Here is a 132,757-nt window from a genome sequence, read left to right on the forward strand (position 1 = left end):
TTTTGAGAAAGAGAGAGAGAGAGAGAGAGAGAGAGAGATGAGGGCAGGGGAGGGGCAGAGAGAGATCGTGGGAGGGAATCCCAAGTAGGCTCCCCCCTGTCAACACGGAGCCCTAAGTGGGGCTTGATTGCACCAAATGTGAGGTCATGACCTGAGCCAAAATCAAGAGCGGGCTGCTTAACAGACTGAACCACCCAGGCACCTCCAAATGCATTCATTTTGTGAACAGGCTGTAGATATCCCCATCACAAATGCTAAATTTATATATGTGAATGTGACCCTAGCAAAACAAGAAAAATACACACTTTAGTTTGTTTTTCCGTAGTAGTAGGGATAGGTATGATCTAAACCATTCATACTTGTCCAAATACTCCTTTTGATCTTACATTTGAAGCTACTAAAAATGATCCAGCACCTTTAAACCTTCACCTTGTGTCTTTTATCAGGTTTTCTAGAAGCAGGCCATCAGATGAGGGTTCATATGCAAGTGACTTATTACGAAAGTACTCCCGGGGGAACCAAGTAAGGGGATGTGGAAAGCAGGACAGGGAAGAGAACACAGCCAAGCAAGAATGAATGTCAGGCCAGCTCACAGGGTAGCTTTACTTGTGCCTGCGTGGGCGCTCTGGAATGAAGCCATGCCTCAGAATTGTCTTGACCAGAGGGTAAAGGAGAGGGTCTTTCATACTCCTGCACCTATCAGTCCCTCTTGGGTGAAGCTGGGTGGGGGGAAGTAAATTCCTAGGCACTTTCCAGTGTTGGTACAGTGAGATCCAGTTTCCCCAGGGCATCTTCCAAAAACTAGCCCATTGTTCGCTGTTCGAAGCAGAAACACACAAAGAGGTAAAAAGGGATCTGCAGATATTGGGAAGAAACGTTGATAGTGTTTGCAACACTCTATCTGGTCCCCTAAAATCTATTCTCTTCTATGGAAGAGAATATGGAAGCCCACGGAAAGCTACCTACAAGGTACATTAGGCTACATTTCCCAGCCTTCTTTGTCAAGTGTGGCCCTGCAGCTGTGTTCTCTTCAATGAACAGTGTGAGTGATGGGTGCCACTTCTGAGCCGAGGTTAGCTCCACCCATATTGTGCTTCTCCTCCCTGCTGCCTGGAACTCAGAGTGACTCAGCTTATACTATAAAGATAATGACAGTGACCTAAGGTCTGATGATGGAAGATGGTAGTAGGACTGGGGTCTCTGAATGACTTCACGGAGCCGAAGTTGTTGGTGACCCAAAGCAGTCACATTGGACTCTTAGGTAAGAAGTAAGCCTCTTCTGGGGCGCCTGGGTGGCCCAGTCGGTTAAGCGTCCGACTTCAGCTCAGGTCACGATCTCGCGGTCCGCGAGTTCGAGCCCCACGTCGGGCTCTGGGCTGATGGCTCGCGGAGCCTGGAGCCTGTTTCCGATTCTGTGTCTCCCTCTCTCTCTGCCCCTCCCCCGTTCATGCTCTGTCTCTCTCTGTCCCAAAAATAAATAAAAACGTTGAAAAAAAAAATTAAAAAAAAAAACAAGTAAACCTCTTTTTCAAACCACTTAGCTATTGTTGGGTCGCTAGCACAGCAGTCTGACCTTTCTCTAATTACTAGAGGAGACTTTTTTCTTATCAAAATGTTATATTATAGATCCATTTTTAATTACTCTTGATTTCTTCTATTAGAGTACATATTATAAGAGAGAAGGAGATTTGCCTATCTTTTTCTTGCTGGCAAAAAATACTCAAAAAATAGTTACCTAGTGAATAAGTAAAAGTGTAGTTATTTTGTCCTACAATAATTAAAACTTATAAACACACATCACAATTAAGGAGCTTATTATAATACTAAGTTAGGAGTGATGTAGAACAAATGGGAAGAGTTTAATGAAACGTAATCCAAATGATTAACGAGATAAAATGTTGCCATTCAAATGGTTAGAAAATAAATTATATAATTTAAAGACAAGGCTGAAGGGCACCTTGGCAAGTGTCTTTTCACACAGAAAAGGTGATTATGTAGAGGTCGCTGACCAACTGTTTTCCATGTCTGCAGAGGGAAAACTAGCAGAAAAGAGCTTAAACTGACTTGACAGAAATAGTGATTAAACATTAGAAAAGGCTCCAGAGTAATATTGTGGAATCTCTGTCCCTGGTGAATTTTAAGGACAAACCATCTGTCTTAGACGTTTCAGGCAGAGCCTTGCAGGAAGAGAGAGGTCTGGATTAAATGACTCCTTGATCTGGCTCCCTTTCAATTCCAGAAGTCTGTGCCACTATACAAGGCATCAGAGGATCTGACAGTGACATCTTTCACTCCAGTGACCAGCGGATTGATTAATAGGCATCCCCTATCTATAACTTGAGAGAGTTATTTCTCTGGGTGAGGCTTATGGGGTGGGTGGGAAATAGGGAGAAGACAGACTAATTTTCCAAAGTAATGATATTTAAGAACCCTAGATAGAACTCTAAGATACTAATTTCTGTATGATCAATACAAACTGGGAGAGTCCCAAGATTTTTGACACATTTCAAGCGCTAGGTATTATTGAGTAAAATTCACTTTTATAGCAATGATGGAAAGATAATTTAATGTTGACTTTGAAATGACACAGAAGAGAGAGAAACAATTGATATCCATTTACAATATTTATTTATTTATTTATTTATTTATTTATTTATTTTTAAATGTTTATTTATTAAAAAAAAATTTTTTTTTAACGTTTATTTATTTTTGAGACAGAGAGAGACAGAGCATGAACGGGGGAGGGGCAGAGAGAGAGGTAGACACAGAATCTGAAACAGGCTCCAGGCTCTGAGCAGTCAGCACAGAGCCCGACGCGGGGCTCGAACCCACAAGCTGTGAGATCATGACCTGAGCCGAAGTCGGACGCTTCACCGACTGAGCCACCCAGGCGCCCCAATGTTTATTTACTTTTGACAGAGAGAGAGACAGAGCATGAACGGGAGAGGGTCAGAGACAGGGGGAGACACAGAATCAGAATCAGACTCCAGGCTCTGAGCTGTCAGCACAGAGTCCGACTCGGGGCTGGAACTCACGAACTGTGAGATCATGACCTGAGCCAAAGTTGGATGCTTAACCAGATGAGCCACCCAGGCGCCCCTACAATATTTATTTACTTTGGTATCAGAACACTAGCAACAATGTAAACATGCTATTTATGAACGCTGCCTTAAACTTATACTGTATTTGGGGTGCCTGGCTGGCTCAGTTGGTAGAGCATGTGACTCTTGATCGCAGGCTTGTGAGTTTGAGCCCCATGTTGGGTGTAGAGATTACTTAAAAATAAACACTTTTTTCTTTAATGCTTATTTATTTTTGAGAGGGAGAGAGAGGTGGAAGGAGAGGCAGAGAGAGGGGGGAAACAGAGAATCTGAAGAGGACACTGCGTTGACAGCAGAGAGCCAAATGCTGGACTCGAACTCATGACCATGAGATCATGACCTGAGCTGAAGTTGGATACTTAACCGGCTGAGCCACCCAGGTGCCCCTTAAAAATAAAATCTTAAAAAAAATTTTATACTGTATTTATAGTACTTATCAATAATCATATAAGAAACTCCCTAACGATAAGCTTCCATTAGGAAATATTTTCTTAGTCTTCGGAGTTTGTTTCTTCATTACTGGATAACATGGCAGCTATTGTTTTATTGTTTTATTTTTATGTATTTATTTATTTTTTATTAATATGAAATTTATTATCAAGTTGGTTTCCATACAACACCCAGTGCTCATCCCAACAGGTGCCCTTCTCAGTACCCATTACCCACTGGCAGCTATTGTTTTAAAGAAAAAACATTTTTGGGGCGCCTGGGTGGCGCAGTCGGTTAAGCGTCCGACTTCAGCCAGGTCACGATCTCGCGGTCCGTGAGTTCGAGCCCCGCGTCGGGCTCTGGGCTGATGGCTCGGAGCCTGGAGTCTGTTTCCGATTCTGTGTCTCCCTCTCTCTCTGCCCCTCCCCCGTTCATGCTCTGTCTCTCTCTGTCCCCCCCAAAATAAATAAACGTTGAAAAAAAAATTAAAAAAAAAAAAAGAAAAAACATTTTTTTCATTAAGGTATATATGTTTTGCATTTTGACACTGAGTTATAAAAAACAATTAAAATTAAGGATTTATATATTATAGGGATTTCCAACCTTACTAATAGAAAATTTTAGTGAAAATTTCCATGTTTGCTGTAAATTCAAACATAAACTTTTGAATTCTTGCAGAAAAGGTAGAAAAACCCTGCTTTTATATTCTAAGATGTTGTAGTGATTTATTATTTATTTGTTTGTTTATTTATCTATTTATTTATTTATTAAGTTAGTTAAATGGTAGACAGTATAAAGTTACAACCCAAAGGGAGGGGTTTTTTTCACTGAGGGGGGAAATCTAATTAAATTTAGAAGGAAATATTGACTACTCTTTATGTAATGAATCTTTTTTAAAAAATATTTACTTATTTATTTATTTTTGAGACAGAGAGAGAGAGAGAGAGAGAGAGCAAGCCGAGGAGGAATAGAGAGAGAGGGAGACACAGAATCCAAAGCAGGCTCCAGGCTCTGAGCTGTCAGCACAGAGCCTGACGCGGGGCTCGAACTCACAAACTGCGAGATCATGACCTGAGCCAAAGTCAGACACTGAACCGATTGAGCCACCCAGGCGCCCCCATGTAGTTAATCTTGAAAGTAAATGTTGTTCTTGAACACATGAAGTGATGTTCACCCTCCCTCATAATTAGAAAAATGTAAAAATACAATGAGACACCATTTTTTCAAACCTACCATACTGTCAAAAATAAAAATGTGATCATACATTGCTTTGTCTAGAGTGAGGAAAGAAGCACATTTCTGGTGGAAATGTCATTCAGTACAATCTCCATGGAGAGTCATGGGAAATATCTATTGAAAATTATAGTTGCACATATCCTTTAACCCAACGGTTCCACCTCTAGAAATTCTTTTTTTTGCAGATGTATATCGACACACAAAGAAATGGCACATGCACAAGGTTATAGACTGCTATGTTGTTTATAATTGTACAAGGTCAGAAACAACCTCAATGTCCATCAGTAGAAGATTAGATGAAGAATGCTACGTCCTTGCAAGTGAACGCAGCCACTAACACCGCTGAGAATTAATTCTTAAGATACATGCAGAATAGCATGTAGAATGAACTACTCTTTGTGCCAGAAAAAAAGAGAAAGAAATGTATCCATACATTCACAAAATATATCTGAAAAGCTACCCAAGAATTGCCAACCGTGGTTGCCTCCGGGGAGAGGAACTATAAGTCCTGAGGCCAGGGTGAGAAAGAGACTTTTCTATAGTCTTTTTGTAACATTTGAATTTTGTATCATATACATGTATTACTCATTCAAAAATAAACAAAATAGAGGTCTCGCTGACTCGGTCGGAGAAGCATGTGACTCTTGATCTCAGGGTCGTGAGTTTGAGCTCCATAGCAGGTGCAGAGATTACTTAAGTGAATAAAACTTTAAAAAAACAAAGTTAGGGTGCCTGGGTGGCGTCGGACTTTTGATTTCGGCTCAGGTCATGATTTCACAGTTCATGAGATCGAGCCGGGGGTTGGCCTATGCGCTGACTGCAGAGACTGCCTGGGATTCTCTCTCTCTCCCTCTCTCTCTGCCCCTCCCTCGCTTGTGCATACACTCCTCTCTCTCAAAATCAATAAATAAACATTAAAAAAATAAACAAGGGGCACCTGGGTGGCGCAGTCGGTTAAGCGTTGGACTTCAGCTCAGGTTGTGATCTCATGGCTCGTGAGTTCAAGGCCCATGTCGGGATCTGTGCTGACAGCTCAGAGCCTGGAGCCTGGTTCAGATTCTGTACCTCCCTCTCTTTCTGCCCCTCCCCCACTCACACTCTGTCTCTCTCTCTCCCTCAAGAATAAACATTAAACAAAATAAACAAAATAATTTGAAAAGAAATATTGTGAGTAGTATAACAACCCATTTGTTTTTTTTTTTTTAATTTTTTTTTTTAATGTTTATGTATTTTTGAGAGAGACAGAGACAGAATGCGAGTGGGTTGGGACAGAGAGAAGAGGGAGACACAGAATCTGAAACAGGCTCCAGGCTCTGGGCTGTCAGCACAGAGCCCGACGCGGGGCTCGAACTCACAAGCTGCGAGATCATGACCTGAGCTGAAGTCGGACACTCAACTGACTGAGCCACCCAGGCGCCCCAACAACCCATTTATTCTTAAAAAAAATTTTTTTTTAATGTTTATTTACTTTTGAGACAGAGACAGAACATGAGCGGAGGAGGGGTAGACAGAGAGGGAGACCCAGAATCTGAAGCAGGCTCCAGGCTCTGAGCTGTCGGCAGAGAGCCCGACGTGGGGCTCGAACTCACTAGCTGTGAGATCACGACCTGAGCTGAAGTCGGACGCTCAACCGACTGAGCCACCCAGGCGCCCCACAACTCATTTATTCTTAGTTTGAGGGTTTATTTACATTTAATACACAATTATTTTCAATTTCAAAAATGTAGCATTAAGCCAATTTCAAAATTTTGTAGACTGCTCACACTTTCTGTGTGGGTTATAATTGTGGATTATAATTCATATTTAAAATATGAAAATACACCCCAATATTTAAAAATATGCTCTATGTAAGTAAAGAGCAGGTGTTATCATTCTTTTCTCCTTCACCCTTAAAGTATGAGGTCCTTGAACCCAGAGACCCTGTACCCGTTCACCCTGAAGGTTAAATTGGGAAAAACTACTTCTTTAAAAAACTATTTTGGGGCGCCTGGGTGGCGCCGTCGGTTAAGTGTCCGACTTCAGCCAGGTCACGATCTCGCGGTCTGTGAGTTCGAGCCCCGCGTCAGGCTCTGGGCTGATGGCTCAGAGCCTGGAGCCTGTTTCCGATTCTGTGTCTCTCTCTCTGCCCCTCCCCCGTTCATGCTCTGTCTCTCTCTGTCCCAAAAATAAATAAAAAACGTTGAAAAAAATTAAAAAAAAAACTATTTTAATTATAAAATTAATATGTGTTATACATATTTCAAATCTGGTAGTTGTTTTCAAATTGACGTTGGGCTACTGCCAATTTATATCTCCACTAACATGGGGCACCTGGGTGGCTTGGTCGGTTAAGCGTCTGACTTCGGCTCAGGTCATGATCTCACGGTCTGTGAGTTCGAGCCCCGCATCGGGCTCTGGGCTGACAGCTCAGAGCCTGGAGCCTGCTTCAGATTCTGTGTCTCCCTCTCTCTCTCTCTCTGCCCCTCCCCTGTTCATGCTCTGTCTCTCTCTGTCTCAAAAATAAATAAACGTTGGGGCGCCTGGGTGGCGCAGTCAGTTAAGCATCCGACTTCAGCCAGGTCACGATCTCGCGGTCCGTGAGTTCGAGCCCCGCGTCAGGCTCTGGGCTGATGGCTCGGAACCTGGAGCCTATTTCCGATTCTGTGTCTCCCTCTCTCTCTGCCCCTCCCCCGTTCATGGTCTGTCTCTCTCTGTCCCCAAAATAAATAAACGTTGAAAAAAAAAATTAAAATAAATAAATAAATAAATAAACGTTAAAAAAAAAAAAATCTCCACTAACAGTGTATGAGAGTATACATTACAGATCACATCTCAAGTAGAATATTTGAAGTATTTTACTTCACTGGCTCAGAGACATAGTCATAAATAGATTTGGCTAAATAATTTGGATGGAAAATAAGAACAATGCACCGCTATATAGGTAGAATTCCTAAAGGAAGCCTAAGGTCTCTGAAGTACTCTGAAATGAGCCATTCTGCAAAGGTTGAGAGTGACATTTAAATAGCTTCAGTGTATGAAAAAAACGGAGTGGCTCATTCTAGAATGATGCTTTATCTCAACAGAAAAAATTTTTATTTTGTTTTAGAGAGAGAGAATGGGCAAGGGAGGGGCAGAGAGAGACACACACAGAGAGAGAGAGAGAGAGAGAGAGAGAGAGAGAGAATCTTAAGCAGTCCTCATGCTAAGAGCTGAGTCTGCCTTGGACCTCTATCTCATAATCCTTGGGATCATGACCTGAGTGGAGTTCAAGTGTTGGACGCTTAACTGACTGAGCCACCCAGGCGCCCTATCCATAGACATTATTAAAAGATTTCCAAAAGAGTAAGTTACTTTTCAATAGTACAAAGAATATTTCTTTTATTTTTAAGAAAAATATTTACTTATTTTTGAGACAGAGCGAGCATTCTGTATATTTTTTTGCATTCCAATGTATTATAAGGCATCTTAGCCTTGCTGGCATATCTGTTGCTGACAAAGTCCTGTGGTTTAGGAGACTAGGCATGCAAAGTTACCACTAACACGGTGATACGGTCAGAGCACACAAGTGTTCCAGTGACAAAACGCCCTGCACATATTCATAAGAAACCAGTGTATGGAATAGGAGCGACTCAGTTACACATTTTCCTGGTTATCACCATAGAGTAGCAAATTAAAAAATACAGGTGAGTTGCTCCTCCTTGTCTTAACTTCAGGTTTTTTGGAACAAGATATTTTTAGAATTACTCTTCTAAATTCAAAGGTATCTGGAAGAAAATATCCTTTTGCAAGCCAAAGATTTAAACTGGAGATTCACAAAAGCCTCAAGACATCAAAAACTGCCTTATTACATCAGGATTGTCACCAAAGCTGTCAAAATTGTGAAGAAAAGGGCAGTCACGAGAGCCAAGAAAATACAGGTTTTTAAAATTACAGCAAAAGAGACAGAGATTGAGAGAATGAGGACCCTGCAAAAGAGGAAATGAAAAAGCCGAAGAAATAGAAAATAGTAAAGCAAATACAATTTGTGTAGTCAACGAAGGTTGGCAGCAGCTTTAGGTTGATGACTTCACGGACTTTATTTATTTATTTATTGGTTAATATTTTGGAAGAGGTTTTTGTTTTTGTTTTTGTTTTAAAGGTTTTATTTAAATTCCAGTCAGTTAGGGGCGCCTGGGTGGCTCAGTCGGTTAAGCGTCCGACTTTGGCCCAGGTCATGATCTCCCCTCCGTGAGTTCGAGCCCCGCGTCAGGCTCTGTGCTGACAGTGCAGAGCCTGGAGCCTGTTTCAGATTCTGTGTCTCCCTCTCTTTCTCTGACCCTCCCGCATTCATGCTCTGTCTCTCTCTGTCTCAAAAATAAATAAACGTTAAAAAAAAAACTTAAAAAAAAAATTCCAGTCAGTTAACCTACAGTATGATATTAGTTTCAGGGGTACAATATAGTGATTCAACCCTTCCATACGATACCTGGTACTCAATACAACTGCACTCCTCAGTCTCCCTCACTTATGTCACCTACCCCCCCCCCCCCACCTCCCTTCTGGTACCTTCAGTTTGTTCTCTCCAGTTAAGGGTATGTTTTAGGAGGGCACCTGTTGGGACGAGCACTGGGCGTTGTATGGAAACCAATTTGACAGTAAATTTCATATTAAAAAAAAAAACCAAGAGTTTTTTTCTTGGTTTGTCTCTTTCTTCTTGTCTCTTTGCTTGTCTGTTTTGTTTCTTAAATTTCACATATGAGTGAAATCATATGGTATTTGTCTTTCTCTGACTTATTTTGCTTAGCATAATACTGTCTAGCTGCACCCACATTGTTGTAAACGGCAAGATTTCATTCTTTTATATGGTTGAGTAATATTCCATTGTATATATAAACCACAGCTTTTTTTTTTTAACGTTTATTTATTTTTGAGACAGAGAGAGACAGAGCGTGAACAGGGGAGGGGCAGAGAGAGAGGGAGACACAGAATCTGAAGCAGGCTCCAGGCTCTGAGCTGTCAGCACCGAGCCCGACGCGGGGCTCAAACTCACAGACCGCGAGATCATGACCTGAGCCGAAGTCGGACGCTTAACCGACCGAGCCACCCAGGCGCCCCCACAGCTTCTTTATCCAGTCATCAGTCGATGGACACTTGGGCTGTTCCCATAGTTTGGCTATTGTAGATAATGCTGCTATGAACATCGGGGTGCATGTATCCCTTTGAATTAGTATTTTTGTGTCCTTTGGATAAATACCTCGTAGTGCAACGGCTGGATCATAGGGTATTTCATTTTTTTAAAAACTTTTTGAGGAAACTCCTTACTGTTTTCCAGCGAATAGGAAATTTTTCCGAAAAAGACATACACATGGCCAACAGACACATGAAAGATGTCAGCATCAGTCATCATTAAGGAAATACAAATCAAAACTACAATGAGATATCACCTCACGCCTGTCAGAATGGCTAAAATCAACAATATAAGAAACAACAGGTGTTGGCAAGAATGTGGAGAAAGGGGAACCCTCCTGCACTGTTGGTGGGAATGCAAACTGGGGCAGCCACTCTGGAAAACAGTACGGAAGTTGCTCAAAATGCTAAAAAGAGAACTACCCTATGATTCATCGACTTTAACAAGGATTGTGGTCTTTCATTATGGCCTGTAACAAAAAAGTAATAATGACATTCAGTACTTAAAGACTTTTTTTCCCTTCACAATTGTGATTCTAATAATATTTAAAAGATTTTATTAGGGGCGCCTGGGTGGCTCAGTCGGTTGAGCGTCCGACTTCAGCTCAGGTCACGATCTCGCGGTCCGTGAGTTCGAGCCCCGCGTCGGGCTCTGGGCTGATGGCTCGGAGCCTGGAGCCTGCTTCGGATTCTGTGTCTCCCTCTCTCTCTGCGCCTCCCCCGTTCATGCTCTGTCTCTCTCTGTCTCAAAAATAAATAAATGTTAAAAAAAAAGATTTTATTAATGTTTATTTTTGAGGGGGGGGGCAGAGGGAGGGAGACAGAGAATCCGAAACAGACTCCACACTGTCAGTGCAAAGCCTGACACGGGGCTCGAGCCCACAAACTGTGAGATCATGACCTGGGTCAGAGTCAGACGTTCCATCTGACTAAGCCACCCAGGCCCCCTGATTCTAACAATATTTATATAGAATCAAAGAGAACATAAAATGTGCAAAAGACATGTTTCTCAAAAGGATGTTTAAAAATATTTTAAATAGTCATACTCTTAGGAGTTTAGTCTAAGGCAGAAAAAGGTCATAGATACTGTTGTGTTGATAAATTATTTGCAACAGTAATTGAATCCAGACTTCACGTACACTGGGTGGGTGTTCAGAGTTAACGAATACATTGAAAGCCCTCAAAAGGTGTGATCATTCTATGCAACGTACGACAACTAGAAATAATAGGAAAATATATGCATAATGAAAGCCTTAACAAATAAACCAGACACCAAACCCTGTTCCGTGGCTGCGGATTCTATGCTAGATGGTGTCCAATGCTCATCAGTTGGCCATTATTGTTCTCTCCTGCTGTGATTGAAAACTCTATGTATAGCTTTAAACATTTTGACGAACTCGAAAACAGCCGTGGCTTTATTCAACAATGGAAAGTAACTTTTGGACAATAGTAACCTGTGGTTGAAAACACTCATGCATTCTTGTCCAGCAACATGGCTGCCACGAAAGGTGAGGAAAAGGGCTCTTAGCACTCTTTAAAGATATTAATAAGTGTGCAGGATGCACACCATGTGCAGCTCATTCCTTTAATCTGGTAAGAGAAAAACCTGCCTCCGCGGTTGTTAACCACGTTGGCATTTACGACTTATTTTCCTTTCAGGTTCCTCTCATAAACGGAGTATTTTACCTACATATATCAACTTGACTTAAAAAAAAGTCTAAGTATAATATAATGAGTTAACCATTATAAAGCCGTTCGAGCCTGGCAACATGGGCCAAAGACATTTTATGTACTCTAAAACAATATTTTTCTTTCTTTTTTTTTTTTTTTTCAACGTTTATTTATTTTTGGGACAGAGAGAGACAGAGCACGAACGGGGGAGGGGCAGAGAGAGAGAAGGAGACACAGAATCGGAAACAGGCTCCAGGCTCTGAGCCATCAGCCCAGAGCCCGACGCGGGGCTCGAACTCCCGGACCGCGAGATCGTGACCTGGCTGAAGTCGGACGCTTAACCGACTGCGCCACCCAGGCGCCCCTATTTTTCTTTTTTTAAATAGTGTTTATTTATTTTGCGAGAGAGAGAGAGTGTGAGTGGAGGAGGGGTAGAGAGAGGGAGAGAGAGAAATCCCAAGCGGGCTCCTTGCTGTCAGTGCAGATCATGAACTAAGCTGAAATCAAGAGTAGGGTGCTTAACCGACTGAGTCACCCAGGTGCCCCTAAAACATATTTTTCAAAGACCTGGAAGTAAAAACTCAACACGAGAAAAGCAAAATCTTACATAAAAAGTTGATAGAAATAAAATAATTTCAACTATATAATTCAGTAGGACACTTTGAAATGTTTCCGTGAGACATTTAAGAAATTGTCATCATCGGGGCGCCTGGGTGGCGCAGTCGGTTAAGCGGCCGACTTCAGCCAGGTCACGATCTCGCGGTCTGTGAGTTCGAGCCCCGCGTCAGGCTCTGGGCTGATGGCTCAGAGCCTGGAGCCTGCTTCGGATTCTGTGTCTCCCTCTCTCTCTGCCCCTCCCCCGTTCATGCTCTGTCTCTCTCTGTCTCAAAAATAAATAAACATTAAAAAAATTAAAAAAAAAAAAAGAAATTGTCATCACCATATTTGATTTACATGAAGGGGACCATCTTTCGTCATCTTTAAATCCATAAAGAACTGAGAAAATTTCGTATAAAAAATTAATGGAAGATAAAAGGAGAAAAAGGTATGAAACTAATCAATAGAAATTATTCTAACAAATAACAAAAAAAGATTTCAAATCATCACCAAAAGCAGGAATTCACTAGAAGGAGGAGATTGATTTCAAATGGAAGTACTGAATAGGCTCTAGGATTGTCTGATAATTCATTTCTAATGAGAGGAGGGAACCATAAGAACACATTGAAAAAGGATTTAAAGTTCTTGGTGATTTGAAATAAAATGATTACTCTGAAAAAAGTAACATAAACTCATAATATGCCATTGAAACAAGGACATCAATAGTAATAGTAACAACTGTCAGTGATTAAAACAATATTTCAAATTAATTAGTGTACAAGGAAACTTGAAAGTCCCAGACATCTTATAGCACATATTAAGAAAACCAACAACCTGATAGCACTTTCTCCACGTTTGACAACCGTTCTAAAAATTTACATGATATTAACGCAAAGCTGAAATATTCGCATGAACTGTCAACAATGCAAAAAAAAAGTTTGATAATTTTGAAAGATAGAAAGTGCATATGCAAGTGAGGAAGGGGCAGAGAGAAAGAGGGAGAGAATCCCAAGTAGGCTCCTTGCTGTCAGCGAAAACCCTGATGCGGGGCTTGATCTCATGAACTGTGAGATCATGACCTGAGCCGAAAACAAGAGTCAGACGCTTAACGGACTGCCACCCAGGCGCCCCGCAAAAAACTTGTTAATCAACCAGAAGACTGAATTATATTTGTATTTTTTAATAGGAAATGATATTACAAAATGATTGTCACATGGAGAGGCAATTAAAAAGCATGCAGGAGAACTTCTGATGTGGCCAAGGGAGAGAAAGCCTGTGTTTCCGATGATTACAACTAAAATCTCTTTCTAGACAAAATAAAAAATGCAACTGTCTGAGGACTTTGAAAAGTAAAGGAAAACAGATTGGGGAAGGAAGTAAGAACTGGGGGAAGTGAGGGGCGCCTGGGTGGCGCAGTCGGTTAAGCGTCCGACTTCAGCCAGGTCACGATCTCGCGGCCCGTGAGTTCGAGCCCCGCGTCGGGCTCTGGGCTGATGGCTCAGAGCCTGGAGCCTGTTTCAGATTCTGTGTCTCCCTCTCTCTCTGCCCCTCCCCCGTTCATGCTCTGTCTCTCTCTGTCCCAAAAATAAATAAATGTTGAAAAAAAAAAAAAAAAATTTAAAAAAAAGAACTGGGGGAAGTGAGCTGTAGGGGGGTTATTTTCCCATTTTTTCCCCTCTTTTTGCTCATGTTCTCAATCCAAGGGTGAGCCCTTGGCAGAGCTGGGGCATCCATACTGCAGACAGCTAAACTCAGAGAAATCCTTCCTGTCCAAAAGACCAGGAAAGGGGATCCCCGTGGGCCAGAGACAATGGGAGTAATACTTTTTTCTTTCACATCCTTGGTTTTTTGGTGTTTGTGACATACCAAGAGCTGGCCTATGATGGAGCTAAAGCAGTAGGTTTTTTTGTTCAGAGTCTTTTTGTTCAGAGGAGTTGAGAAAAGGGACCTGAGGGTAAGAGAAGGTAGAAAGAACTCCTTTTAAAAAATCTTCGTGTGTTGGGGGTGGGGGGCAGGGGAGGTGCCTGGGTGGCTCAATCGGTTAAATGTCCGACTCTTGGTTTCTGTTCAGGTCACTGTCTCATAGTTCCGTGAATTCAAGCCCCACATGGGGCTCTGCACGGATGGTGCGGAGCCTGATTGGGATTCTCTCTCTCTCTCTCTCTCTCTCTCTCTCTCTCTCTCTTTGCCTCCCTCCCCCTCCCCCCAATAAACAAACAAACACACTTAAAAAAAATCTTTCTTTTTGTCCTCTCTGCTTTGCCCCAGTGGGCACCTCCAATTGTAAGAACTGCAGCAGCATGGGCATGTAGGAATTCAAGAGGAATCTCATCTTTCTCGACAGAGGATCAATAGAAGGGACCCCTGTGGGCTGGAGAGTGTGGGGAAAGTCTTGGAAGTGAGAGACTTGGAGAAGATGATCCCCAAAATCTGTGATAAACCAGCATAAAGCCAACCTCACTAGTGTGCTGGTGAGCTGCTTTTACGATATTTCCGATAGTAATTATGTGGGTTTTTCCCTCACGCCAACCAACTGTCCCTCTCTCTGGACATCCACCGGGTGTTCCACAATTCAGTTCAATTCAATTCTCACACTACCTACCCGGAGTTAGTGTCAGGCTCCACAGATATAAGGGCTCAGTCCGACAAGGCTGCCATCGATTCAGATGTCAGTCACCAGTGTTGGGTCTCCAGGTTACCCACTCTTCTGTCTGACTTAGCTACACATCAGGGGTTTCCACAACCCACTTCCCTCAGGTTCAGTAATTTGCTCCAACAGCTCACAGAACTAAGGAAAACAGCTTACTTACTGTTACTAGTTTATTCTAAAGGATACAACTCAGGAACAGCCAAAGAGGAGAGATGCATAGGGCAAATTATGGGGGGAAACGGGATGGCACAGAGCTGCCATTTTTAAGTGTACGGTTCAGTGACTTTAAGTATTTTAATGATGTCACACAACCTTCATCACTGTCCATTTGCAAAACTTAAAAGAAATAATTCTAGATAGAAACTCTATAGCATTAAACACTAACTCCTCCTTTCCCCCTCCTGCCAGCCCATGGTTACCAGTGTTCTACATTCTGTCTCCATGAATTTACCTGTGCTAGGTACATCATATAAATGGAATCATCCATTGTTTCTTCTTTTTTGTCTGCCTTATCTCACCGAGCATGGTTTCAAGGTTGACCTACGCCATAGCACGTATCAGAATTCAATTCCTTTTTAAGGCTGAATAATACTCCATCCCACGTACGCACCACATTTTTCTTAATCCATTCGACTGTTGATTAGCACTTGGGTTGTTTCCACTTTTTGGCTACTGAGAAGAGTGCTGCCATGGACATGAGATACAAGTATCTCTCTGAGTCTCTGCCTTCATTCTAATGGGTATATGTCTAGGAGTAGGGATAATGTGTTTGTAACCTGGAGTGATAATAGCCATCCTACTAGGTGTGAGGTGGTAACCCATTGTGTTTTCATTTGCATTTCCTTAATGACTAGTGGTTGTTGAGCATCTTTTCATGCTTTCTTGGACATTTGTATACCTTTTTTGGAGAAAAAACTATTTATGGCCTTAGACCCTTCTTTGAGTTATGGTTTTTGTCTTTTTGTTCTTGAGTTTAGAAGTTCTTTACGTTTTCTATATATTAGACCCTTAAAAGATGCATGAGGTACAAATATTTTCTCCCATTCTATGAGTTGTTTTTTCACTTCTGTGATATTGTACTCTGACATACAAAAGTTTTATCTTTGGACCGTAGGTTTTCTTCTGAGAGTTTCATAGTTTTAATCCTTAAGTTCTTTGATCCATTCTGAGTTAATTTTTGAATTGTGGTGAAAAGTGAGGATCCAAAGAAGGCAATTCTTTAACCTGATAGAGATTTACAAAATACTTACACCTAATATTATACTAAAACTGAGGGGCGCCTGGGTGGCGCAGTTGGTTAAGCGTCCGACTTCAGCCAGGTCACGATCTCGCGGTCCGTGAGTTCGAGCCCTGCGTCAGGCTCTGGGCTGATGGCTCAGAGCCTGGAGCCTGCTTCGGATTCTGTGTCTCCCTCTCTCTCTGCCCCTCCCCCGTTCATGCTCTGTCTCTCTCTGTCCCCAAAATAAATAAACGTTGAAAAAAAAATTAAAAAAAAACAAACTGAAAGAATGTTTTTCCCTAAGGTTGAGAACAAGACAAGGATATTCGATTTTACTATTCCTATTCAATATTGTACCGGAGGTTCTATATAGTGCAAGAAGTCAAGAGAAACAAAAGAAAAAAATACAGATCAGAAAGGAAGAAATAAAACTTTCTCTGTTTAGACTATATGATTTTCTACATGGAAAATCCCAAGGATTTAAAAAAATCTCCTAGCACTAATAAATCATTTTAGAAAAGTCACAGGACAAAAGGTCAATATAAAAATAAGTTTTATTTCTACATATTACCAACTAATATTTGGAAATTAAATTTTAAAACACAGTATCATTTATAATAGTACCAAAAACATGAAATAAGTCTCACAAAAATATGCAGGATCCATATTCTAAAAATTATAAAATAATGATGAAAGAAATCAAAGATCTAACTAAATGGAAATAAATACTGTGCCCATCAGTTGGAAGATTCAATATTGTCAATATGTCAATTTTCCACACACTGATCTAAGCATTCAATGTAATCCTAATAAAAATCCCATAAGATTTTTTTTAAAGAAATTGATGGGCTTATTTAAAATTTCATATAGAACTAGGATAGCTGAAACAATTTTAATTTTTTAATTTTAATTTTTTAAAAGCTTATTTTGAGATAGAGAAAGAGCATGCATGAGCAGGGAGGGGTAGAGAGAGAAAGGAAAAGAGAACCCCAAGCAGGCCCCGAACTGTCAGGGCAGAACCCGACCTGATCCCATGAACTGTGAGATCATGGCCTGAGTGGAAATCAAGAGTCAGATACTTAACCGACTGAGCCACCCAGGCACCTAGTTTCACATTTATATGCAAAGAAAATTAAGAAAATGAACCTCACTTCATACTTTACACCTTATCCAAAATTAATTCACGATGGATCATTGACCTAAAACCAAAACCTAAAGCATAAAATGTGTAGATGAAAACTTAGGAGAAAATCTTTGTGATCTTGGGTTAAAGATTTCTTAGATCTGATACCAAAGACATAACCCATAAAAGAAAAAAAATTCTCTTCATCAAAATTACGAGCTTTTGCTCTTTGAGAGACAGTTAGGAGAATGAATAGACAAGTCACAGACTAGAAGAAATATTTGAAAATCACGTATCTGAAAAGGAACAATATCCAGAATTTACAAAGAATATTTAAAACTCAAGAAAAAGACAATGCTATTAAAAATGGATAATTTTTAAAAACAGATAATTCCTTGAGTATGACCTATTTGGGGAATAAAGAGAAGTCTGTCCAGGTGCTCTCCCCACAAAGGCAACTCCTGGAAACGATGTGGGTCCTGAGCACACTGCACAGGACTTTGGTCCTTATCTTGTAGGAAAATATTGGTTCTGATTTCAGTGTTGCTATAGCATTGGAACTTTTCTAGAGTATATGCATACATAAGGAAAACCAGTGCTTTCGAACATATCTTCGGAAGTGAAATTCCTTTTACACTATAACCCCAAAATATCAAACTTTTAAGTTGTTCACAATTCAAGCTGCATTCCGATCTGCATGGAATTTTGTTTGTATATTCTATCTGTTATAGATGGGATAATATTGTTTGATTGAGGTTTGGTTTAACATCTACTGTTTGGAAAATCAGGTCTTAAGTTTTTTTTTTTTCATTTTTTTTTCAACATTTATTTATTTTTGGGACAGAGAGAGACAGAGCATGAACGGGGGAGGGGCAGAGAGAGAGGGAGACACAGAATCGGAAACAGGCTCCAGGCTCTGAGCCATCAGCCCAGAGCCCGACGCGGGGCTTGAACTCCCGGACCGCGAGATCGTGACCTGGCTGAAGTCGGACGCTTAACCGACTGCGCCACACAGGCGCCCCAAGTTTTTTTAAAAAAATGAGTCGTATAGTTTGGATTTCCAGCTATCTAATTTCAGAGGTTTGTCAAGGAAATGAATCCTACATTCTTTCTCATGTATTGGTCCGTGTCTCACAGCAGCAAATCTTTTTCTCCATCTTTACCTTCATTTTTTCCTCTTGCCTCATTTCTTAGAACTTTCTTTTTCATTCCTCTCATCTCTTCTTCATTCTTCCTTCAAGCTTCTGCAATATCCTTCCCCCCTCCGAAATCCCTGGCATTTTCCAATTCTCTCTTTTTATAAGACGTTTTTTTTCTCTACCCGGTCTTCCATTGGCGATGACTTTGTAAATCACCATGACTTAATCTTTTTCCTGTTAGCTACTGCCTACACATGTTTTACTAAGCTCCTCAGGGCAGAAAATTTGTCTTCCAATATTTTATGCTTTGTAAAATGCCATGCACTCTTATGACTCCTGCTAACAATAAATCTCAGTATAAATTAGTTGAATTTACATCTTCTTTGTTTTATGTGTAAGCTTTATGTGCTTAAGAGTGAAGACTCAAGTTTCACCAGCTACTTGATCTGTCGTGTGTATCATTACTTTTTAGGTAGCGTTAGAATGCCGCCTTTTGGAATTACTGGGCACCAAGACAGGCATTTATTTTAACCTGCTTAGTTTACATGTATTTTGTTCCAGATAAAGCAAAAATCTTTTTTCCATTGTAAGAAAATGTTCCTCTCTTTTTCAATAACTCGACTGAAATCACGTAGAGTTGTCGACATGCCCGGATGCCTTGTGTTCTAGTTGTACATCTGGTCTTTCAGGACAAATGGTCACTGGAGTTACTAGGAGTGACAATTGGAATCTTTACTATTAGACTTATTAGGTGTCGATATCAAAATATATTGATATTTTCAGAGTTATTTCACACCAGTCTAGACTTTATTTTCCTCACTTTAAAAAAATTTTTTTTAATGTTTATTTATTTTTGAGACAGAGACAGAGCATGAATGGGGGAGGGTCAGAGAGAGGGAGACACAGAATCCGAAACAGGCTCCAGGCTCTGAGCCGTCAGCACAGAGCCCGGATGCGGGGCTCGAACTCACGGACCGCGAGATCGTGACCTGAGCCGAAGTCGGCTGCTCAACCGACGGAGCCACGCAGGCGCCCCTATTTCCTCACTTTTTTATTGGAGCAGGGGAACCACACTTAGCACACAGTTGCTTTAGGAGAGTGTGATGAACGAGTCTAATTCTTTTTTTTTTTTTTTAATTTTTTTTCAACGTTTTTTATTTATTTTTGGGACAGAGAGAGACAGAGCATGAACAGGGGAGGGGCAGAGAGAGAGGGAGACACAGAACCGGAAACAGGCTCCAGGCTCTGAGCCATCAGCCCAGAGCCCGACGCGGGGCTCGAACTCACGGACCGCGAGATCGTGACCTGGCGGACCGCGAGATCGTGACCTGGCTGAAGTCGGACGCTTAACCGACTGCGCCACCCAGGCGCCCCAAGAACGAGTCTAATTCTGAAGCGAGCAGAGGTTGGAGGAGCTGCGTGGCTCCTTCTGTTGTACCCCAAGCTCTTGGCTTTAGTGCTGTGCTTTCCCTGATTTTTTTGTCCTCCTCCTTCCAAATACTATTGATCTTGGCCTCCAAGCCCACCTTCAGGAGGTAGCCGAGTAGCTTCCAGGACCACCTCCTCTCTTGGGCATTTTTTAGTTTGGATTCTTAAAGGTGAAACAATCTCAGCCACAGGACTTGAGGAATGTGACCTTCTTCGTACCATCACCAAGGCTTCCTTGATGAGCCCCCCAGATATTTTGCTTAATAAGTAGGGTGTGTATTAGTTTTCTTTTGCTGCCATTTATTCTCTCACAATTCTGGCTGTCAGAAACCTGGGCACGCCGTGGCTCAGCTGGTTCTCTGCTCTGGGTTTTACGAGGTTTAAATCAAGGGGTCCGCAGGTTGTGTACCTTTCTGGAGGCTCAAAGGGAGAATCTGTTTCTGGGTTCATTCAGGTCGTTGACAGAATTCAGTTCCATGAAGCTATAGGACTGAGTTCTCAGTTTGCTTGCCAGCTGTCAGGCAGGAGGCCCTCTCAGATTCTTGAGCCTGCCTACATTCCTCGGCGCACAGACCCCTTTTCCCTCATTTGCAAAGTCAGCAACGAGGGGTGGAGTCTTTCTTGTGCTTTGAATCTCTCTGACCTCCTCTGCTGCTACTCATCTCTCTTCTCAGCTTCCCTCTTCTGCCAAACGTCACTGACTGACTCCAGCTAGAGAAATTTCCCTTTGCAAGGGCTCAGGTGGCTAGACTGGGCCCCTGATTAAAAAATCAGGATAATTTTTTAAAAAATGTTTATGTATTTTTGAGCGAGAGAAAGCAGAGGGAGAGGAAGAGAGAGAATATCAAGCAGGCTTTGCACCATCAGCGCAGAGCCTGATGGGGGGGCTCGAAACCATGAGCCGTGAGATCATGACCTGAGCTGAAATCAAGAGTTGGACGCTCAACCAACTGAGCTATCCAGGTGCCCCGCAGGATAATTTTTAAAAAAGTAATCTCTACATCCAACGGGGCGTCAAACTCATGATCCTGCGATTAAGAGTTGGGTGCTCTACCAACTGAGCCAGCCAGGTGCCCCTGTTCAGGATAATTTATAACTTTAATTACATCTGTAATTGTCCTTTACAGTAGTACCTGGATTAGTGTTTTATTGACTAACTAGGCGATGGGAATCATGGAGGGACATCTAGAATTCTGCCTACTATAAGGTATGAGGCCTATACGATGAAAACGATAATTTTTTTTTTTTTTTGGAGAATGTATAAAGACACTTGAACAAATACAGAGTTATGCCATATTCCAGAAAGAAAAGGCTCATGTGGAAGGATATTATTGCCCCTTAAATTAATGCAAAGAAATTTTAAGGAAGATCTAAATGTGATTTTGGGGGGTTTCTTGGTAATCTGGTTCCAAAGACAAGAATAAATGAATAAAAATGACACGAGAGTCAGAAAAAAAAGTATATTCCCCAACTCATTTTATGAGGCTAGCTAGTGTAATTTTAATGCCAAACCCAAAGAAAGACATTACCAGAAAGAAAAATTAGAGATAAATCTCATTCTTTCTCATCTATTCATTTGTGTCTCACAGCAGATAGTCTTTTCCTGTCTTTATTGTCAGTTTTCCCTCTTTCTGTATTTTATTTTATTTTATTTTATTTTATTTCAATTGTATTTCATTCTATTCCACTCTATTCTATTCTATTCTATTCTATTCTACTTTTAAGTTGGCTTCATGCCCAGCACAGAGCCCAATGTGAGGCTGGAACTCAATGGCCCTGAGATCAAGACCTGAGCCGAGATCAGAGCCAGACGCTTAACTGATTGAGCCACCCAGGTGCCTACTGTTTCCTCATTTCTTTTAAAAAAAAATTTTTTTTAAATGTTTATTTATTTTTGAGACAGAGAGAGACACAGCATGAACGGGGGAGGGTCAGAGAGAGAGGGAGACACAAAATCTGAAACAGGCTCCAGGCTCTGAGCGGTCAGCACAGAGCCTGACGCGGGGCTTGAACTCACGGACCGCGAGATCATGACCTGAGCCGAAGTCGGACGCTCAACCGACTGAGCCACCCAGGCGCCCCTGTTTCCTCATTTCTCAAACAAAATAGGAGAGTCTCCCAGATCTTAAAATATTAGCACATCAAATCCAGCAATATACAAAAAGGAAAACAGACCAATGGAACAGAATATGAAGGTCAGAAACAAATCCACACATACATGACTACTTACTTGGTTTATGACCAGGATAGTACTGCAGGGTAGAATGGGGAGGACCACCTGACAATAAGCGGTGCTGGTTTAATTTTCCACATTGAGGTGGGGGTAGGGGTATGAGGATGTATAGGTGTCTCGCTTTCTCCCTTAATAAAAAAGTTAATTTCAGGTATGCTTAGAACTAAATTTGAAAAGGAAAACAATACAATTTTAGAAGACAACATAAGAGACTATCTTCATGACCTTTGGGTAGGAAAAGGTCTCTTAAACAGGATACAGACACCACTCACTACTCAGGAAAAGAGTGATAAATGACTCCATTAAGAATTTTTCATCAGGGCCGCCTGGGTGGCTCCGTCAGTTAAGCGTCTGACTTCGGCTCAGGTCATGATCTCACGGCTCGTGAGTTCGAGCCCCGAGTCGGGCTCTGTGCTGACAGCTCAGAGCCTGAAGCCTGCTTCGGATTCTGTGTCTCCTTCTCTCTCTTCCCCTCCCCTGCTCATGCTCTGTCTCTCTCTGTCTCTCAATAATAAATAAACGTTAAAAAAATAAAAAAAAAAAGAATTTTTCATCAAAAGACATTATTAAGAGAGTAAAAAGGCAGGGCACCTGGGTGGCTCAGTCGGTTAAGCTTCTGACTTCAGCTCAGGTCACGATTTCACAGTTCGTGGGTTCAAGCCCCGTGTCAGGCTCTGTGCTGACAGCTCAGAGCCTGGAGCCTGCTTTGGATTCGGTGTCTCTGCCCCTCCCCTGATCACTCTCTCTCTCTCTCAAAAAAAAAAAAAAAAAAAATTAAAAACAAAAGAGAGAGTGAAAAGGCAAGCCAGGATGGAAAAAAAATATTTGTAGCACATGTAGTCAACCAAAGACTTGTTTCCACATTATATAGTCAATTAATAGAAATCAATAAGGAAAAGATAACCCAGTAGAAAAATGGGAAAATATGTGAGCAATGAGCCAATGCTTTTATGAAAAGATGTTATTCTTCACTAAAGTAAGGGACATACGAAACAGTACCACAATAAGTTCATATTACACATCCATTGGATTGGCAATAATTAAAATGTTGGACAATTCAACTGTTGCTGAGGATGTGGAGCAGAAGAAATGTTTACACGGTATTGTTGGTTATAGAAATTGGAACAATTTATTTAGCATGGTCTTGAAAAGCTGAAAATGAACATGCCCAGGAATTCTATACCAAGGTAAAGACTCTATAGAAACCTGTGGTTATGTACTCCGGGGTAAACACATACATATGCACACACACACACACACACACACACACACACACACACAAACACACACACCAGTATTGTTTATAATAGCCCAAATCTGGAAATAGCCTACATCCATCAACAGTAGAGTAGATAAATTATATTTCCATGCAATATGGTCCCTTACAGCAATGAAAATGAATGAGCTACAGACACGTCCACATGGGTGAACCTTAAAGACATAACCTTGATCAAAACAATTTCAGACATGAAAAAAACTTACTCTATGGTTCAGTTTACATAGAGTTCAAAAACCGGCATAAGCTATATTTTTAAGAATGAGTAATTAGGCAGAAAAAATATGAATAAAAGCCTGAAAGTGAATATGCTAACAACAATGATAGTGGTTATCTCTAGGCCTTTGGGGGTTATAAGGGAAGAGGCACATTGGGGCCTTTTGGGGTATTGGTAATGTTCTACTTTTTGACCCAGTGGGGTCACATGAGTGTTTGGGTTTTAGTCTTTAAGCAGTACACTTCTTTTTTTTTTATTAACTTTTCTGTGTGTTTGCTATAGTTCCCATGACAAAAAATAATTCCAATCTTTTTTACCCCACACTTCCTGATTCTTCCTCTAGTTAGAAGAATCTACAGTGCCTCATAGAGACTTGGAGTTGTTACAGCAAGACTACAAAGAGAACAATTTAGTCTTTAAAAACAAAAACACTTCTTAGGGTGCCCGGGTGGCTCAGTCGGTTAAGCATCTGACTCTTGGTTTTGGCTCAGGTCATGATCTCATGGTTTCGTGAGTTTGAGCCTTGCATCAGGCTCCTCGCCGATAGTGTGGAGTCTGCTTGGGATTCTCTGTCTCTCTCTCTCTCTCTGCCCCTCCCCCACTCATGCTGTCTCTGTCTCTCTCACAATGAATAAACTTAAAAAACAAAAAAACAAAGACACTTCCAAAATAGGTTCTTGAGAATAAAAAAAAGCCTTGCCAAGAGCGAAACATAGCATTTGACCCTATTTCCCTTCCAGTCCTGGCCAGATTAGCTTAACAAACAAAAACAACAACAACAAAACCACAGACCCCTGAATTGGGAAGAGTATATGCAGCATAACCCTGAAGAAGATTGGGGTGGGGGCCAAGACCGGGAAAGGTTTGATGGGAGTGGGGGGAAAAGAGAGCATCAGGGTTGACTAAGCACCATTTTGGGAGACAAGGCAGGAGGCCTGGGCTAGGGGCAGGAAAGCTATTATCACAGCAGTCTGCAAGGGTTGCCTGCTGCCTCATATGCATCATTCAGCAAAGGACGCCAGCTTTCTTCTGCACTGCCTGGTGGAGAGCCTAGGACGCCTCTGTCAGAGATACAGGGCGAAATCTTAGACCACCTGGTGCGGTAGTATCTCCCTCCCTCCGTTCCTCTCCTCCCTTCTACCCTTAGGGATCTTAGTCTGCAAGGCCTAAGAGTCTATTTTTAATAAGTACCTCGGGTAGCTCTTATGCAGGTGGCCCGTGGCACGGGCATACCATTTCTCAGAGAAACTCTTTGATAAGAAGAATCACCAGAGGCACTTGTTAAAAATCCCAATTTCTGGGCTCCATACCAGACATGTGGAATCAGAATCTCCAGGGAAGGGGCCTGAGAATTTGTTTTTTTAACCAAGGTCCAGGTGATTCATAGGGAATTCTGGGAAACATCTTTAAAGACTTCTACGTTTTATTTTGTTTTCTGTAGTATATTTAAAAACAAAACGTTTATTTATAATAAGGAAGTGGTATTTTTTTTTTTGCATTGTGAAAAAAAATAAGTACTTTATGGAGAGAGATTACAATCTCTGATTTTTTTTCCCCTCTCTTCCTTTAGCCCAGACTTCTCAGTGCTGCAGGATAATAGATCTGTTTACACATCTCTCCCTGAAATCACAAAAACATCTTAAACTCAACATGTTCAAATTGAAATCACCATCTACCCCCCAAACCCAACTGCCTTCCAATGTTCCCCATATCTCACTGGGGATCGTTACTATCCACCCACTGGGCCTACCAGAGATCCCATCATCTCAGACTCCTTCCTTTCTTTCAATCCCCAGTCCACCCCACCGTATACACATCCATCACCAAAGTCTCCCATTTTACTTCCTAAATCGTTCCATTTTCCCCACCTGTCTCCATCTCCTTGTTTCCATCCCAATCCAGTTGTACCACCACCAACAGTAACTACCACCCGTGGATCCTAATTGTCCATATCCCCGCATTGCAGCTGGAATGATCTTTTTCAAAATACAGACCTGATCAGGTTAAATCCCCTGCCTGCTTCTCAAGAAAAGGATGAAGGTTCTCAGTATGGCCAACAAGGTCCTCCTTAGTCTGGTCTCCAGTTTCATACTGTAGCACTCTCTTCCTGCAATCTATGTGCTAGCCACATTGATCTGTCCCTCAGGCTTGCAATGTTTCCCCTCTGACAAAGGTTTTTACGCATGATGTTCCTTGTTTTCTTTTCTCTTTTTCTCAGTATCTCATCCTTCAGATCTCCACTCCAGTGTGACTTCCTCAAGGCAGCCTTCCCTAACCTTTCTGACCAGTTCAATGAGTGACTCTATCGTAAGCCCTCCTGGTACTCATCCCTTGCAACTTTCATTTAGTTCTTGAATGAAATGTGGTTTACTTATTTGTTGAATTAGGTCTTTTAGCATTCTTTTGCCTAGAGTAGTTTGTTTCCTTGCTCATCTTCTCTAGTGTTTTTCGGATTTCACTTCCTTAGACTCTATTACTAGACTCTATTCACTACCTAGACTCTAGGACTATTTTAGGATTAGTAAGGAATAATTCTTTAATATTTGGACTCCGCTAAAGCACCACCTTCACTGGCTTTCCCTTTTCCCCTCTGGCTGCTGTTGCTTTATCATTTTCCAACTCTTGAACGTTTGCCTCGATCATAGCACTTATTTACCCTACATTGTATTTTTTTGCTTATTTTTGTGAAGGTTTCTCTCGCTAGTATCAATTGCTTCAGGGCAGCTATTTTATTTCTGTATCCTTACACAACACATGGTCTTGTCCCTAATAAATATTTGGTGTGACCCTGATATAGTGCATACGTTGATTTCTCTGCTTCTAGTATCTTCCCTCGCTGTGCCTGACAAACCTTCATCACATAATATAAAGGAGGCAGTGGTATAATGCTAGCTTCAACGGTATATTTCTATTCAATTTCCTCATTTGAAAAATGACATTTACCTTACAAAGTTGTTCAATTAAAAGAGTTAAGGATTCAATACATCCCTCCCTCCCCTTGCCAGGTCAAGCCTCTCCTCTTCTAGGGCAATTACCTATGGAATTTTGTCTCAGGATTAGATTTGGGATCTCTGGCAACCAGCTAGTTCTGGTCTCCCCTCCCCCCTTTACAACAGACTTTGATGGCCCAATTAAAACCAGAGAACAAACCGTTAGCAAGTGGAGAACATTTCTTCCCTGTTATCTTAGGAAAATATATTACTGAGGTGAGGAGATATATTTGCGTAACTGCATAGGCCTTTAAAAAATACACTTTGAGGGGCGCCTGGGTGGCGCAGTCGGTTAAGCGTCCGACTTCAGCCAGGTCACGATCTCGCGGTCTGTGAGTTCGAGCCCCGCGTCGGGCTCTGGGCTGATGGCTCGGAGCCTGGAGCCTGTTTCCGATTCTGTGTCTCCCTCTCTCTCTGACCCTCCCCCGTTCATGCTCTGTCTCTCTCTGTCCCAAAAATAAATAAAAAACGTTGAAAAAAAAATACACTTTGAAATAACATAGGATGAAAATCAAAATGGTTTAATTTCCATATCAAAATAAATGAAATGTTTCATTTTCTTCTAGGTTTGTAAAGTGCCTGACCCATAGTACACAAGAAGTAAACTTGGGTTCCCTTCCCTTCATCCTTTCAAGCTTAAAAAGCTGTAAGTTAGGACAAGCGATTCCACAGTGAATTATCTGGTAGCTTCCAGTGTAAGATTTTACTCTTACCAACTAGATCCTATGTTCAGTTTGTTACTTTACCTTATTTGTTTGCATTGTCAAAGTTTAAATATAGCACATTCAAACAATTAGTCTTTAAAAATCACGGAAACATTATTTTAATATAATTTATTGTCAAATTGGCTTCCTTACAACACCCACTGCTCATCCCAACAAGTGCCCTCCTCAATGCCCATCACCCATTTTCCCCTCTCCCCCATCCCACCTCAGTTTGTTCTCAGTATTTAAGAGTCTCTTGTGGTTTGCCTCCCTCTCTCTCTCTGTAACTATATTCCCCCCCCTCCCCCCATGGTCTTCTGTTAAGTTTCTCAAGATCCACATGAGTGAAAACATATGGTATCTTTCTCTGCCTGACTTATTTCACTTAGCATAATACCCTCCAGTTCCATCCATGTTGCTGCAGAAGGCAGGATTTCATTCTTTCTCATTGCCAAGTAGTATTCCATTGTACATGTAAACCACATCTTTATCCATTCATCAGTTGATGGACATTTAGCCTCTTTCCATAATTTGGCTATTGTTGAAAGAGCTGCTATAAACATTGGGGTACAAGTGCCCCTATGCATCAGCACTCCTGCATCCCTTGGGTAAATTCCTAGAAGTGCTCTTGCTGGGTCATAGAGTAGTTCTATTTTTAATTTTTTGAGGAACCTCCACACTGATTTCCAGAGTGGCTGCACCAGTTTGCATTCCCACCACCAGTGAAAGAGGGTTCCCCTTTGGAAACATTGTTTTCAAAAGCTTATGTAACTAAAAAAAAAAAAAAAATCCCACGAAAATGTTTGCACAACGGGTTAAAATATGTCACGGAGGTAAAACACTGACCAAGGCTTTGGCTTGCTTTTCTACCCTTCTCCATCGTTATCTTGTGTGGTTCAAGTATCTTTCCTTATTGGGACTTGTCATTTCCAGTTGACTAGGAAATTGCTCTTCAGCCAGTGTTTCAAATCTGAGGTGACTGCAGCCTGGGTCGTTTATTAGTGGGCCCACGTATCACGACCTGTGAAGGGAGTATCCTGGAGGTAAGAGTTTTGAAATAGAAAACTCAGCTTCTGCCATACATGGGTTTGAAATCAACATCATGTGCCATTTGCAGCTCACCACACACGGGTGAGGTAAGCGTCCTGTCATCAAATGACCCTTTTTGACGTCCATGGGTGATAAGAGCCCCAAGCACTCCTGGAGTCTAGGCTGAATTTTCTCCACGGGCTTGGGAACTGGCCTCTTCTCAGCACTCGCACTGCTGCCGGCTGGATGACAGCTGATCTGGGACTCCTCAAGGCGGAGTCCTTTCCAGACACAGCCGTCTCCACCCTCAACCGCACTCGTCTCCCTCGCGGCCGGTCTAGGACCACCAGGACCAATTTCGGGGTTCTCCTTCTCCAGTGAGACTCGGCAGAACAGGCTTCAAGAGAATCGGGGGCAGAGGACGAGTAAGAAGTAACCGCTATTGGTAAGACTCATAATAAATGGCAGTATACCCCTGAGACACGACGAGAAGCACCCTGCTTAGCCGCGGAAGCCACAGGGACAGGAGGCCCCCGGCCAACGGCCGGACTGGCCCGCCCCAACTGTCTGCTCGGGTCACAGTCACGTGACCGGGGAGCGGCGCGCGCCGGCTGCGGCGCGGATTGGCCGGCGGCGGAAGCGCGGGGTTTGATGGGAAGGAGTTGGCCGGGCCCATCGCTCTGTCAGTGGCGGCTGCTGCCTGCTCGGGAGGCAGGCTGCGCGGTGGCCGCCGAAGCTGGCAGACGTAGACACAAGCGCCGGGCTTTGCCCGCTTCTTGCAGGTAGAACGCTTAAAATGAAGGCAACTGGGGGTGGCGGGCTCGGCAAAGGGGAAGCGCGCCGAGCTTTTCCCTGGGAGATACGCTCCCGGTTCCCCCGCTTGCGTCTCCCAGGCGCCCCCGCCTCATGCCAAGTGGCCTAAGAGCTCTGCGGCGGCGGCTAGTCAAACTCCCGCCGGCCTGCGCGCTAACCAACATCGCCTCCTGCTCCTCTTGATTTACCAGCCAAGTGGCAGGGCTGACTCTGGAGTGCTAGAGACCCCTTCCCCCCCACCTATCCCCGCGAAGGGGAGGTGGTTTCCCCGCCTTGTTCTCAGATTCCGGTGTGGGTGTCTGGGTTGAGCTGAGCATCGGCTCTTTGGCCCGCCTCTGTCGAGACGAAGGGTCCGAAGGTTCTACCCTAAGCTAAGCTGTCGCCTTGAGTGTTCTCTGTCTCGTTTTTTTTTTTTTTTCTCTGAGTTGTGCGGAGGCGCCACGAATTGGACAGATTGGGAGGGACCGAAAACTGTCAGTGTCATGCTGCTCGGCCCAGCCATGTGGGCGTGGATTGTGTGCTGCTTAGAGAAGCCTCTCTACAACCGTTGTCCTTATTTGAGGGACGGTGGGCGGTGTAAGGCTGGAGGGCAGGGAGAGGTTGCGTAGGTGTCTTGGGCGCAGCAGGAGGAGAAGAGCAAATCTAAACTACATCCATAGTTTATTTCTTGGGGGTGCCTGGGTTGGGCGGAGGCTGCGACTCTTGATCTCGAGGTTATGGGTTTGGGCCCCGCATTGAGTGTGGGGATTACTTAAAAATAAACTATTTAAAGAAAATAGTTTAATTTTTTTAATAGTGGGTATGGGTATTGAGAGTTGTGATTGGTGAACTCAGTTTTGCTGATGGTGCCCTCACAGTAATAAAACTGGTGACTCATTGAATTTTCCATGTTCTGCTTTTTTCCCAGTTGGCTTCTGGTTTGTGTCAATTGTTTTCTCCTTTCTCTCTGGCTTGGGTGTCACCGTTGACAGAAATGACCCTGTTCACAGCAGTGTGTGTGCATCTGAGTGAGCTTGGCTTCAGGCATATGTTCAAACTGGCAGCGAACGCTAATCTCTTGTTCTCAGCAGCCCCCATAGTTCCATTTTAGGAGGAAGTTGATTTTGAACACGTTTTTAAAAACAAGAATGGTGCCTTTAAAATTAGAATTTTAGGTTTCTCTGTCATCTACTAAGATCAGTCCAACACTGTTCATAAAGTTACAAAGTGATTATATATTAACTTGAGAGAGAATGTAAGAAAAGAAGTCCTATGACTGTCAAACAGGTATGATTTAATATTAGAAACCTTTCCATATTAAATATAGTCATTTCTTGGAAGTTAGTTCAGAATGAACATCAGCTTACCATGAACACCAGAATTAATCAACGTGTAGTAAAGTTACTTTTAGAGGTGTACCTCTTTTCAGTAATTTTATTTTTGAGCAATAAATGTGGTGGTTTGGTATATTTCAGAATTGCCTTTAGCTAGGATATTTGAAAGTTAGAGTTCTAGAACAAATCACTCTTAAGCTTAAACTGAATAGTACAAATAGAGGTACTGTTGATGGTGACTGAATAGTTTCCACTTAGGTTTGGAAGTTGATAAATATAAAAGTTAACTTGCTTTGCTGTTAAAGGCCTGCAAGATTATTTTAATGGAAGAACCTGCAGGATATGTTGTTTTATTTTTTTAATGTTAAAGTAAATGGGAGCAAAACATTTTCAGTTAAAATACAAACTGTAACTTATTTTTCCCATTTTAAAATTATGAAAACAGATACTTTATGAGTTTAGAAAGAAAGGTGTTTGTATGAGGAGTATTGCTTTCTGATAATAGTAATAATAGTGGCTACAGTTTATTATGTGCACACTAGTTGGACACTGTGTCAGGTGATACATAATTTCATTTAATTCATACAATAATTCTGTAAAGTGTAGATATCTTCACCACTCTACAGATGTGGAAACTGAGGTTTAGAGAGTTTAATTTACCTAAGATCACATTGCTAGTATGTGGTTGAGCCATATTTTGAATCCAGATCTTTTTTACTCCTTTATTTTTTTCATTTTATTTAAAAATTTTTTTTGAAATGTTTATTTATTTTTGGGAGAGAGAATGCCAGTGGGGAGAGGCAGAGAGAGGGGGACGTAGGATCTCAAGAAGGCTCGATGCTGACAGCAGCAAGTCCAATGTGGGACTCCAACTTACAAACTAAGAGATCATGACCTGAGCCAAAGTTGGTCACTCAATCAACTGAGCCACCCAGGCACCCTTCCATTATTTAAAATAATTAATTACTTAATTATTTTTGGGGGGAGGGGGAGAGGAGCAGAGAGAGAGAGAGGGAGAGGGAGAGGGAGAGGGAGAGAGAGAATCCTAAGCAGGCTCCATGTTCAGTGCAGAGCCCTAGCAGGGGTCGATTCTGTGACCCTGGGATCATGATCTGAGCTGAAATTATGAGTTAGATGCTCAATTTACTGAGCCACGCCCCTACTCCATTATTTTAATATGACTTGAAGTAAGCTGAGAATTTAAGAATGACATGACCCAGGATTTTAAATTCTGACACCCAAACCTGAGTGTGAATATCAGTTAACATTGAACATTCAAAACATTGAAATAATATGGTGGGCATAATTACTTACTGGAAAACACATTAGATGCATCCAGCTCTTAAGGTCATGTCAGGTTCCACTGTGATATCAGAGTGGAAAGAGACTGTACACATTTATGGAAGAGTTCTTGGGGACAAGCCACTTGAGATTGAGCCATCTGTCCACTCAAGGGCAAACATTGATTTATGCTTCTGAAAGAAATGGTAGTTATTTGCTTCCCATGTATTTTCCATTTGTTGGAAGAGATGTATTAGGAAATAGCAATGACCACAGCAGTAAAAACAATTTATATTGAGGAATTATTTATGTGTTAGACACTGCTGTAAATGCTTTAGAATGCATTGTGTCATTCAAGCCGTTCAACATTAAAAAAATTTTTTTTAATGTTTATTTTTGAGAGAGAGAGCGCGTGTGTGCATGCACAAGTTGGGGAGGGGCAGAGAGAGAGGGGGAGACACAGAATTCGAAGCAGGCTCCATGTTCTGAGCTGTCAGCACAGAGCCGGATGTGGTGCTTGAACCCACCAACTGAGATTATGACCTGAGCTGAGCCAAAGTTGGTCGCTTAACCGGCTGAGCCACCCAGGTGCCCCAAGCCTTTCAACATTTAAAGAGGGTCCTTAACTATCCCTCTTTTGCAGATGAAGATACTGAGTAACTGAGACATTAAATAGCTTATTTGCCCAAGGTTTCATAGTAAGTAATGGGCTACAGGAATTGGAGTATGGCAAGGAGGGAAAAAGAGTTGGAAAACAGAAGAGGTATGAAACGAAAGCTATAAAGAGTTGATTTACTTAATTTTGTTATGCTTTCATATCTGATGGAAAGTACTACCATTAGTTGTGTATTATAGCAAATCAACTTCTTTTTTGATTTTAATTTTTTTATGTTTTTATTTTATTTTTGAGAGGGAGACAGAGTGTGAGCAGGGGGAGGGGCAGAGAGAGAGACAGAATCTGAAGCAGGATCCAGCCTCTGAGCTGTCAGCACAGAGCCTGATGCAGGGCTTGAACTCACAGACTATGAGATTATGTGAGCTGAGCTGAAGTCCGACGCTTAACCAACTGAGCCACCAAGGTGCCCCATAGTAAATCAGCTTCTTAAACAAATACTGGAATTTGATAGGAAAATTGCTGGAACAATGAGGGTTGACTCATTCTTTGATTATGACCCTGAAAGCATGGATATGACATTTAACGACTATTTACCATAATGTTGTTTTCGAGGACAAATTCTAAAGCAGAATACTCTGCTTCAGAAATCTCATAGTTTATTTCATTAACACCATAACAGTTCTCCAAGCAAATAATTGATATTAATTGCAACATTATGCATATATTTCATATTATGCTTACTTAAAAAGTGATATTCAGTAAAAAAGTAAAAGCAGTGCTTGCAGACTCCTAGTTATCAGTTCTGCCCCTAACTAGAGCTAGCTGCCAAAATGATTTGGCAAATCATTTAGCTTCTCTTCCATGCAGATTTAAACATTCAGATTTAATCAGATGTGGGCTACATGATCCACTGTACCAACACTGTCTCTTGTGTTTATAACTTACTTTCCACTTCAGTAGCTCTGTTTACCAGCTATTTGAGAATGTCAGAGGTGCTTTCATATATTTTATGTATAAATATTCCAATCTAATTTATATAAAGCAGACTTTATTTCTGATTTCGTGTTACTGGAAATAACTAGTTTCTTCATAAAAAGCCAAAACTAAAATGCTGTGTCTGGCTCTGCTACTTAGTATTTTTGGGACCAAATTACTTTACTTCCCTAGCCTCAGTTTCCAACATTTGTAAAATGGGATGATAGTAGTATCTAAATAATACAAGTCATGTAAGGCGTTTGTTTTAGGGTTTCCTAGAGAAATAGCAGTACTTACCAAATATTTAACTGGTATCTTTATTGTTGTCATTACTTTTTTTTTCAATGTTATTTTAAAGAATTATTTATTTTTAAGTAAACCCTACCCCCAACATGGGGCTCAAACTCATGACCCCAAGATCAGGAGTCCCATGCTCTACCAACTGAGCCAGCAGACACCCCTGTGATTACTTTTAAGTATTAAAAATCCTGACTTGTGATGACTACAAACTTAACTTGGAGGCATATAATTGTTAGAAACCAAAACGTGTAGATCAGTTGTGTGCAAAACACTGTGCTTGACAGCATACAATTAATTCCCGAATAGTAGAGAATTACTATATACTTTGAAAATACCAAGTTAAGTGGCTCATGTAAATCCACCCCCACCCCGTCACCTTTCTTAGTATTTTTCGCATCTTCAGAAGGTTTTGAGATCTATTTAATGTTTTAACTGAGAAATTTATACTTTTATTCATTAAAGTTCCAGGATTTCCTAAAACTGCACTTTAGAAATTTGAATACTTAGTTAATATTGAAGGATTAATAATATTTAGGTTGCAACTTAAATGTGGCGGATAACATTCATTATATTTATAAACACCAGAAAATTTCAGGACAGATTATTGGTATATCTGGTACTAAAAATTGCTTTGTAAGTGAAAGTATTTCATAATTAGGCTCTTTGTTACTTCTCTACCCAAGAAAGTCCAAGATGGGTATGCCTTATGCTAATTGCAGCCTATAAATAGTGTCGCAGAGTGAATGCATTTACTTGGTACTGGTATTATTTTGTGATTACATTAATGGTTTTAAAAAATGTAAGAATTATGGCCTAACTTTTTTTGTGTGTGGAAATGAAGTAGTTTTATACATTGGCAGTATATAACTACACCTGGTAAAAGTGTGTAAATTTGAAAGTATGTTTTTACTCTTTCAACTTAAAAGAGTAAAAACTTATATAATTATTGACTGGTAAATTGATTTAGAACCTAAGATTGCTGATACAGTTTTATCCATATGGTAATATTATAATACATTTGAGAATACTAGAAAAATGACTGAAATAAGGATATTAGATATACACTAACTGACATGAAGGTCAACTGACTTGAGGGACTTAGACCCAGTTTCAGAGAGAAATGTTTATTTGGGTGTTGGAACAGTAGTGAACAGACCAGAAGTCTGAAGATAGAGTGGTTTTGAATCATGTGTCTTCTGAGCTATTGGGAAAATTGCTGAATGTCTTTTCACTTAATTTTCTTATCTGTAAAATGGTAGTAAGGAAGGCTATCCTGTGAAAAGTGGTGGTATAGTAAGTCTAGTTTACAGAAAATAAAATTAAAACTCCAGAAGCAATAAATGATTTGCTCAAGGTCACAGGTAGTTTTGTAATCCTTATTTTCTTATTCAAAATCCAGTTGGCTTTCTGTTATTACTTGTAAAATAATGTTATGCTAAACATTGTAAAATGCTAATTCCAAATAACTAGTTTAGTTGGTAGATAGCTGAATGATAGAGATATTGTATTTAAGCGTGTGGAATGAAAGTAGTTTAATAAAACTTTTCTTACAACATTAGGGGATCTACTGTAAACAACAGCAAATTGCAAAGTAGTATGAATATACGCTGCTAAAATGTCGTGCCATTTAAAAGCCTTTTCAGCTTATTTTTACTTTTAAATATGTCCTGATTTGGAAGAAGGGATTTCTTGAAGGGTAGACTATCCCAAGGCTCTCTAAATTAAAATTCCACATAAGTGGAGTTCAGAGAAATTAGTATTGTATGTTATTTTTTGGCAGTATTGCAACATCTATATTTTATAGTGGGTATGCTGTGTGTTTAACCTAAAAATTTTAAATACTTGCTTTTTTTCTAGCTGTGAATTCCTTTGGACAATTGATGATATTTATCATTGTGCCCAGTTTCTAAAAATAAAAGATGGGTGGATTATTTTCTCGATGGAAGGTAAGTTATTTTTCTTTATGGCCAGTTCTTAGTCTAATATAAAGTGTCACATAAACCTATTTGTAAAAGTCTCCTTTGTAGTATAGGCTTGAGTAAAGCTTGATATTGTCCCTAATTCTATTTAATTTTCTTCCTTTTCTTATGAATTAGAAGAATTATAATTCTTATGAATTATATTTGGACTTTAATAGTTCTGCTTGCCATGTAGGTATGTAATGCCTCTGTTTAAAATAATTGTTTCACTTTGACTTATGAATTATTTTTGTTTATTCATTCATGTGAAAATAGCTATCTTTTCTAGCTTTTTTCCCTTATATTGCCTACATTTCAATCTTATTTGAAAAATAGTTGAAACTATTATTATTGTTGAAATGGTTGAAATTATAGTTGTATGCTATACAATACCTGATTTTACAGGCTATCTCTTTTTGCTTAAAGCTTGTCATAAATATTTGCTGAAGTTATACTAGATATACTTTTAGGAATTAGAGGCTTAAAACAAAATTTGAAATGTAGTTTGATGTTATTGGTTAAGGCTTTAGAGGAAGTATCTCCAATTTAGTACTATAAAATATAAAATATATTAATATATGCTCTTTTCTAATATGAGAGGAGATAATGTAATCTCAGACAAACTACTTTGCTTATTTTTAATTCCTTTTTAGTATAATAATGGAGCCTAGAAATGCTTGGTATACTAGTTTTTGGACTGTTACTGGAACTGCTTTGTTTTGGTATTCCATGGACTCCTTGCTCTTTCCTTTAAAACTCTGTTACAGTTCTGCTTGAGGATCAAATTTGCCTATTTTTTCTTTGTCGTTGTTAGGTTGAATCATATGAAATTACCAATATTCAACAGTTTTGACTTACATAAAAAGCAATTTCATATGGTTCAACCTAATGTTAACAACTCTTATGGGAACTGCAATGAATTGATATTCATTATCCTCCTATATTACTGAGTACATAATTGGTAAATGGTTTCACAAGTGTTGTATGAGACATTTTGGCTGGTTTTTATTCGGGGTGTATAAAAAATATTTTTAACAAACAAGCTCTGCTATAATGAAGTATTCTTAGGTGCCTTTTTAAAATCTAATCTTCAGAAACGTAGGAATTCAGAATGAAGGTAGCCTATTGATTTTGACTTCCAGAGTCCTAAATGAACTTTTAGCAATAGTAAATCAGACCATCTTTAATCTTGAGTTTTTTAATGTAGGAGTTCTTTTGAATAATCATGTCTAAGAAAATTTTTCTTGGAGGAGAATTTCTTTTTCTCTATAAAAGTGTGTTCTGGGATTAAGACTGGTAAAAAATGAACTGTCAGAGTTGAAAGTACTCAGGCTAAAAAGTCAAGTAGGAAAATGCTTGTTTCTTTAATCTTACGTAGTTCTCTTTATAATTTTTATTTAAATCTAAATGTTATTAATAAATAGTGTACATTGTTTAACAATATTTGAAAAAGCTTAATTTTGAATTAAAATGTTCTTTTGTGATTTTATAAATCAAAATGTATCTAAGTTTGCAATAACAAGTTTTAATGTCTCATCTGTTTTTATAACAGACAAAACCGTCAACTGTAGAAGTTCTGGAAAATATAGATAAGGTATGTTTTTTAGCTTTGGGGTGTTTTAATTCATTTTAGGTATTACATAAATATTATTATAGTATATATGTAGTATTTTGGAGACTGGATCTGGTTTGGGAATTAGAGATGATACAGAGTAAGCCTGAAGACTTTAATGTTACATTATTTCAAAAAAATTCAGAGTGAATCAGTGACTTAAGAAGCCTGTGTCAATAGAACCTGTTAGAATGGAATTAGATGCATAGCATGGCATAACAGATAGGATAAAGTAGATTATAAGATGGTCTGCAACAATTTTTATCAGTACACAAACTTCACAGCTTTTTTTACTTTCTATTATCAAAAATGGTTATTCCTTAGGAATATTAAGAGTGATGAATAGATTGAAAGAATCTAGTGTGGGTCACTGTTTTAATTTTTATTAATTCCTTTTTTTTTAAAATTTCATTTATTTATTTTGAGAGAGACAGAGACAGCCCAGGTGGGCGAAGGGCAGAGAGAAAGGGAGACAGAGAATCCCAAGCAGGCTCCACACTGTCATCACGGAGCCTGACATGGAGCTTGAACTCACGAAACTGTGAGATCATGACTTGAGCCGAAACCAAGAGTCAGATCCTTAACCAGCTGAGCCACCCAGGCACCCCAGTTTTTATTCATTCTTTCTTTATATAGCCAGATTTTTTTAGACCTTATAAAAGGAGAATTATTACTTGTTTAGTTTAATAAATACTATTTATTGATGTCAATTTCATGCTTGATCTTTGCTAATTTGGTAGGTTAAAAACAGTATCTTAATTTTGCATTTAAGAGTAACTTGTCAGAATAGGCATTTCATGTTTTTAGCCTCATTTAAAATTTTCTTTTTCATATGTTCTATTTAAAAATATTAAGGTATTATATTTCATTGACTTTTAAGAATTATTTCTTTATAACCTCTCTATACTGTTAAAATTTTTTGTTAACATTTTGATTTCTTTATGAAATTTGAGATTCGCTTCAATAATATAGAATAATTCTCTCTTAACAGGAAATTCAAGCATTGGAAGAATTTAGGGAAAAAAATCAGAGATTACAAAAATTATGGGTTGGAAGATTAATTCTCTACTCTTCAATTCTCTATCTGTTTACATGTTTAATTGTATACTTGTGGTATCTTCCTGATGAATTTACAGCAAGACTTGCCATGACACTTCCGTTTTTTGCTTTCCCATTGATGTAAGTAAATTCTTCTTTTAGTTGACTTTTCCTCTTTTTGACCAGATGGTTTAATATATTAAGTCTCTCTTTAGTATGAAGTAAGAATGTCTCAGTTTGAGTAAATTTGTTTGTTTGTTTTTCATTTTGAAAAGTATTTCTTTAAAAAAGTAAACCAACTGTTTAAAACCTTGATTTACAATTCAGCATATCTGAGGAATCTAACTCAGTGACATTAGTAATGATGACTCTAGGTGGGAATCTTTTGTGATTCTCTAATAGATGATCATGCTTCCCTAGGGTCATAGGGCATAGAGTGGACATCTCAGATTGTGGGTAGTGGTAAGTGAGGGAGGGTTTGTAAAATAAAAAGAACAACTGACCCAGTAATTCCGAATATATTCCATTCATCCTCTCTCTCTTCCCCTGTCTTAGTCACTGCTATAAAGCAATTGACCCTTATTATAGAAATATTTTATAATATAGGCCTTTACTGAAAGTGTGTAATGATTGAATTTTGAGACAATTGAATAAAAAATTGGTACCAATTCTTGGTATTTATGGGTACCAATTTTGTAGGTATTAGATTATAATGGTGTATGGTATACAAAAATACAAAACCTTTGACTATAGATTTTAGACTGCATATATCAATTAGTAAGTATGATGAATATCCTAAAGAGAAGTGTCACATGCTATGGAAACACTTAACAGAGACCCTAACCCAGTCTGGGATGGAGATGGGGGTCAGGGAAGAGCCTTTGTATTCATTTTCTATTGTTGCCACCAATTTAGCAGCTTAGAGCAACACCCATCTATTGTATCACAGTTTGTGTAGATCCAGGTGGCTTGACTGGGTTCTCTGCTTAGAGTCTTGCAGGCCTAAATCAAACTAATCAATCAGCTGGACCGGGATCTTATTTGGAGTCTCTGTGGGGAGAATCTTCAAGGTCTAGTCAGGTTGTTTGCTGACCTGTGCTGTATCTCTCTGACTTCCAATTCTGCCCTCAACTCAGAGAAAGCTTTGTCTTTAAGGGTTTAACTGATTATATTAGACCCACCAGGATAATCCAGGATAATCTCCCTTGCTTAAAATCTGAGTAATACTTAATTATATTTGCAAAGTCCCTTCACAGCAGTACCTAGATTACTGTTTGATTGTATAACTGGAGGATGGAAATCTTGGGGAGGGAGAGAGATAGTTTTAGAACTCTGCTTACCATAGCCTCCCTGCAAAGTGATCTTTGAGTTTGAGATGCAAAGAATGATTATGTGTATTAAGGGTGGTGTGACAAGGGAGTGGATAGTCTGTTAGGGAGAAGGAACAGCATATATAAAGGCCCTGAGGTGGATAGACCGTGGAAGGTTTAAAGAATTGAAAGAAGGCCAAAGACTGGATTATAGGGAAAGTCTGGATAGTTAGGCAAGGGATATTTCTTAAGGGTTTCATAGGCCATGATAATGACTTTAGGACTTAATCTAGGAGTGATAGGAAGTCATTGAAGATTTTTAAGAAGGGATATGGATAAGGGAAAATCTTTATAGGAAGAGAACAGAAAATACAAAGGCTGTGTAATGGAAGAGAGCATGACTTATTTGAGGGTCTGTGATGGAGAGAGTGATAGGAAGTATGCTTGCAGAATCAGATAGGTTCTGGATCATGGGAGGGTCCTGGTGCTAGGAATTTGAATTTCATTTTGGGTGAAATGGGAAGCTTGTAAAGGTTTTAGTGGAAGAATGGCATGATGAGATTTAAGTTAAGAGGCTCATGTGTGCTGCCTGTGGAGATTGAGTAGAGGAGGACAAGGATAGAAACAGATCAGCTAGGGTGCTGTTATAGGAGTTTAATCTAAAAATCCATCTGGATTGGGACATCCCAGTGGCAGTGGAGATGAATAGATGACTTAGCAGTGTTTCAGAAGTAAAACTGAGACAACTTGATGGGAGGAAATGGAAGGTAATGGAAAAGGAGGAGTCGGTGATATTTAGGTTTTTTGGTGGGTGTAGGATCTCTTTCTTTGGGACTGCTGTAGTAAAAAAAAATTTGTTTAGTCTGTAGTGCAGGACATAATTTCAAATTGGAACTCCGGGAGATCATAAAATTTTAGCTTTTATATGTAGATAAAAGAATAAAAAATTGAGTGCATGCATATTATGAAATAACATCTCTGCCATTTTCTTTATTTTCTTTCTCTTTTGAAGTCTTTTGGAATGCTTCTTATCCCAGGTATAGTAGTGGATTTTATAATGCTGAGCCCCCTTCCCTCGTTCCTTTCTAGTTTTTCATTAAAAGAGGGGAGAAAAGAAATTTAGAAAGGGAATAGATGTGATGTTTACTTGATTGAAACATCTTTAAAAAACTTTAAAAAACTCACTTGAGGGCCACCTGGGTGGTGGCCACCCGGTTGGTGAGTTCTTGCCCTGAATGGGGCTCTGTACTGATATTGTGGAGCCTGATTGGGATTCTCTTTCCCTCCCTCCCTCTCTCTCTCTCTTTCTCTCTCTCTCTGTCTCTCCCTCTCCCTCTCTCCCTCCCTCTCTGTCTCCCTCTCCCCCCCCCCCCCCCCGCCCTTGCATATGTGCACGGGCTCTCTCTCCCTCTCTCAAAAATATATAAATAAACTTACCCCCCCCCCCAAACCCACTTCACTTGACATCCATTATTATATAAAAATAGATTTTTTTTTAATTATGAAAGATTTGTATCTAGTTGCAAAAGAATGACAGGGAACTTTACTGTGCTAATTCTAATGGCCGTTCACAAATTGTGATCTACTGGATCTGCTACTATGCTGCAGAAGACTTTTTTTTTTTTTGGCAAATAAATCATATACTAATTGTTCATAAAAGTAGAAAAACTTAATTTCTTTAAAAATGTTTATTTCTTCAGTTTGATCTTTCTACTCTTTTGAGTATGAGGCTCTATTGTCCTTACTGTGTCCTTCTGCCTGTTCTGCATCACCTGCATCTAGTATTTCTTGGTTTGTTAAGCTTCAGAGCCATTTCTCACTTTGTCTCATTCACATCTGTGACCTGGTTCTCAACTGCTGCAGCTTCTGTTTCACTGAGCTCTTCACTCTTGGAAGCATAGACCAGTTATCAAACAAAGAATAGAATTGTCCTTCTGATTGATGGCAATCAAAAAAGCATGAAATAAAATACAACAACGTGAAAGTGGATGCTGTGGTATAAAGAGAGAAGACTTACCACGGGACATTTTCTTTCATGTGAGCTATTGCCTGAGCTTATTCCTGGACCATTTTCCTTTGGAAACAAAAGTTTTGAGGTCTGGACCAGGGTTTACTTAAAGAAATGGAAGCAGAATTAGTAATAAAATGTATTGTTTTACTTATCACAGTCTACACTGATTATAAAGCTTAGCAATCTACCTAATATTGCAAAAAGTGACTCACTTCTGCGTTCCAAATTTCCCAAATGCTTTTACTGGACAGAACGGTCATGGATTCAGGAATGAGCATATATTGCATAATCATAACTACCTTAAAGTTATCTTTTATGATAGAATGTCAATACTCTGTATAAGATGCTTTGATGTTTTATTATATCTTCTTTTCAGGATGTAATGGGGAGGAGCTTGGGATGATTCCCAACCTATTATTTTTCTGCCTTTCAGATTCAATAGTATATTTATATCCCTAATCTTTTCAACTATTACTGAAACAAATTATAATCTAAATGCTGAATTTGTTTCATTGGAGTCATTATGGCTATCGTCCAATATGAGGGAAGGTTTAGATTGCAGTTTAAATTTTATATTTCTTGCTTATGCTGGCAGATATGCATTACCTTGGGAATTGGTTCATTTTCTAAGAGTGAACAGCCATTAAACTTTGTCTCTATCCTTAACTAACTCTACAGGCAGTCTTAGACTTTTATTCCTAGATACCTTATTCTTCCAGATTATAACTTTCTAGAAATTTCATTCTCTGTAAGATCATTTCAGAGGCTTATTAGCATAAAACTTGACCTTCCCAGAGGATTTAGCCATATTTTATTCCTCCCTCCCCCTTCCCTCCCTGTTTCTTTTCTTTTCCTTTTTTCTTTCTTTCTTTCTTTCTTTCTTTCTTTCTTTCTTTCTTTCTTTCTTTTCTTGGAGAGTGTGCACCTGCATGAGTTGGGAAGTGGGCGGGAGGGTGGGGGAGAGAGAAAGAATTTCAAGCAGGCTCTTCTGCTCAACATGGAGCCCAACGTAGAGCTTGATCCCACAACCCTGGGATCATGACCTGAGCTGAAATCAAGAGTTGGACACTCAAGGAGGAAAAAAAAAAAAGTTGGGTGCTCAATTGACTGAGCCACCCAGGAGCCCCAGCTATATTTTCCTTCTGTTTTTGTTTGTTTGTTTGTTTTTAATTCCTCTTAAAATGGAGCTATGGGGGAAAAAAGTTAAGCAAAGGACCTGAAGAAGGTGGTCTTGTCCCTATTTTTTATGTTTTTTTTTTTTCCTACTTAAATCTAAAGTCATTTGAGGATAGGACTTTGATCTTAATACAGTTTTTAACACCTTCTTCTCACTCCCCCTCCTTTCTCACCCCCTCCTCCCAACTCTGATAAAAGATACTTCCTCAATCCAGCAGGAGGGTTGGCAAGCATAATTTATAGCCTTAGAAAAAATTTTTTTTTAACATTTATTCATTTTTGAGAGAGAGAGAGAGAGACAGTGTGAGTGGGGGAGGGGCAGAGAGAGAGAGAAGGAGACAGAATCCAAAGCAGGCTCTAGGCTCTGAGCTGTCAGCACATAGCCAGATGTGGGGCTCCAACTCATGAACCCTGAGATCATGACCTGAGCTGAAGTCCTCCCAACTGAGCCAGCCTGGTGCTCCATAATTTGTAGCCTTTTGAAGAAAGTTTAACATTTCTTTCATGGTGATCTTATGAGAATACAAAGTATCTCTATACTTTGGAATCAACTATAGTTGGCTCTTAAAGGAGAAGGTTTCTGTGAACATCTGTTGATGTTTACTCAAGGATAGTCTTTACTAGGAGGTTTTGGTAGGTAAGAAATCATTTTGCAAGCATCCCTTTTGCAATTGATAGATATTTGAATATTGATAGTTATTCACTTGGTAGATTTTTGTATTTAAAGAATTATGTACAGAGACATAATTAAGAGATCTTACTCTTTAATGGGAAGATTTAGTATTGTTATGAGATCAGTTGTCCCTAAATTAATCTAAAAATGTGTGATCACATTAAAAATACCAACAGTACTTTATTTTTTTAATTTTTTTTTAACGTTTATTTTTTAAAAAAAAAAATTTTTTTTTCAACGTTTATTTATTTTTTGGGACAGAGAGAGACAGAGCATGAACGGGGGAGGGGCAGAGAGAGAGGGAGACACAGAATCGGAAACAGGCTCCAGGCTCCGAACCATCAGCCCAGAGCCTGACGCGGGGCTCGAACTCACAGACCGCGAGATCGTGACCTGGCTGAAGTCGGACGCTTAACCGACTGCGCCACCCAGGCGCCCCTTTAACGTTTATTTTTGAGACAGAGAGAGACAGAGCATGAACGGGGGAGGGTCAGAGAGAGGGAGACACAGAATCTGAAGCAGGCTCCAGGCTCTGAGCTGTCAGCACAGAGCCCAACGCGGGGCTCGAACTCATGGACCGCGAGATAATGACCTGAGCCAAAGTCGGCTGCTCAACCGACTGAGCCACCCAGGCGCCCCACCAACAGTACTTTAAAGGTCTTGGCACACTCATTCCATACTTTTGAATGGAAAAATAAACACATAGAATAGTCCTGATAATTCTAAAAAAGGAGAGGAATGAGAAGCAGAGGTCTACCAGGCATCAGATGTATTATAAAACTTCATTGATTAAAGGTTTGCTATAGTGTATAAATAAATAGTATATACATTAATTAAAAGTTTTTACTTATTTTTAAAGTTTTTTAAATTATTTATTTATTTTTATTTTAGAGAGAGAGCACTAGCAGGGGAGAGGGGCAGAGTGAGAGAGAGAGAGAGAGAAAGTGTGCAAGCAGGTCCCATGCATCCTTTACCCAGACTTCCCCAGTGGTAACATCTTGTATGAGTACAGTAAAATATCACAACCAGGAAACTGACATTGATTCAATTCACAGAGCCTATCAGATTTTGCCAGTTTTACATGCACTCTTTTGTGTGTGTTTTACATTTCTATGTAGTTTTATCATGTGTAGCTTCATGTCCCTGCCCCACAATTCAGATCCAGAATGGTTCTAAAACCACAAAGCTGGGAGCACTTGGCTGGCTCAATTGGTGGAGCATGTGGCTGTTGATCTCAGGGTTGTGAGTTCGAGCCCCATGTTGGGTGTAGAGATTACTTAAATAAATAAATTGAAAAAAAAAAAAACAAGACCATGAGGCTCCTTTTTGCTACCCCTTTGTAGTCATACCAACTCTCCTCTACCTGCCTCCTTCTTAATCCTTGCCACCCACTAATCTGTGTTATATCTCTATAATTTTGTTATTTCCAGAATTATAAAATGAGATCATGTAGCATATAACCTTTTGAAACTGGCCTTTTTCTTTTTTATCTAGCATATTCTTGAGATCCATTCAAGATGTTAAGTGTATCAATGGTTTCTTTTTTATTGTTGAGTTGTATTCCATGGTAATGACATACCACGGTTGTTTATCCATACACTTGTTGAGGGACATTTGGGTAGCTTCCAGTTTTTTGCTATTACAAGTAAAGCTTCTATGAACATTTGTATATAGGCATTAGAACATAAGTTTTCATTTCTTTGGGGTATATGTCCAAGAGTGTAATTTCTGAGGCATATGGTAAATACATGTTTAGTTTTATAAGAAACTGATAAATGTTTTTTCAGAGGAGATGTACCATTTTACATTTCCACTGGTTACATATAAATGATCTAGTTTCGGGTGATAGGCATTGAGGAGGGAACTTGTTGGGATGAGCACTAGGTGTTGTATGTAAGCCAATTGGACAATAAATTATATTAAAAAATGATCTAGTTTCTCTGCATCTTTGCCAGCATTTCATATTTCACTATTTTCTATTCTGATCATTCTGATGGGTACGTAGTGATATTTCATTGTGGTTTTAATTCACATTTCACCAATGGCTAATGATGTCAAACTTCTTTTCATGTGTTTACTTGCCATTCATATCTCCTTTTCTGTGAAATATCTGTTCATGTCTTCTATTTTTCTGATTGGATTATTAGTCTTTGTGCTGTTGAGTTCTGAGAATTCTTTATTTTTTTTTAATATTTATTCATTTTTGAGGAACAGAGAGAGAGAGAGCGTGCGCGCGAGCAAGCACGTGCATGGGGGAGGGGCATAGAAAGAAAAGGAGACACAGGAGCCAAAGCAGGCCCTAGGCTCTGAGCTGTCAGCACAGAGCTGGATGCGGGGCTCGAACCAGGCTCATGAACCGCGAGATCTTGACCTGAGTTGAAGTCCGACGCCTAACTGACTGAGCCACCCAGGCACCCCGAGAATTCTTTATATATTGTAGATATAAGTTATTTGTTGGACATATGGTTTGCAAATATTTTTTCCCAGTCTGTAGTTTGTCTTTTTGTTCTCTTAATAGGGTTTTTGCAGAGTAAAATTTATTAATTTTTCTTTTTATGGGTTGTGCTTTTGTTATCAAGAACCCTTCCCTGGCTATAGATTCTGAAGATTTTCTTATTTATTTTTTTTCTATGTTTTTTTTCTTCTAACATTTCACATTTAAGTTCATAAGTCATTTTGAGTTAATTTTTATATGAGGTGTGAGGTTCATGTTGAGATTCTTTTCTTCTTTCTTTCATTTTGCACATGGGTGCTCAGTTGCTCTAGCCCCTTTTTGTTGGAAAGGAATTGCATCATATTTAACACTATGAAATGATCTTTTTCTGGTTTAAGCCTTTTTTGGGGGGGTCTTGAATTCAACCTTGTGGGGTATTAAGATACAACTCTTGTATTGTTTGTATTTGCCTAGTATACTTTTGCTTTGTTTTATTATCTTCAGCTTTCAAAAACTCTTAATTTTCGATTTTAGTTTATGTTATGGAGTTGGGTTTTGTTTTTATGCTCCAGTCTGAAAGTCTTTTGCTCTGGTGAGTTTAGCTCATTTACATTTATTAAGAGGAAAGATGTTGGCCTAGGTTTTGAAACATAACTTTGTATTTTGCTTTTGTGTTTTTTTTAACTTAAAAATAAATTTCTAACTATGTGGTATGTTTATTTTTGCCCAGTTATTTGTAGAAGGTTGTATGAGTATGGGGGCATGTCCTCCTACATTCCAGGCTATCTAGAATTTTCGTTACGATCCAGGATTTAATGTGCTAATTTGCTCAGCTTTTATTTTTCCCAGCCAATAGGGTTAGGCAACTGTATATTTTTTCCTAATACAAAACTTCTTTTCTACCCTGCTGCCATAGAAACAAAGTTCTTTGTAAACAGGGCACTTCTAATTTTTTTTTTCTTTTAACATTTATTCATTTTTGAGAGACACAGTGTGAGCAGTGGAGGGACAGAGAGAGAGGAAGACACAGAATCTGAAGCAGGCTCCAGGCTCTGAGCTGTCAGCACAGAGCCCAACACAGGGCTCGAACTGACAGACTGCGAGGTCATGACCTGAGCCAAAATCAAGAATCAGAGGCTTAACTGACTGCCTCTGTAAACAGGGCATTTCTGAATGATTTCTCTTTAAGCTCTCTGCCTTCTCTGTTTCACTGCTGGAGCCAGATGGAGGAGTTTCTGCCTATGTAGCATGCGTTTCTTACTCCTTTCTTTCTTTCTTTTTTGGAGAGAGTGTGTAAGTGGGGAAGGGCAGAGAGAGAGAGGGAGAGAGAATCCCAACTGAGCCACCCAGGCGCTTCTATCTTATTCTTGTTATAAACATGGGGTTTAGGCTTTTCCACTTTGGGAAGTTTGTCTTGCTCCCTCTTTGTGAGATAAGCAGTTTTCCTTCTCAGCTTGCACTCTTAATCTTCACGATCTCCATGGCTTTTGGGAGTTGGATTTAGCTATATCTTAATTTTACCAGATCAAGAATTTGTGTGTTTTCTTTAAAAATTTTTAAATGTTTATTTATTTTTGAAGGAAAGAGAGACAGTGAGCAGGGGAGAGGCAGATAGAGAGGGAGACTCAGAATCCAAAATGGGTTCCAGGCTCTGAGCTGTCAGCACAGAGCCGGACATGGAGCTCAAACCCACAAACCACGAGATCATGACCTGAGATAAAGTCGGACACTTAACTGACTGAGCTACCCAGGCGCCCCAAGAATTTGTGTTTTATTCTCCTTGTTGTTTGGAGTATTTCTTTTTTTTTTTTAAATTTTTTTTTTTCAACGTTTATTTATTTTTGGGACAGAGAGAGACAGAGCATGAACGGGGGAGGGGCAGAGAGAGAGGGAGACACAGAATCGGAAACAGGCTCCAGGCTCTGAGCCATAAGCCCAGAGCCCGACGCGGGGCTCGAACTCGCGGACCTCGAGATCGTGACCTGGCTGAAGTCGGACGCTTAACCGACTGCGCCACCCAGGCGCCCCTGTTTGGAGTATTTCTAAGGAGAGAAGAGGGAAAGGGAAATTATGCCACTATTCTCTAAGTAGGCGTCAGTAGTAATAAATCTTTAGTATCATCACAAAATATGTTGCTTTGTTTTCATAAGTTGTATCTAATTATTAGGAGAGCAAAAACCTTTATTGTTTTATAGATTTTTGAAGTACCTTATTGTTTTCCCTAAATTTCATTTAAAAAATACAAAATAATTTCATTTAATTTAGCCTTAAAGGTAAACTATGTTTTCTACCTTTTCAAGTCTTGAAGGAAATGTATTGTTTGATAGTTCATTTTCTCCAGCAATAGTTCTGACAAAAACCAAAAGGAGAATCTATGGTCCACAAAGGGGGATTACTCAGTTTTATTTTGAGGTAAAGAAATACATTTCAATTCTTACAGTTTTTACACTTTGAAAATTATGTATGCTTTTTCAAAATACCCATTTAAGAAAATTTACTGATTTCTTCAGAATTCTGTCACTATCTCTGCCATTCCTTGTCCTGTGTTCTGTTTTCCTATCCTTTTTTTTTCCCTATATCATCTCTCTGCTGGCACTGTTTCAGTGGGTTTGTAATGGAGAAATAGTATGAGAGTTTTCTGTTGTAGAATACTTGAAGATTGTGAAAAGTACGTTTAACTTCTCCTCTTCCTCCCCTTCCCTTCCCTTCCCTTCCCTTCCCTTCCCTTCCCTTCCCTTCCCTTCCTTTCCCTTCCCTTCCCTTCCCTTCTCCTTTCCCTTCTCCTTTCCCTTCTCCTCTCCCTTCATTTTTATGATATAAACAACTACCCAAGTATGAAAAAAAAAGACACCGAGCATTGTCAATAATGTCTTTTTTCGTACTTACGTAGTTGTCTGTATCATAAAAATGAACCAGCACAATATAACAAGCATGTATTGGTTATCTATTGCAGTGATAAATTTTCTTAGAACTTAGTAGCCTAAAACTACAAATGTTTATTATCTCTCACAGTTCCTGAGGGGTAGGGATGTGGGAGCAGATTACTTGGGTGGTTCTAGCTCGGGGTCTTTATTCATGTATAAATTGCAGTTAAGCTGTTGGCTGGAGCTGCAGTTACCTCAAGGCTTAACTAAGGCTGGAAAATTTACTTCTAAGCTCAACACACGTAGTTGTTGGCAGGCCTCATCTCTTTGCTGGCTATTTGCCACAGACCTCTATTTTTTGCCACATGGGCCTTTCCGTAGAGTTCCCTGAATTTCCTCATATCATACCAGCTGGCTTCTCTTAGAGCAAGTAATCCAAGAGAGAGAAAGATGGGGAGTGGAAGAGGAGGCCTAACGTGGAAGCTGCAGTCCTTTATAACCTAATCTTGAAGTGACATACTGTCACTTCCACCATATTCTATTAGTTACACAGAACAACACCGGTCAGAGAGGACTACATAAAGGTGTGGCTACCAGGAGACAGGGTTCACTGGTGACTTACCTTGCAGGCGAACTCCAAGGAATAGCAATGATCTATTTCAGAGTGAAGAGGTCATGTAAATCCAGATACAATGTATTTTTTTTATGAAATTGTGAATAATGTTTATATGCTTATTCTGCCATGTTCCATGGAGAAAGAGGTATTTTGCTATATTTACATTGAATTTAAGAGATGATCTTAGCAAGTTTGTGATTAGTATCATTCTTTGATTCTCTTTTAATATCATCTGAGGTCTTATTCTAATGTAAGTCCTAAAGAATTCTCCTCAAAAATCTTTGAAAGGAGGTGTCTAGCCAAGTTTACTTATCAAATATTTATTTGAAGGTAAGTTTTCTTTTTCTTTCAGATAGCTTATTCTGTTTAGTAGAGAAGATCCTTCCAGTGTGAAATAATAGAGGAGGAGTAACAACTTACATTTGTACAGTGTGCTGGAGTTGTAAAACGTGCTTTTCCCTCAGTACCTGGGAATGGACAAATTTTGGGGGTTGATACTTACTTAAGAAGAAGAAATCTATAATTTGTTTTCTTTTGGGGACTTCATAAACCTCTTTGAGAATGATGAACACAATGGTCTCTCCAGAGGGATACACTTGTGCACACAAAGGTAATTTCACAATTTTGGGGCATCCTCAGAAAGTGCATGGATTTTAGGTTGAGAACTCCTTCTTTGAAAGCAGAGGTAGACCTTTGATGGTCTCTGAAAGAAAGGAGTACTTTCTGATTTTCAAAATAGAAAGGGAAGCAATATACTGAACTCTAATTGGAAATGTATATTTCTTTTCATTGTATAAGGCTTTTAATTTACTTATCCTAATGATGGTTTTTCTTTCTGAATTTTGCTTCCTCCGTAGCATCTGGAGCATAAGAACAGTACTTATTTTCTTCTTTTCCAAGAGAACAGAAAGAAATAGTAAGTTTAATTTCTATATTTTTATAAATACATTACAAAAAAACTCTATCTTCTAGTGCATTGGTTTCTAATTGAATGGCAGGTTGTGAAATGTATATTGAAATGACAGTGTGGTAAATATTGAAGAGTTGTTTACTATCAAGCATTTTGTATGATCAACGTTGTTCTGTTTTTTTCATTTGTGTTATTTTTGTCTTTTTCATTTTGAATATTTTTTATGCAAATAATTTCTTTCTTTAAATCAAGAGAAATTATTACTTGTTAATTTTTATACAAAACTTTTGTCGCATCATTCTCTTTAAAAATTTTTTTTTATTATTATTATGTTTACGTATTTTGGGAGAGAGAGAGAGAGAGAGAGAGTGTGAGTGGGGGAGGGACAGAGAGAGAGGGAGACACAGAATCCAAAGCAAGGCTCCAGGCTCTGAGCTGTCAGCACAGAGCCCGACGCGGGGCTCCAACCTATGAGTGTGAGATCATGACTAGATTCGAAGTTGGACACTCAACCGACTGAGCCACCCAGGCGCCCCTGCACCATTCTCTTTAACCTCACAGCTCCTAGGCTTTGCTTTTATGGAAACTGCAACTTATGGTAATATTTCCTTCTGTAATCTGTCTGTGTACAGATTTTAAAGATTTTCCAGTCTTAAAAATATGAGTTATAGGGGCGCCTGGGTGGCGCAGTCGGTTAAGCGTCCGACTTCAGCCAGGTCACGATCTCGCGGTCCGTGAGTTCGAGCCCCGCGTCGGGCTCTGGGCTGATGGCTCGGAGCCTGGAGCCTGTTTCCGATTCTGTGTCTCCCCCTCTCTCTGCCCCTCCCCCGTTCATGCTCTGTCTCTCTCTGTCCCAAAAATAAATAAACGTTGAAAAAAAAAAATTTAAAAAAAAAAAAAAAAAATATGAGTTATAAACAAAGATAGGCAAATTTTGTTATAAATGAACTTTATATGTGACTTCTTTTTTCTTGTTTTAACTTCTAATTTTGGGAAATTTCATATGCATAATTACCTATACAACAGTAGGGTGAATAATAAGTTCTCATATACCTGTCACACAACGTTAACAATCACCAATTGATGGTCAGTCTTGTGTCATTTTTACCTCCACCCACTTTTCTACCTACTGTATTATTTTGAAGTAGATCCCAGTTATATCTATCCATAATAGGCTTTAAAAATACATTATGTAATATATTATCATTCAGTAACATAATATTATATCTAAAAAATTTTTAATATCATAAAATATTAAATATGTTTTGTTTGACTCAAGATCCAAAGAAGATTCATACAGATATATGGCCCTCCTCACTTATGACTTCTCTTCAGCCCAGTTTAGGTTCTCTGGTCTAGTCTAGTGACCCTTCCTTGCAGATACCCTTGACTCCTTTGTCCCTCTTTCCCATCCTACTTGTCTGGCAAAAACTGCACCTTGTTTAAATACAATAATATGCTTAATCTATGACTGGCAAAAACTTCGATATGCTTAATCTATCCCTGCATCAGAAAAGCTAAACTTATTTAAATATGTATTCAGTACTGCTACACAGTCCTATTTTATAGTTCCCTAGAAAATTCACTTTTTTCTCTTTGAGAGCATTTTTTGAGATTGTATTTCTCTTCAAATCACTAATACCTGCCTCTCTGCAAAAAAACAAAAATCAAATCAAAATAAAGCCAACCAATCAACCAACCAAATAAAAATTCAAAATCTACAAACAAACAAAATCCCACAAAATCCACCTGGCCACTCTCACGTGATAGTCTCACTTTATGGAGAAAATAGATGTGAACAGAGGAGAGCTGCCTCTACTACCAAATGTATCAAGTTGGCTTCATCTGTTTCTCCTTCAGTTATGTTGTCATCCTTCAGTGGTAGTCTGGAAGACTGAGTGTGATCCCATTTATGGTTAAGCCCTCCGTTTATGTTTTGGGTTCTAGATACTCTGGCCATCTCGAGAACTTTGCGCTTGCCGTTATCTCTTCTTGCAGTTATCCTCTTCTGCATTATCTGTTGCTGTTGGATTGTCTCTATTGGTGTATCATCCTGCCTCCATACAGTCAGCTGGAGGGGAAAACCCTATCCTGACCCCATACTCCCTTTAATCTACCATGCATTCCTGTCTCTCCTTCAAAGTCTTAATCATCTGTACCTCCACAATTATCTTGAATCTGACCACTTCTAACCTGCTTTACCACTACTACTGTCCTAATTCAGGTCATTATTATCTCCTACTTGTACCATTGCAATGGCTTCCTCACTAGTCTCTTTTTGAGGTACAGATCAGTTCTCTTGTCTTAAAATTCTCTGATGGCTGCCAGAGTAAATCTGAATTCTTTACCCCTACTTTCTGGCTTATGCCCCATTTCTCTGACTTCATCTCTCTCCACTCTTTTTTTTTTTTTTTCACTTTTGCTCCAGCCATCTTTTTGTCTTACAGACAAGTTTTAGTTCTCTGAACATCAGTTTCCTAATTTGTAAAATGGAAGCATGTATTAACAACATCATTAACATGAAATATTTGTTTTGGCAAGCTATTGTGAGTATTAAGAGAAACTATATGCCAAAGCATATGAAAATTGCAAAGTGTTATATACATGTGGACTGATGACACTGGTTATTCTTTTCCATTCCTTATTCTTTTTTATTTTTCTTGCCTTTTGAATTATTTTTGTCTGATTTAAGTGGGAACAGCAGATATCCTGCTTTTCCCAGTGGATTTTCAGTGGAAGAGCTTTTAATTTTTACCATTATAGATGATATTTGCTGTGGTTTTAAAAAATATTGATACTTTTTATCATATTAAGGAAATTAAGGTTATGGTGTTGTTTCCAGTGATATTTAGTAATATAGTAGATGCCAGGAGGACAAGAAGAAGTCTAAAACAAATATGTTCTCTGACTTCATGGAACTAACAAACTAGTGAAAAATATAAGAAAACTTATTTTAAAAGAGTGGTTGGAAACTCTTCTCTAAGGAAATTAAATACGTGAATATTTTATCTTACAAATAGGCACACCAGGACATGGTTATTATATAAAGGGGTTGGTTTAAAAATTTATTTCATGGATCCTTTTATTTAAAAAGAGTTACTGTGGGCACCTGGGTGGCTCAGTCAGTTGAGCAGCCAACTTTGGCTCAGGTCATGATCTCACAGTTCGTGAGTTTGAGCCCCACGTTGGGCTCTGTGCTGACAGCTCAGAGCCTGGAGCCTGCTTTGGATTCTGTGTCTCCCTCTCTCTGCCCCTCCCCCACTCATGCTCTGTCTCTGTCTCTCAAAAATAAATAAAGATTAAAAAAATAAATAGAAGGAATTACTGTACATTTGAATAGGTATTACATGTACATTTAAAATAGACTTCATAAAAGATTGTCTTGCAATCCTGCACATATTTTTTTTTAGCATAAAATCACTTATAATATTTATTTTTTTAAGCCTGAAGCTATTGATTGTGTCTTTGCCTTTTACTCTCTTTAGTTTTATTTCTTTTGTTATATACCTAGTATAGAATAAGTGTTGGCAAACCGTAGCCTGTGGGTCAAGTCCTGCTTACCACCTGTACAGGTCATGATCTAAGAATGATTTTAGCAGTTTTAAATCATTGAAAAATTCAAAAGAATAATATGTAGTGATATTACATTTATATGAAATCCAAATTTGTTTTTATTAAAGCAAAACGCTGTCCATTCATTTCCATGTTGTCTGTAGCTGCTTTCATTCAGAGTTAAGTAGTTGTGACAGAGTGTATGTGGTACTCAGTACTTCAGACTGTTACAGGATGTACAACAAATCACACTGACACAGTTATAACTCGACATTTCAAGTGCCATATGTATTGTGAAAGTTTTCTTTTTATTAAATTATCAATGCATACTCATCATATAAAAACAGTAAGAGAAGATTGGACTTTGAATGTTGCATTTTTAGGGCATAGTGGACTGTGGATTATTTTGTTATCAAACTGCAAAGCATTGTGTTTATTACTCAATGACATTATAACTGTGCTAAAAGAATACAAATAGACATTGACATTACCATACTGATTACTCATTATGATATTCCCAATTCAGAGAAAAGCAATGGTCAGAAAAATTGGAACATTTAAAACGGAATATATCATCAGAGCTGAATTTCTTCATAAAAATAAAAAGTGAAAATGAAGCTTCAACCAAATAAGTTTCTGAGTGGCTTATTAGTGAAGCAGAGAAAGCCATTTACCAATGGTGAATTAATGAAATTGTGTTTGATTGCAGCAGCTGAAGAAATGTGTTCAGAGAAAGTATACTTTTTTAATTAGTAAGTAGCCTTTTGACAAGAACAATCGCTTGAAGAATTGAGAATATCGGAAGCAAGATAGTTAATTTAAAAACATGGCAAATGATTTCAAGTGATCTTCCAGTTGGCTCTGATACTGCTCAGTTGTAGTTTATTTGAGGAGTCAGTACTGAGGTTGAAGTAACTGAATTAACTTCTGTGACAAGTCTGTGTGAAACAACTTCAGGACAAAATATTTTTAAAGTTAAAAAACTACCAATTCAGTAGGACCTGAAGTGGAATCTGCCGAGATGTATTATAATATTGGTGGTAAAATATTTCCAAAGACGACATACAGATGACCCGCAGACAAATGAAAAGGTGCTCAACGTCAGGGAAACACAAATCAAAACCACAATGAGATATCACTTCACACCAGTCAGAATGACTAGTATCAAAAGGATAAGAAACAAGCTTTGGCAAGGACGTGGAGAAAAAGGAACCCTTGTGCACTATTGGTGGGAATGAAAATTGGCACAACTACTTAGAGAATAGTATGGAGGTTCTTCACAAAATTAAAAACAGAAATACCGTATGATCTAATAATTTCATTATTATTCTTTCTTTCTTTCTTTCTTTCTTTCCTTTCTTTTCCTTCCTTCCTTCCTTCCTTCCTTCCTTTCTTTATTTCATTATTATTTATTATTATTTCAATAATTTCATTATTTACCCAGAGAAAATGAAGACCCTAACTTAAAAAAGTATATGTACTCCTATGTTTATCTGTTTATTGCAAGATTATTTACAATAGCTACAGAAGCAACCTAAGTGTTCATCAATAGACAAATGGATAAGGAAAATGTGGTGTGTGTGTGTGTGTGTGTGTGTGTGTGTGTGTGTGTGTGTAGATATACAATGGAATATTACATAGCCATAAAAAGGCCATTTGAGACAACATGGATGGTCTTAGAGGGTATTATGCTAAGTGCTAAGTGAAACAAGTCAGACTGAGAAGGACAAAAAACATGATTCCACTCATAAATGGAATCTAAAAAATATGAATAAACAAAAAGCAGAATCAGACCTATAAATATAGAGAACAAATTGATGGTTGCCAGAGGAGAGGGGGGTGGGGGATTGAGAAAAAATGGGTGAAGAGGGGAGGGAAATATAGGCCTCTAGTTATGGAATGAGTAGGTCATGGTATTAAAAGGCACAGCATACAATCAATGATACTGTAATAGCGATATAATGGGACAGATGATAGCTATACTTGTGGTGAATAGCCTAACATATAAACTTGTCAAATCACTAAGTTGTACACCTGAAACTAGTGTAACATTGTGTGTCAACTGTCCTAAAAAATATGTGTGAAGCAGAAAAAAGGGTTATTTGGATTAATTTACAAAACTTGTGAAACTGTAAGGTGTTTAAATTCTATGGTTATTCCTCTTGTTAGGCAATAGCAGATACTTTGCAGAGCATAGTTGAACCTATCATGTGTTATTAAATTAGTAGTGTCAATGGGGAACTTTATTCTCATGAACTTGAATATTGTCAGTTATGTGAACTTTAATCAGAAATAGAAGCTGAATATCTTAACCTGCCCAGCCCCACAGCACTTTGATGGCTCAGCAATGGTAAAGTTTTATGGTGGTATTTTGAGCTTAGGGCCTACACTGAAATATTTCTGCATGAGAAGAACCTTTTTCAACCACTGTGATGGAATGCTGACTAATTTGGAAAATTAGCTTTTGCTGCAGAGTTGATAATGGTTCTTAATGAATTATACCTAAGATTGCAAGACAAAACAGTCCTTATATGCAAAACCTATACTGATGTAAAACAGGTATCATTGTAATGACAAAAAGTAATTAAAAAAAAAAAGGCTATGACAAGTTAAAACAAGAAGCAAGATCTCCATTCCCACAGAAATTTGCAGCAGATATGTTATCTGATCTCGAACTATAGTTCCAGCAGTGTTTTCCATACCCCACTCAAGTAGAAAGGAAATTTCCATATTTCCTTTCCATTTAACTGTGCAGTTGAGGGGCTTCCACTTATCTTCAATTGGAAGTGATTCATTTCCAATGTTATGACAAGGTAAGGTAAATATCAATAGAAGAATTAAAGAATTCTACAAATCCCTTCCAAACAGTGAATATGCTCAATTAAATCATGAGCTTGTGGTTTGATTTCAATATTTAGCAGTACCTATCTGTTTGAAAAAACATTTTGAAAAATCAAGTATGTAAAATTTCATCACAAATCAACTTTAACATATTAACATTTGCAGTCAGTTTTGATAGGGAACACTGACTTCTTTTTTTCTTTTCAATTTTTGTTTAAATTCTAGTTACTGAACACAAGTGCAATATTGGTTTCTGGAATAGAATTCAGTGATTCATTACTCACATACAACACCCAGTGCTCATCACAAGTACCCTCCTTTTTTTTTTTCCCCAATAGAATTTATTGTCGAGTTGGCTAATATACAGTGTATACAGTGTGCTCTTGGTTTTGGGGTTAGATTCCCGTGATTCACCGCTTACATACAACACCCAGTGCTCATCCCAACAAGTGCCCTCCTCAGTGCCCATCACCCATTTTCCCCTCTCCCTTCTCCCCCAGCCCCCATCATCCCTCAGTTTGTTCTCTGTATTTAAGAGTCTCTTATGGTTTGCCTGTTTATAACTATTTTTTTCCCCCATCCTTTCCCCCATGGTCTTCTGTTAAGTTTCTCAAGATTCACATATGAGTGAAAACATGATATCTGTCTTTCTCTGACTGACTTACTTCACTTAACATAATACCTTCCAGTTCCATCCATGTTGCTGCAAATGGCAGGGTTTCATTCTTTCTCATTGCCAAGTAGTATTCCATTGTACGTATAAATCACATCTTCTTTATTCATTTATCAGTTGATGGACATTTAGGCTATTTTCATAATTTGGCTATTACAACAAGTGCCCTCATAATACCCATCACCCATCTAGCTCATCCCCCACTCTCCTCTTTCCATCAACCGTCAGTTTGTTCTCTTTGAGTCTCTTATGGTTTGTTTCCCTCTCTACCTTTTCTCCCCCACTCATATGTTCATCTGTTTTGTTTAGGGAACACTAATTTTGAACCTCAATTAAGTGAAATGTTATCTCCCCACCCAAAAGAAAATAATTCAGTTTTTTTCATTGTTAGACCTATGTTACCAAAAAATTAAACTCAATTATTGTATTTGAATTTTATCAATAAGGATTTGTGGATGTTTGTTTTTTCTTATGCCTTAAACGTGCTGACTCAATTTTGCCTTTTGGCCTGTAATGCCTAAAATATTTACTGTCTAGTCCTTTGTAGAAAAGGTTTGCTGACTTCTGGGTTAAGGGATAAATATTTGGCTTGGTCTTAACTAACTGTAGATGACTATTCTCTTTAAAGATGTTAACAGACTTCTTTTTCCCCTTTAGTAATAATAAGTCTGCTAGCATATTAAAAACTAAAATATTTTGGGGAAATTGTAGTAAAATCTTTTTATAAGTTTGTATTTGAATTTTTACGTAAATAATATACTTTGATTTGGGTATTCAGATGCTTGCTACCCCAGAACTTCGATGAAGAAATAATAATTTTATTATAAATTTAATTAAAAATCAAGAATATTTATTTAAATTCTATTTGGTAAAATGTTTAAATCTTTTTAAGTTTTGAAAGGTGTTTTATTCCATGTAAAGTTGATTTTTCTCTGATTGTAAATATATAGGCAAAAATATGAAATACGTATGTGTAAAAATTGAGATAATCTTTATCTGTACGCATCAGTGAGAAATCCTAAAATGAGAAAGTATTCTTGTGGTTGCTTAATATATATCATTTGGCATGCTATTTTAAGATACCTAAGTATCTTAATATCTGACTTCGCTTTGATTTAAATCTTGTTTTCTAGATGAAGCATTGGATGATTTAAAATCCCAGAAGAAAAAAATAGTAAGTTATTTAAAATTAATTTATATAAAACAAATACATTAAGAATTGAATAAGTAATGTTTATCGATTATAAGTAATGACTCTCCAAGTAACAAGTATGCTTTTAGATAGCATTTTAATGCTGAAGCTAAATTATGTATAATTTTACTAGTTAATAATGATTGACAGGAAAAAGTAGTTACATGGACCTTTTTGATTCTGAGAATCTATGTCAGTTGGAAGCTGAAAAGCAAGTAAATGAATCATATTGGAGGCTTAAATGAGGCAGAAGGGTAAAAAGGTAGGTGTCCAGTTTGATTATTAGAGCCAAAAAAGGTCAGTTCTAGGTTTTTTGGACAGTTCTCAGGTATTCTGGCTGAAGAAAGGGGGAAGGAAAGAATTGTTTTTTCATTTTCTATCAGCAGCTCTGATCACATGGGTATCTCTTGTGGGGCCAGTTAGATGTGTCCTTCAGACATTTGGAAAGGGGGCTAAGCATAAGAGATGAAGGACCCTAGATATTTAGACGTTGATATAGCATAGTCTCTAATAAGTGAATTGAACTTGGTGTTTGACTTGAATTTATATATACTTTTTTGTATAATTATTTTTGAAGTATGAAAATGATAATTGATAGCAATAGCATGTTATGTAGAAACTTATTTAATGAAATTTAATCAAATGCAAATGATCAATGTATTTTAGAGTAACATGTAATAAGTAACAATTATGTATGAAACTAATCAAAATTATGGAGGTTAAGATTAATGTCAAAAATTATTCTGTGAAGGTGCCTGGCTGACTTGGTTGGTACAGCATGTGACTTTTGATTTTGGGGTCATGAGTTCAAACCCCATGTTGGGCTTAGAGCTTACCTAAAAATTTTTTTTTCTGTGAATTGGTAATAAAAGTCTTGAGGGTTTTAAGTACTTGAAAAATAAAGGACCTTTAATTCTGAAAGGATTTCTTGTTTGAGCTGCTTCAGTGTTCTTTGAGTTATTTGTCAACATTGCATTGGCATTTTTAATGGTCCTGAAACATAGAAATATTGCCATTATATCTTATTGTATTTCTTGCGTTTCACGCATTATGGAACAGCCAGAAATTCAAAATGAGGAAATACTGATGTTTCTCAGTAATATACAAGTTGTGATATGATTGATTCGGTTTGCTGATGTGATAAAAAGAAGAGCTGATAGAGTTGACCAGAGCCAAACCCCACTTGTACCAAAATGGAGAAATTCTGATGAAAATAGAAAGTACAAGGAAGAAGACAAAAGAAAAAAGAAAAAAATAGAAAATTAAAAAAAATTTTTAAGTGATGAAGAGCTGACCCAGTGTCATTGGTATCATATGACCAGAAAGCAGAAACTTGGGGTAATCTTGGAGTAACAGCAGACTTGGAAAACTCTGTGAAAAGGCAAGCCAAGCTATTTGTTTCTTCTTTCATAGCCCTTGAAGGAATCACAACACAAATATACTTTACCTAGGTCTGACAGTTGGGAAATTCAGTTCAGGGTTCAACCTATATATATCTATATATATTTTTTAATGTCTATATGGTTCAAGAGGCGTCAATATTGCAGAATAGTTCAGTATGTCTTGTTTCTTGCAGTATGATTAAAGAAAAATAAGTTGGCTGCTCCAACTCATTAATTAGGGAACACAATTTGTATTGATTTGACTGTTATTTGTTATAATACTGTTGTTACTGGGAACTAGTCCCTGGCCTTTATTACTCAAGCCCTTAACAGAGCTGCTTTGCTTGAGTTGCATTACATTTTGTTTAGAACAATAGGTGTTAAGGGTGAGTTGGTAAGGAGCACAGTGCTTGCTCATGATTGTGCTGGTAATGAGAGGAAAAAGAAGGATACTACTTTTTTTTCAACGTTTATTTATTTTGAGAGACAGATTGAGTGTGCGCAAGCCTGTGCATGCATGCACAGGGAGGGGGCAGAGAGAGAGGGAGAGAGAATCCCAAGCAGGCTCTGCACTATCAGCATGGAGCCTGACATGGGGCTTGATTTCACAAACTGTGAGATCATGACCTAAATCGAAATCGAGAGGATGCTTAACCAACTGGGCTACCCAGGCACCCCTGAAGGGATACTACTTTTGAACAAAAGCTAACTGTAATAAAAACTGATCTTCTTCATTGATGTTTAAGTTTAAACCATACATTTATAGCTTTAAAAATACTTTTATTATTGAAATGCCTGTGGAAAAGTAACTTTTATCAGTGTAAAATTATCCAACTCCTGTCTCTCCTCTTTTAATAACAAAATGAATATAAACTGTATTTACTACTTGACATTTTATTAAAGGTGGTTTCCTTAGGGATGCATCTCTTTATTCTGAATAGATTTGTAATATAATTTATAAATTTGTATAAGTGTAATTTGTAACAATGAACATGAACTATCAATTGATTAAAAAGTTAAATTATTTAGGAAAATTAGTATCTTGACAGTTTTAAATCTAAGAATTTAATGTAAGTATTTACTTATTAAAATAAAGCTAGGAATTAATCTTTAATTATCTAAAAAACTCCCAAGTCTAGATACGTACATTTTGCTACTCAAAAAAAAAAAAATATATATAGCTTTAAAATTTATTGTTTAGTAGATAATCCCTCTGCATCCAAGAGCATCCCATCAAAACAGTTCAGAATCAGGATCCATCAAACACAAGTGTTGAAATTTAAGTGGCTTCATGAAAATGGTGTACTTTTTCAAGAACAGTATTTCTATGTGGTAATTCCTTTCTGGAATTCTCAGGAAATTTATGTTTTTCTAAATCCTGAGAAAAATCAGTTGAGAAATTAGGGACATGGGAGGGCGTGTTATAATTCCCCGAGTATTAAAACTTAACAATTAACTACAAATGTTACTGGTTCAAAGGAATCCACTAACGCCAGTTGAAAGAAAGAGTAAGAAATGCTGACATGCTGAGCTATAGGTTAATGTGGACATTTCTGGAAACAGGACAGGAGCATGTAGTAGAGAAGTACTATAAGCTAATTAATCAGTCTTGCTTTTGTGGCCATATTATGTTTTATGGGTCCCGTCTCTTGTTAATGTTGAGTTATTCTTGCAAATAGGTAATAATAGGCTTATACACGTAATATATTGTATATATAATCCTGTGAATGACATTCCATGAAATAAATTTTAGAAGCAAGATAAGTCCTTAAATTGGCACGTTTGGCATGTGATTCCGTATAGGGCTGTTGACCTCACTAGAAGTTTCAAATGTTATATTTTTATATTACCAGATAATGTTTGCTGCCATTTTTCAGTGTTTGAATATTCACTATATATTATATAAATTGATCTGTAGATCTTTGTAAATACTAAGAAATGCAGAGAGAAAAGATGTGACTGTTGTTGTGGAATACTCCTATATGAAATCAGAATATGATTTAAAATCTGAACTAGTAAAAACAATATTGATTTCAGCAGAATAACCAAAATCAGGGTAAGCAGACAGTATTTTCTTCATTGTAAAAAGATGAATTTAAACAATGCAACGTGTACCCTAGTGCTCTGAATTGAAGGTACTTTGGGGTACGCTCTTAATAATTTGACCAAAGTCAATGTAAAATGAAAGGAAATTTGCTGCATCTAGAATATTTTCCATGAAGCAAAGATAAAAAATATTAGATAGAGCTATTGATTTTTTGTGTGTTTTAAAATTTTATTTCATGAATGATATTTATTATTTTATTTTTTCACCTATTTATTTATTTATATCATTTATTGTCAAATTGGTTTCCATACAACACCCAGTGCTCATCCCAACAGGTGCCCTTCTCAATGCCCATCACCTACTTTCCTCTCTCCCCCACCCCCCATCCACCCTCAGTTTGTTCTCAGTATTTCAGAGTTTCTTATGGTTTGCCTCCTTCACTTTCTGTAACTACCCCCCCCCCCCCCCCGCCATGGTCTTCTGTTAAGTTTCTCAGGATCCACATATAAGTGAAAACATGGTATCTGTCTTGCTCTGCCTGACTTATTTCACTTAGCGTAATACTCTCCAGTTCCATCCACGTTGCTACAAATGGCCAGATTTCATTCTTTCATGAAGGATATTTTAAAATTCAAGTATTTGTAGGATTACCTTTTAAAATTAAAAATTTTTCTGACATTTGTGGTAATGTTTTCTTTTTAGTGTTGTCTGTGATGAAATGTGTATATCAAGTAGAAGTAATTTTTGCATGTTACTGAAATATATAATAATATCATTGATTCATAATAAATTATTATTTTTTTAAATAAAAGGTCTGAAACCTTTGGTATAATGTATCACAGAAAAGCAATTATATAATTTATTATTACTTAAAATATAAAAAATATTATGAATAATATAGGGTAATTTATATTTTAGGGAATTCTGAGAATCTGATTTTTCATTCTTGCATCTTGGGATTAATATGTTGGGTATTTGAAAACACTGTTTTCAGACCCATTCTGATTAATTGGGATATCACTAAAGATTATGTATTATTGTAATTGAGTACTGTTGTAGACTTTCTCCTACATTATTGTAATTACCTTCAAAAATATTTTTGAGAGAGAGAGCTAGAATGAGAGAATGGGGGAGGGGCAGAGAGAGAGAGAGAGAGAGAGAGAGAGAATCCCAAGCCTAACATAGGGCTTGACTCCATGAACCATGAGATCATGACCTGAGCCAAAACCAAGAGTCAGACGCTTAACTGACTGAGCCACCCAGGTGCCCCTAAAGTGCCTAATAGTAGTATGAAGAAAGTAGTAATGTATCTGCTTTACAAAAAGAGAAACTGAGGTCAGAAGACTTGCTCAAAGTCTTTCTGGGTAATTAAGAATGGATATGTGCTTTAACCCTGATTTTTTTTCGGACTTCAGAGTTTCAAGCTTATGTTTTTTTCACTGATCAGAATGTCTGTGTTTAAAATAAGTTGAATTCACTTAAAATGTTGTATGGATACATGTGTTAATTAAGATATTATGTGAGAGAGGCTCCTGGGTGGCTTAGTTGGTTGAGCTTCCGACTTCGGCTCAAGTCATGATCTTGCGGTTTGTGGGTTCAAGCCCCGCGTTGGGCCCTGTGCTGACAGCTCAGAGCCTGGAGCCTGCTTTAGATTCTGTGTCTCCCTCTCTCTCTTTCTGCACCCCCCCCCCCACTCTGACTGTCTCTCCTTCAAAAATAAATAAACATTAAAAAAAAATGTGAAAAATTTTTGTTAAAAGTGCAAAAGAGAGTGGATTTATGTCTTTTAGTGCTTTAAAAAATGATTTTATTGAAGATACTTTACATGAACATGGACATAAACATGAATACTGGCTGAATGATCAGCAGGAATTGCAATCATTTGGTGAAGTGTCATTTTGGTTTTGAGTTTTGTGTGTTGTTTTAAAGATCATGGTTGTATCTAATCTTCTTTTTAAGCCTAGAAATCATCTTAGTCTAGAACTGTGCTATCCAGATCAGTAGCCAGAGCTACATGTATCTTTTAAATGTACATTGTTTAAAATGTAATAAAACTACAATTCCATTCCTCATTTGCACAAGCAACGTTTTAAGTGCTCATTTGTCACATATGGCTTAGTGGTTACTGTATTGTGAAGATGTAAACCGTTTTCATCATCACGTAAAGTTCTATTGCCACAACATTATTAGTCTAAGACATCAAAAATTAATTTGTAGAGATCAGGGACTTAGTTCATTGATATTCCATGTGGATTCCATGTAGATTATGTTGATTTGGGGGCGTATAATATCTTTCTATCTCAATTCCTACTTTTTCCTCAACTCTCAGGTGATACTGCAAACCTTTCCTTTACATCAGAAAATTAAACTTGCTTGTTTTGAGAATTTATCATAATTTTGAAATAATTTGGAAAATTTTTAGTTTCACTGAACCAAGGTTAATAAATCATTCATGTAAGCATTTCGCTTCTTAAATGTTGAATTGAGTTTTTAATGAGGAATCCATTAACAACTGTTGGCAGCATTTTTTTTTAACTTGGTAAATGTGCTCTTGTGTTGAATTCTAAAATAAATGACCTTTGAAATAAATATGACATTTACTGAAATCTAAGTGGCTATAGTGGTCACTGAAAAGGAAAAGAAAACGTCCTATTCCAGTTTTTGCAAAAGCATTTTCTACTATACATTAGCTATTTGTCATAATATGACTGTCTTGTACTAAAATTAAACTTTCTTGATATTGGGCCATAACTGCTAAAATGATACTTTACTACTTATTGCTTTTTAAATTAAACCCTGTATTATGCCATAGAGTGACTTGAATGTATTGTAAATAAAGTGCTATAATAATGAACTGTTTTAATTACAGTCCCTAGTGTGAGTATAGAACTCAGTAAAGTTTTTATTTAAATTCTTACTATGTTTTTTTCCCTCTCAAGTTGTTTGGATCTAAGTAAAAAAGGAGGAGCTTCAGCTTTTAAAGTCATTTGAGCAAATTCCATGGCTGTTCTCCCAGTTAGTGAGTTTCACTGCATTTGCAGCAAGCTAATTGCTTCTGCTAATAAATAATCTAAAATCGATGCTGACAGCAGTTAATTGGCACAGAGATTTTATTTTGTAAAGCTCTTGGCTAACGACCTTCTTTAAATTAATAGCATTAAGTGCTATGAGGAAATAAATCTGAGGAATTGCCTGTCATTTGCTTGTCATGTCTAATAACTTCCAATAATGATGGCTGATAGATTTTTGCACATTCCATTATTGAAGTTGGTGCATGTAATTATTCTCCTCATTATATGTAAACAATTAGCAGTATTTGGTATTTCCTTCCAGTAAAGCTGTTAAATACAAGTAACATATTAGGGGTTAGAAGCCATTTTAAAATCTGGATTTTAATTATTTGAATGTAGGAAGTCTTTCATGCTATTTGGATATATTATGTGCTGTTTATTTTAAGCATTGTACTTGAACATTTTTAGAATAGGACATTTAAAAATAAGTAGTGTATATGTTTTGAAGTGTGACAATTTATGGAAATTTTTGTTTGTAGCTTGAAGAAGTCATGGAAAAAGAAACTTATAAAACGGCTAAATTAATTCTTGAAAGGTTTGACCCAGACTCAAAGAAAGCAAAGGTAAGGCTGTTATATCACTGCTATTTTATTATAAATAGTGCATTGTAATAGGTCACTGTAATAACATAACTGTAATTGACAGGAGTTTGAGCCGCCATCTGCTGGAGCAGCTGTAACTGCAAGACCTGGACAAGGTAAATAACTTTGTAGAAACTGCTGCTGCTGTTGGAAAGAACCATATTTATCCAAGTGAGTTCAAAAGTGTGATAGAGGTGTGTAAAAACTTGTGTAGAATGCTTTTATGTTGATTTATACTTGGTAGTGTGGGTTATGACTTGGAGTGGATGGCAATAAGTTTACTTCATTTTTATTTTACAGGAATATGTTGATAAATAAGTAAAGATGTTATCTTTTGAGATTAAATATATAATTGATTTTAAGCTTTTGAAATTTAAATAAGTCCATCAATATTTTGTTAAGTTTTTTCCCCCTTTCTTATAAGAATCTCTTAGGGGTGCCTGGGTGGCTCAGTCAGTTAGACATTGGACTCTTGATTTCGGCTCTCGTCGTGATCTCAAGGTTTGTGAGATCGATCCCTATGTTGGGCTCTGTGCTGACAGTAGGGAGCTTGCTTGGGATTCTGTTTCTCTCTCTTTCTCTGCCTGTCCCCTGTGCGTGCACTCTCTCTCACTCTCTCTGTCTCAAATAAATAAATATATATATATATATATATATATATATATATATATATATATAAAGAATCTCTTAGAATGCCTTATGAAAATTCTTACATTTTTATGATTTATTTTTGAGAAATTTAATGAACATTTTTGTCAAGCTTGAAGTTTCTTCTAAAAACTTTTATTTAGAAAGATAATAAAATAATTTAGAAAGTTTGAATTTCTAATAATTAAGAAAAAATAGAATTACTGCAATGTAAAACATAAACTCTTTCAAAAGTTGTGTTGTCAGATTATTAACGAAACCATCACTACTATTGTATTAAATATTACATAAAATTTAAAAAGTTACTATTTTAAGTGGCTACATAAAGTAATTCTAAGATTGGCATGTGAAAAGATATTTTTGAGTTTGTATTGGCTTTCCTCTTTGTTCTTTTTTCTAGAATATCATAGTTTGTAAGGCTTTTGTTACAATACAGAATATATCATTTTTAAAAATTTAACTTTTGGGGTGCCTGAGTGGTTCAGTTGATTAAGTGTCCGACTTCGGCTCAGGTCATGGTATCACGGTTCGTGGGTTTGAACCTCGCGTCGGGCTCTGTGCTGACAGTTCAGAGCCTGGAGTCTGGAACCTGCTTTGGATTCTGTGTCTCCTCTCTGCTCCTCCCCTGCTCGTGCTCTGTCTCTCTCTCTCTCAAAAATAAATAAACAGGGGCGCCTGGGTGGCGCAGTCGGTTAAGCGTCCGACTTCAGCCAGGTCACGATCTCGCGGTCCGTGAGTTCGAGCCCCGTGTCGGGCTCTGGGCTGATGGCTCGGAGCCTGGAGCCTGTTTCCGATTCTGTGTCTCCCTCTCTCTCTGCCCCTCCCCCGTTCATGCTCTGTCTCTCTCTGTCCCAAAAATAAATAAACGTTGAAAAAAAAATTAAAAAAAAAATAAATAAACATTAAAAAAACCATTTTTTAAAATTTAACTTTTATTCTTATAAATCATCAGAATTGTAGCCTGGTTTATAAAGTTAAGGATGACTTTTAGAACTTTCAGAAGTCAATTCTTTTATAAATGTCCACAGAGACCATTGGTACTAAATAAGCCATAATACTTTTAGGTTTTCTTTTTCTTTTTCTTTTTCTTTTTTTTTTTTTTTTTTAGTTTTTTTTTTAAATGTTTATTTTTGAGAGAGAGAGAGAGAATGAGCAGGGGAGGGCCAGAGAGAAGGAGACACAGAACTGGAAGTGGGCTCCAGGCTCCGCCTCCGCTGTCAACACAGAGTCTGCCATGGGGCTTGAACTTATGAAATGTGAGATCACGACCTGAGCCAAAGTCAGAGGCTTAACTGACTGAGCCACCCAGGTGCCCCAGTTTTAGGTTTTCTGATTGGCAGGGCTATATGGGAAGAATCCCACCCTCTCCCATTTTCTATAAGTAGGATTTTGGTTTATAGAAATAGAAGCCTGATATTTTGATGAATATAATAAGTTTACATATGATTAAAATAAATTAGTCATAGATACTTGCACTGAAACTCCTGCCTTCATAATACGTTTACATTTTTCTACAACTTACACTTGTTTTTAGTAATTTTAAATGTTTCTTAAAATGTTTTTATTTATTTTTGAGAGAGAGACAGAGTCTAAGCAGGGGAGGGCCAGAGAGATAGGGAGACACAGAATCCGAAACAGGCTCCAGGCTCTGAGCTGTCAGCACAGAGCCCAGTGTGGGGCTCGAACTCACAAACCATGAGGTCATGACCTGAGCTGAAGTCAGACGCTTAACTGACTGAGCCACCCAGGTACCCCCTTTCTAGTAATTTTAAAAAGAGTGTTCGGTCTAGGCCAGGTTTCTATAATTTTTACAGTATTTTGTGTAACTGGTACTAATGTTTCAAAACTACTTCTTAAATAACCTTAGGAAATTTTTAAAATGTGATATTTTGCAGAAAGCTGATGCTGTTACTTAAAAAAAATCTGCTCTTTTCTCTCATTAAAAAAAAGAGGTATGAACCCTTTACTGACATTTTTAAGTATTTAATAATATTTAGGCAACATAATTTCCCTTGAAGAATTTAAATTTATTTTTCCTTAGAAGCCTTTGAAACTCAAATACATTTTTTCCTTTTGATGTCATATTGTAGTCATAGAAAAACCATTGCTGGTCTCTGCTGTGGATTCCTGTGGTACTGCTTTTGGATATCCTTTTAGCCTTTTAGGAGAATTAACCACTAGTTATAAGATAAATGAATTGTTTGTTTGTTTCTTTATTTAAAAAATTTTTTTTAACATTTATTCATTAAAAAAATTTTTTTTTAAGTTTATTTATTTTTGACAGAGACAGAGTGTGAGCATGAGCTGGGGAGGTGCAAAGAGAGAGAGGGAGACACAGAATCCGAAGCAGGCTCCAGGCTCCAAGCCGTCAGCACAGAGCCTGACACGGGGCTTGAACTCACGCACTGTGAGATCATGACGTGGGCCAAAGTTGGACACTTAACCAACTGAGCCACCCAGGTGCCCAAAATGCTTATTCGTTTTTGAGAGACAGAGAGAGACAGATCATGAGCGGGGAAGGGGCAGAGAAAGGGAGACACAGAATCCAAAGCACGCTCGAGGCTCTGAGCTGTCAGCACAGAGCCTGACGCGGGGTTCGAACTCACAAACTGCAAGATCATGACCTGAGCTGAAGTCGGTTGCTCAACCGACTGAGCCACCCAGGTGCCCCATAAATGAATTGTTTATTTAAAAGAACATGTTAAATAATTCTTATGTGCAAATACCATGAGGAGTACAGAGATGAATATAATACGGTTTTCAACCTTAAGAAGCATATAAGCTTTTTTTTTTTTTCTCTTAAAAGTATTTCTTCTGGAGGGTCCTATTGTAGTATTACTAGTTCTTCATCTGCAGTAATTAATTGCTGTTTGGAGTTTTTTCCTTATTGAAAAAAATTCTAAACTATATCTCAACTTCATTCTACTTTTTGAGAATTATAATTGAGTTTTGTTGTTTAATCCTTTCAAATCTCTTTTAGGTTTCTATTATTGTGTAGGTGACTTAGTCATACATTTTATTTATGTTTAAGTTCTCTGTTCCTGTGATTTAGTCAAATATTTATGTCTTTGCTTTTACCATTGTTCATTCGTTTGTTCTTTCCTTCCTTCTCCTCCTTCTCTCCCTCTTTTTCCTTCCTTTCCTTTCTTTTACCTGTTTCTGAACTGAAATAGGTAGGGGAAAAATATATATGTGCATATATATATATGTGCAAAAATATATATGAATATATATGTGCATAAATGGTACTTGAATAGATTTGCTCCCAAATCAAATTGAATTGTGCTGTTCTTATTTGAATCTAACTCTCTTGCTTGATTGCTGAACCAGAACTGTGATTCACATGTAGTAGATATATTTCTTTTATTTCTTATTACTTAGTATTAATAATATATATTATACTGAGATTGATTATAAAATTTGAGAATAGTATTCTTTGGTTTTCTTAGGTTTAGCATTAAAAGGAATGTAATATTTACTGGAAACAATACTAACCTGACCTTCACCTTCTTTTTAATAAAGTTAATGTTTTAGAATATTTTTAGATTTACAGAAAAATTACCAAGCTAGTACAAAGAATTCCCATATACCTTTGTACCAAGTTTTCCCTGTTAACATCTTACATTAGCATAGTACATTTGTTAAAGGTAATGAGCCAATATTGATTCACTATTAAAAGTCCACATAGCTGATTCAGATTTCCTTAGTTTTTTATTATTTATTTATTTATTTATTTATTTATTTATTTATTTATTTTTAATGTTCTTTTTATGTTTCAGGATCTCATCCAGGATACACCACATTGCATTTAGTTGACTTGTCTTCTTAGGCTTTTTTGGCTGTGCTCGTTTCTCAGACTTGTTTTTCATGACCTTGACAGTATTAGTCTTGACCCTTTTTTATAAGGAATTTTTATCAGTGGGTGCTTAATATTAGAAAATCAGGGTAATGATTTGATATGAAGAAATAAATTAACATAAAAGGTAGATCTATATGTATATATACATATTTACATTTAATAGAATGATAACGGTACTTAGAATCTTAGCATTCATTCTAGTTCTGTAGAAATCATAGACTGAGAGATGGGAAGACTTTGTTCTTAGTAGATTAAAAAGTAGTAAAGTTTGGAATTAATGAAAAATGATATTTGCAAGTATAATTTTCTGAATAGATTCTATAGGATAAAGAAATCTAGATATTTGGGGTTGGTAAGAAATTTGTGTGCTATTGGGAATGGCCTATAAGACATGGAATAATTGATGATGGAGAGAGTGGGGACAATTGGTAGAGTCCGTAAGGAGGCAAGAAGGAATGGGATTTAGTGTACAAGTGCAGGAGTTGGCTTTCGATACGAGCGTGCATAGTTCATCAATAATAAGGGAAGACAGAGAACATGGGCAGATCCAAGTAGGTAGTGAGAATTGTCTTCTGATTGTATATCTATTTTCTTAATGAGAGTGAGAATGGGGGAGACATTGTTGGGGCCCTGAAGAGAATATATAAAATAGGTCTCTAGGAGACTAAGAGAGTAAATGGATTAGGAAAATGTAGGAATGCCAGGGGACATTAAAGTCCACTTAAAGTTAACAGTCACGAATTTAAAGCATGGTTGTGCATGTTTTCCTGTTGTTTAGCTGTATGGGTAGAGGCATGGAGTAGGAAGAGAGTTGGTTTTAACCAGGGTTGGGGTTTTGACTAATGGATTAAATAAAGTGATAAAGGGGCAGGGTGGTGAAATTGTTTGCAAGGGATTGATTATGACAATATATTGTAGAATCTAAGATGATCATGAGGGAAGTAAAGACATGAGAGGCGGGTGATGGACATCAAAGGTATTGGTAGCAGTGATACAGGGGTCTGAACTACAAGATCTCTTTTGTATGGCTCTTGACCTTAGAATTGGTTTTACATTTTTAAAGTGTTCTAAAAAATAAGAAAGAAGAATAAGAATATCCAACTGAAGCTGTATGTGGTCCACAAAGCCTAAGATATTTACTATGTAACCCTTTACAAAAGTTGGCTGACCCCTTTAATAACTAATGGATTATAGATCTCCCCTTGGAGTTGAAAGAATAATTGAGAAATTAAGCTGGAAAGGTAACTGTGCTTTCAGAGTGGGATGCTTGAACTTGAAAATGGTGCAGTTACCTTTAATGGCAAAGTTCTAAGATTAAGTTATGACCATAAATTCTTAACAGACTTTCTTATATTTGTTTCAAAAGGAAGTCACCTATACATTCTTTTTTACCTTTGTACATAACCCTGCATCTCTACTAATGACATTAACAAAAGTCAATTGTATTCTGCCACAGCTAAATTTGAAATCAATAAGTATTGCAGAAAAATTTAATGGCTCTAGCAAATGGATTATAACTTCTTAAGTAGGTTTTTAGAATTTACTCACTTGTGTTACGTGGCATATGTGGAAGATTAAAGTAGAAATCACTGTTTTTGATCTTGATAGCAAAGGGAACGATACTTCATATTTTACTGTTTTTTGAGGTGTATGTTTGATTAAAAAATCTGGAAAACACTTGTAAAATAGTAAATTTACTTTTTGGGATGTTCTTAAGTGTCATATCTATACTGTTGCAGTTATCTATTTTTTTTTTAATGTTCATTTATTTATTTTGAGAGAGAGAGAGAGAGAGTGGGGGAGGTTCAGAGAGAGAGGGAGAGAGAGAATTGTAAGCAGGCTGCATGCTGTCAGCACAAAGCCCAATAGAGGGCTCGGTCTCATGAACCGTGAGATCATGACCTGAGCCAAAATCAAGAGTCTGACACTTAACCGACTGAACCACCCAGGCGCCCCACATAGCTATCTATTAAATAACAAACCACCCCAAAACTTAGTGGCTTACAACAACATTCATTTGTTTTGCTCATGAATTTTCAGTGTTGGCAAGGTTTGACAGAGACTGAGCATCTCTGCCTCACATCTTTTGGATCTACCTGATTGGGCCTGGAAGATCTACTACCAGGATGGCTTACTCACATGGCTGACAAGTTGGTGCTGGCTGTTAGTTCCTCTCCGCATGGAGTTCTCTCATGGGGTCACTTGGGCTTGCTCCAACATGGTGGCTGGATTCTAAGAGCAAGCAGCCCAAGAGACAGAAAGTAGTCCTGAAAACTGGCGCATTTATATTCTCTTGGTCAAACAGGAACAGATTCAAGGGAGGGGACATAGACGTCCTCCATCCCCCATTTGATGGCAGGCAAACCAAAGCATCCTGGGCTTGTATTTTAAAACTGCCACGTGTGCCTTAATACAGGTAACAAAGGCATTTATGTCTCCATCCATTTTTCAGTGTTTGTCTTAAATGCCCCATTCCCATGAACCCTTCCTTCATCCCATCACCGAGTTTAATCTCCCCATTCTTGGGCCCTCTATGGCACTTTGTTGGTTCCTTTTTTATGGCACTTACCTGCTGTTTCATGATTTTTGTGTGATCTTTGCTTGCCACCTCTGTGTGCAACCATTCAGTGGTGCTTTACTCAGAGTGGTTGCTTAATAAATGTGCTGAGTTGAAGGAAATAAAAGAAAACTTTTTCTTAGAATTAACAAATTGTATTTAAATGTTGTAAAATAATAATTTACCAAATGGGATGTTGGTGAGCTGCCAGGTGCAGGTTGTTTAAAGTTGAAAGAGGTAGGAGACTAAGTAGAAATAAACCATCAAGGTGATGAAAAAAGTAAATGTTGAGATAAAGAATTATAAAGCAAAACATTTTTTTTAATGTTTATATATTTTGGGGGAGAGAGAGCGAGCATGACCATGAGTGGGAGAGGGGCAGAGAGAGAGGGAGAGAGAATCCCAAGCAGGCTCCACACTATCAGCACAGAGCTCCAAGCAGGGCTCGAACCCATGAACCATGAGATCATGACCTGAGCCAAAATCAAGAGTTGGATGCCCAACTGACTGAGCCTCCCAGGTGTCGCCAAACATCCTCTTTTCAACTGAAGTACAATTGACATACAACATTGTATTAGTTTTAAGTGTACAACATAGTGATTTGACAATTGTGTACATTAGCTTTCCAAGCTAAGTGTAGCTACCGTCTGTCACCATACAAAGTTCTTGCAATATTGTGGACTGTATTCCCTATGGTGTACTTTTCATCCCAGTGGCTTACTTGTTTTATAATTGTAAATTTGTATCCCTTAAGCACCTTCACCTATTTTGCCCATCCCTCTATCCTCCCTTCCTCTCTGGCAACCACCAGTTTGTTGTCTGTATTTATGAGTCTATTTTTTATTTTGTTTGTTCATTTTATTTATTTATTTATTTTATTTTAATTTAGTTTTTATTTTAGTGCAAGTGGGAGACCGAGGGAGGGAGGGAGAGAGAGAGAGAATCTTAAGCAGGCTCTCCTGAGCCAAAATCAAGAGTTGGATTCTCAACTGACTGAGCCACCCAGGCATCCCTGTTTACTTCTTTTAGATTTCACATTATAAGTGAAATTACATGGTTCTTGTCTTTTTTCTGTCTGACTTATTTCACTTAGCTTTATACCCTGTAGGTCCATCCATGTCGTTGCTAATGACAAGTTCTCACCCCTTTTTATGGCTGAATAATATTCCATTATATGTATATGTGTGTGTGTGTGTGTGTGTGTAAATGGCACATCTTGATCCATTCATCTGTTGATGGACACTTAGGTTGCTCCCATATCTTGGCTATTGTAAATAATGACACATTGAACATAAGGGTGTATTTAACTTTTCAAATTAGTGTTTTTGTTTTTCTCTGGTAAATACTCAGAAGTGGAAGTTGTATGGTATTTCTACTTTAAAATTTTTAATTTTTAAGGAAGCTCCATGCTGTTTTTCATAGTGATTGCATCAATTTACATTCCTACCAATATTGTAGAAAGGTTCCCTTTCTTCCACATCCTTGCCAACACCTGTTATTTCTTGTCTTTTTGGTAGTAGCCATTCTGACTAGTATGTGGTGATATCTCACAGTGGCATTGATATTCATATCCCTGATGATTAGTGATGTTGAATTTCTTTTCATGTGTCTGTTGGCCATCTTTGTGTCTTCTTTGGAAAAACATCTAGTCATGTTCTCTGCCTGTTTTTAAATTGGATTATTTGTTTATAAAATAATATAAGAAAATTTATTATTAATTTAAAAAGCAGAACAACACAAATAGTAAACTACAGGCTGGCAAGTGGCATATGTGATTAGCATATTTTCTGCTTGAAGTTGGCTTTTTTTGTATGGTCTCCTGAAGTTAGGCTGAAATTCTCAATGAAGCAGGCAACACAAATTCAGCTGATTAACAATCTTAATTCTATCTGCAATCTTAATTCCTCTTTCATGTGACATAACATTTGTAGGTTCTGAGGATGAGAATGTGCACATGTGTGGGAGGCCATTTTTCTGCCTACTATACCATCTAAGTTGGATAACAGGCAGTTGGAAATTTAATCTTGAAATGCAAGTGGAAAGTAAATTTATTTCACAGATGTTTATTAAGCTCACACTCTGTGCTAATTACTTACCAAATCCTGGGGCTACTAAGATGCAGTTCCTGTCTAGGAGCTCTTGGTTCGAAAGGGTGCGCGCATGTAAATAATCTTAACGTATTAAGGACCACAATGAAGGTGGTAGGTACAAATCACAATGCATTATAAATTTTAGTAACAATGTGCCTTGAGAACACACTGGGATAGGACTGTTCAGGTCTACTTCACATGCAAAGATAAGAAGAGGGAAACAATGGGGTACCTTAAGAGACTGCAAATAGTGCTGTATGCCCAAAAAAGGGAGGTAGTGTTTATGTGAGGGAAGGATGATCATGAAGCATTTTGTATATGCAACATTCTGGAGTTTGGGACTTTATTGTATATGTGACATGGAAAGCCACTGGAGGCTTTGCATTTTAGAAAGAACACTTTTTTTTTTTTTTTTTTTTTTTTTGTAATATGGAGAATGGATTTGGAGAGAACAAGGTTGAAGACATGGAGATGGATTAGGATATAATCTATTATAGGTAAGAGATAAAGGCCTACAGGATATAAAGTTGTGGCAAAGGAGTTGAAAAAGAAGAGATTTAAGAGATAATTAAGATTTAAGATTAGATTGACAAGATTTTATGACAATTAGATTTGGAAAGTGGGGAGAGGGAAGAGGGGTCCAGATATCACCTAGGTTTTTGGCAACTGGTTAGATGTTTTAAGCAAGATAAGCATAAGACTTGGAGTAGTACATTTGTGTAGAAGATAATGGATTTGCTTTTGGATTTGTTGAGTCAAGTGACATCTAAGTGGTATGGTTTATAGGTAATTGATTATTTCATATGAAGCTCAGGAAGAAGGTTAAGGTTATAGGTACAGATTAGGAATGATTGGGACGTATAGATGATAGTTATTCAAACCATGGGATTGAGTGAAATTGCCCAGGGAGAGAAAACAGAGTAAGAAGGCCTATGGCAGAACTCCAGGGAATATTAACATTTAAGGGTAGATGGCAAAAGGAGGAGCCCAGGAAAAAGAAGGAATGATTAAAGTTAAAAGCAGAACTAAACTGGCATCTAGAAAGTTGAAGTGTAGTTAGGGATGCATCTGCTGTCATTGTCTGCAAAGGGTCAGGTGAGTAGAAGACAAGTGAGGCCATTGAATCTGATAAGTTATAACAGAGTTGAGGGCATTGTTGTAATAAACACTGGGATTTGTATCCTGCCTCCATCTCTTATTTTACTGTGAGAATCTGCAAGTTGCTTAGCTTTTGAGCTTTAGTTTCTTCTTTTGAAAACTAAGGATAAGAATTATCTCAAAGAGTTGATTTAAATATTAGATGAAATTAGTAAACTCACATTAATCACCTAGTGTAGTTCCTAGTAGATAATAGGGATTCCTTAAAGAGTAGCTGTTAACAGTAATGGTGTAGGTTTGTTGGTAACCAAAGCAATGGTGTCTTCAGTGGTAAGTGTAAGTGATATTGTAGCTAAGAAAGACAAAAAACAGATTGTGTTGGGTTGAGAAGTGAAATGTTGGGGAAGTTTTTCTTCCCTCCCAAAAGCTTTGCCTCTATGGGAAGGAAGAGGTTATGGAGTAATTGTGTTGTTAAAAGGCATCCACCTATTGAGAAAACAATCTAAGTGGAGAAATAGGGCAGAGGCTGAGTTTAAAGTAGCTTAGCATGAGTAGGATATGTAGAAGATGGTACAGTGAATATAGAGTTCAGAAAATTTTGAAAGTAAAAGAGATGTCAGATCCATGGTCTTTATTATTTTGATTTTTAAAGGGATCATATAAATTTAAACATTAGGGACCAGAATTTATATACATTTAACAATGGAAGTTCTCCTGAAGATATATCCCTTATGTCTCACAGAACTACATTTAGTAATCACTTATAAAGAGCCTTATTCACCCCCAATTTAAAAATCTCCACATTTACATATGTGAATCATTCAAAAGCTTTTTCTTGACACTTTTTCTTATGAGGCTTAGAACTGGACACAGTGTTCAGAAAACCTTTGACCAGTGCTAGGGAAAATATGAGGATCATCTTTGTAGTTTTGCCAACACTCTTTAAAGAAATTTGAAACCCAGAGTAGATAAAAGACTTTTTATTTACATAAGGAACTGGTGGTATCACTAGGATGAAAATCCAGGTCTCCTAACTATAATATGGTATTCTTCCTATTCCAGCTTAATACCGAAATGAAGACAAAACCCTCTACATGTAAAGAATCAGTATTTAAAAATCTGATAAATCAAGAGAATTATTTGATTTCTAGAACTTTTATCTCAAGAATTATCGATAATATGCTAGAGTTATAGATTTAAGTTTTTGCATAAATTGTGAATTTACACGTTTAAGTCAGTTCACAAATAACTTTAGGAAAACATTTAATTTGTACATTAATATCTACATTTTATTTTAATTATGGCTTTAGGAGTTGTAGGTTGCTTAGCTTTTGATTTATTGTAATCTCTGGAAAGTTTAGATGAATACTACTAATAGTTATTGTTTATTAAGTACTTATTAAGTACTTGTGCTTTGGTTAAGCCCTTTGTGTTGCTTATCTCATTTAATCTTTACAACAACCATAAGAGGTTAAGTATTCCTATTATGAGGAAGCTGAACTGAAAGTTGTCATCAACTTGGAAAAGGTTGCATGCACATCTAATAAACAGGGTAGAGCTGAAACTTAAATCCACACAGCTTGATCCCGGTGTCTGGGGTTTTTTTTTTTTTTTTTAGTTTCAGGTTTTTATTTAAATTCCACTTAGTTAACATACAGTGTAATATTAGTTTCAGGTATAGGATTTAGTGATTCATCACTTATATATAATACCTACTGCTCATCACAAGTGCCCTCCTTAATATTTATCACCCATTTAACCCATTCCCCTGCCCTCCTCCCCTCCAGCAACCCTCAGTATGTTCTCTATAGATAAGGGTCTGTGTTATTGCTTGCCTCTCTCTTTTTTTTCACCCCTATTTTCATCTGTTTGTTTTTTAAATTCCATATGTGAGTGAAATCATATGGTATTTGTCTTTCTCTGACTTATTTCTGGCAGTCTATGCTTTTTAATAGCTGTCTTGTTTTTTCATTATTTTAAAATTTGTTTATTGTAATGTACTGGTTTTTAATCTCATTCAGATTCTATTTGTTTCATTTGGAATTTAAAACTATAGACATGTACTCATTCTTGTTGAATGTGATTTTTATTGAATCAGTGACTGATCACAGATAAGGATGTTGAAACATCTTGTAGTCAAGACTTGAATTTATGAAACACTCTTTATGATACTTTGCCAGAATGATGTGAAATGCTTGGTAAATATTTTGGGGGGATGGTATTTTACATTTAAATGCAGGAAATGTTGAATATAACAATATAATACTTAGTTGAATACCATAAACATTTTAGAGAAATTATAATACAAAGCATTTGTGAATGGCAGGTGACTAAAAGTAGATAAATCTTAGATGTTTTAAACTGAGACTACCAGAATATTTCATAACACCTTACCAACTATAGATTGGATGTTGTACTACTAGGTACTTTCACCTATTGATATTGTAATTCTTTGTTACTTGCTTTTCCTTTGAAAACACTGACACTATGTTTTCTCCCTTTCCTGACTCTCTTATATCATTTTTCTCCCTTTTCTGCCTAAATTTAGATTTAGAAATTATTAAGCCAAGGGTCTCTTTCATGGAATGCTACACATGGTGTCCTTTGTTAACTAGCTAGTTACAGACCTGATCTTTCAGTCCTACATGGCTGATGTTAAACGGGTACTTTAGTTAAGTGCTCCAGGGTAGATGCGCATTTAGAGGAAGCAGTTTCAAATCTTAATAGCTACTTTTAATATAGTCTAATACATGTTAAACTTTTATTTATCTGGAAGGAAAATGTCTTTTTGAGTTATGGTTTACCTGTAAATTGGCTGAAAAATGATTTGCAGTACCTGATACCTTGTTTTTTAAAATCAATTCAAATGACCAAATCTTAATATAATTTCACTGATCTTAGTACCTTTTGTGTGTGTGTGTGTGTGTGTGTGTGTGTGTGTGTGTGTGTGTTTTAAGTAGACTCTATACCCAACCTGGGGCTTCAACTCATGACCCTGAGATCAAGCGTTGCATGCTCTACTGACTGAGCCAGCTAGGTGCCCCTCAGTACTTTTTGCAGCATTTAATGGCTTTCCTAATGTGTAACCACCTCTTAAGGTGTTTCTTGTGAGTAAAAGATAATTAGGTAACCAGCTAATTTGCAAGAGATATTAGGATACAATTGGTCCAGGTAAAATCTGAAAATTTCTAAACTGCATGGAAAATCACCAAATACAAAGACAGTTCCATTTCTATAATGATGATCTGCTTGTAATTTATTATTTCAGTGGCTAGGTTAGAGACTAAATTAAGAGCCAGAGGAAAATTAGTTGGTCTCAGTAATAACACCCTAACTGGTCATTTGAAAATACTTTGTGTGAAAACACTGTCATCTGAAATACTATGGATGTATTCAGTAAATGTGAGCTATCAATACAGACATTATCTTATTTAATCCTTATTACAGTTCTGTGAGTTAATATTATTATCCTGAATTTACAGATGAAGAAAAGAGGTTTAGTGAAGTTATCCCATCTAAGGTCTTGTAAGGCTGTAGGATTCTAACCAGACTTTTCTGATTACAGGGCCCAGGTTCTTAGCTGGTAGACTAGATTGTAGTAAACTGAAATCTGATGCTAGAGCTATACTTTTAGTGGCAGTGAACTTTTAATGAAAATCTTTAACTGCCAAACAGAGTCCAAACTTAAAATATTTTGCTTCTGGAAGTATGCATTTTTACCAGTCATGCCAATTGGAACTTAACTTCTTTAGTTTCAGCCTACTGTTCGAGGATTTGTGATAATTTAAGGTGATATGTAGAATTAAAAAGCTATAAGCACTTCTTTACTTGAGATCTTACCATTGACATTCAAGTAAGATATGGTGGGAAGGGGAAATGATAGAAGTGAAATGTTATGGAGTAGAGAATTATGAAACTTTCTGTAAAGGGCCAGATAGTAAATATAGTAAATGGCTCTGACAGTCATATGATCTCTTCTCAGCTCTTCTAAAACAGCTATAGGCAATATGTAAACAAAAAAGAGTGTTGTCATGTTTTAATAAAACTATAAAAAGGGGCAGGAGCCTGTATATGGCACATTTACCAACCCCTAATACAGAAAATCTTGTAATTTCTGCAACTAAAAGATGAGATTTATTTAGATTTATTTGTGATGATACTGTTTATGCAGAGTGGAAGTTTTCCTTTATTGAATGTATTGACAAAAAAAAAAAAAATTACCAAAAGGATGTTCATAATATAAGGAGAGTGGGAATGGTACCTAATAGTAAAGAATACTTTTTCAGCATTTCTGTGACTACTTAGATTAAGTACCTCATAAATTATTTGATGATTCTAGAATATACTTCATTCATTCATTTCTTAGTTATCTTTTTTCTTATCTTGAAAAAAATCTGCCATTTTCATTCGAGTTTTCACTAATTTTAATAAACTTTCTTTCCTTCATCATAAATTAGAGAGGATTACTATAAAAAGACATGACACATAATTGGGGATGGTTTTATTTTCATTGAATTTATTTTGAAAAGTGATACCTGTGATAGATTGAGGCTCTTTGTGTAAACATATACAGTTGGAAGTATAGGATCAGAAATGGAGTACTCTGTTACAGTCAGTTTTCAATGTCCATTTTATAGATTTCTTATTATAAGAAATCTTGACCCTAGAGATGCTTTCTGGTGCCACAAAACTTCATTAAACGTGTCATTTGTGGTATTGGCTAATACAGATATTAAATTGAAAATACATTTTTTAATTCTTATTCTCAGAGATTCGTCAGCGAACTGCAGCTCAGAGAAACCTTTCTCCAACACCAGCAAGCGCTAGCCAGGGCCCTTCTCCACAAGTTCCAGTATCTCCTGGACCACCAAAGGACAGTTCAGCCCCTGGTGGACCCCCAGAAAGAACTGTTACTCCAGCCCTATCATCAAATGTGTTACCAAGACGTCTTGGATCCCCTGCTACTTCAGTGCCTGGAATGGGTAAACAGAGCACTTAATGTTATTTACAGTTTATATTGTTTTCTCTGGTTACCAATAAAACGGGCCATTTTCAGGCAGTATGGAAATGGCATTTCATTTGGAAATAGCAGAGCAGTTATCTGATTAAGCAGGAGTTCCATATTCAATTAGCCATAACTCTTTACAGCTGGCACCTTGTGATACTGAAACCTATTTCTTGAGCTCATTTAACTGTTATGGCTTCTTTGTTTAAATGGCAATAAAACTTTGTAGTATTCTGTAGTCAACAGTATAGCATATCTTTTTATATTCAGATTTAGAATGGCTCCAGATTTATATAAAATGGGGATAGAAGAGAACACTTTTGGAATATATTCATGTTTTTTGCTAAACTCTTCACATACATTTTTAAGCATGACAACATATTCCAGGAAGACTATTTCTGCATTGTAGTCTACAGTACTATTATTGTTACTATGGGCTGGTAGATTTTTCTTTTATTAAGCCAAAGAACCTTAGTATTTTCTGACAGATACTTTAGCATAAAGTTCTATTAAATTAACATACTGCCTTTACTATTTCATTTCTTTGGATTTTCTTTGTTCAGTGTGGTAGAGCTCTAGGGGAAGACCCCATTTTTGAAGTGTAATAGATTATATTACCCTGATTATTATTTCTTTTGGAATGTGATGGTGCATGGAAATCTACTGCTTCAGGAGATCACATTATTTTATATAAATTGCCGTGTCAGATTCTTGAATATGGTAGTAAATGATTTATCTTGTCTTTATTTATTTATTAAAGTTTATTTATTTTGAGAGAGAGAGAGAGAGAGAGAGAGTGCATACGCACACGGGGCAGAGAGAGGGAGGGAGAGGATCTCAAGCAGTCTCCATGCTGTCAGCACAGAGCTGGATTTGGGGCTCAGTCTAAACCGTGAGATCATGACCTGAGCTGAAATTAGGAGTTGGACATTTAACGGAGTGAGCTACCCAGGGCCCCTATTTATCTTATTTTAGGATATTTAATTCTAATTTAGATGAGTTTGTTATTTCATGAGTAATTACTAACCTATAATTTATAATGATTTTGAGGCTAGTGAGTAGTTGATATCAAGTATACAGGGCACTTATGTAATAAAAGCAATCTAAATGTTGCTATGACAGTAGAGTTTTTTCCTGCTTTGCGTTAAAAAAAAAAGGAGCATACGATTTTAGAAAACTGTTAATTTATAAACAAATTAAGAAAGCTGGCTGCAAATTAAATGTATATAAGTCATAACTTTAAAGTAGTTACTGAAAAAATACTTTCAAATTTGACATATAATGATGTCACTTAAGGCAGCCATGTATTTTGTGAAATTTAGAAAAATTAAGTTGATTGAAAATTATTTATCTTTCTGTTATTATCTGATTGATTTGAAATACACATGATTTGTAAAGTTCTTAGTTACTGAAAAGTTATGAAAGAACTTTTTCTTGTCTGAGAATGCATGAATTATATACATTTGTGTATCTAATTAGTTTTAAGGAAATAAAAGTGTATTTATTTATTTTGAGAGAGAGAGAGAGAGGGAGAAACCTGTATAAAGTAATAAAAACTGTATTGCATGTATAAGAATAGGGTTATAGAGGGGAAATGGCCTAAATTTCACGATCATGTAAATAAAGCATATTTTACTAATGTTCTTGATTTGTTTTCCATGTAGAAGAGTATTTAAGTTGTACATTGCCAAAAATATGAATGAGTTAAATGATTTCTTATAGAGAAGATTAATAATTCATTTTTTCATTATGCCATATTTGTGGAAGAGAATCAATCTAATGTGTATTACCACAGGGCTCCCATATGTTTGAAAATTAATAACCAGCAGGTACTTGATAATTTGCCAGGCTGTGTAAAAATGACCAGTATTCCTACAATGATTGCTTTTGATGTTTGTATTAATTACCGTTATCCATAACAGCATAAATGTGAAGATGTGTTATTTTAAAAGTCATCAGTATGCACAGCATTTAAGATATTTCTTATGAAATCTGTTGTTTTATGTATCCAGATTCCTTTATGGACATTTTCATTTTAAACATGTAGAAGTAAAATATTCCAGCAAAAGGTAATTTGACTTGAAGGCTTTCAAGATATAATTTGGCATACTTATTCTAGTTGAAAACTTGATAATGAGTGTGCATTATCTAAGTGTTTGCATCCAGGTTTACTTTTTGATGATAACAATTGAATGTTAATACAAGTAAACTAATATCTGATGAAATCTGAAAAAATGTTCTTGATTTGTTATATTAAGAACTTATTCTACAACTTAAATTTCATTTGTTAATTGCTACAATTTTGACATCATTTGCCCTTTTTTAGATGGCAACAGCCTTTAGGTTTGTGGTGATTTACAAAGCAAATCTCTTTTATTATCCTTTAAAATATTAATATAGTATTGTTACTCTTAAACTTTGGTTTTTGTCAGAATCATTTTGAAAACCTTGTATCCTTGTATTGCAAGGCTTATTCCAGCAACGTCTCATTTTGTTGCAAAGTCTTCTGTGAGGTCTTCATGTAAACCTTCATTGCTGCCCATCTTATTTTTGTGTTCATCCTGCCTTGCTTTACAAAGGCAAACGTCACTTATTTTATTCTCTCACTTTCTTCTTAGTGCTGCCTTCTGTGTTGTCTCTCAGTTCAGAGTATCTCCTACAAACAGTTTTCTTTCAGTTTTCAAAGTTTGTGGAGTTACAGTTCATAACTCTTCATTTTTGTTGTTGATGTGTTTATGTGATGTAAATCACTAATTAAAACTAGGTTATTGGGGCGCCTAGGTGGCTTAGTTGGTTGAGCATCCGACTCTTGATTTTGTCTCAGGTCATGATCCCAGTGTCGTGGGATTGAGCTCCACATCATGCTCTGTGCTGAGCATGGAGCCTACTTAAGATTCTCTCCCTGCTTCTGTACCCTGCTTGCGTGTGCTCTCTCTCAAATAAAAATAAAAATAACGAAAAAGCCCCCCCAAAACTAGGTTATTCTTTTACTCTCTATTCTCCATTTGTCTCTTCTGATATTGCCTAGTTTATTACATGAACACAGTATGTCTCTCTCTTGTTTAGATCTTCAGTTTTTCTCAGCAATGATTTGTAGTGTTTAGTATGTAGGTTTGTATGTTTTTTTGGTTAAATGTATATGTAATTGTTTCCAACTTTTGATCCTAATGTAAATGGCTTTGTTTTGGTATCTCTAGTTGTTCATTGCTAATATATACATATATATATATATGTATATATGCGCAATTAATTTTTGTATTTTGGTCTTGTATCCTGTAATCTTGTTAAACTTATTAGTTTTATTAGTTTTTAAATAGATTCTATAGTATTTTCTACATAGACTCTTACATTGTCTGTGAATAACGGTAATTTCTACTTCTTTTCTAATCTGGATTCCTTTTGTTTCTTACTCTTACCTTATTGCACTAGCTAGAACCTTTAGTACAATATTAAGTAGAAGTGTCAAAAGCAGGGCGCCTGGCTGGTACAGTTGGTGGAGTGTGTGACTCTTGATCTTGAGGTTGTGAGTTCAAGCCCCATGTTGGGTATAGAGATTGCTTAAAATATATAAAAAAAAAAAAGAAATTGCAAAAGCAGACATTCTTGCCTTATTGCTGATCTTAGGAGGAAAGAAGTTACTTTTTCACCAGTCAGCATGACGTTAACTGTAGGGTTTTTTCTGTTGTTGTTGTTATTGTTTTGTTGTATATGGATAACTTTTATCAGGTTGAGGAAGTACCCTTCTATTTCTAGGTAGCTGAAGACTTTTATCAATAATGGATAATGGATTTTATCATATTTTTTTTCTGCATCTCTTGAGATGCTAATAATGGGGTTTTAGTTTATTTAATGTCTGTTCATACAGTGAAATACATTGATTTTTAAATATTAGACTATCTTGCTTCCCTGGGATAAATCCGACTTAGTCATGGTGTTTTATTTTTTATATATAGTGTTGGGTTTGATTTGCTAAAAGTTTGTTAAAAATGTTTGCATTAATTTTCCTTAGGGATATTGGTCAACAGTATTTTTTTTTTTCTAATAATGTCTTTGTCTGATTTTGCTATCAAAAGTATGAGAAAGTATTCTCTCGTCTTCAATTTCACAGACAAGTTTGTGGAGAGTTTATATTATTTTTTCCTCAAATGTTTGGTAGAATTGACAGGTTGAAGCATCTGACTCCGGTGTTTTCTTTGTGGAAGGGTTTTTTGTTTTTGTTTTCAAACTAAAAATTCAGTTGAAAAAAAATCTACAGACTAATATCCCTTAGGAACATAGATATAAAAGTTCTTAATAAAATTTTAGCCTGCTGAATAGTTACCGGTTTCTTGTTGAGTAAGCTGTGGTAGTTTGGTGGTCTTTCAAAGGATTTGTCTATTTCACTTAACTTTGAATTTATTGGGATAAAGCTATTCATTATACTCTTATTATCCTTTTGATATCTTTATAATTTAGATTTATGCCATTTCTTTCATTCCTGATGATAGTATTTTTTATCTTACCTTTTTTTTTTTCTCTCTGATTAGTCTGGCTTGAGGTTTATCAGTTTTGATCTTCTCAAGACAACTAGATTTTCTCAATTATTTTTATATTTTCTATTTTATTATTTACTCTTTATTCCTTTATTCTGTTTATCTTGGGTTTCATTTGCTCTTCTCTTTTAGTTTTTTAAGGCGGAAGCTGAGTGCATGAATTTTAGAATTACCCTCTTTCATAGATGTTTAGTGTTATAAATTATCCTCTAAGTACTGCTTTAGCTGCATACCATAAATTTGATATGTTGTTTTTTCGTTTTCATTCAATTCAAAATTCCATTTTGATTTTTCTTTGAACCCTCGGTTATTTAAATGTATGTTATTTAGAGATTTGTTATTTGGAGATTTCCTTGATGTCTTTCTGTTGGTGATTTGAAATTTAATTCTATTGTGTTCAGAAAACATACTTTGTATTTGAATCTTCTTAAGTGTACTGAAACTTGTTTTATGTCTCAGAATATCATCTGTCTTGGTAAATGTTTTATATTCACTTGAATACATATTCTGTTTCTGTTGAATAGAGTGGCTATAAATGTCAGGTCAAGTTGGTAGCAGATAGTGGTGTTCAAGTCTTTTATGTCATTACTGATTTCTGTGTTTATTCTGTCAGTTATTGAGAGAAAGCTGTTGCAATCTCCAACTGCATTATTTTGTGTGTATAAATAAGTAAATACTATTATATATATATATATACACATTATATATATTGTGTATATATGTTGTATATACTGTTATACATATATTTTATATATTATTGTGTGTATATATTATATATACTATTATGTATACGTATATAGATTACATATATACCAAATATATACTTGTCTATTTCTTTTTGTACTTCTGTTAGTTTTTGCTTCATGTGTTTTGAAGCGCATTATGATGCATATGTATGTTTAGGATTATTGTGTTCTCTTGATAAATTGACTCCTTTGTCATTATAAATTACCCTTTTTTATCCCTGATAATGGTACTAATACAGCTACTCCAGATTTCTTTTGATTAGTGTTAGGAAATTTATATATATTGTTTCTGTTATTTATTTTTAAACTATTTGTGTCTTTGTATTTTATTAAAAAAATTTTTTTTAATGTTTATTTATTTTTGAGAGAGACAGAGACAGAATGAGAGTGGGTTAGGGGCAGAGAGAGAGGGAGACACAGAATCTGAAGCATGTTCCAGGCTCTGAGCTGTCAGCACAGAACCCGACGCGGGGCTCGAACTTATGAACTGAACTGTGAGATCCTGAGCCAAAGTCGGACACTCAACCGACTGAGCCACCCAGGCACTCCAATGTTTATTTATTTTTGAAGGAGAGAGAGACAGAGTGTGAGCAGGGGAGGGGCAGAGAGAGAGGGAGATGAAGCAGGCTCCAGGTTCTGAGCTGCCAGCACAGAGCCCGACGCGGGCTTGAACTCACAAACTGTGAGATCATGACCTGAGCCGAAGTCGGACGCTTAACCGACTGAGCCACCCAGGCACCCCTTTTTGACATTATTTTAGTGGGTGTTTTGGGGTTTACATATATCTTATATGTATATACTTTAACTTACAGTTCACCTTCAAGTGATATAATACCAGTTCACAAGTAATTTGAGATTCTAACAACAGTATACTTAGGTTTCTCCTTTCCTGGACTTTGTGCTATTATTGCCATACATTTTACTTCTAGATATGTTGTAAACCACACACACAAAAATTTATTTTTCCTTTAAGCTATCAATTATATTTTAAAGGGATTTAAATAATGAAAGTTTTGTATATTTACCTGCATGGTAACCATTTTAGTTATTTTTCTTTCCTTTGTATAGATCCCACTTTCTGTCTGACGTCATTTTCCTTCTGCCTGAGGACTTCTTTTAACATATTTACAGTGCAGTTCTGCAAATGATGAATTCTTTCAGTTTTGTATGTTTGAAAAAGTTTTAATTTTGCCTTCATTTTTAAAAGATGTTTTTGCTAATACGGAATTCTAATTGATAGTTTTTCTTTAAAAATATTGTTTTACTATCTTTTGGTTTGCTTATTTTCTGATGAGAAATCTGTCATTCTTATCTCTGTTTCTCTGTATGTAATGCACCTTTTTATGACAGTGTTTAAGATTTTCTCATTTTTAAAAAAAAAAAATTTTTTTTTCCCCAACATTTATTTATTTTTTTTGGGACAGAGAGAGACAGAGCATGAACGGGGGAGGGGCAGAGAAAGAGGGAGACACAGAATCGGAAACAGGCTCCAGGCTCTGAGCCATCAGCCCAGAGCCTGACGCGGGGCTTGAACTCACGGAGTGCGAGATCGTGACCTGGCTGAAGTCGGACGCTTAACCGACTGCGCCACCCAGGCGCCCCAAAGGTTTTCTCCTTATTACTGGTCTTAAGCAATTTGATGATCTGTGCCTTGGTGCAAAATTATTTCTTGTGCTTAGGGTTTGTTAATATTCTTGGATTTGTGGGTTTATAGCTTTCATCAAATTTGGAAAGTTTTTTTTTTTTTTTGCAGTACTGTTTTCTCTTTCCTTTCTTATGGACTCCAATTATATGCATATTACGCAGCTTGCTGATGATTTATTTAAAAAAATTTATAGGCTTTTCTTTGTGTTTCATTTTGTATGGTTTCTATTGCTATATCTTCAAATTTACTTTTTCTTTTTCCCTGTGATGTCCAAAGTGCTATTTATCCCATCAGCAGATTTTTCACCCTAGACATTATAGTTTTCATCTGTAGAAGTTCAGTTTAAGTCTTTTAAATTTTTCCATTTCTTTACTAACACATTGAATCTTTCCTGTAGATTCTCAAGCATATAGAATAGAGTCATAATAAGCATATATTTGTCTACTGAGGCGCCTGAGTAGCTCAGTCAGTTAAGCGTCCAACTTCAGCTCAGGTCATGATCTCACAGAGCCCTGTGTCGGGCTCTGTGCTGACAGCTCAGGGTCAGGACCCTGCTTCGAACTCTGTGTCTCCCTCTCTGTCTCTGCCCCTCCCCCGCTCATGCTCTGTCTCTGAAAAATAAATACATGTAAAAAAACCCAACAAAATACAAAGCTTTAAAATAATGTGTATTTGTCTACTAATTCTATAAACTGTCATTTCTAGGTCATTTTTGGTTATTTTTCTCATTATGGGTTGTATTTTCCTGCTTATTTGCATGTCTAATAATTTTTTAATGCTTCTTTTTTAACTTAATTAAATTTATGGGTCAATGCCCATCCCCCATTTCCCCCTCTCTCCCATCAACCCTCAGTTTGTTCTCTGTATTTAAGCGTCTCTTATGGTTTGCCTCCCTCCCTCTCTGTAACTGTTTTTTTTTCCCCCTTCCCTTCCCCCATGGTATTCTGTTAAGTTTCTCAAGATCCACATGTGAGTGAAAACATATGCTATCTGTCTTTCTCTGACTGACTTATTTCACTTAGCATGATACCTTTCAGTTCCATCCACGTTGCCACAGATGGCAGGATTTCATTCTTTCTCATTGTCAAGTCGTATTCCATTGTATATATAAACCATATCTTTATCCATTCATCAGTTGATGGACTTTTAGGCTCTTTCCATAATTTGGCTATTGTTGAAAGTGCTGCTATAAACATTGGGGTACAAGTGCCCCTGTGCATCAGCACTCCTGTATCCCTTGGGTAAATTCCTAGCAATGCTATTGCTGGGTCATAGGGTAGTTCTATTTTTAATTTTTTGAGGAACCTCCACACTTTTCCGGAGAAGCTGCACCAGTTTGCATTCCCACCACCAGTGCAAGAGGGTTCCTGTTTCTCCACATCCTGGCCAGCATCTATAGTCTCCTGATATGTTCATTTTAGCCACTCTGACTGGTGCGAGGTGGTATCTCAGTGCGGCTTTGATCTGTATTTCCCTGATGATGAGTGACGTTGAGCATCTTTTCATGTGTCTATTGGCTATCTGGATGTCTTCTTTGGAAAAGTGTCTATTCATGTTTTCTGCCCATTTCTTCACTGGATTATTTGTTTTTCAGGTGTGGAGTTTGGTGAGTTCTTTATAGATTTTGGATACTAGCCCTTTATCCAATATGTCATTTGCAAATATCCTTTCCCATTTCGTTGGTTGCCTTTTAGTTTTGTTGATTGTTTCCTTTGCGGTGCAGAAGCTTTTTATCTTGATGAGGTCCCAATAGTTCATTTTTGCTTTGAATTCCCTTGCCTTTGGAGATGTGTTGAGTAAGAAATTGCTCTGGCTGAGGTCAAAGAGGTTTTTTCCTGTTTTCTCCTCTAGGGTTTTGATGGTTTTCTGTCTCACATTCAGGTCTTTCATCCATTTTAAGTTTCTTTTTGTGAATGGTGTGAGAAAGTGGTCTAGTTTCAACCTTCTGCATGTTGCTCTCCAGTTCTCCCAGCACCATTTGTTAAAGAGACTGTCTTTTTTCCATTGGATGTTCTTTCCTGCTTTGTCAAAGATGAGTTGGCCATACGTTTGTGGGTCTAGTTCTGGGGTTTCTATTCTATTCCATTGGTCTATGTGTCTGTTTTTGTGCCAATACCATGCTGTCTTGATGATTACAGCTTTGTAGTAGAGGCTAAAGTCAGGGATTGTGATGCCTCCTGCGTGGTTTTCTTCTTCAGTATTACTTTGGCTATTTGGAGTCTTTTGTGGTTCCATACAAATTTTAGGATTGTTTGTTCTAACTTCAAGAAGAATGCTGGCGCAATTTTGATTGGGATTGCATTGAATGTGTAGATTGCTTTGGGTAGTATTGACATTTTAACAATATTTATTCTTTTAATCCATGGGCATGGAATGTTTTTCCATTTCTTTGTGTCTTCTTCAATTTCCTTCATAAGCTCTCTATAGTTTTCAGCACACAGATCTTTTACATCTTTGGTTAGGTTTATTCCTAGGTATTTTATGGTTCTTGGTTAATGCTTAGTTTTTGAGAGAGACAGCGCGTGAGTGGGGGAGAGGGAGAAACAGAATCCGGAGTAGGCCCCAGTCTCTGAGTTGTCAGCACAGAGCCCGCCATAGGGCTGAACTCACAAACCATGAGATCATGACCTGTGCCTAAGTCAGACGCTTAACCCACTGAGTCACCCAGGTGCCCCATCATATCTAATAATTTTTAATCTGATATCAGGCATTGTAAGTTTTATGTTATTGAACACTGGATGTTTTTGTGTCTCTATATAAAGGTCCTCTGAATGCTTACCCAGTGACCTGTGAGTTATGAAGGTTTCCACTCTGGTTGGTGAGAACGTGCTATACTTTGGGCCCATGTGAACACTATTACCTTTAATATTTGGGGGCAATTCTTTCTCTGTCCTCAGTTTCATCATACACATGTACCAATCAGTACTCTGTTGAATAGTCTCGGGGATCCTCTGTAGATCTTTGGTGTTCTTGCTCTGTGCATTTTCTTCTCTCTAGTACTCTTCCTGTAAACCCAAGCTGCCTTGGTCTTCCTAGAGTTCCAGCTTTATCTTCTCAAACTTAGGGAGACTGATACATTTCAGCTGGATTTACCCTCCCTGAGCTGTTGCCTAGAGATTTTCTTCAGGCAACAAGCTGGGGCACTTGTAGGTTCATCTTACTTGCTTTTGGTCTCTCAGGAATCTTTATCCTACCTTGCCTGGTTTTTAATGTCCTTACAACTGTTTCATAATATATTTTGCATAGTATTTTAGTTGTTTTAGGTGGAAGGTAAATCTGACCCCTGTTTTACTCTATTATTGCCCCAAATGGAAGTCTCCTAATTTGTTATTACATAAGATTTTAAGAATCTGGGCATTTTAAAAATTAGTTTGTACAGAGACCAATGTAGCTTCATTTCTTAATAGATTATGTTGACGGTTTTGATATAGAACATAATTTAACATATTTTGTAGTATATATTTTTAATGAAAACCTGAATGCTCTGAAGAGATTTATAAGAATTGCTATTATTTTTGTTAAAATCTTTCAAAAGTTCTGACAAGCATGCATAGTACTTGGTAAGTTAATTAAAATTTAAATGTATTTTATACATATAAATAAATATATGAGTAATATTTAAATATGTATCATGTAAAAATAACTATATAAATAAATTTTATTGTTCCTTTACTAGGTCTTCATCCTCCAGGTCCACCTTTAGCAAGACCCATTCTCCCCCGAGAGCGAGGTGCTCTGGATAGAATTGTTGAATATTTAGTTGGTGATGGTCCACAGAACAGGTAATGTTTGTTAGGGTGGTAGGTAAATGAAAATGAAGAAGTTTATTGGTCAAAAGGGTGTGTGTGTGTGTGTGTGTGTGTGTGTGTGTGCGTGCACACTAGACATTCTATGGTTTTGTGACTCCTGTTTCCTGATTTTAGAACATAATAGAATATTTTATGCCCCTGTAAAAGAGAACATACTCAGTTGTTTTTCAGTAAGAGTTTTGATAAAATGCAAAAAAATATATAGAGAGAACAAAAACTGTTGTGACCCTACTATGATTATTTTTAGAGAAATTAAATCATTTGTTTGAAACTTTTAAACTTGAAGAGCACACAAATAGTGAAAACTTGGTAGTTTGTAAGAAATGGGGTTTTATAGATGTCAGTATGGGAGTCGGTGATGGTAATGATTTTAATGGCAACGAGGACAATTTAGATATGTTTGACACTATGGTTTTCAAAATAGTTTTCCAATTATTATCTTATTTGATTTTTACAATAATTCTAGGAAGATAGGGGTGATGTGAGCAGAGCAACTGTCATAATATAGACTTTTAAAAAATACTTTAGGATAGTAGACTAGAATATTTGACAAGGTTATTGGTTAATATTATTTCAATAAAAGGACTAGAATTTAATGTTAATGTAATAATTGTATATTATTCAGAACAGACAAGTTGTTGTTTGGTCGGGCCAAGTGTTAAGTGCATACACAGAGAACAGAGAATGTATAAATAGGAAATGAGGAAGATGTATAACTAGGATAGACACAGCAATCGTGATGTTTGGAAGTTAACCTTTGGACTGGACTAAACAAATTCATTTCTTTACTACAGACTTCTCAGAAGTTTTATTTTTATTTTATTTTATTTTATTTTATTTTATTTTATTTTATTTTATTTTATTTTATTTTATTTTATTTTATTTTATTTTATTTTATTTTTCAGAAGTTTTAATAACATTCATTGTGAATCACTAAGGGGTTCCATCTTTTCCAATCTAATCTGACCATGGATTTTGGGTCTGTTAGCCTCAGAAATATATGTTAGGAAGTACTGAAATTTAAGTGTTCTGTTATTGATTATGTTTGTTACCTTAGTAAGGATATATTCATTTGACTGTTGCTTAGTTTGTTTTTCGTTTTGTGTATAAATTATATTTTAGAAAGGTTGAAATTTTGGCTGTTATGGTTAAAGGGTATTGTTTATTGTTTACTAAGTAACATTTAGTCTGTTATGGCATATTTAGCTGTGTAAAATATTAGTTAGCTGTGATGGCTATTTTCATGGGCTTTGTCTGCATTTGTAACTGATCTGTTCATTTTTCCTTTTGGTGTAGGTATGCCCTTATATGTCAGCAGTGTTTTTCTCATAATGGAATGGCTTTGAAAGAAGAATTTGAATACATTGGTAAGAATTATTGGGCGTTTAGATTAAAATATTTTACTCTTAAATATTTCATCCTATGCCAAGTCCCATGTAATGTCACTTTGTTTTAGGTGCTCTGTTTGTATTGTTCAGGCATATTGTCCTTATTTTAGAACACAGAGCAAAGCAGGAACAACAATGCAGGTTTTTTCCTCATATAGTGTACAACTTCTAGGTCTTTTCAAACTTCATTGTGCATCAGAATCACCTGAAGAGCTTTTAAAAATACCATGCCCAAGACCCACCAACTAAGAGTCTGTTTTAATTGATTTGGGATGGGTCCAGGCTTTTTTTTTTAAGCTCCTCAGAGGATTCTCATGTGCAGCCACTATTAAAAATTATTGTACTAAATTACTTATGTTTCTTAAATATGACATACCAAAGTTTCTTGGGCACGTGAGCAATGTTCTGGATTTTAAAATCCCTAATGATTATAGTGACTAGAAATGTAATTTCTGTAATACATTTGGATCATTATTAATATTGTTTTGCTATTAGATAAACTGCTGTGTAACTTACCATCTTTTCTGATTTATTTATTTACTTATTATTTACTTATTATTTTTTAAAATACAATTAATTGTCAAGTTAGCTAACATACAGTGTACATAGTGTGCTCTTGGCTTCGGGAGTAGATTCCCATGACTCATTGCTTACATACAACACTCAGCGCTCATCCTGACAAGTGTTCTTTTCAATGCCCATTATGTATTCCTCAATCCCCCCCCCCCCCAATCCACCCTCAGTTTGTTCTCTGTATTTAAGAGTCTCTTATGATTTGCCTCCCTCTCTGGTTGAAACTACTTTTTTCTCCTTCCCTTCTCCCATGGTCTTCTGTTAAGTTTCTCAAATTCCTCATATGACTGAAAACATATATCTGTCTTTCTCTGACTTTTCTGTTTTAAAATTAATATTCTAATTCTAATAATAATTAGAAATTATGCTTTAAAATTAGCTTTTGTTAGAGCACCTGGCATTATTATTAAAACTAGATGTAGTTTCACAAGGGATAAATAACTTTTGAAGGGTTCTTTGACTATTTGCAAAAGTAATCTTGAGAATGATCTGATTAGTCCTTGAATTTTTTTTTTTTTTTGGTTTGTGGTTTTGTTTATTTTTTAAAAAAATTCTCTGCAGCTTTTCGATGTGCCTACTGTTTTTTCTTGAATCCTGCAAGAAAAACTAGACCTCAGGCTCCAAGACTTCCAGAGTTTAGTTTTGAGAAGAGGCAGGCAGTGGAAAGCTCAAGTTCAGTTGGTCCCTTGCCCTCAGGAAGTGTGATTTCGTCAGAGAACCAGACCAGTGAAGGTATGAATATGTTAATTAAAAAGTTTTATCTTTTAATAATGTTTGCTATTTAACATTAAAAGCATAATGCTTTTAGATAAGAATGGATTAATTTATCAGATTTTGCAGCATGCATACAGCTATTGCTCTGATACTCAGCCCTCCTGTGTGATTGGTATGATGTGTTTCAGTTTTAAAATGTAGGTTACCCTGTGTTAAGCAGCATCCACCCACAGCTGGGTAAACATTGTTTATGGAGTGACATCTAGGAACTGTTGGAAGATTTGACTAGTGATACTTTCATGGAATCATTTTTTCAATTTATTTAAGTGAAGCATGTTATAAGAATTACGCAACTACTTGTAAGGGTAAAATTCTGCTATAATTTGTAGTTAACATTGATAAAATAGATTTGTGCCTACCATTGGAATTGGTAAGGTTACCAGAAGCAAGAAACTTTGGAACTGGAAAGTCGTCCTTGGCATTCTTTGGATAAGTATGTTGATAGGACTGGTGTTTCTTTGAAACAATTTATTGAGGTGCACAAGATTTAACATTGCTGCTGTATGCCTTTGATGTAAAACAACCTTTTGCAAAAGAGAAACAGAATTTATCAGAATTCATTGGTTTTTAGGATTCGTCTTTAATTCTGTTTTAGGACTTCTTGTGGAAGTTTCATAAGCAAATGGAAAAGATGAGGTGGAAGATCTGACTATTAATTGCCAACTGTTTCTTGTTAATATTAGGTGGGGAGCTATTTGTTAAGCAGCTCCTAGTCATGGAGATGCTAAAATTATGGCACAGGCCATGATATTTTGGTGCTATGCCTGATGTAGAAAAAAATCCATATTAGAAGTTTAGTTCACATAGTGTATTTAGCAGTCTGTATTCATCCTTTTAATTTCTAGGAATTCTCATTTATAGATATTTGATTTCTTCTTTATACAAACACTGAGTAGTGAAAAAACTGCTTTAACTGAGAACAATAAAGCAGTGAATTTTCAGATATCGGAAGGTTAATATAAAAATTTGAGTATCTTTTTTTTTTTTTTTTTAACTTTGAAGAGTGAACCTAAAATACGTGTGTTGATTTGGGCTTGGCTTTTGGCTTACTAACATGCATCAGAATGAATTTGAACACAGATAGCCATGACAAGTGTGTATACTTTCAACACTGAATCAATACATTCACTTTCTCCAAGTCTGCAGTATCAACTCCAAACATATCACATTTTTTCTTTTGCTTAAGTCATGCTCTGAAGCTGATTATTGCATGCAGATCACCTGCCTTGCTATTGCAGCCTCTTGGAACTGAAAACTAAGGAATTTCATACTGAAGATGCCTAGAGGAAAATTTGAAGTCCTTTCCATAAATAAGTAACCTTGCTTATGAAAGCTAAAGTGAATATTTGAAAGCCAATAGTTGGGACACACACACACACAAAGAAACAAAAGGAAAAACAGCCAACAAAATAAAAATCTTGATGAGTCCCATGCTTTAGATCTTCTCCCAGGGTTGAGATGGATAGTTAGCAAACAACACCCAGCTATACCTTTCCTTCTCATCAAATCTAGGAGGAGCAATACCCCAGATGTCTCATTTTCTATCTGAAATCTCCAGAACGAAGTCTAACTGGCTCAGACTCAGCCCTAATAAGGTAATGTTTATAGGTGAAGACAAAACTTGAGGCAAGGTCTGACAGCTGTGTAGTGCTGGAAACTGAAGCAACAATTCCATTTGGTTGAGATGGTCTTTGGAGGAGTAACTTTTTCATACTTCTCTTTGGATTCATTGAAATGGCTATGAGAATTTTTTACTTCTTTGGCTTTCCAGAAGATTGAAACTTTTCTCCAAGATTCTGTCTCAGCACTGTGATACACAGTTACCATTTCCAAGCTGCAGTTCTTCAGTAGACGACTAGGTAGTATTCTGATGAAAGATGAAGCTGCATTTGTTGTGACTGCTGGAGGCATACCCTTAAGTTTAAATTGAACAGTAAGTAAGGCCATATCATCTCAATCGTCTACTTTTGGTGCCAAGAGCCAGTATAACGGAGGGCTTATATTTCTGATTTCCACATTCTTGATGTAAAAACTTGAGGTCCAAAAGAAAAAAAAAATCTTTCCTGCTTTTATTTTCATATTTTTTAAAAGTAGTGAAGTAGCTCCTTAGTAATTATAGAAACTGCAGAGATTAGGTGATTGAATTCACAGATGGAACTAAAAGGTAACTTTTTTCCATCTGGATTTTTCTTTCAACAAATATTCTATAACCATTTATATGAATAATCTTGAGTCATTAGAAGCAGCCTTTTTTTTTTTTTTTCAATCTATGGTATAAGACTTTGAAATTAAGTTTTGTTTTGATTCTGCTACTGGAAGATTTTGCATTTAGGATGAGACACAAGGTTTTTGAAAAATTTTTGGATCACTCTTTAGAACAACATATGAAATGTTGGAAAGTTTTCATCAAAGAAGGAGACCTGGAAGAAATTTCTCCCGTTAATTACTCATTTGGATTCCTAGAATTTTTTTCTAGAATTGTGTGTCCAGATGCTTTGGTAATAGAATATTGAAGAAACACAAGAAGTTAGGACTATGGATTTTCTTTTTATCTAGGAGCATACTAGATGTGGTATGCCAAAGTAATGAAGTACTTTTAGGTTACTGGGTTTCTTTTATGGCTAAATGAGTGGTGCAATAATACCTGAATCTCCGCTAATCCACATTAAAGTGGTTTATCAGTTTTGCTTTGTTAAAATGTGCTTTCCAGAATACTTGATATGTGGCATTCTTTTTTGTTAACTATGATAATAATTAGAAAAAGAGATTTCTGTATTGTTAGTGTACCAGTACAGTGATTTTAGGTTAGCATGTTTGAAAAATGTTAATGTTGTTCTAATTGCTCTGTTGTATTTGTCTAGCTCCTAATTATTTTAATAAAAAATAGCTTTTACTTAATTGGAAATAACTTGCTAGTAATAAAACTCATGGCCTTTAATCAATATTATCAAAAATAGTAAAATTCATTTAAGGTGAAATTTATTTTGGTAATTGATTTCTGCTTTTTTCTTTTAAGCAATATACTGTTACTGTTAGGTATGTTAAACTAGAGAAAATTCTATTTTTAGTGTTGTTTGTTGTGAGGCTCTAGGAAATTGAACTATTTGATAATGTAAACTTTGTTGAATTCTGTGTATTTATCAGATCCAAAAAGCTTGTACCTTTGTTGATATTTAATTATGTACAACTTCCTCAAGGTGTATATTTGCCTATAGGATGTTTTTGCATGTCTGTTTTAGACATAGAGATCTTATGCCCTTCTGATTCTCTTTTCTAAAACGCCTTCACCTAATAGTTTTACATTGTTGCCTAATAATGACATTTCTTACTCATCTAATGGATTTTTTTTTACCAATGCTAAATAACAGTACTATTGTTAAACAATATTCTATTGCTCATTATGAGTTATTTTCTCATAGGTGGTTTTTATTTAATTGGATTTTATTCATTGAACTATTGGGTTGAGTTTTGAGATGAGATGAGATTCATGTCTTTGTTCCTTAATATAAGTTGACCATTTTCCTCAAGGCAGAAAAATCTTGTAAAAACTGCTTTGCTTAAAACCTATGAGTTAGTTCAAAGACAAACTGTTCATTCTAGTTGAACAAATTCTCCTTTGGGTAAGTTTTACACATATAGTGGGTACTGATGTGTGGGCAAGGCAAAAGTTTGATGCATTAGCAAGACAAATTTTTGTTATTGTAAAAGGAATAAAAAGTAAGAATCTAAATGAATCCACTAAAATATGAAGGGTTTTCAAAGGCATAAACTAAATAGAATCGTGGGTTTTTTTTCCCTGTGGAAATTATATATTTCTAAAGGGAATACATGAATTTGTTTTGCTAGACTATTCTTTAGTTTTCTTAGAAAATTATTCTTTCAAGAGCTAGAATAAAAACCTAAAAGTAAGGTGATGTTCTTACATGTTTTTGCATGTGCATGGTTTATAGATGAGGCAGTGGTATTTGTTATACAGTTATACTCAGTTTTATGAGTTTGAGTTATCTAGCTGAGTTGAGGCTTTGCCCAAACCAACTGGAAGCCAGTTGTTACAATTTGGTAGAGAAAGCTTCTCTCTCAAAGATACTGAGGTGAGAGTGGGGCAGAGGGTAGGAATGGGGGAAGGAACAAATTCCATGGGTCATTTTTGTTTTATGATTGTGATATGTTGGTTTCTTAACATTATGCTTGCCAAAACTGATTTTTAAAATTTTCTTACATAGGTCATTCAGGTAACTTTGTTTTAATTTTGGTGTTAAATTGGTTTTGCACAGGGGAGAAGAGGCCTGTTTAATTAGTGTAAACACAAAGGCTGGTTTCTGTTTTAGTATTTTCTGCCCAGATGTTGACATCTTTTGTAATGTATTTTTTACCACCAAGCTGTTTTAAACTACAACTTTGCAGAAAAAATTTGCTGTTTTTATTAGAATAGGCAAATGATATTCTCCCATAGAAATAAAGTAAATTTAGAATACATTTAATGATCTTATTATAAAGCCCTGTGGTTTAGTTATTAAACACGTAATTCTCTGTTAATCTTGTACACCTAATTCACTTAAATCTTATTTGGATGACTTTTCACAAAATGGCATTGGCACCTAAAAATCGAATATTTATGTCATTTAGACTTATGTCTGCAATATAGGCATCATGACACATACTGGTTTTTCTGTAGTATTACTAGTCTTAAAATGATTTTTCTGCAAATTAATCTGGGAGAGGAGAAGTAGTCATTAATAGCTTTTTGATTATTTTCAAGCCCTACCCATAATTTCACCAATTTTTAGTATTCTGTGTATTCTTTGCAATATGATACAGTATTGACAAGCACATTTTGTGTATGATGTCATTTTCTTTTTTTTTTAATTAAAAATTTTTTTTCTTTAATATTTATTTATTTTTGAGAGACAGAGAGACACAGAGCGTGAGCAGGGGAGGGGTAGAGAGAGTGGGAGACACAGAATCTGAAGTAGGCTCCAGGCTCTGAGTTGTCAGCACAGAGCCCGACACGGGGCTTGAACTCACAAACTGCGAGATCATCACCTGAGCTGAAGTCGGTTGCTTAACTGACTGAGCCACCCAGGCGCCCCGATGTCATTTTCTAATTATGATAGCCCATGGTATTTCTTAGAATTTATCTTAATAGACATTTAAAAATTTAAGTATTGTAGTACTTCTTTTTGTGTTATCTGCTTTAAGACCCCAGAATTTTTTTAATTAAATTGGATTTGACCAATGATGTGTCTGCTTCTGAAAATAGTTACATGACAAAGCTTTAAGATGATAAACAATCAACTTGAGTACGTTTAAGTTCAGTACTGAGGCAGTTGGTCAGACAATGTGACAAATTACATGGGCCTCTATTCACTTAAACACATTTATTGGTGAGTCCCGGATTCTGAGCTTTTTCTTTTCATTTTGTGTGGCTTTATTGTTTTGTTTTGTGTTTTTTTTTTCCAGAAGGCTTTCTAAAATATAACAAATGGTAAAGTTCTTGGCAAGTAAGAACTCTCAATGGCCAGAGAGTTGTGGAAAACCGTGACTCTTAGAATTCTACCCTGGATAAATTCTGAGAGGGTAGAATTACAAATGGTTGGCAACTCCTGAAGTTTTCCACTGAAGAACTTGCTTGCCCTTGTGGCAGAAATGCTCTGTACATGTTTAGAGAGTTTCCTATGTACTTTCTGCTTTTCCTTTATGCACTGGAACATTCATATAACAAAACTCAAACAATCTACTGCCTTTCTACCTTGAGTTTTGGAAGATTCCAAGTGGTACAGCAATGCCATTTTTCAGTTCCTTTTAAGATGAGAATAGCATTTTTGTGACATTTGACATAAATAGGATTTGTGAACATTACTCACTACTTTTGGGGATCATGTGAATTTTCATACAGTAAAACCTCATTAACTTGGATGTCCCCAACTGTGGAATTTTGGCCTTTCATTCTATATATGAAAGAGGGAAGGAGGTTGTAACTAATTCTGTAAACTATAGTCCAAGATATGTTTAAAGACATAATTACTTTATGTGAATTACTATAGATGTAATTACATAATTACTATATATGTGAAATATAGATAATTTGTATTTATTAAAACTGATAATGGTAAACCACGACTTTGTAAGACCTCCACATTTCTGTGTGCATACAGTACATAATTTCTTTGCAAAACTATTAACTAATTTTATTTATTTAGCAAGACTCTGACCTGTACTGTAAAGGAACTAAACTTGAACTTTTTACTAACGTAAACTGGTTTTTCCTCCGATTTTTTGAATTAATAACATTTGTAGTGTATCGTAAGGGATCTTGTATGAGCATAATAAAATCTGCTTATTTGTTTAGCTGATGTGATTTAACGATATTTCTCCTAGCAAGGATATTTGTTACTATTACAAAAACAAAAGCTAGATTTTTATTTTTGACTTGGAAAATAAGAGGCCCAAAGCTTTCTGCTTCTGACATCTTCCCCTCCCCACTGGCATTTAATTTTTTAAACTTTAAAGAATTAAAGGGACTTTATTGAATAAAATAATAATTATTATTAGGGATTTGAGTTTAATGAAACTCAAAAGAGAGTTTAAAGGGAGTAAATTTTCAGGTAGGAACCAAGAGCCTCCCTTAGCTTCTACTATGGCGACAGGGGCCAAAGACCCTTCCCTTCTCTTAGTATTCTAGGTATATAGCATATTCTGACCCAGAGGTTTAAATCCTGAGAACTTGTCTTGCAGAGGGTTGAAGGGAGACTTTTCATGGGAAAAGGTAGATCCAGATCACCCCAGTCTTTGGATAATAGAGATGCAAATCAGTGTGGGGAATAGCACAGCCTACACACACACACACACACACACACACACACACACACACACTTATTGTTTACAGGGTTGCCTGGGTGCCAGGGACATAGTTCTTTCAGGAAACATGATCCGGGAGTTAATACATTGGCCTCATTTGCTGTACTGTTTTCTTATGGCACATAAATCTGTTGGAACTTAGTTTGCTTTATTTGGACATTTAACTTTCAAATACATCTTTAGGAAATTTCCCGAATATTGTGAAAGTTGCTAAATTTTAGGAAAATATAGGGCTTTGGGTAAAAGTGTGTTTATGCATTTGTTTTCCCCAAATTGTTTTTTTTCATCCTTCATTCATACCAACTCATATATGGGTATGCTACAAGGAGTTAAGTACATATTTTAAAAGATTTTAAGGATAATGTTGGACCATTCTTCTGTTTCTTAGTTCATGTATTGTGTGCTTATCTTTTGTTTATCTTATTTAGCAGTTTTAACATTTGGATATGCCTAAAATCTTGACTCTTTATCTTTTCAGAATCTTTAGAAGAACAAGATGTTCTTGATAACAGTACAGAGCAGACAGATGAGAAAATATCAGATACAGAGCAGACAAACCAAGGGATTGAAAACATTTCTGGCACAGAGGACCCGGAGGAGAGACAAGAGACCGAGAATGAGGAGACCTCGGAGAATGAGGCCAAATCAACAGTTCCCAGAGTGGATTCTATTCCGAATCCTGAACTCAGTGGAGAATCTTTGATGGCAGTGTAGTAAATGCTTCCACGTGCCTTCCACTGGACATTTGTAGACTTGTTGATGTCAGTTATTGCTTTTTAGGTGCTGCTTTCTTTTTTTTCCCCTCTAAGGATGTGCTTGATATCATTTGAATTCAGATTACTTAGCTATTTCAATATGTCAGAATTGTAGCTACTGGGTATTAAATTAAAGGCAAGGGATATCAGTAAAGGAAGATCCTTTGGAGTGTACAAAGACCCACACTGTTTAGCCAGCTTTTAGATGTTTTCTTCCATTCTAAAAGTAAACAAACATAGCATTCTTGTTTTCTCTATGTGTGACCTGTAAATAATACCCATTTTGACATAGGAAGAACTTTGGTTATGCGTAAGTTCTAATAGTGTTCGTTTTAAGGAATGAAACCCAATTAAGATTTTAAATAATTCATTATCAAAAATGGATAAAAATTTTAATTCTTGAGATATTTTCCAGGAGGGGAAATGTCTATTTAGGCATTTACATTAAGTGGTATGAAAGTTACAAATAACTATATAGGCATTGGTACGAATTCTCAGTAAGAATGCAACTGAACAGTCAAGTGCAGTGTTTCTTTTTGATGTTTCTTATTTTGCAGCTGGGCCAAAGGCACATGATGTATATAATTAGCTTATGTTTACATATTAACATATAGGAAATATCTCTGCACTTGACTGTACTTGAATTCTGAGCATTATTTATACTTGTAAAATAATGGTGATATTATAAGTGAATTGTGTGCTCTTGTGTGTGTATTGTTAAGGAAAATAAAGATGATCTGGCAGCAGTTTCTTTTTGTTAAATACCTAGACTTCCTCAGACAGTGTCTTGGTAGATGACTTGGTTATCTGAAAAATCTTAGTAAGGGGAGCTCACAATAAAATTAATCCATAGACTCTCCTGAGAGCAAATTTTGATGCTTCTGTTCAGACCAATTGCCTTTCAAACTCAGAGAAATAGTGACATGTAGACGTTCTAATCAGAGATTAGGGTTTCCTGATTCGGGAAAACCTTAAGCCATTTGTAATTTTTTATTTTGAGAGACAAAGAAGTATTGTGAGAATAGGTAGTTACTAGTAGTTCATTGGGTTTAATATATGTGTTAACTGGCAAAAAATTAGACCCAGAATGGTAATTCTCATACCTTGCATACAATGTGGTTGGTTATCTTCTTTTCCTTTTATCTTTCTTCTCCATTATTCAAAAAATTGAAATCAAGTTATGCCAAAGGGAAGCATCTACAGGAATGGTACATATGGGAAATATTTCTAAATTGTACGTAGTTTATTAAAAATTTAATAAAATAATATTTGTTATTAAAAAATTCATATTTATGATTTAATATCTTATATATGATAGGTATTTTAATGAGCCCAATCTGTTAATAGTCTGAGGCATTATGGCACAGGGACCAGAGTTTTTGAGATTACAAAACGCTTTAAATTTCAGCTCTGCAGTCTTGGGCAAGTAACTCAACCTCTCTGAGACTGGTTTTTCAACTGTAAAATGGGAAGTATGATACCTACTTACTTGTCGGAGTATAGGGAAGGTGAGAAATAATTTGTATAATAGGCCTATTATTCATAGATAGTTAAGCAGATGGTAGCATTTTATATTATTGATATCCTTGTGAAATATGAAGGGCTATAAATTCTTCCTCTTGCAAATAAGGAAATGAAAAAATAATGTGAACATAGAGTTCAGCTGCTCAGAATCAAGCCAGTATTCTCTGCATCAGCTTTTCTCTATCTTATACATGTATAGAAACACATAGATTAAGGAAATAGGAACCTGAAGCTGTGGAATATCATCTCTGAATGTAATTTTTTGGGGGGGGGGAGTGAATCCATCAGATTTTGTATGTTATGGACTCATAAATATTTTAGTAACATCTTGTTGAGTCGTCTTGTTTTAAAACATTCAAATTCTGATATACATTGCTTGAAAATGAGTATTTCAGAGAAATATAACTTAATGATAGAATCAAGCAAATATTATGAGAAATAACTTTGCAAGAAATGTGCAAGAAGGTTAAAAGGGGATTAGTAAAATTAATGCAATGGGTAACATGCTTACCCATCGTATAGTGATTGTATAGTACGCTTGAAAACAGAAAAGGTTATTCTGATATTGTAATAAGTAGTTCATGGTTTGCGCGAGTGGTAAAATGTTCCGATTCTTAAGACTACTATAAGAAACTACTATTGAGGCTGGGAAAAACAAACTATTGAGTGCCCTTAGCTAGAGTGAGCTTCCCTACTAAGAAATGCTCAACAGATATTTTCTAAACTCTTCTCACTGTGTCCTCAGCATGATCTACAAACATGGTCTGGCTGCTACCCCTCCATGCCTCTTCCACCATTTGCTACAGCTTCACGGGCGCTTCCAATTCTGTGACCACGCTAAGCCCGTTCCTGCATTAGGTCTCCGCTTAAATGGTCTCTTCTCAGAGAGGTACGCTCTTACATTCCTGGTCTAAAGCTGGCCTCTGCCTGTTGCTCTCTGTCGTATCACTTAATCTCTACTATTGGACACTTTCAGTATTTTATTTGTTTACCAGTTTGCAGTCTGCCTTCGCAACATAAAATCTGTGTGTGCAAGGCTCTTTTTTTTGTCTTACTCACCGCTGTATCTCCAGGTCTAACACAGTGCTTGACACATATTTATTATGTGAATGAATAACTTGTTGCTAAATCCAGTGAAAACTCTCAGTCCTTAACTTATTTCACTGTTTGACAGTATTGACATTGCTGAGCATTCCCCTTGGTTTGAAACACTTTATTTTTTTCTTTTGGCTTTTGACCTCTCACACTCTGGCCCCTTTCTCTCAGCGTCCTTTCTCTTTCCCTGTGCGCCCATTAAATACTGGTGTTCCATAGCTTCTTTTTTCACTCTGCCTATTCTGTCCCTGGAGGATGTCATCAACCCCATGGATTTAATTAACACCTGTCTCTCTGATTCTCAAATCTCCAGCCTTGATCTGTTTGCTTCACTTCAGAGAGATATATTCACCTGCCTTCTTAATGTCTCTTACAATCAGTGTATCAAAAAACGAACACCATTTTCTCCTTCAGACCTTCAAAACTTTCAAACATTATGTGTTTGAACTTCAGTGCCCATTCAACCCTTTCTCCCTTTTTCTTATATCTTCACTGTCAGTTTCTGTCTCCAAAACATCTTCGAGTTATTTTCTCATTTTTCCATCCCATTAACATTACGTCAATAAATGATAATAAAACATTTGGATTCTTACTCTGTGCCAGGCAACATGCTAACTGTTGTATGTGTCTTATTTTATTTGTTCTTTGGCATAACCCTGTGCGGATTTTTATTTCTGGATTATAGATGAGAAACCTGAGCTGTAGAGAGAGTAAGCAACTTGGGCAATGGAAAATCTGGGATTTGAATGTAGGCAGATTACTTCAGAAGTCTTGCTCTTAATTACTGTTGTGCTGCCTTCTAATTCAGGCTTCCATTATCTCCAAACTGTCTCTTCACTGGTTTCTATCTTCAGTCTTGCCCACTTGCTATTTATGATGTGCACTATAGCCCGAATGAATTTTCAGAATTGGAAAAGGAATCCTGCTACCAGTGCTTAAACTGTTCAATGATTCCTCCTTGTTCTTGGGATGAGGTTCAAACTTACTGATCGGGCCAACAGAGCCTGTGTAATTTTGCTTCTAGAACACAACTATTGCCATCGTACTCCGGTCTCCCCCCTCCCCTCCCCGTCCCACTTTTAATATAGCTGTCCTAATGTTTTCTGTGGTTTGCATATGCAAAGTTTTTTTTATAATCCCCTAGCTTCCTCTTCCCGTGCTTGGGATATCCTCCCACTCACACAGACATGGGGACACTCAATAAATAGTTGCCAAATTGCACCAAAATACTAATAGAACCCACATTTGGAAATTTTGCTAGTTGTTAACCTATGCCTTTTATTGCTGAAATTTGTCTTTTGCATTTTATGCATTAGATACACAATGTTATGGAGAACACGACTGAGTCAGGAGAGTTACAGCTTTGAGTGTATATGTGTTTTTGTGTGTGAGACAGAGAGAAAGGGGGAGATATTCTAATTATATAATGATTGTCATTAAGTATTACATGCTGAGTGTGTCAGAAAAGCTAAATGATTTAATGTCACAGGAGTAGCTAGCATCTAAACCAAGCTGCAACTCAGATCTCAGCTCTTAATGCAGGATACTTTATACTGAACCATCCGTTTTAAACTGCCAATCAATAATAGTGTTAGAGTTTAAGATTACTTTAAAAATGTAACCTGTTTTCTTATTTTTTTCTAATATTACTTTGCAAAATTATAATACTACCTGTTAGATCGTGTGCAAATCAGTCAGAGGGTCAAAGAATGGGGGTAATTTACAGAATTGTGACTGGCTATTTTGAAACAATCATGGAGAACAGAGCTGCTTTAGAAAATCGGAAGAAAATAATGTGGTAAGTTATTCTATGGTATAACTTCAATTCATTGTAAAAATTGTAGAGATTTAGATATAGTTTATGGACTCCCAAAGAACTATTAATATATATAAAGATGATCATGAATTGATGATCTGCTAAATCTTAGTTTGTAATCTGACTTGTTTCAAAGTGGTTTTTTTTTTTTTTTATGTTTGTTTATTTTGAGAGAGAGAGTGCGTGTGTATGTGCGAGTGAATGGGGGAGGGGCAGAGAGAATCCCAAGCAGGCTCCATGCTCAGCATGGTGAGCTTGGAGCCTGACACAGGCTCAGCCTCACGACTGTGAGATCATGACCTGAGCCAAAATCAAGAGTCAGACACTCAAGCTCTCAACCGATTGAGCTACCCAAGCACTCCTGTTTCAAACTTATTGAAGATCTAAATTTGTTAACTCCACCTAGCTGATAAGTAAATGTATTCAGGCTCTGAATTTAGAAAAATTTATAAACAGAGCAGAGTACGTTTATTAGAATACAAACATAAGAGTAAAAATTAAAAAGAATAAAAACCTTACTAAATTTTATTGCTCCATAAACTATTAATTTGTCTCAGCCTAATTTCTTTCCTCCTCAGAAGTGAATCTATATTTTCTACTTTGATACTATTTAAAAATGTTTTTTAAAAATTGTTGGGCGCCTGGGTGGCTCAGTCGGTTAAGCGGCCGACTTCGGCTCAGGTCATGATCTCGCGGTCCGTGAGTTCGAGCCCCGCGTCGGGCTCTGTGCTGATAGCTCAGAGCCTGGAGCCTGTTTCAGATTCTGTGTCTCCCTCTCTCTGACCCTCCCCCGTTCACGCTCTGTCTCTCTCTGTCTCAAAAATAAAAAAACATTAAAAAAAATTTTTTTAAAAATTGTTGAATTTATTGGATAGTAGGTATCCCCCCCCCAAGTGCCCTTTAGTTTGCCTTTGTGTGAAACTTAGCTTCCACTTAATTTTCCATTCTCTGTCCAGAGGTCCTGCTATGTGGTTTAATTTATACTACTTGTAGACTTTAGGAGAAGAAAACACTATCCACTTATATAATTCTATATTATTTGATGTTTTTTACAACCTAGATTTTCTGCTTCATTTTTCTCTAGGTTTTTTTTTTTTTTTTTTTAATATTTATACCTTCCTTTTTTCTTTGGCAGCAAAAATGGTAGAAGTTGGAAGAGCTCTGAGAAGATTAAAATGTATTCTCAAAAATCTCCTTCATAAATTAGTTTTTTAAAGTTCTTATTCCAGGATTATATGGGAACAGGCCAAATTTTCAGCTGCCAAAGACTTTTACCAGATCCCTGGCATTTGATTTAGGAAAACTAGGGAAAATAATTTCTTTTTGTGAAAATAAATATTTTTATCTTAGTCTGATGTTGAAGGGTGAAGAAAGTGGGGACTTAACATTTTTTGAATACCTGCTCCTGGTCAGGCCCTGGGTGCTAGATACTTTCACATACATCTCTTACAACCATGTGAGGAGGTGAAATCTTATCAAGCAGGAATTAAATTAATTCCCGAAGACCTCTTAGTTTATGGATGTTGTAAATGGAATCAGAACCTAGGATTTTTTTTTTTTAACCCTTTTTTTAAAAGTTTATTTTGAAAGAAAGAGTATGAGGGGGAGGACGGGTAGGGAGAGAGGACGGGGAAAGAATCCCAAGCAGGCTGTCCACTGTCAGTGTAGAGCCAGACACAGGGCTCGAACCCATGAACGGTGAGATCATGACCTGAGCCACCCAGGCGCCCCAGAACCTAGGATCCCTAAGTCCTTGTCCTAGTCGCTATCTGTGAGGCTTCTCTTTTGCTGGGTGAAAGAATAGATTACTGTTCTTTTGGATTTCTCATATTTTTGTGATGATTCAAGTATTGCTTCTTCAGGACAGTCTTCTCAGCTGAACACTTGTCTCTCTACTCACACACCCTCCCCTTGAAATTCCTTCATAACATTGTCTCCTACGCCAGACTGTGAACTCCTTGAAGGCAGGCCCATATCTGTTTTTACTTGTCAATATATCCCTAGTGGCTGGCATGTAAAAGACACGGTAAGTTAGCTGTTGAATGGGTCGTATGCACACCCAGGTGCGTGCAAGTGCACACACACACAGAGTAGGAAATAACTGCTGTAGTCTTCGTGCAGATTTTATAGTGTGAGCAATTTTGTAAATCTCAACTTTGAATTATTGAGTAGGGAGAGGGCCAGATAATTCGATCCTCACAATTTAGGTGAATTTCAATAGTCTCCTTTGTCGTTTTTGTTTTTGTTTTTGTTTTTGATTCACCCATCCATATTGCCGTAGGAGCTTTCTAAAACACAAGTTTAAAAAACTATTCTAAGATTCCTTTGTATACGGCTGACTCCTTAGGCGGCCTGGGAGGACACCCTAGTCCAGCTTTCTCTCCCACTGCTCTCCCTTATGCTCTGACCACAGATGAGTGTTTGGTGCTTCTGAGAGATGCTCTGCACTGAGCTTACATGATGCTATTCTTGTTAAACTCTCACTTCTTTTAGCCCCCGGTTTATAATCTTCTGAGTGACCTCTTCCTCAGCTTTCCTAAGCAGTTACTTTTTGTTCTCATTGTACCTTATACATTCATGTGTAACTTACAGTCTCCTGACCTCTTGTTATACGGTCTGCCTCCCTCATTTGATTGTGAACGCTGAGGACAGGCTGTGTCCCCCCCGATTTGTGTTTTCTCACTCGTGCTCTCCTCAAACAACACAACACAAAACAAAACTAAAACCTGGTGTGGTGCCTGCTCCATGTATGTTTAGAGAGTCGATTCATGTAAATAAGTGAGAGACCTGACTGGGTCAGCCCCAGTGGCTGGTGTGCTCCTCCTATTTTGAAACCCCTATAAATAAAGTAATTGTGGCTAGAAAGTGAGAAGCACTAGCTCAAGATCTGAGGATATGGAAACTGTGAGCACACTGAGGGTGGGGAGGGTTCGTTTGTTTTTATATTCTTAGTGCCCAACATAGATGCTCAGTAACTGAATGAACCGAACTGGAGATAACCAGTGTGCTAGTTGGTGGGATTACAGTGTGGAAGCTGTTCCCTAATTCACGTGAATCCAATGTTTGGGCAAGGTTTCTAAATTGTATGTAAAATAACGTGGTTTAACCCCCATTCTCGATGATCTCTACGTTCCCCACCCTGTGATCTCATATTTAACTTCAAATGGGGTATTTTTTTTGTTTGTTTTTCTGTTTATTTTTATTATCTCATTTCTGACCCATTTAATGTTATGACTGATGTTAATTTAGGAACTTTCTGGATTAAGTAGGTGCTTTTTTGATACCGTATCTGGTGGAGTCTGGATAGACACACTCACAAAATACAATTTAGGAATATTTCCTCTTTCATTATATAGGTCATTGGAATTGAGACCTTAAAGCTGAGTGCTTGCCTCAAAAAAAAACCATTAAAAGGTATTGTATACTGCACCTGGCAAGTATTAATTACAACTTGCACTCATATGATATATTTTGTGAATTATAGTCGGCTAAGTTATTTATTTTTCTAAAAATGAAATAGGCTATTTGTGCCTTATTGTCTCTAGCAAGAATTCTAAAGCCTTTGCCTACCTTTCAAGAGTGACACATTTTATTAAATTATAGTGGCTTGCTTTTTAAAAAATATTTTTTCCTAGGAACAAAAAGGACTCAAAGTTTGGAATGAACTTGTATTCTTGATTACGACTGTTCACACAACCAAATAATACACGAAGTTTTTAGAATAGGATGCTGTGAGTTTTATAAACTGAGTACAGGCTGAAATAAAATTGATATGCTTGAAACATGTTTTGGGTGGATGTTGTGGATTCTTTTCAGCACTTTTTTTTTCTTTTAGTTTTTGAAGACCTTGGACTCTGTGGGTTTGTATGATCTTTCTTCTTTTCAGTAGGCAATCTCCTGTAGTTGGGCTTGGTGAAATTAAATAGTATTTTATGTATTGAAAGACAACCACAATCATTACTAAAGTGTGGGGATTTTCTCTTTCCTGCTGCTCTCTGCCTCTCCCTACCCTTCCACACACACCCCAACCACCAAAGGGGAGAGCATCAGGTTTTAGTAGATTTGAGTATGAGTGACTTATCCACCCAGCAAATGGTTGTAAGCAGTAGTTCAACACAAGCGTGAATATCCAGCACTCCTTTCAGGGTAGGATGGCACAAAACTACTAAACTGTCTGTTGGGACAGTCGTGCTATGTATTAGGAGTTGGAAGAGGAGAAGTGGGGAGCAGATGATTTGTCTTAATAAAGAAGCTGAATTTAGGGCTGCTGTGTTCCAGATGAGTAACAAGAGGTATGGCAGTCACCACTTCTGTTTTTAACAATGCCTCCAATAGACATGTAAACAATTCACTTTGTTCATTATAGGTTTTATTGTCTCTAAAGAGTGATTTATGTCCTTATTTCTGCATTATCGCCCACAAGGTACTGCCCTCCGTCAGAGGGCCTGTACCATCTAATTTTTTAGACCTTTGTCTTCATTAGTACAGCAATTTTAGCTTGTGATCATTGTACTAGACCTCATTGATAAGCTAAGACAGTGTGGGATTCATAGTGCTGACATCTAACCTTGCCACTGGCTTCTTGACCCTTCTGCTTCCGAAACATGGGTTCATTTAAAAAAAAAAAAAACAAAAACCCGAGGTAGAACTCCATCTATTTTTCACACGCATTGTGGGCAGTTTAAAGGTTGGTCAGAATCAAATACTGTGCTTTCAAATTTGATAATGTATGAGTACAGAAGGATGACCTTTGATACATAGTCATACATCAACATGACATGAGCAGTAAATGCTGCAATTACCTTTAGTACATTGAAATGGTGCTTTAGTTTTCATCTTTAGAGCCATTATTGCAAAAGCAAAACAAAACGCATTGGAGTTTTTATTACGAATTTTGTAGAATTAAGTACCTTTAGAAATAGTCCTAATTTATGCACTTATTTTCCACATGAGTTTGGTTTTGGTATGATGCAGTAGTTCGCTACCAGAGGATGTTAATTGCTGACCTGATGATTTTAGGCAGATTGTTGTAAAGCTATTTTGTGTTTTATGAGTAGGTTATTTTTCAAAAGGATTAAATGCTGTTTCTTTACAAAAGCGTTTTACCACGTGTGTTTTCAAATGTATTAAAGTCTGTTCCCAGTGGTCATCTAAAGGAGTATTTAGTGATGACAGGGACCTTTATGTTGCAGCAACACACAGCTGTAGAGAGTGTCTGCTGTTCTCTATGGGATGGTTGCTCCAGTGTGATCATTTATACATTCATTTCTCCTTTAATGAGTTCCTTCTACGTGCCAGGCGCAGGAGATGGGAAATGAATGACGCATGGCCCCTGCTCTCAGGGAGTTCCCAGTCTAGCGGATGAGTTTAGGCTAATAGCTCAGTTCTCTCTTGAGAAGTCCCAAGATGGGCAAGCAGTAAGCTGACTTAGTGAGTGCTGAGTGAAATGTATGCTGGACTTAAAAAAAGGCAGGAGACCGGGTTCACATTTTGATTCTGCCACTTTCCCACAGTCTGACCTTGGAGATGTTACATAACCTCTCTGAACCTTAGTTTCTGTGGCTATCAAAAAATAATATGTAGTGCACAGAGCTGCTGTGAAAAGTAGAGAATAGGAAATTCTAGGCCAAGTGTGGCCCAGAACAGAAGCCCTCTTTTTCTACTTCCTACCCTTCTTCTGCCTCCGCCTACACTTCTCAATTAGCCAGTTCACTATTTCTCTATACTTTTTTTTTTTTCCTGGTTCAGAGGTGGATAACAGGGTCCAAGGACCTCCAGAAATTTCCTACACAATTTTGTGTATGTGCATGCACATCTTTCCAGGGAGAGAATACATAGCCCTTATGTCATTTTCAAAGTTGGACCATGAGTCAATAGAGCAGGCACGCTGCGGCTCTCTTCTAGGGGAACAGCTATCAAAGATATTACTTAACGTTACTGTAATATTTGGATTAATGATGTAAAAAAAATCAATTGAATCTCAAGTACCTTTCTCTGGGCATTAAAGAATCCTTTAAATGACCCCTGTGGCCAGAAGCTGTATGCCAGGTGCAAAGCAGCAATGCCACGCTGGTGGCAAAATTAATATAAAAATGGAACTCTAGTTCAGTGTATAGGTCTTATATCTATATGCTTTCCAACTGCTAATAGCTTTATCGACTCTTTTATTGGTCTCTTTTAGACATGCAAATTGCTTAAAATTTGCCAAGCTAGCAAAGTTGAATTTTGAAAATGAGATGCGGTATTATAAGGGATCACAGGTATCTTACCGGATTTTGATGTTATAAATATTATAGTTCCACTCCCTAGATTGTTCTTTAATTGTCCCTGCACCCCTGAATCTCCTCATGCAATACTGTCATGAAGTTAGGGTTGTTGTTTTTTTTTCCACCGATGCCTGCTTATTTTTTTCTCTCGGTTTTTAGTATAAGAAATGTAAAGCACAATGGTAAGAGAGAAATTTAAAAAGCTCTTTACTACATTCTATTGTTGTAACCCACTGTTTTTCTTCCTTAGGTTTCCTTTTAGTCTTTAGTCCTTTTAGCTTGTATGTTTTACAGATTGATATGTACACAGTTGTATTTTTTCAATGTTTATTTACTTTTGAGACACACACACACACACACACACACACACACACAGAGTGCGATGGGAAGGGGCGGGGGGGGGGGGGGGCGGGGGGGAGGGACACAGAATCTGAAGCAGGCTCCAGGCTCTGGGCTGTCAGCACAGAGCCCGGCTTCAGCACAGAGCTGGATGCGGAGCTCAAACCCATGAACCGTGAGATCATGACCTGAGCCAAAGTCAGACACTTAACCAACTGAGCCACCCACATGCCCCTGTAACACAGTTGTATTCTTAAACCAAACAGAGTGAGGTGCACTGTGTGGGGTCCCACTTGCCTCTTGCAGCTTCCTGCACATGGGCTGTTGTCAGCCTTGTGAGTCAATTACTGTCCATTCCGAAACACCTCAAGCCATGGACATCTGATACATGAGAAGAGGCTTGCACCCTCAACTTTTTACAGGCCACAGAGCAGCTGTTAAGGGATAATAAGTTTTTCCCCTTGTACTCAGGCAAACACAGACTGAGGGCTTGGGTGCCTGGTCTTACTCCTCCCTGTAATATCTCCTCTTGCATTTCTCCTTCATAGAGTTTAAGTTTGTACATTTGCTTTGTGGATCTAAACATACTGCATTGTAAAATGAGGTTCATCACAGAATTATTTTTTAAAAAAAAAAATTTTTTTTTTTCAAACGTTTTTTATTTATTTTTGGGACAGAGAGAGACAGAGCATGAACGGGGGAGGGGCAGAGAGAGAGGGAGACACAGAATCGGAAACAGTCTCCAGGCTCTGAGCCATCAGCCCAGAGCCTGACGCGGGGCTGGAACTCACGGACCGCGAGATCGTGACCTGGCTGAAGTCGGACGCTTAACCGACTGCGCCACCCAGGCGCCCCCACAGAATTATTTTTGATAGTGAAAAAATAGGTGATCAAAATGTTCCAGAATGGGAGAGTGTTTAATGCGTTTAAATATTTTTGAAGTCTTTTTAATAATGTAACAAAATGTTCATGATTTGATATTGAGAGAAGAGTGGGTATACATTTGCACAGTCTTATAGTCTGGTCTTGTAAGCAAGGATATATATATAGAGAGAGAGAGAGAGAGAGAGAGAGAGCGAGCGAGAGAGAGAGAGACTGGAAGGAAATACAACACATTTTAACTATGTTTGGGTTGTAGTATATGGCTTACTTTTTTTTCCTTTACCTTCTTTTTCCTGTATTTTCCAAATTGAATACCAAGAATGTGTATTACTTTCACCAATTCTAATTTTTCAAGTAAAAACATTTTTAAAAATCTGGAATAATGACCTACAACAAATCACTGTGTTACAGAAAGATTTTTAAATTTAAGTTGACAATTCAGTTATTCCCAAGTTCAGAATATTTTCACATGGGCAACGTCATGGGAAAGAGCTGATTTTAGTTTAACTTCAGAAGGATGAGAAAAGAATGAGTTTATCTGAGCAGTATCTATATTTTTATAGAGACCTTGGTAACCTTGGAATAAAGGAGAAAGATGAATGCTTTATGAATGATACAGACTTAAAAATGAGGAAGGAATCTGAGAAGCTTGGATCATTTTCTTTTTTAGAACCAGCAGCTTAAATGAAGCGCTCTCAGCTTGTAGAGTGGTATGAAAGCCCCCCCTTCATTAACATATTTTCTCTACACACCTTTATGCTCACATATATAGACATACACAGCTTATTAACTCCTGTAGTTAAGAGGAATGAATCAAAGGTTTTGTCTTCTAATAAGTAGTTGCTTTGTTATATGCAGCGTGGCACCGTCATCTTTGATCTTCCCTTAAAATACTTCTTTGGAAATCTCACAACTATCCAGACTGCTTTTTTGGATGTTCAAACACTTTCCTAAATCTGGGTTCTGATAAACATTAAGAAATAATAATAATGCAGTATACAGTAAGGCATCCCAGTAGAGTTTGGTCTACAATTACCTTGTGATAGCATTTATAGCAAAATTTGATTATAGCATCCCCAATTGAGAATTTCTGGTAGTCTGTGGTAGGGATAAGAATGGATTTCATGAGGGGTGCCTGGGTGGCCCAGTCGGTTAAGCGTCCGACTTCAGCCAGGTCATGATCTCGCGGTGCGTGAGTTCGAGCCCCGCGTCGGGCTCTGGGCTGATGGCTCGGAGCCTGGAGCCTGTTTCCGATTCTGTGTCTCCCTCTCTCTCTGCCCCTCCCCCGTTCATGCGCTGTCTCTCTCTGTCCCCAAAAAAATAAAAAAAAATAAACGTTGAAAAAAAAGAATGGATTTCATGATTTAGAAGATGAGGTAGGTAAATTAACGCTATAGGTAAGATTTTGGAGAAACATCTACTTTGTGGGCACTTGTTTTACGTGTCTGTTTCTGTATAGCGGTGGACCTGGAACCCACTCTGATGTCGCAGATTCCTACTTAAGAACTGTAATTGACCAAATGCTTAATCTACACCCGAGCTGCTATGAGGCATCTTATATACCCAGTGTCATTTGATCCTTAAAAGGATTCTTCAAAATAGGTAATTTTCATCTCCGCCCTATAGATAAGCAAGCAGAAATTCAAAGCATGTGAGTAATTCACCTAAGGTCATGCACTTAGCAAGTGGCAAAGGCAGCCTTTGAAGCTAGGTTTATCTATACGTGATATGTGTTTCATTGTATCACACTATTTCCCATCTCATCTGTTGGTTAAAGTTGGCTTTTTACCATCCACATTTCCTTTACCTTATATGCTTTAAAGTGATGGAAATATCCTGTAAAAATGTTCCATAATTTTGGCTAATATTCTGAAGAATATCTTCAAGTATCCCTTTTTAAAAATTTATTTATATTTGAGACAGAGAGAGAGCGAGAGAGGGAGAGCATGAGCTAGGGAGGGGCAGAGAAGGAGACACAGAAGTTGAAGCAGGCTCCAGGCTCTGAGCTGTCAGCACAGCGCCCAATGAGGGGCTGGAACCCACGAGCTGTGAGGTCATGACCTGAGCCAAAGTCGGACACTCAACTGACTGAACCACCCAGGCGCCCCTTCAAGTATCCCTTTAAGGAAGACGGCCACTCCTTAGGTGGTCCTGATTTTGCAAAACACTTTTGGAGGTGTCACTATGATTTTAGAAGCTGGGAAAGAATATTATAGTGCTTGCTGGCTTCTCCTCACCTTTATAAGGGGTAGTGTGCATGCTTTCTGCTTTCGTCATTGACTATGTCTCTTCTGTGATGCCATGCAGAATTGAGTTGATTTGTGACAACAGAAATGATTATAAGTTGCTCTGTATATAAATTACATTTCTATTCTTGGTACTAAGTGAACTTTAAAATCAACATCTAAATTCTTTGATACTGTGTTGCTTAAAAAATTTTCTTTCCAGTGAGATTGTTACTGAGAGCACTCTAATTTTTTTTTTTTTTTTTTTGTCTACCAAAACGTTTTTCTGTCTGTGTTTCAATCTGTTAAATGCTGGTTTGGTTTATACAAAGGATGCAGACTTCTTCCTGGACTTCACATTCGCCGAGAGATTAATTGTTCTCTTAGGTACCTTCAACTGTCCACTTGGAACAGTGCTTGGCAAACAGTATGTGCTCCATGCATGTTTGTTAAATTGTTTCTTAGCAAAACATCGTGCCCCCGATACAGATGCTTATCTTTGAAATTTGGGACTCCTGAATGGGCGGAAGAAGTGTTAATTTTGGATTCCCTTGTACCTCCATGTCTTCCACGGAAGTCAGAGAGGGAAGGGTCTGGACTACTTGCTATCCACAGGTCCCATTCCTTTGGGCTTTACCTGGAGGTTCAGGCATCGACGACCAGCTGCCTTTCTCCACTTAACCTTTGGTTAGAGGCGCTGGCCCTAGAAAGGGCCCCACCCTAGTTGGCTGCCTTGTCTGGACCCTCTCCCCTTCCTCTGACATCCTTCCTGGGCAGTCACCCTGTGCTCACCTAGCATCAGCGCCTCCATACTTTGAATGCCCTGCTATTGGATTTGGGGTATTAACCTTTACCTTGGTCTTCGATAGCTTTTCCATGGAGTTTTCATGACTCTTGTTTATTATATGTAACTCACGTGTTGTGATGGGTCTATTCACAAAGAGCATGCCTTCTACAAGCTTCTACTAACACATTTTGCTGTCAAGCATTATTGCCAGTTGTTTGGTAAGGCAGGTAAGGAAATAGTTCAGGGTTATGAGCCCCAGGCCCTCCAAAGAGAGTGATGGGGAAGTGGGTCGTCCTGTTGCCTTCAAACACTTCACAGTCTTTACGTCTCCTGACAGCTGGGACCATCGGTCTTCCCAGTGCATGGCATCTTTCCCAGCAGCCCAGGGAGTTCTAGTTTTCATGCTGTGTTCCACAGAACCCCAAGATTCCACAAGGGTCCTTCTGTGACTCTTCAAACATTTGTCTCAATTTTTAACATGAGTGTGTAGAGACTTTAAAGGGTGCATACATCAGTCTATTTTACAACCAGTGTTAATACCAGAGGCAACTAATTTGTGTTCTTTCTGAGGGACTGATTTTATGAAATCATAATAATGCATAAATGCTATGAATTGGAATTGGTAAATAAACTCATCTGTAACCTAGATACTGGCTGTCCCTGGAGGCAGCCTCGAGTCTCATTCATGTTCTGTGCTGTCCAGACAGGGGCCCTGCCCTCAGCTCTCAGCCCTTCCCGTCTCTCTTCTGGGTTATTGCAGCAGGCACTCTTCTGCTTTCCTCCCAATCCATTCCCAGCAGCAGCCAGAGCAAGCCTGCTCAAAACCCTTCCGATATTACCCATCTTTTTTGGGTTCTCATTGTTGTTTCATTTGTGTCCTGCCCACCCCGCCCCAGGTTTATTAAGATATAATTGGCATATAACTGTTGTGTAAGATTAAAGTAGACAACGTGTTCGTTTGATGCGTTTATAGATTGTAAAATGAGTAGCACCAGAATATGAGCCACCACCTCCCTCCTTCCACGTCGTTACCATTTCTTTTGTGTGTGTGGTGAGAATGTTGAGATCTGCTCTCTTAGCAGCATTCAAGTATATGGTACAGTATTACTAGCTGCTGATTGGTGATTAGTGTAATCACCATGCTGTCTATTAGACCCCAAACTTGTTACTCTTAGAACCCAAAGTTGGTACCTCTTGACGAATATCTCCCCCTCTCCCTCAACCCCCCCCTCTACTCGCTGTAGTTTGTTTTTTAAGATTCCGTACGTAAGTGACTGTGTAAATACAGTATTTGTCTCTCTCTGAAATTTCACTTAGCGTCATGCCCCGAAGCTTCATCCAGGTTGTTGCAAATGGCAGGATATCCTTGTTTCTCGTTGCTGACTAACATTCCATTGTGTATACATAGTACCACATCACATCTTCTTCATCTAGTCATCTGTTGGTAGGCACTGAGGTTCATGGTTGAGATCCATAGTTCCCCATCTTATTTAGAGTAAAAGCCCAAATCGTTGCAGTAGTCTACAAAGTCCTGTACCATTCACCCTCAACCCCTGCTTGATGCTTCTGTTCCTATTGTCCAATCTCTCTTTGGCCTCACTGGCCTCCTTTGCATTCCTCCAACATGCCAGCTATACCCCTGCCTCAGGGCCTTTTCTCTTAATGGTCCCTCTGCCTAAACATATTTGCTCAGCTGCACCCACCACCCCCAGGTTTTACTGAAACACTGACTTGTCTTCCCTGACGTGACAACACCCTCCTTCAAATCCCTCCCTCCCACCATTTTCCTTTCCCCCTTTTTCCCGCTCCACTAAAATTGTGTAAAATGTCTCTACTAACAGTAATGTTCAATAGCAATGTTATCACCATCTAACGATGCATATTTTGTGTCTTTGTTTATTGTACCCCTTCCTCCAGTAGAAAGTAACTCATGTTGCCGGCAATCTCTGAATATTTTGTTCCCCGCCGTTCTTAGGACACAACAGTTGGTAGATTGTCAGTAAATACTTGAATTCTCTAGAAATAATCCGTGAGCCCCAGAACATTAATAAATAGGCTAGATTTTCCAGGGACTTTTGTGGGGGAGATGGACAACATGGCTTATGTCCAAGAGGAGATTCTTTCAATTACTCCTTTCCTGAGAATAGAGACCAAATTATTTGGACTTAAGAGAGCTGCTCTCCTAGTGCCTTGGATATCTGTGTCAACAGATCCTTTCTAGGTTAGTACAACACGTAATCAAGCAAACCATGAACTGATATTCATGGGAATATCAGAGTGAGATGCGCCATAACACAAAAGGATTTCGGAGGAGAAAAGGTTTATGAAAATTCGTTTTGATATTACCTTTAAGTGCAATGATGTATATAAGCCCAAATAAGTACCTTAATTTTTTTTTCATATTTTTCCTAAACTTCACCACCAACCACTTGCCCCCTCACGTCTACCACCGCCCCATTGATGAGGTAAAGCCAAACTTATTGTCCAAAGGTGGATTATGCAAGCCATTTGCTTTTTCCTTGTCCCTATTTTATTTGTAGACTTTTGGCCATTGCTGTATTGTTTCCCACCTGGAATGACAATATGTGAAGGTACGATTGAGGTGGTCAATGGTATCACTTACGGTAAAAAGCTGGGTGGGGAGAGAAGAACAAGTGTTGGCTGAAAGGAAATTTTACGAGTCCACCTGGATTGTACATCCACGAATTTCATTAGCACACATAACCGATAGCAATACCAATGCATTAGAAATGACATTCTTGGGGGTGCCTGGGTGGCTCAGCTGGTTGAGCGTCTGACTCTTGGTTTCCGCTGCGGTCATGATCTCACGGTTCATGAGTTCAAGCCCCACGCTGAGAGCATGGAGCCTGCTTGGGATTCTCTCTGCCCCTCCCCCACTCACTCTCTTTGTCTCTCTCTCGAAATAAACAAATAAACTTAAAAAAAATAAAAAAAAAAAAAAAGAAATGACATTCTTTGCTATCCCGTTTGCTTTATTATAGCACACAGGTATTTCATGAACACACATAAGCAAGAGCAATACACATGTAGTAACAAACGAGTTTTCTTTACTAGCCTTTTTGCAAAGTTAGTGAGCGACGATTTTTAAGGCCGATCTACCGGTATATGGTATATGTAAATGTAAACACCTCTGTATGCAATGGCGACATCTTTAAGTAATTGAAAGCTCAGCAGGAAAGTTGTGTCCAGCCTCAAGGCCACTCTCAGTTAAAAGGTTAATCCTTTTAACAGTTGAATAGGCTGCCCTCTCAGACATATCTCAGAGAAGAGAATTTGTTATAGGAGGTACAATCTCATTGGGTATGCGAGGTAAATAACCTCATTAAGAATGGAACGTGAAGGAGACACAGTACTATTCAAATAGGGCAAAAGGGGGCCAACAAGGTAAAAACAAAAGGCAGTTATGGAAGTCAACCACTGCTTTTATTCTGTATTTCGTCTTTTGTGCTGAATAAAGCAGATTAAAAGGGCAAGCTGCTTAGCATTGAGAGGGGCCTAAAGGAAAGAGGGCTGGGTAAATTCTTTTGGGGAAAAGCAATAGAGTAGAACATAGCCTGTTGGTCATTGATTAATTGAAGAATCCCAGAGGGTAGAAAATGTTGACTACCGAGAGGGCTGTAAATAAAGAGATCCCTTCTGGGTCTAGAAACTCTGATAGACCTTGGGCACTTGTTTCCCAGAGGCATGGATATCTTCTGATTGATGGCTTGATTAGCTCTCCTCTTGTTTGACTGAGCTTTCTTGTTATGCTGGAATGTCAAAATCATTACCTCTCTATGAAAAATCCCTCTTCCACTGGAGGTACTGGGCAGTGGTCTCCTGCCAGTTACAGTCTTTGTTTATTGTCATCTACATCTCTATCATCTATAGTTGTTGTCGTTCACCTATTATCAAAAAAGTTAAATTGCCCTTGAGCCTCCAGAATTAAATATTCCTACATGGCAAGAGTGGACGGGTCTTGGAGGTTGTTTGCTTCAGGCTTCTGCCTTTAGATTGGTAAAGAAGTAATGGATATAGAACACTTTGATATCTTCTATTTTGTCAAACAAACAAACAAACCCATGTCAACACTTGGGCAACACCTTTGCCAGTGGGGACTGTAGTATGTTTGTACGACATGAATTAACTCTTACACAACTAGCTCTTAGGCGAGTGAGGTCAGTATAACTCAGAAGTCATGTTGGTCAGACCTGATTTTTCTCAGATCAGTTAATGTTTTGCATCATCCAACAGTAGCTGAATACAGCAAGCTGTGGAAGAACACAGAATATAGAACCTACAGCCAAACTAACGAAAAAGACCATCCTGTGAACAGTCAGCTATGTGTCTTGTCTTGGAGATGCTTCGTGTGTGGTTCTTTCTGATCTTTTGGTATTTTGCTCTTGTCTCCACTGATCAGCAGCCCCAATCCCTCATTTTGTCTCTTCTTATGTAAGCTACCTTCTGTCTCTCTGTTGTTGTTTTTTAAATTGTGCTAAAATGTACATTTTTTTAAAGGTAAAAATTCCTGTGTTTACCATAGTATTTTCAAGTTACAAAGTTTACTTGACTTTTTTTTAACTGAGAATATTTTTTATTAGGCTTATTCTTCTTTTTGTTGGTGTTTTTGTTACAACGTTGCTGAAGTTTCGAGTGGTCTGCTTTGAACTCTATTTCTCCTGTAAGTCCTGTGATTTTGCAGAATGCAAGTATTTTTTGGAACACATATATCTCTTACAGCAGAAGAGCCTGTATTGCATTTTCTTAACGCACGTTATGTGGCTATTATAACTGATCATCTTCAGGGTTTGTATTAGGAAGCTAAACTCAGGTTGGAGCAGGGTTATCTATAAAGAGTCAGTAAGAGATTCCAAGATTAGCTAGGAAACTCGCTGAAATTTTTGCAGGCTTGTTAGTGTCAAAGTCCAGAAGTCTCCCAACCTATCAATCTTACTGCAATGTTCTCATTCCTCAAGTCTCTCCTACCTTCGGTGAGTGAAGATATATAAAATGCTGTCCTAACTTACGATGGTAACTTCTCTGAACTTTCTTGAAACCACTAGAAACAATTTTTGGTGTCAAGCATATGGCTTACTCAACACACGATAAAGTCCCTTTCTAAACCTGTTTCGGTTACGTAAGAATTCTGAGTTTTCAGGGTGGGAGGGAGGAGAGGGTGGGTGATGGGTATTGAGGAGGGCACCTTTTGGGATGAGCACTGGGTGTTGTATGGAAACCAATTTGTCAATAAATTTCATAAAAAAATAATAAAAAAATATAAATATATAATGGAAATTAAAAAAAAAAGAAATAAAGTCATTTATAGAACAAAAAAAAAAAGAATTCTGAGTTTTCAGATGGGATATTTATTTTCTTCTCTCTACTCTGCCCCCCACCCACCACTTAGGACTCTTATTCTGTTCTCTGATGCTTCTGCTTATCGTCAGTTGGACACATCACATGGACTTGATCTTAAGGGTGCTATTTCAGTCCAATAAGCATGTATTAAACATGTACTATACACATAGGGAACTCTGCTAATGAGTTTCTGTTAACTCTCCCAGATCAGAAATTGATGTCTCACCAGAGAACTTCTAGGGGCTGTATCTCAACCCAAACAGCAACCAGACTGGAATAGGGACTCAAATATTCTCTAAGTGCCTCTTAAATCTCTTAAGGGACTAATCCCGATATCTTGCTGGATGACCTATTTGCTACGATATCTGCAAAGAAGCTGGGAGCCAAGAGAAGGAAAGTTGGAGGCCGATGGGCATTTATGCCTCAGAAGCAACCTTATTTTGTAGCAGGTTTCATCCATGGAATTATTTTAATGACGAGTATATGGGTGTGTACGTGCGTGTGTGTGTGTGTGTGTGTGTTCAAATTCCTCCACAAAAGACCTTGAAACCTGAAATGTCTCAACAGCTAAATTTCTCCACGTCACAAGGCCATAAAGCTGGCCTGGAATAGTGAAATTCCCATGAAATTGAATTGATCCTCAAATTATTGCTTAAATGATAGGACAGTAGAAACTTAAGAGCATATTAATGCTAATGGGAATTGCTCAGCTAATGCTGTGTAAGACCAGTTGTGAACTGCACGAGACATGCTACAAAAGGGCCATTATGCTCATCTTTTCATAGATGCATGATTTGTTTTATTCTTAAAACATTTGAGGTTTAAAGTTTTTATACGACGCTTTATGAATAGAAGTGTAATGAGGTTGAAAACCAAAATAGTGCTCACCACTCTGCATAGAAATAGGAAAAAAAAAAAAAAGAAGAAACGTTAGCCGAATGTTGCCCAGTTGAATCCCTATTTCTAAAAATCCAATTTAATTTTTTATTACTTGTCTCATTAACCCCAAGATTTAGAAAACTGAACGCTACCTGAGGAAAATAAGAGTGGCAATGCAAAAATACTTTTAAAAGACGTAGTTTGTCTTTTGCTCTTCTCTTAAACATCTTACAATGAAAATATTCTTACATTATAGAACTGTTTGTGCAACACATACGTGATTTATCCCCAAGTTTGAATCTACCTGTCTTAAATGTACACCGAGCCTTTATTTATGCTTTGAAAATACAGTAGATAAAAAGCATAAGTGTTTCTGATATTATGTTTTGTCATCTCCGGCTAAGAAGATTGAAATCTTGAGAAACAATTTTCTGAAGAAATGAAATCGTATGCCCTCCTGAACCCTTGGGGGAAAATAGCCTCTCTGTTTGCTCAGAATATGAAACAGTGAAACAGTACAAGTAAAGCAGACAGCCATGTCATGCATGTCACATTTCTATTTGTACCGTTCGAAATGATGTTTTAAGGTTTTCTGGGGTTTTATTTATTTATTTAAGAAACAACTGGAACAAATAATATGTGCACAATCTCACTGATGTAAGAGTTTCCAAATCAGTTGTATTTATTTTCCGGGAAATGTGAAAGATTGCTTTATAACCCTTTAGAACCCTACGTTCCATAACTTCACAGAAAATATGTAAAAGAGAAGATTTGGGAAGTGCTATCGTGGTAACGTTTCTGAAAACGTAAAGAGAATCCTTCAACGTCTTTGTTTCCTGGATCCTAAGAGAGTCCTCAGTCGACTGGCTTCACAGGGTGAGTGGAAGGATACCTCATAGAGGAAGAGAACTTTCTAAAAGGCAAAAAATGAAAAACATTGTTAATATTTGAGCTATTTTTTTTCAAAGGAAAATGATCACATTTAAAGTAAGCTTTTCAGGGGCGCCTGGGTGGCGCAGTCGGTTAAGCGTCCGACTTCAGCCAGGTCACGATCTCGCGGTCGGTGAGTTCGAGCCCCTCGTGGGGCTCTGGGCTGATGGCTGGGAGCCTGGAGCCTGTTTCCGATTCTGTGTCTCCCTCTCTCTCTGCCCCTCCCCCGTTCATGCTCTGTCTCTCTCTGTTCCAAAAATAAATAAACGTTGAAAAAAAAAATTAAAAAAAAATACAGTAAGCTTTTCTGGATATGGTCATTTCTCATCCCTTAAGGTAATACACGTTCCCCTTGGGTTAGATGATAGTCCAGATAATTCAGTATTGTTGAAGTTGGAATGTAAGAGTCTGTAAAACCCAAAGTACTCTCTCTCTCTCTCTCTCGCTCTCTCTTTTTTTACAAGTTGACATAATACATCTAAACACTTTTGACAGCGCTTCTCGTGCTCTTGTTGGAAGACTTTGGACTTCAGGAGAAGAGTTTTCCTTCTCCTCATTTATGAATCTGATTAGGTAAATCATATAAGTAAGATTTTTAAGTTTTACTCTGCAGCTAAACTATATTCTAAAACGGTAACAGTACATAACGGAGCAAAATCACCTGTCAGAGGCAGTTTGTAAATAATGAAATAAAAACCCATCTCCATATTTATAGTCAAATGTTATTTCTGATGCCAAGTGATTTTCTAAGCTTGATTACTCGCTTTAATCAACAACCTTGGCTCCCAACAGTTTGGCTCACTCCACAAGTCTCGACTTGTTTCCAATGATAAAGATTGGTACCACTAAGAGTATTCAGTAAGTAACCGCCAGAATGGAGTTCCAACGCTGCTCGAGAAATGGCAGCCTCACACTCCTAGGCTAATGGCCTTGGAGGAAAAGCACATACCTGGCATATTTATTTAAAAATCAATTGCTTTACTGTGGAGTCACATCTTGTTTACCATTTTGACTCAGAAATACATCTCTTCCAGCTTCCTTAAGAACTCAGGAAACTGTTGGGAGCCGCCATGCTTTAAAGCACATGGGATCGCTCAGCCCTAAAATTTTGGTGATCAGAGAAGAGGGATGGGCTCAAGAACTGTGGAGGAAGCCGAGCCACTTGACAACATTCATTCAACTGTTGGTTGCTGATCACTACCTTCAGGAGAGGGTTCCCTGACCTCTCTCTATGTATATTTATGGGCTATCAAAAAAAACATATATATATATATATGCATATACATATGTACACACATTTGTTTATTTAGAAAACACAAAAAAGTATAAAATAATTAGAAAACACATTCTAAAATATGTGAGTAGAGTTGACAATGTCACCTTAGTTTCAGATGTGCAACGATAGTGGTTCGCCATCTCTCTATGTTACATTATACTTACCACAGGTGTAGTTACCACCTGTCACCATAGAGTGCGACTACAGTGTCATTGATTCTATTCCCCGTGCTGTGCCTTCTATCCCCATGGCTTATACATTCCATAACTGGAAGACTGTATCTCCCATTCCCCTTCAAGCATTTGCCCACCCCTTCCCTTCCCTCTGGCAACCACCGATGTAGTCTCTGCATTTAAGGGTCTGATTCTACTTTTTGTTTATCTGTTCATTTGTTGTGTTTTAGACTTCACATACGAATGAAATAATATGGTATTGGTCTTTGTCAGTCTGACTTATTTCATTTAGCATAATACCCTCTACGTCCATCCATGTTGTCACAAATAGCAAGACCTCATCCTTTTTTATGGCTGTGTAATTATTTATGTGCCATCTAAAATAGTGATAGAACAGCCCTTGTTCTCAGGTTGTTTTATAAAAAGTTTTTGGGGGGGGCATTTTTATGTGTGTTAATTCTTTATGCTTGTGTTAGAACTTTATTGGCTGCAAGTTGTAGAAATCCAACTAGTTTAAGAAAGGGGGACTATTTTAGAAGTGTACAGGTTTATCTTATTTGACCTAAATTTAGGCAGAGGAGGCATGTGGCTAGACCTTAGGGACAATGGGATCTAGACATTCAAATGCCCTGAGAACTGCTGCTCTATCCAATTTTCAACCATGGCTCGCTCTGCTTGTTTGTTTTGCCCCCGACCACTGTAGAGCAACGTTCTCTATGTGGCAGAGGACACACGGCCAGTGACACCAAGCCTTGGGTGTCACAGCTACTGCCACTAGATTTTCCAGTTGTCATTTCCAAGTTCTAGCTCAGTCAATCCCAGACAGGCATACCTCTAGACCCAACCGGCATGGCCAAGGAGGTCGTGCAGCCCCCACAGGGATCACAGGGCTGGAAAGAACAGGGCTGGGGTGGGGAGAAGTTCACAAGAGAAGGGAGTTTTGGGGCAGAAAACAGAACAGCCATCCACCACAATTTCTAACCAGAAATATAAGTACTCCGGGAACAGAAGTGATAGAGGGTCAAGCAGAATGGTCCGAATGCTCAATATATATTTAAGAGTGACTGCCTTCCAGATAATTTTTAGGGCTCGAGAACTATAACTGCCCTTCAAACTACAGAATTGGTAAGAACAAACCTCCCACATTTCCTTGACCTCACCACAGAGATTACCTGAGGTGACACTACAGTTAAGGACGTGGGCTCTGAAGCCAGACTCCCTGAGCTGAAATCCACCCTGCTGGCTGCGTGACTTCTGGCAAGTTCCTTAACCCCCTGTATCTCCACTTCCTCATCTGCTAAATGGAGATGGTACCCGCTTCAGAGGGATGTCTGAGGATTCGGTGAGGTTCCAATACGTGTACCTGACAAGTAGTTAAGAGCTTAAATAAATGTCAGCTATTATTACTAATATTATTATTCTCACAGTTACGTAATAAGAAAAAGAAACACTACCGGAAAAATATCTATGTGTCTTTGCAGAAGCTCCTCCTTCCTACCCTCTCGGCGTGCAAAGCTCCAACAATGCCACAGGTCCAGCTTTGCTCCTCCGGTGCTCAAAGCATCCTACAGGCAGCAAACACTGACACACTACTGTTGAGCTGCTGCTGCTGCTCTCCCTGTGTCCTGTGGGAACTTGGAGAGTATGGACCCTGTCTGGTTTGTTTCTATATTTTTAGACTGTAGTAGATAGGTGGAGATCAATTTTTGGTGGTACGACTAAAAGCATGCACGTTCCTTAAATTAAAAAAAAATTTGTAATGTTTATTTTTGAGAGAGAGAGAGACTGAATGCCAGTGGGGGAGGGGCAGAGGGAGAGGGAGACACAGACTCCGAAGCAGGCTCCAGGCTCTGAGCTGTCAGCACAGAGCCCCACGTGGGACTCGAACTCACAAACTGTGAGATCATGACCTGAGCTGAAGTCGGATGCTTAACCGACTGAGCCACCCAGGTGCCCCTAGAAGGATGCACTTCTCAATTTTCTCCTGTTTTTGTAGCCTCTGCCATTCCACCTGGCATTTCTTCCTTCAATCCTTGTCTTACTGAAACCCTACTAACCCTTCAAAGCCCGGTTCAAATGCTGTAGTTTTTGGCAGGCATTCTCTGAACAGCCAGCCAAGTTTCTGCAATCCTTCAGCACACTTTCCTTCCCAGTCACATAACACTGTCATGGGTGTACGTACTGGCTTACCTAAAAGTAAATGGGACATAGAGGTTTTTGTTTTTATAGCTGTATAAAGAAACTATGTAGTCAAATGAATGTACCTCTTTGCTTATAGATAGGGCATATGTAACCAATCCTGGTTTTAAAAAAATTTAGCTTAATGTGTTTATAAACATAGTTCTGTGCCCCTACAGCCAGCAAAGGGCCCATTCCGTTCCTAAATTTTTATATTTAACTTTAAAACTATTATCATCTACTTGGTAAAAAGCTGGCATCTATTAAAAGATTCTTTCTATTATAAGATAAATTGGAAATTCGTATTCCTGGCTCTATTAGATTTTAATTTAATTCAAATTGTTAAGCATAGAGAAGCCAAATAATCTTGAGAAGCCAAAAGAAAATGTGCAAAAAGGGAAGAAGAGACAGGTGGGATTTATGCTATTTCCTAGAAGGTTTCAGGGATCAGATTAAAAAGTAGTGAGCAGTCTATGGAGAAAGACCCGCTGCCAATTTAAAAAATGTGAATTACAACCGAGGGTAACTAATGTCCGAGGCGCCCTTAATTGTGAGAAATTACAGTATTCCCAACCTCAAGTTGCATAAAAGTGCTTGCTTCTCTGCACTTTTTACAGTTCAGGTGGCCATCTTGTTTTCCAAGAGGAGGTGCCATATTTGACAGAGAAGGAAAAACTTGGGTTTGGTTGTAGTTTCAGCTGGAGACCCTTGTCTATACAGACAGAGGACACGACACCTGTGTCGGTGACGACCCAAAGGCATGAGATCTGGGGGCACTTGACCGTGAGCCACAATGTCCTTTCCATTTCACTGTTGGCAAGCCTTTCTCTTCCCATTCCACAAATAGCAAGTATTCCTTCATGGGATATTTTATCTAAGTATTCATCAGTATTAAAAAAAACCCCAATATACTTTACTTCAATGGCTATATCAACACGATTAAATTAAAAAAAAAAAAGGTGGTGGTGGTTGGGCGGGGGGAGATCTTCTGGGTGATTTACTTAAAAAACTCTATTACTTAAAAAAAAATCACTATTTCTATTGGCTGGCTCTACATAGGTCCCCATGGCTCTGTCTTCAAAAGCCCAACAGAACAGACTGGACTATTTTAAGAATATAGGAGCACCCTGTCACATAATTTGCTAGACTGGTCTTTTCCCCCAGTGATTTGATGGATTTCCAAAGCTGATCCTTTCATCTGATTACATCTCCCAGCTTCCATCTCAAGACTGGTATCATCTGTTTTTCTCTTCCTAATTCCCTCCCCAATTTCTCCTCCCCTCTACCATCTCCTCTTCACTGGCACTTTCCTATCAGCCCAGATGCTCAAGCTTTTGGCATCCCCAAGGAATCTTTCCTGTATCCTGCCTCTCTGACGCTTAGTCTGTTCCCTCCTCTTTCCAAACAAGTATCTGAAAAAGAAAAGTCTATTCCTGCTGCCTCCACTTTAACCCCAGAGTCTCGCTTCTCTCTCCAGTGTTTATTGCAGTGACCTTGCAAAAGTCACCAGGGTCCAGCTAATGTCTCGCTCAGTGGCTTTTTTCTTTGTTAGGCACGGTTGACAACTCCTTCGCCACGATCTATCTGCAACTTCCCTTTCCTCGTTCAAGATCATTGCTAGTTCTGGCCTCCTTTCTCAGTCTCCTTTAGTGTCTGGCCTTTCTCCACCTACTCTGTCATTCATTAATGGTTGACATTATTTTCGGGTCTCTTCTTGCTACCTTATACTTTTTTTTTTACTGGTGGACTCATTCATCCCCACTGTTGTAACTATAGAGCGTGCCCACACGCTGGGAACTCCAAATTTGGCACTTCCAGAGCTGAGATGGTCGTAAATGACACCTGATCCCATAACTTTTTACTTCTCACTGTTCATTCCCTGTTTCGCTATCATTTATCTTTATGTTACTTCCTTATGCTTAAATTCCCCAGGGGCTCCTTGCCACGCGCTTCCCTACCTTCAGTCATGTCACACACCAGGCCGTCCCTTGAACCTGCTAGATCTTTCATTCTTCTCAGCCTCTATCCTAGCTGATCCCTCTCCCTGATCTCCTCCTGTTTGGTTTGCTGCTTGAAGACTCCCTGTTTCTTTTTTTTTTTTTTAATTTTTTTTTCAACGTTTATTTATTTTTGGGACAGAGAGAGACAGAGCATGAACGGGGGAGGGGCAGAGAGACAGGGAGACACAGAATCGGAAACAGGCTCCAGGCTCCGAGCCATCAGCCCAGAGCCCGACGCGGGGCTCGAACTCACGGACCGCGAGATCGTGACCTGGCTGAAGTCGGACGCTTAACCGACTGCGCCACCCAGGCGCCCCGAAGACTCCCTGTTTCTAAGGTCCAACTCAAATCTCAGTTTCTCTACGAAACTTTTTCTGGTTCTCCTTTCCCCTACGCCTCAACTGGAACCAATCCATCCCTCTGTTGTGCTTTTATTGTACTTGGTTCATACTGTTAGGGACATAGTGTTATTGTTATTGATGTGTCTAAAATGTAGGGACGCTGAGGGTCAGGGTCACATCTCATTTATCTGTCCACCTGATATCCTTAGTTCTAACACATCTGCACATGTAAATGCTCAATAAATGTATATTGACTGATGGGTGACTAGACTGGCTAAACTCACAGATGGTTTTGGTGAAGTCTATCTCCTGTCCATAATGATATCACATATCGAGGAACCCAAAGAAGAAGAGAACTTCCAAAAAAACTACAATCCCTCTGATATTTTTACAGTATATAGCCTCAGTGTTCTTGGGATTGTTATCGGCAACGAAGCATCTATAAATATTGTTCATTTTGATGATGACTTTTTTTTTAAAAATTTTAGAGTCTTCTCCAGTTTTCATCTATAATTCCTAGTGTCACCCCCCCGCCTTTTCCCCCACCAAGGTTAGCTTTTGTTACTTCTGGCCACGTGGTTTGCCTGTTTCAACGGACAGTTTTGCCTATGAGAACAGGTCCCACAACGAATACCATCATCTGGGAAATCAAGAACTAGAAACTGCTGAGCCACTAGGAACAGAAGAGGAGGCTGGCACTTGACCTGAGGAGCACTGGGCCATTAGCCTGGCTCTAGTTTCTCTGGCTAAAGCCACTGTAGTCGTGAAAACCGTCTTGTTTCTAGAACCCTCCAGGACACAAATGTCACCTTCTCTATCCATACTGTTCATTTTTTATTGCACTCCCACTTCTCTCTCTCTCTTTCTCTTTTCTGCCACCTTGTTCCGTAGAAGATTTAAGGTAGTTTATTTGGTACATAAATATATCAAGATAACATACATTAGGAGTAACTTCTAAAAAGTCAGTGAGAAAGAGAAATAATAGAGAAATAAAATGGAGCCAGGGTTGAAGCTAATTCCAAAGTGCTTATTTCAAATGTCTAAGTGTTTGCTAGAGGCAGAATTTAGTATTTCCAATTTGACTCTGAGCTTTTCTGCTGCCAGTAAGAAGATGAAAAGTCTGATAAGCTATGTAAGTCATGATATCTATAACTAAAAGCAAAATCAACTCCCCCCGCCACAACTATTTCTTGTGCTAAGACCTGAAAGACATCTCAAGAAGCAGATCTTGGGTAATATTCTGACTGATACTCGCAACTACATCTTTGTCATAGATGAATATGTGTCTTTCTTTTTAAAATGACATTTGCAGGATGGAGTATGATATGATTACTCAGCTTGAGCTTCATTTCAGGCTACGGAAGTCTTGTGAACTAATCAGAATTTCATTTGGATTCCCGGGAATTTGGACTCTTCTTCCTGGACCTCTGGTGGGTTTTCCTGAAGTAGGCTAGATCTGAGGTAGTTTCAGGACATTGTATGCAGAGGCACAGGGGCAGAGTTTGCTAACTTCCGAATCTGTTCACAACGGGTAGGATAACTTCGTACAGTGAATAATGCATGCATTCAATGAGGCTGGTTGCCCCGTTGGGATGAAATGGCTCATGCCTGCCTTAGGAATTGTGGATGGCAAAGCATGGGAATGATAGAGTGCAGGAAGCATATGGGTACGTACACGCGTTCTCATTTTCCTTAAATAACAGAATGGGATAACACGTTCTTACTATATCTGTCCTCTGCACAGAAGGGGCACCATACCTCCCTGTTGGCCAATATCAGGAGGGCTCTTCTGTTCTCCATGCCACTGCTCACTCTGCCTTCTGTTATTCATAAGCCAGATGACAAAGACCTGCCCTGGGTGACTTCTTGGTCCCTCTTGTGTTTCTTTCTTTCTTTTTTTTTTTTTTGTGGGCGGGGGGTGGGGGATGGTTCACTTGGTTTTTCGTTTTTTTCTTCTTTTTTAAAAATATAATTTATTGGGGCGCCTGGGTGGCTCAGTCGGTTGGGCATCCGACTTCGGCTCAGGTCATGATCTCGCAGTCCGTGAGTTCGAGCCCCGCATCGGGCTGTGTGCTCAGAGCCTGCAGCCTGTTTCGGATTCTGTGTCTCCCTCTCTCTCTGACCCTCCCCCGTTCATGCTCTGTCTCTGTCTCAAAAATAAATAAACGTAAAAAAAAAATTAAAAAAAATAATTTATTGTCAGATTGGTTGCCATACAACACCCAGTGCTCATCCCAACAGGTGCCCTCCTCGATGCCCATCACCCACTTTCCCCTCTCCCCCACACCCCATCAACCCTCAGTTTGTTCTCTGTATGTAAGAGTCTCTTATGGTTTGCCTCCCTCCCTCCCTCTCTGTTTGTAACTATTTTTTTCCCCTTCCCCTTCCCCACGGTCTTCTGTTAAGTTTCTCAAGATCCGCATATGAGTGAAAACATATGGTATCTGTCTTGCTCTGCCTGACTTATTTCACTTCGCATCATACCTTCCAGTTCCATCCACGTTGCTGCACATGGCCAGATCTCATTCTTTCTCATTGCCAAGTAGTATTCCATTGTATATATAAACCACATCTTCTTCATACTCTTGTGTTTCTTGCTCTCCCTTCCTTCATGCAGACGTCTTGTCCCAACAGCTGTCTCTGGTTTCCACCAGCAGTGAGTGGGGGCATTCGCTGGCATTAACCTCTACATGTGCAGCCCCCTTCAGTTGTGCCTGTTCTGGCTCACCTGGCCTAGCCTTGTTTTCACTCTGTGACCCCTCCCTGCCCTGCTCATTGATATCAGGAGCTGAACCAAACGTTCACATATGAGATACATGACACATGTGGCAGGAAAGCAGTTACAAATTGAGAAGTATATAGATTTAAACCACATGGCAAATACATTGACATCCGTTCTTAACCTTTATTTACCAGAGAGGAATG

General features: G+C 37.8%; 1 protein-coding gene across 4 annotated transcripts; it reads left to right on the top strand.

Moving 5' to 3' along the window:
* The first annotated feature begins 28,545 nt into the window (after positions 1-28,545).
* On the top strand, positions 28,546-102,509 carry LNPK (lunapark, ER junction formation factor). 4 transcript variants are annotated; one of them, XM_047872355.1, is made up of 14 exons: positions 28,834-28,969; positions 35,343-35,431; positions 36,996-37,037; positions 38,047-38,234; positions 50,035-50,093; positions 58,287-58,327; positions 65,325-65,408; positions 65,491-65,542; positions 80,448-80,660; positions 91,283-91,388; positions 92,712-92,782; positions 93,938-94,108; positions 95,663-95,745; positions 101,487-101,629. In XM_047872355.1, the coding sequence occupies exons 2-14, from the start codon at positions 35,405-35,407 to the stop codon at positions 101,493-101,495; spliced, it is 1,146 nt and encodes a 381-aa protein (XP_047728311.1). In that variant the 5' UTR covers positions 28,834-28,969; positions 35,343-35,404; the 3' UTR covers positions 101,496-101,629. The 4 variants fall into 4 exon arrangements, with proteins under 4 accessions (XP_047728310.1, XP_047728311.1, XP_047728308.1 ...); XM_047872356.1 differs by lacking the exon at positions 95,663-95,745 and adding an exon at position 36,586 and having other exon boundaries at positions 28,839-28,969; positions 35,343-35,435; positions 101,487-102,509; XM_047872354.1 differs by lacking the exons at positions 28,834-28,969; positions 95,663-95,745 and adding an exon at positions 28,546-28,632 and having other exon boundaries at positions 101,487-102,509.
* The last annotated feature ends 30,248 nt before the right edge of the window (positions 102,510-132,757 follow it).

Source organism: Prionailurus viverrinus, chromosome C1 (genome assembly GCF_022837055.1).
Source record: "Prionailurus viverrinus isolate Anna chromosome C1, UM_Priviv_1.0, whole genome shotgun sequence".
Lineage (NCBI taxonomy): Eukaryota > Metazoa > Chordata > Mammalia > Carnivora > Felidae > Prionailurus > Prionailurus viverrinus.

Excerpts from the sequence above, each read along its gene's own strand:
- LNPK (XM_047872356.1), top strand. The coding sequence starts at position 28,839 with ATGGGAAGGAGTTGGCCGGGCCCATCGCTCTGTCAGTGGCGGCTGCTG. Across the intron at positions 58,328-65,324 it reads AATCCCAGAAGAAAAAAATA|CTTGAAGAAGTCATGGAAAA; the intron begins GTAAGTTATTTA and ends TTTTGTTTGTAG. Across the intron at positions 80,661-91,282 it reads TACTTCAGTGCCTGGAATGG|GTCTTCATCCTCCAGGTCCA; the intron begins GTAAACAGAGCA and ends TTCCTTTACTAG.